The 144,179-nt window shown below is 41.5% G+C and overlaps 3 protein-coding genes across 4 annotated transcripts; all 3 read right to left on the minus strand.

Moving 5' to 3' along the window:
* Window positions 1–6,609: 6,609 nt before the first annotated feature.
* Window positions 6,610–71,570, minus strand: ldlrad3 (low density lipoprotein receptor class A domain containing 3). The gene is made up of 6 exons (XM_026366559.1): window positions 71,157–71,570; window positions 48,405–48,551; window positions 39,500–39,625; window positions 38,216–38,350; window positions 9,199–9,601; window positions 6,610–8,586 (listed from the first exon to the last, which is right to left on the minus strand). Exons 1-6 carry the CDS (start codon window positions 71,206–71,208, stop codon window positions 8,388–8,390), a joined length of 1,062 nt encoding a protein of 353 aa, XP_026222344.1. The 5' UTR covers window positions 71,209–71,570; the 3' UTR covers window positions 6,610–8,387.
* A 13,446-nt stretch (window positions 71,571–85,016) lies between these two features.
* trim44 (tripartite motif containing 44) lies at window positions 85,017–122,154 on the minus strand. 2 transcript variants are annotated; one of them, XM_026364876.1, is made up of 6 exons: window positions 121,819–122,154; window positions 120,412–121,067; window positions 119,108–119,185; window positions 111,553–111,849; window positions 106,578–106,600; window positions 85,017–86,438 (listed from the first exon to the last, which is right to left on the minus strand). In XM_026364876.1, the coding sequence occupies exons 2-6, from the start codon at window positions 121,048–121,050 to the stop codon at window positions 86,354–86,356; spliced, it is 1,122 nt and encodes a 373-aa protein (XP_026220661.1). In that variant the 5' UTR covers window positions 121,051–121,067; window positions 121,819–122,154; the 3' UTR covers window positions 85,017–86,353. The 2 variants fall into 2 exon arrangements, with proteins under 2 accessions (XP_026220661.1, XP_026220660.1); XM_026364875.1 differs by having other exon boundaries at window positions 120,412–121,088; window positions 121,819–122,152.
* A 17,274-nt stretch (window positions 122,155–139,428) lies between these two features.
* Window positions 139,429–141,832, minus strand: fjx1 (four-jointed box kinase 1). Its single transcript, XM_026364741.1, has one exon. The coding sequence runs from the start codon at window positions 141,350–141,352 to the stop codon at window positions 140,069–140,071; it is 1,284 nt and encodes a 427-aa protein (XP_026220526.1). The 5' UTR covers window positions 141,353–141,832; the 3' UTR covers window positions 139,429–140,068.
* Window positions 141,833–144,179: the final 2,347 nt, after the last annotated feature.

The raw sequence follows: 144,179 nt of genomic DNA on the forward strand, positions 1-144,179 counted from the left end.
CTGATCTATTATCACAAACAGTATAGCATTATATCATTTTCTATTCATTCAGATGTCCAGAAAAAAAATGTCATAAAAGAACATTCTTCAACTGGTTGTCAAGTTTTTTTTTTAATATATGAGGGCTGAGTGTGAAAAAAAAAAACACAAAATAAATTTTTTGGAAACTCATCCCTAATTTTATTCAACAGTTTCTCCGAGTTTTTGAATTCCACAAGTGAGGGAACTCAACAAGCTGTTACACCCTCCAGCCCCCACCTTCCCAGCCATCTACACAGCAACCAGTGCTCATTGAAGAATCATCAGCTCCTTCTGGTGTGTTCCCTTAGCCCGTTTAGCATAGGTCCCCACCCTGGGGCCTTTGGGCATGGCACTGTGCCCTGACTCTGGAGTCTGGGGGAATGCACACCCTGCTGAATGCTTTCTAATGGCTCCGAATGGTCTTTAATGAGCTTGAAGATGCAGTGCTCCGTATGGTGTTGTTCACCTGGGAAAATCACAATCTGTGCAACCGAGGACCGAACACAGGCCTATGTATATAGTCCCCACCCACACACGCACACGGGCAGCAGTTATACAAACTCACACACACTCACACACAAAACCAGAAACATTCGACTGGCTTTTTGCAGCCTCAGCACACTATTGTCCTTTTACTGAATAGATTTGGAACGTGGTCAGTCACGGTTCCATTAGGCTGTGTTGTGTGTTTATGGGCTGATGTGTGTGTGTGTGTGTGTGTGTGTGTGTGTGTGGGTTGATAGTTTTGTGTTACTTTGTCTAATTTAACTTTTCCACTCTCACACGTATTTCCTATTATACTTGTTTTGCATAACATTGCTAAAGAATAAATATTGCATATCATTCACTATCATTGCCAATAAAATGATTGATTATCTAAAAGGATGTGATTGCCCCCACCTCCCTTCATGCTGGTGCTAGTCCCTAATTAACAATAGGGAGCCACATATAACCCCATTCGTTCCCTCTCTCCACCCCTCCAGCCCACTCTCCATTCCACCAGTCTACTATCTGCCTCACAAGTCTCTGGGGTCTCATAAACTAGCACACTGATTTTGGACAATCCAACATGTGCTTTGTTTTCCTCGACCAGGTTTTTCTCCTCATTAATAATTTCCCTGTCTTCTAACCTTTTCTGCATAACCCTTTTTCTCAAGTGTGTTCCAGGTTTGCTTCAATTGGGTATATTATTAATTTAGTTTATATTAGCTGCTCATTTTCTTTATTCGTCTATGTGAATGTTAGTTGGGAATTTAAGACCTTTGGTGTGTTTCCTTCTTTCTTCAAACTCTTCTTAAATCCATCTTGTATACATCTTTCTGTTTTTGTGTTGGCCTCTGTCCCATCTCTTTCATTTGTGCCCAAGCAGCTGCAGCACTTTCTAACATCCATGACCAGCAGTGAGAGGTGCTCTATCAGGAGAGGGTGTGAACGTGGCAAAGCTGGGACTTCCCTCTCTTCCTTGGTCCACAAAGGCAGGATGGCCTGCAACAGAACATCAGCACCGACAGAAAGGCACCTGCCTTTGTTTGCACTTAATGGATGCAGCCCATGCACTTACACACTCCCCTTCTCAATCTTAACTCTTTTTACTTTGGCTTTCTCTCTGTCTTTCTGCAAAAGCTGAGGTATAAAAGGGTTTTCTCTTTCTTTCTTTCTTTTACCCACATATTCAGAAATAAAATCAGTGGTCTGGCAGCAGTACAGTTGAATGCACATTTCACACAAGTCAAAGGTGTCTTTGATGTCAACCTATGTAAATCCTCTACTTTATCCATCTTTCTTAAAGGCTCCTTGCAGATGTGTGCTCAGCCCTCCTCCTCACCTGAGTTTTACTGTTCCACTTCACAGAGCATCAGTGGTCAGGTCAGTAGAGCAGAGTGAGCCTTGGCTTGTGGGCCCCTCAGTCAGGGGTTCAGGGCCCCTACTGCCCCCCAGAGGGAGTACCCGTGGACGCAAGGGGAGGGCCAGGGCAGCCCCATTTGACAGCTCAACACACAGGGTCTGCTGGTGACCAGGGGGCCACCGAAGGGGCTAAACTATACTGCTTTAGATAGCACCACACCTCGGTTCCACCCCCCAAGCTTCTGGGCTGTTGTTCCCCTGGAGAAGAGGGTGTGTTTGCAGGAGAGACGAGGCGAGGAGAGGCAGGGCTGGAGACAAAAGATGGTTCTCCGGCCAGCACTGTTCTGCATGGTAGCGGCTGTATTCTTCTCCCCTCTTTTTTTTGCCTTTTCTTTTCTTTGGGTTAGATGCCTTTGTGGGGAATGTGATGGAGGCCGGGGGGCAGATATGATGGATGGAACTGGGGGGCATGGACAAGCTAGGGAGGGGGCACAGGGAAGATTGGGATGGGGGGGGGCCCAGTGTCGTGCTCCATGTCTAAGAGGAACGTGCGAGGCATGGCGTGGCCTTGGGTGGTAGGCGGACTCAGGCAGGCAGTGGGGGACTGGTTTCTATGTGTGTTTCATTTTGAGGGAGTGTGGATGGAAATGGGGGGAAGGTTGCAAGCCTGGATGAGAAGAAGTGTGTAAGGGATGTTAGGATCTGTGTTTAGCTGAGGAAGTACATGGAGGAAGGTTGCTGCTGAAGTTCAGGGTACATGAGGAGGAAAAGAAACCACTTTTTAGCGTCATGGGGGATCCAACTCCCCTGATGAATCTGCAAGAATAGTCCATGATCAGCAGATTGGTTCTCAAGATAATAAATACTGGCCACAAGTGCAAAAGTGTTGTAGAAAGTAATTTGTATGATGGTCTTCAATGTCTAATACTACCTTCATTAAATACAGCTGGTATTACATTTCTATTCACGTTAAAGATTCAAATAAATATATAAGTCTATGGTATTTTAATAGAGTGAGAGTAGAGGCTGGTGTATTCTACTGAGAAACGTGTGTGTGCCTGTGTGCATACTGGGTGCTGTTGTATGTGGAGCTCAGTTCTCTGGGGGTGAAAAGACAGATGAGGGTACAGCATTGCGGTACAGCCGCAATATTTCATCATAGACAGTATAGAACCAGGGCTAGATAAATTGTTTAAAATAATCATCATATGGCTATCCCTTGACCAACAACCGAGAGTATAATACCACACACATGCAACCTGATGCTGTCATCAATTCTGAAGCGTCACTCTGCTTTTCTTTCTCATGTTTTTTTGTGCTATCTACTGAACATCTTCCCCTTTTCGTCACACCATGAGGATTAGGAATACTATTATTCCCAAAGGGTAACCCTCCTCCTACAGCCTCCTTCCTGCACCTTGCACCCTGGAATGTCCCAGAAAAATCAATGACAGTCTCCTTGTCAGTCGGCTTCCCTCTCCTACTGTCCACCTTGATATGAGGAATGTCCTAATCCATACAAATACAAACAAAAGTGCAGATCACCACAAGATCACCTCCCATCAAACCATGTGACACAAATTGAACTCAGAATATCTTGTCATTTGATAGGTAATTCAAAGTAGTTATCAAAAAATCGTCAGTTAATCATCTGTTGTTGCTTCTTTATCTTGTTAATTAATTATTTGTTTTCAAAGCTCATCTGAAAAGTAGCAACCTCATACCACTCCCTCTCTTTGGTCGACACATTCAGACCACCTGCTGCATGACAAAATGTCCCATGCCACACTTTCACTTTCCTCTCACCAAGAAACCTCTTTTGGTCCATCACAGACAAGAAGGAAAAAAAAAGAAATCAGGACAAACGCCAATCTTGCGACCATCAGATACCAATCAAGACCTGGCAACCTGCTGGCATCCCTCAGGAGGACTGAGATCACTATCTGGCAACATGCTGGCTGTCCAGTAGCAGGCAGCCTGGTGGCTGTCACCCAATGCCCAGAGAGAGACATGCTCTTAGGGCTGGGACAAAGGTGGCTGGTCCTCAGGGATTACCCATTAGCATGCTAGTCTGTGTGTTTAACACTGGTCTGAATGGAAAGGACAAGAGCCAGCACCCCGGTCTATTCTTAAGCAGGGAAGTGTTACTGTTTCAGCTGCTAATGCCAGTCTGACTTATGCATATATACGCATACATGCATATATATGAGAGGAATTTGTTTTACTATCGGTATGCTGGGTGACATGATGACAGCTCTGCTGTTTGATAAAATATAACACAAAATTACAATAAGTTGAACTACAAAATTAATAGAAATCACATGTCTAAACTTGCATAGTATCTCTATGGTGCTACCAGGTTTTTTAAGACATAGGGCAGATATGAGACAGTAATATTCACTCATTTAAGATCAAGACTGAATATTGTTTCTAGTCAGAGGTGAAAAAATAATCAGCAACATAACTGCAGCATAAAAGAAACGCAGATGAACAGCACGAATGCATGTAGTAGAATCAGGGCCTCTCTGATGTTCATCCTAGTGTATGAACAGGTGTAAGACATGGTTAAGGTGAAACCAGATGGCACTTAGCTATCTGTGTGTTGCGGTGACCATAGTCTTTCTTTCTCTGTGCGTATGTGTTAGTCTAATGATGTGTAAAGACGCCTGTATGGAAATGGGAATTTGTGATTGTCCTCCACGATTGTGCTTTTTTTTCCTGTGTGTGTACTCGTGATTGTGTGAAATGTTCCCCTTTCCTTGCTGCTGTGTGTGTGATTATGTGCTCAGACTTGCTGGCTGGTAGCTGATAATAACACAAGAGGCTGTGTGTTTGTGGATTTTTTGTTGAGGAGATTCCCACCGTGCTCAGTGTGTCTGGGCTCTGTGTGTTTTTTGGGGTTGCACGCGTGACTCCGCCAGCTGTTCTATTCTCCCGTTGGCCTCCTCAACCCAACCCGGCCCTTGTCCCTCACCGACCCCTCCTTCCCTCAGAGGCCTGCTCTTCATCTGATAAGGGCCGCACTGGCCAAACCCTCAGCAGAGCTCCTCAGAGCCCCTCAGAGCTGCTCCATGCTAACAATGCGCCCTCCTCCCTGCCCATGCTCTCACCATTTACATGTGAAAACACTGGGTCTTATCTCCAGTTCACTGGAGCTATGGCACAACAGCCAAGTGAGTGTGCATGTTCGTATATGTGTGAGAGAGCGAGAGAGAGCCGGATAAAAGTGAAGAGTTAAACACTTATGTGGCTAAATCTATATTTATACGCCAGCTTGAGCTTTCTTTTCCGTTCCCCAGCAAAGAAATATTAGGAGAAATGACACGAGCAAATGAAATATGAAACAACCTCAAGGGTCTCATTCTGCTCTACTTGAAACAATTAAAGGTCTTTATTGTCAGTGGGACATTTGCCAGGTTTTGTACTGCTTTTGATAGCTAACGGTAATGCAAAATGAAAGACCCTCAAGAGAGAAAAACTAGTCCCTCTGCTCTGTCACCTTGGAATATTGCCATGGTGTCTGTTAACAATTATCCTCATCTGAACATTAACGTCACAACTTTCCTCACTACTGCCATGACAGCCGACCCAACCAGCGCTTCCTCATTTTTAATTTGCATCATCTTTACAGTTCTCAGCATGAATGGGCTTGGTCTCAGCTCCTATGGGGCACAAGTAAAGAGATCCCAGCAACACATTATTTTGCGTTATAGGTAGAAATTCCCTACCGCCAGTTCACCAGCTGCCGGGCAGAAACAGACGGCGACAGACAGCGAAAGAGGAGCGTGCAGGCTTTTAATTAAAGCCTGTATAGTTAAGGGCTTGGGCTAAGCAAACATGGGCCTTCAGCATCAGAGTTTAAGATGAGGTAAAGGGGAGCGGGGTGATGAGAGAAAAGCTCCTAACACTGGATGTGTGAGGAAGGGTGGTGATGGTGGTGGGGAATGAAAATGGAAAAATGTGTGAGGGTGGGAAAACAAAAGATGAGCAGCCTGGAATAAGACTATCAGGAAGCGTGGGGCAGGCAGAGTGATGGGTGTGTACTATGAGAGATGGTATAATGTTATCTGATGCGTCATAATGTGATGTGGATATTGGGGTGGGAGCTGAAATGTAGGGTTACGACAGGAAATTGCAACTAAAAAAGGGAGTGAGATAATATTCATTAATTCATGGGACTAGGAGCCATAAGAGATAGTTGCCACGGAGACCAGATGTGTGCAGATTTGAGCTTGAGTGACTTTTTTTTTCTTTTACTATACAAACATCAATAACTACTTTGACAAAACCTATTTTTAAAGTCAAAGATTACAACAGTGACATAACAGAAATGCAGAGCTTCCACCATAAGACACTTGGACGGTTCTGCTCAGATTTGTCCATTGTGGGGACACTGTGACATCTATTGGTGAAAATGTAAAACTGCATGCAGGCATAAAAGCTGGAAATTAAGTGAAGATATTGAGTCATTTTAAGATACTTGTATTTTAATTTAATATAAATGGGAATTGTTGAATTTATAATACATTTATTTGACAGCTATATAAACTGGTTACTTTTCAGATCAGCATTTTACGCCCACTGGTCCCAAACCTTCATGAATAAAAAAAAGAAAGAAAGAAAGAAAGAAATTTAATCCAGAAATATTTCAACCTAATAAGAATGTCCAGTTGTCATGACTCAGCTTCCAGACAGTTGCTAAACCTTAATTTTTAGTCTCCAAAAAGACTCCCACACTCAGAGTCTGAGTCTAGATTTTATATTTCTTTGAATGCAGGGAATACAAAGGACATAAAATATGATGGACAGCATTGTTCAGCTTTAAAAATAATGAAGAGAAAATGGAATTTGATCTTAAACATGCCTTGAAAATAAAACCATGATATAAATAACAGAACAAACAGACCGGTATAAAATTTGTCCTGAGAGTATTTTCCAGTTTTGCAGAAATAACAAATCATGTCAGACTGAATCAAATCCACATGTTAATGTAACAAATGTATAAACAATTTTGACTAGTAATCATTCCTTTGGAGAATAATATCATTGGAGAAATTCTGATTATCTTTGGTTACTGCTGGTATCAACTCTCATTTTAAACTCTGACTACTTTTCTCATTTTAAATATATTTCTTCACTTTTCATATCACCTATGTACAGCACTGAGCAAATCACTTGAAAATGAAGTTACACTTATAAACACAGATGCTCCAGAAATATGGATTTCAGCATCATTTGATACTACTGATGATGACTTTCCTGGATAACATGCAGTCAAAGTTATATACAGAACATTAAAAGCATACATAAAGCAAACACAGCCAGTCTCACACATGATGCTCTTAAATATATGTATGTTGTCATAAATCTCAGTTCAGGCGTTGAATAGGCAACATGGGCCCACAAACATGTCACATACAAAGGCACTGGGGGGCCAAACTGGCACATAATAAGGCCTCTGTAGATCCTTTGTATTAGCTCTGTGTTTTTACATGAAAGCATAATTGGTCTTCAGACAGAAATTTATTAAAAAGTTGAATTTGCCAACGGAGGTGGTCGTCTGCTCAGAGGAATGCTGTACAAAACTCACTAGATGAGGGTCCATACTTTTAATTTCATTTCTGCCTCGCATTCTTTAAACACTTCAATGGTCCTCTTCACATTTATTTATTGCTGGAATCTAGCAAAATGAAAACAAGCCATACTATAAAGCACCCTCTGCTGACCATTTTAGAAATAGCTCTAGTTTCAAGTACCAAAAAAAAAAAAAAAGTGTTAGAAAATCTTACAGTCCACATACTGTAATCAGTGAATTGCTCACATCAAACACTAAGGAAACAGTGTTAAAATGTTCTGTACCTCTGCTTGGGCGACTTTTGTACAGTTTATTATTACATTTACATGTGGTTCAGTTAAAACATATCCTGACAGTGATGCACTGTTTTGAATTACTCCTAAAATTTGTAGCAACTTTAATACGTCTTTTATCTAGTATTTAGCAATTTAACATAACCTCACCATGGAAATATACTGTGGATGTGAAACATGAAGTGCAGTGAGGAATATTATTTAATTCAGCATGACTTTCACTCTGCTCTACAAGTGCTGCCAAAGAAGGATAATACGACTTTACTGTACTGTAACATTGACCATTCATCATTGTGTCTTTGGAGATGGATGCTGTAGCCACTGCTAGCTGTCGTACACAGACTTTCTTTGAGGGGAGCACAACTCAACTTAACAGAACTGATGACTGGATATGTCACTGATTGTGGCATCAGTGTGACAATGCCCCCAGCAGGGGGAGCTAGCACACAATATCAGTCTCGCAGGAACTGCTGGTCTCGGTCCAGCTCTTCACTGAGCTCGTGTGAAGTCAGCGAGTTTTAGATAGTGTCCAGTCTCTCAGTCCTGTTGAATCTCCTCAGCAGGTCCTTGCTGTGGACTGTTCTGGCCTCTCACGGTCTGCCACGGTCCTTCAGTCCTGCAGTTCTAACTATTAGCAGTCTGTAAGGCAGCAGCTACAGCCGGTCTGACCCGTTTCTGGAGCTCGGCTGTGCGGCTGAAGCCACAGTTCTGGGTGTGGAGGGTGCAGAGGGTTGTGCTGTAGGGTGGTTCAAAGGGTCTTGTGAGGCCTCATATTGAGGCAGCTCCCCCTCTGATGGAAGCTCCCCATCTGAGAGGTATGGAGGAGGAGGGAGATCAAACCACGGAGGCCGACTACAGACAAACAAGAAACAGACACACAGGTTAAGAAGTTATTACAAAAGAACTGTAATGAGAAAAGAATGAGATTATTTAAGAGGCCTTTATTATGTATAGTATATATAGTTGTACCCAGAATGATTCTCATGTTTATTAATTTGACTTATGTTGTTGTCATTAAGTTATTTTCTATTTATGAATTTTGACAATTTTACTCAAAATACTACAATACTACAACATTAGGTTTAAAATCAGAAGATCACTCGCTGTGATTGGACTGTTTCAGCAGATGTTCTGTATGTTTATGTGTTGTAGTACCCAGCAGATTAGAGGATTAAATATTTGTTCATAATGAGTTACGTAAAAGCACCACTGATGCTGTCAGATGTTTCTGATAACAGCTTTGTAAATGGAAATTGACTGTATGAGATAATCAGCTAACAAAATTTATTTATTATGTTACCTAAAAATGACACACAAACTGATTGATCGTTGATAACTTTCAACACCAATGTTGCTGGTTTTTGGTGTAATCACAGTTTTTCCGTGAAAATCTCGTTTTAGAGCTACCGACAAATCATTACAATGTTTGATAATGTAAACGATTAGAACCATCATTCTTTTTACCTGACGTCCAGAACAGCTTGCGAATACGACGGAGGCGACTCCATGGGTAGACCTGAGGGATACAGGGTCCCAGACAGCAGCTGCAGCGCTTGAGGAGTTGAGTTGAACGGGCCCACAGAGGTGGGGGAACTGGGGGATAGACCTGGACCTCCAGCATGGACATGGCCGCGGTCCAAGATGACCAGACGTGACAGTAGCAGGGGCTGATGGTGGTGGTGGTGATGCGAGGTCCCTCTTACACTTCTGGGCAACAGGACGCTCCGCTTCCTCTGGTGATGGAGCACTAGGGCTAACAACGCCACCACCAGGACGAAGATGACAGCGCTGCCGATGACGGCGTAGGTGATGCTAGGGTAGTAGCGCAGATGGTAGTCCAGTGTCACAAAGTCCTGGCCAGGAGCTTCTGCAGGAACAAGATGCAGAGTAAACTGAGGATGGATGATGCAGGTAAAGGTGGGACGAGGGGCATGGAGGAAGGGAGGAGGTAAACAATGTAACAGAACACGAGGCTGAGAAAACAGAACGAGGAGTTGTGGAGCTGCAGAGACAGGGGAATAGAGAAGGGAGCGAAGAAGACAGCTATGAATATCAAGCAGTAAATCGTGTTCAGGTTCATTTCGAAATGTGTTCTGCGTAATTCAATAGAGGCAGCCTCTCTTGGAGATGAGAGCGCTACATAATAAAAGGATAACAGCAGCCAGACTCTCCCAGTTTCCAGAGGCAAGGAGAATAAATGGAACATCATGTACAAGGCAGAGGCTACTACTGAGCCCCCAGTTCACAAGCAGGGATGACACTCTGTAATACAAAGAAAGGGAACACACAGAGACGCTAAATAAATCCTTGTGAGGGTAAAACCGCTTACAGCGGTTAGATAAAACAGGACACGAGTTGCTCTGCGTTGAGCGCTGGAGAAGGCAGCATGAACACCACGGGCCGTCACAGATTAACACGTTGGTCGCGGGGAAAGGGGGGAATCTGCAAACTACTTAGGAAACCAGGGAACTTAACGTTCATGACACTGTGCCGCTGCGACCAGCAGTAAGGAACTCAGAGCGTCCAACCCGCTGCTTGAAATGAGTGGAGGGACTACTGTACTGCCAGCGAGCGCCGCATCTTAATATTCTTGATGGGATGAGGGAACAGCACTTAAACATTTCCGCTGACTGATATTACAGAGTAGGAATTTCAATCAGGCACATGGGGTGAGGCTCATGTAAATGGTGTTTCAGCTGATTACGGGTAGACAGTGCTGTTGTACTAAGCAGAGGGAGGGAGAGTAGAGTACTATTTATTACACAGATGGAGAAAGGCTGTGCTAATGAGGAAGGAGCTGCTTGAAAGTCTTTTACAGTTGCTGTTTCAGTTTAAATTATACAAATGACTCAGGGGGCCATAAACATCAAACCTCTGTGTGCCTAGTAAAAGGTTCAAAACACTGAAGGGGATACGCTCTATGTTCTGTGTTCCAGGATTCAGTGTTGCGACATGTGGATCACATTTTATTTCCTGAGCTGGTGAAACAAATTCCACGAAACCTCCTCTCATTTTTCTTAAAAACGGTAAACACAAAACCTAAACCTCGAGCCACAATCACGAAACCTTTGACTTGTCTTACAAAATCAAATATTTAATCTTTTAAACCAAACACTGCTGTTAGAGGACACACAAAGCCAGCCGAGGCGTCGACACTACGCGGCAGTCATCACGCAGCACACACACACACACACACAAAAAAAAAAGCTAAATATTGTTTTCTAGGCATAGAAGGACAGAAGAAAGATATGATATAAATATCCATCATTTTGTTTTTATGAAAACCTATGTTTATTTATCTAAGTGCAGTACATTTATTTGTATTTACAGAATGTCAACCACTGTTAGGCCATCCCAGGCCACATCTACTGTCTGGAGTAGATTAGGCCATAGTGAAAGCTGACAAATGAAATGTGTTCAACCTTTGTGTTTCGTCTGTGAAAATGTCCTTAAAGTTTAACATAGGGATGAATCAGATCTGAAAACTGTGTTTAACTGGGTGAATATCGTCTCTGACATTAGTTCATCTAATAAATGTGTTTTGGCATTTAACAGTTTTACCTGATGCACTCAGAATGACTCATATCTCTGGCCACTAGTCGTACTGCGAAGAGTTGAGGATATTGCACAGAAATGACCATTACTAGACACCCTTAGGTTAAATTGATACTCTCAAAATGCTTCCATCTGTAAGGATTAGATGCCATAAAACTGCAAGGCTTTTTTGAAGTATTCCAGGCTTAGACAGATTTAGAGGCTCTTGGGGGATATTGTGTTTAGCACAGAGTAGAGATTCTCCCCATATGTACGAGCTGGAGCTGTAGGACCTCAGAGAAACAACAGTGTGTAGATTCTAGTTTAGTTTTTCTGAACCAAAAATGTGTCAGTTAATTAATTTTAGAAGTGCTCATAAACAGATTATTTTCCCAGTCTCTATGCTAAGCTGACTTATTAGTATAAGTAGGTTAATGTAATGGGTGGACTATCAAGCTTTTTAACTAACTTCTGGTGAGAAAACATGTTTGTAATGTCTATTGGGGCACTGAGTAGTTCTGTTTCTTTGCTGGGGGATCGAGACTATGAAATCACATTATTTGTCCAATCACTTGTGTGAACAAACCAGCAAGCTTTCATGAGAAGCTCCTGTTGATTTTGTCTGTCTCTTTCTTTCAGACACCGTGCTGCATGTTTCCTCAGCCTGCCTGACCTTGAATGCCTGAGGGAATATTTAGCACTTGTATGTATGTGTGTGTGTGTGTGTGTAGGTGTGTTAGTGTGTTAGTGTGTGTGCATATACTGCTGAATCTCCAACGACAACCAACCTGCCATATAACCCATTCATGTACCAGTGTGTAGTCAGGGGCCCCATGCTTTAATTAAATCTAATCTAATTCAGATGCTCCACCCGTCCGCTGCCCCAACCAGGCACCAGCCAATAAAACAAAGCCCCCTCGACCCCTCCCTTGTGATTTAAAATTGGCCGGTCGTTCACGCTACCAATTAATTATGAACTGGATTCTCAGCAGAGAAAGGCCAAAACAAAGAAGAATTATTTCCATAATTACCTAGTAAAAAAGCACAAATAAAGAGATCCCACCACTGCCACCCTAGGCTGCCTATCAGGTTTCCATGCAGTCTTGAGGGAGCAAAGAGAAACACACACAAAAGGAACTCATAATGCTGTAACAAATCACACAGGAGATGAAAAGACGGGGAGAAAAAGAGATAAAGGCTGAAGCCAGCTCCCCCTGTGTGTTTGATTCGGCTCTGCATTGTGCTTTTCAGCCCATTTAGTGTTGTTACTTGCAGTTATAGCACAAAGAGAGATGAGACCATCACATGCTAAGACAGCTGAAGGGTTCCCGCCATGACTGTAATTCTAATTCAGAACGAAACGGAGGACACTTGCACATTCGACGCCACCTGAGGGCTGAACTCTGGATATTAACATGAACTATTACAAATCTTGCTGTTAGCATGTACCTGGAAATTCCACTTGTTTGAACAGTGGATCAAAGTCGTGGAGAGCTGAGCCAAAACCAGATGTTATGTTTAAGGTACATCAAAGGAAAAAGGGAAAATCCACATTTTCCACAATCTCAATGCAACATATTATTTTAAATTGTGTAGACTAGCCTTCCTGCATACTGATTAACAAGTGTGTTTTACCCGGCTTTCACACATTTTACCACTCTGTCATACAAATCTCTTTGCTCACACTTCATGAATTCAAACATGCCTAATCCCACCAGCCTTTCTGACAGTGCTCCGTTGTAATGAATTCATTTGATTGAAGTGTTATGATCAAAGTTGAACATCAAAGTTCACTAGACGCTTTTCTTTCTTATCCAAGTAGATATGAAAGGATAAAACACACTCGTGCTGTCGACCATTAGCAAAGTTGCTTGAGCAGTGTTGACCTCAGGACGGGTAAAGCTCAAAGTGAAGGAAGCTTTCCTTTTTCAGCTCATTACACTTCGTACCAGTCCTGTGCAGCATGTGTTCAGCTAAACAGTAATGAAACGGAGAGTTTAAATATAAGATGCACATACACAACAAATATAAGCAGGACACAAGTGAAGAAAAAATTGTAAAATAAATACAAATGTAACACAAAAGAGTGCATTTTGTTTTCAATAAAGATAAAAAGAGTTCCTGTTGTCTTACTGCACTGTATGTGAGCCATACACTGGCACCGGCACCTCTTACACTGCCTCTATACAGTCTTCGTAAACTCTTAAACCATCCATATGTCTGGAGGGGGGGGGGGGGGGGGGGGGGGACAAGGTGCAGCCTTTCCACTGGGCCAGTTTAATTACACCAGAGTGCCTTCTCTCCACATCTCTCCATCTAATACTCCCCCCTTCTCTCCACCCCCCCGCCCCATCCTATCCTCCCCTCTTGCCACCACTCCTGATGCTCTCCCCCCTGCTCTTGTTTCTCCTCTAATGCCTTCTACACCCCCCACCCTCCCCCATCAGCTCTGTGCTTTCCAGAGCTCACTCCCCTTCCTCTCCACTCTCTATCCCACTCTACTCTCCCCACTTGTTCGTAGTTCATGGTCATGCAGACGATATGTATCATGCTTTTATGATAAACAACAGCTGCACTCAGCTAGGATTATACACTCAGTAGACGGAAATAATCATTCCTCTGCCTTTTTTCTCTCCCTCCAACTGTTCACCTCTCTCTCTCTCTCTCTTTTTTTTTTTGCATCTCATTATCTCACGCCTGTATCAATCTTATTACCACTGCATGAGAGGACAGATTTATAGGTACATAAAGAGGTCACGGACAGCAAAACAGTGGACAGAGGAGAGGAGCTGAATGAGGACAGGGCTTCAGAAAGACGGGGATATGTCCAAATGGAAAGGGAGGGGAGATTAGCATAAAGTGTCTTTTGAAGTCATCATGTGCATACACCTCATTTCCCCTACCACAGGCTATGAAAAATGAACTCCACACATGCTGCTCCAAACCAGTCTTAAATTTCTTAAAAAAGAGCCAGAGTCACACAGACCCCCTGCTGTGTTCCTCCAGTGCTAAGATAGAACTCGTTGCCTGGATTCCTTTTTGTATTGCTCACTTTTTTTTTGCTGCTTTTACTTTTTACCCCTTCTAAACTTGCTTAATAATCCTCATTTTTCCATGACAATGACATTTTCTTTCACAGTTATGTGTAAAAAAAAAAAAAAAAAAAAAAAAGAGAAACTATAACAGCTACTGGTAATTGCATAGATGCAGGTTTTACTCTGTGAGGTCATACCAGTTTAAAAACTACAGGGTGACTGATATAGGTACTGGTTTGAGCCTATTTTAGCTTATCGCTGATATACAGTAGAGTATATGTGCATGACTAAGATCAGAGTGCAGTTATTTGGTGTAATTTGCTATAAGCTATGTACATTTCTTCATTTGCAAATCAAAGAAGAATGTGATGTATTTGCATTAATATTTATGTGTGCAGTATAATATGCTAATGTCACGTAATGGATACATCATTATCAAGCTTGTTTCTCGGAAACTGCAATAACTACTCTGACCTCCTTTCAGATCCAATACAAACTCATTCCCTGGTATCTGACTTAAAATATATGTATGATCTTAAAATAATAAATATCATTATTCCTAATTACACTAAATATCATGCAAATTTGAAAACCTGTATTATGACAGTGTTGATGATTTTATAAATTCTAAATTACTGCATCTCACCACACAGTTGTGTACAGCACTGTATTTGTGTGTACATAGCTTACACAGTATTATAAATGCTGCTTTGGAAAAACACCACCTTACAGACAACCCCAAGACACTGTAGCGAAACCCAGGGTCAATAAGAGAGGAGGAGATTTCACATCAAAATATTTCTTAGAATTAAAAGAAAACAGAAATCCATCGAGACACGCTACAGAACAAGATGAGACAGAATACTGATGAACACACACACACACACACACACACACACAAACACACACGTCCACACACAAAACTATGTAGCCACTGAAGCAAAGTGAGCGCTGATGTTAGTGCACAATAGACTATTGAGCATGCAGTGATTAAAACAAGCTGTGAAGCGCTCCTTTGTCTGTCTTTAATCAAACTTTGCTGCAGATCAACAGCACACATGCCGTGGGGTTGCTGAGATACAAGCTTTCTTAATGGAGCGCACTTCTTTATCCTGATTGGCTACTTGCCACTGAAAAGGCAAAAATAACAATTCTCAGAACATGCGTATCCAACAGTGAAAGAGCAAAATTAAATGAAAGGAAATTGGGCCAATAAAAGACTCCACATATCTTAATTGCCTCACTCAAAGTGCCTCTCAATAAAGAGATTGGAGATATTTCCCCCCCCCTCTCTGCCTCACTCCTGAGGGAGAAGATTGGGGCTGCACAGATGCACTGTACTTTTCCTATGCACTGAGGACTCATTTCATATTCACAAAGTGCCATATTTAAAAAGAGTCCGTAGTGGGGGGAGGAGTAATCATCATCTGGCTTCAGGTTTCCAGGTTTTGCTGTATGCGCGTCGAGTGCGGCTGACTTCGGCTGATAGTGGGCTCATGGCAGAAGTGCTTTCCCCTTATTGCAGAGTCAATTTGTCTGACGCTAATTACAGGTGTGGGGCTGCTGGCTCATTTGGCAGCTCCGTTGCCACGGCTACGCCCACAATGACAGCGCCAGATGAAATGAGGTGCAGGACCAGTGACAGGCTCGGTCAGCTAATAGGCAAGCACATTAACTTCAGTATGACAGAGGAGGAGAGAAGAGAAGAGAAGAGAAGAGAAGAGAAGAGAAGAGAAGAGAAGAGAAGAGAACCACTAGGGGGCAGACAACTCACATTTTTACTTTCATGCAAGCACACATATAGTACACACACACACACACTCTTCATTTGTTAGCATTGGGCAGGCATCCAGAGCAGGGGGAGGGTGTGCACTAACTAGGTTGAGTGGTGTGTTGAGGGGCATGCCATCTGGCTTCAGACATCTCCCCAAAAAACATGTGATGAACATCCAGTCCCCACTCGCGTGGTGCATTACCAACTTTTAATGACAAACCTTACGGGGAGTTAACGAGAAATAAGTCTCACCACGCAAACACATTCACAACACAGACTGCTATAGGTAAAAACTGCAAAATAAACACAATCCTAGAAATCCTTTCATCCCGAACCAGAGCAAGCTAAGTAAACCACATGGTGGAGAAAACAGAGAAGAAAAGAAAAATGTGTGCTGGGGAAAAACTACTACTAACAGCAACTTGTGGGCTGTCTGGTGCACTTGTGCCTTTTACTCTCTTCAGACTCCTCTAGGGTGAAAAACAAACTCTTAAAAGTGACTGTGGTGGCTATGGTCACAATAAACTCCCCTAAAAAAGACGGTAAAACTTCAACTATCCAGCTTTTACCACCTTGTTGGCACAGTTTACACTTGTTATTAAAAACTTAAGTCTGAGCCTGGAACACTCACCGCTCTGCATTTACTACTGTTAGTCTCCAGCTTTTGCTCACATTTTCTATGCACGCTATGCAAAGCGGATGAGTGGATGAGGCGGTGGAGGCTTTATCTAATGTCAACAAAGGACGTGCAGGAGAGGTGAGTGCATACTTACCTGCTACTAGAGCATACTTATTTCTCTACAGGAGGTATTAGAAAACACAAAGTAGATTTTAGTTAGCAATCTGTTTTTGCAGCAACTCTGATTGTTTCGCTGTTTTCCAGCTGCTTTTGAAGATGAGATTCACCCTTTTTTTTGGCACAACCTTTTGGGTAGCAGCAGAGCCAGCATTGATTTTGCTTCTAAGATATGGATGGACGCTGTCTAATGCAAACCTATCACTCCGCAGGTCTGATCACAATCGCACGCCGCAAGTGTTCGTGCGCAGTTGAACTTTCCATCAACATAGAGTGTTCTTTATCTAGACAGAAGTGCCAGATACAGATCAAACTTTAATTCCACACATACAGTAAATGAGGTCTATGGCTCAACTCCATCCCAGCTCCCGTTTTTACTACTGCGCGAGAGATGTATGGTGTTTGTTTGTGTGCTGTATCTTACAGATGAGACATGTCCAGTCAAGCAACACTGATAAATGGCTTGTGATACAGGCGTCCCTGCTAAGAAACTGCAAAACACAAAAGTATATTTTATCTAGCAGACACCTGGAAGCACTTAACGTTCTCCCACATGTTTGACCTCTCTGACGACATTGGGTTTTCATTAGGTGGCCGCTTGCTAGACACAAAGCATTTGTGACAAATGAAATATTTTATCACTGAACTACACCCAAACTGCCGAAGCCGTTTGAGCAGCTGCCTTTCGCATAGTCACTTCACCCTGTCTGCATTTTAAGCTCAAAGAGTGAGAGCTTCATTTAGTCTAGTTTGATGTCAACACACTTAACTTGTGGATTTCAGAATACAAGTGATTGGAAGCAAAATTGGATTTCGCTGTTTGAATTCAAATCTAGCACCGTGGTCTAAATGTGACACCCTTACTCTCTGAAGACCTGAAGGGTAGCACCTTTTACTTTGGTGTGTGATCAGCTTCTTTGTCCTCTTTTATCTGATATTGTTTTCATAAACCCTGGCTGCCAACAAGCTTCCCCCGTGGTGGGACATAAAAAACTGATTGATTGAAAGCTGCTCTGCCAAACCACGCTGGGAAGCAAAGCTACTACTCTGTGATGGGACTGTTCCTGAGCCCTTCAGCATCCCGGTATTAATATTCATGTCCCATGCTGTCACCATGTTCCTGTGCCCTGTCATGTACTATATGTCTGTTCTTGTTAGCTTGCACAGAGAAAGAAGGAATAACTGAGCAGACTTATGTCTGGGTGTAATATCATATAAGCCTGCCTATCTTAATGAATATATGTATTTATAAATAATTTATTAATATTTATAATATATATTTCTGTTTCTGTGTTTTTGTCTCAGTCTCCACTTCTGTCATGCCTTCTCTCTGTATATCTCTCAATATGTGTGTGAGTAGTGCTTTGAGGAAGGGAGGTTTTCATGCTTCATCAGGCCTCCATTTGCTTGTCCTGTAATAACTTGTCCGCTCCATTGCTTGCCACTATCAGAACGCCCCAATAACACTCAGTCACAGCTTGCTGTGGGCAGCTAGACGATTGGAGGGTAGGTGGGTTAAAGTTAATGGATGACTTCAGTATCTAGAGAACATCTGCAAAGGAGAAGGAGTGATGGGACAGGAGAGATGGGAGTGATGGGACAGGAAGGTTGAAGGGCAGGTGAGAGAAAAATGAGAGACTGATAAATGTACTGTAAGGAGCAACGAATGTATTTAAAAAGGGTTTAATACTGACCTTAAAACACCAAAGACCAAGGTACTAATGCAACAAGTATCTCTATTAATAGCATCATTTATTAACCTATAACAATGCAAATTACTGCTGCTGCTTTAGTATAATGACGATACTGTACAATGATAAGGTTGGAGCAGACATTAGAGGCTCCATACAGTAATAAAGGTTGACCCTGGTTGGTACAGACATTTTTGGACTTGAAAGTTGGTAAATTGAGGTGACACGGTATATGTATATGCTTATTAGTTCATGTACAGTATATCTGAACATATATGCAAGCTCAACAACACATAAAGTTCTGTTTTTGAAATGCAATGAAAAGAATAAAATAAAAACAAGAAAATAAAAAACAAAGAAAAGACAAAGAGCCACTGGCTAAAATAACATTCCCACTTCTGCATCTACAGTACAAAGCACCTAATTGCTGTGCCTGTTGAGGGAAGATGGGGGAGCGGTAAGAAGTGGGACAAAGAAGTAGCTGCCGCAGCAAAGCGGGTGAGGACTGTACGGTACGGTACAGTATGTTCATGAAAGAGAATCGACAGATGCTGGTGAAACGAAAAGGGCTATGAATATCATTTTTTGCTTTGTGAATCAGACCCAGTAGGAGCTGAAGCACCAAAGATGTGTCACTCATCATTCTATCTGTAGCATGTTACATGCTCACCCACACAAGTGGGTGTTTCAACTTCTTTTTACAAACCCTCTCAATGGAGTAGCGTGGTAGTGAAGGGTCGGCTCATTTTCCTGGGAACAGGAAGAATGGGGTGGGCGAAAGGTTACTTGGGACCGTTAAGAGGCTTTGACAACAAGCCCATCCCACCAAACCTATCAGGGGCAGTCACCATGGCAACTGTATTTCTGGGGCCAGAAGGTGACTTAGGACACTGAGAGTGGACACAAACAGGACTTACATTTGCCTGTTGCATGCGGGCATGGATAACAGCCAGAGCACGGTTGTGATGGAGCTGGGTGATAGGACTGTGATCTGGATCTGAGATCTGCAGGCTGGGATCAGCCTCCAAAGAAGGGACAGCAGACTATTATAAATTGTAGCCTGCAGTTAGACTGGCAAAACTGCAGGCAGGATGATGACATCCACAGAGGAGACACAGGCTCATCTGACTTCCTCTGTGTCAGGAAGCTGATATGGTATGACTGACTACTAAGGGAAAATTGGATTTAGTGACTTAAAAAACAGTCACACAATACAGAATAGGACTAGCTGATGCTAAGTGTAAAAAAAAAAGCTCTTTCTGACATTCACAGAGAATTACTTTGTCCATTAAGCTCAAATCTGAAAATAAAGAGTCGCATTTTTTCTTTGTTTGAAATATATTTCTGCCATGACAATGATTTTATTTGATAAAGTATGCCATAATCACTTAAAATCGGAGAGCACAGCAGTGAATTTGAATTCCCTGCTTTCAAATATATCTGCTGTCAGCCCTGGAAGGAGAACTAAACAAATATTTTACAGGAACTGTGGGTGAACATCTTTCAAGATAAAACAACAGGGGCCGTATTCACAAAACAACCCGAGGCGAAAAGTAGCTCCTACAAGGCTACGTTTGTTCTAAGAGTGATTCACCACGCCTTTTACCACCAAGTCCTAAGTTAGAGATAGAGAAAACTCCTAGGTCAGGTACTTTGTACAACTATCCAGGGAAGTGTTCTGTAACCACTGACATTGTGACACGGGGCTTGGTTGACCTCCTGATTCACAGCAAACCAACTATTAGCACCATATAGGAGGACTCCTAGTGGTAAGATAAGGTTCTTTGTCATTTAAATATCTAGTATGCCACATTTTCCTTCCATTAACACTGGCTTCTAATACAAGATTAGAAGTCGAGACAAAAGGTCACCTAAAAGGTAAACGCTGCCAGAAGCAGCCTTACCAGAAATGATGATGAAAGAGCGCATCTGATGCAGAGGAGGATAAGGCTGAGTTGAACAGCAAATTATCCTGTCACATTGTTATTTGGAGAAATATGACAAAAGGACTAGTCTTGCAGACTACTGCCAGCACTTCTCTTATCGTGTCTCCCACTCACACATTTTTTTTTTTTTGTTCTCTTTAACACTAATTTCAGTTTCTCTTTCGTCAGGAACCTCTATTTCAAATCTTTACAAAGCAGTCACATGTGTCATCAAGTTTTTGTAACCTGAAAATAAGCTCAACCTCAAACCAGCATAGATAAAATAAAAGATATATATATATATATATATATATATATATATATACTCCTACTCCAGACTGTGAAATGCAGCACTGAAAGTATTCAATTTAAACTGCCATACTGGTGACACTATTATGTTGTAGGCAACTGACAACAAACTGCAAATCTGATGTTTTAGATCTTTCCCTCTTGTCAGTGCTTGAGAATCAGCTTGTGGAGATGGGAGACTTCTTTGAATGGTTAATCTGTCACAGTGAACACAAGCCTTCATTGTTTTGGTCACTGCTTGTAATTGCTGCATAGGGAATGTTGGGAAGCCTGTTTTATGGAGATGCATTCATTTGAAATTTGGCTGTCATGTAGAAGCTATGCTGTTGGGAGGCTAACTCTTAACAACGCCTACAGTGATGGCAAGAAAAGGGCAAAGTAAATATTGTCATTTCAGTACCTGTCACTCAAATGTGTAATTTTATAAAGACTCTTATTTTCCTAAGAAATAATTTAAAAGCGTGTTCTGCTTGGAAAAACATAAAGCAGTAATGCACTGTGTGCAGGAAAAGCCTACAAGTTGTAAAACAATTGGTACAGTACCTTAATAAAAACCTGGTGAAGGAGCATGCAGTAGCTGCCAGTGCTGTCACAGTATCCTCGTGTAAGTGCCTGTAGTTAAACTGCTAGTGCTTATCCCACTGTCCCCACAGTCTACATACTGTGGCGATGGAAACAGAACATGGTTACTGCTGCTTGTTTTACGTTGAGTGGGCAAGTTTCCACTGTAGATGTAAGTGGCAGCTAAGCAGTAAGTATCAGTCATTCTCAGGCTGCTACTCACAGGTTCACCTGCTATGTTTGTCTCAAAGTGCCCGGGTTACTGGCAGGTCGACAGATGAGATTAAAGCTGGTTATGAGGGCTGCTGCGGTGCAGCCTATTGTGTCAGAGCTGAAACGCTGACATGCAAAGATGCAGACTTCGTCTTTTTTGGCCATGGAATTATGGGACATTTTTTCTTTGAATATGTTGAACTTGCAATAAGAAGCCAATTTCTTTTGCGTTCCTCAGAATAAATTATGTATCTTTATATCAGAATGAGTCAACAGTAAGTTATATTAAATCTAACCATAAAAAGTCTAACCACAGACTTGTACCATTATAATAACCAAGTTTTAACCTTGATTATTATCATAGTACAAGTAAATGCTGCAGCACTGTTTAGTTGGGCACCGGTATGAACTGTGCACTCAAGAAGACCACACATATCCACTGACAAACACAAGAACAGGCATGAGCACACATGAGGATACATTCCTCTTGGTAACTTGATCTACAGAGAAGCGGGGGTGACAAAAGACTGTATTTCATTGAGTGAGGTTCCAGTTGAAAGCACTTAATTTAGTTCTCAGAGTAGAGATCATATTTACAAAGACATGATTAATTAAGGTGTGTAGAGGCCACGTTTCTACTCACAGCAGGGGGAATGTTTCTTTATCAGATTAAAATGAATTTATTTATTCTTGGAAATTTTTAATAATTGAGTTTAAAATATAAAAATATATACATATAATACAAATTTTCAGATTTATGGTCACTTTCATACAAAGCAGTAGTATGTGCAAAGACTGGTGAATAGACAGGCAGCTCAAATCCAATCTGTTGAACAGAGAACAGTGACACTCTGCCCTGTACCACAGGCCCTCTTTATCCTTGCAGGTCACACACCGATAACTCTGAGCTCAGGGAGGAGACAGAAGTCCGGCCAGGATGTGACTTCAGATCAAGTGGGACAAATCCTGCCAACACACACGCGAACACAAGCAGTAATGGATGAACGGATACACTAAAAATGTTGTTTGCATTGAGCATTAATGTCTTTTGCTGCCTTGCAGACACACACACACACACACACACATACAAAATATCAGTGTCCACTTGCAATTCCAGTCCTCTCTCGGTTTCACTTCTGCACTGTTCTTCACCTGGTTAAGACGCGGAGCAAGACCCCCAATGCCCACTGCACCATCTAATCCCCTCTTCTTCAACAATAGGCCTGGTCAGGCTGGTGGAAGCGTGAGAAGCCTGTGTGTCTTTTATCAAAGTCAAACAACAGTACACAGCCCATGGCTGAAGGTCCATGGCTCCTGCTCATATCTCTGCGTTCAGCGAGAGTGGAATCAGTGGGCTTTGTCTGAGTGATAAGAAATGGAGCATGATGGTCACTTGTGCAGCTTGTACTGTACATATTTGCTCTGAGTGTGTGACAGTAAGTGTTAAGGCAGTATGATAGATCAGTACCTAAAGGGAGGCTGGTACGCTAAGGGTCTGAGATAAGGCTGATCCAGACGCAGATATGAGACAAAGATATGTTGTAACTTTTTACATAAACAGAGGCAAGGTGGCCCAAATCTGTGAATCCTGAAATATACAGGTGACCGTGTTGGAGGAGGGGGTAGAAAGAAATCACGGCAGGAAAGTTGGTTTGACTAACCAGGAGATATGGCAGGTATGTTACCACCTTTGTGTGGTATTTTGCACACTCGCTAGTTATTACTGCATCTCAGTCTTTCTCTCTTTCTCCCTCTCTGCACACATCCATAGTGGGCAACTGGAAATAGCTGACGAACACCTTCTTGAGGACCACAAGTGAGTGAACAGTATATTTGATAGATTGCTAAGATGTGATGAACACTCTCAACTTGTGTGTTTAACACAACATAGCTAATTAGGATCAGTGATTCTAAATCAATTATGCATGTACTTTACAGTATATCTCCTGTATGCACAGTAGCCCTCTGGTTTATTGGCTGAACTGAAGCAGTGGGAGTCAGTGTGTGTTTAACCTTTGTAAGTGGGAAAAGCACACATTTTTCTCCTTATACCCTGGCTGTACAGATAACTTGTTCAATATCTTTGGTTCATTCCTTCCTTGCACTGTAAATCCCCCAGCAGCTTGAGTTTTTTGTCCGTCTTTTATTGACGTCATTCTTTGTTTGGTTGGATTAATAAAAGTTCCCTGAATGTTTCTTTCGCCTTCTCCTTCCTACTGTCACGTTTCCTTATTTGGATTTAACAGTTCAATTCATTAATACCCGTTGATCGTTTCTATGTTTACAATTATATTGTTCTCAGCCAGAGCTTCTTTTAATGGGTTCCTCCAAATCAATAACTAACCAGCCATAGTATGTGAACCTACACAGCTACGTGACCTTCAGCATAACTCATCCCTGTGCATGCACTCACACACGCATTTATTTCTTCTCGCTAATTACTGCATTTGAGAATATGCACAAGTACTGTTGATCCCTTTCATCACCACCTGACTCAAGCGCACAGACATATTATGTAACACAGTAACACAATGTCTTGCCCATGCGACCGCTGATGAGGCAGACCGCACATCGAGCTGTGGCATACAGTGCAAGCGAGTCGACGTTACACTTGTCTAATTAATAACGCAACTTCAAGCCATGTATGATCTGTAGCCAGAGGGAGCTGTATGATACTGTGTTAGGGAGGGTGATGGCGTGGCATGCTGTGCAGGGTTTGTGTGTCGGGGGAAAACTTTCCTCGATGCAGTAACAAACACAACAAAAAAAGCAAAAGGGCTTAAAGCTACGACTACACATACAGTATATACGCACATATATTATATGAACACTTATCTTCAAAGAACTCCTGTTTCTTATAATGAGATAGTTTGCAGTAAGTGCTAGTTATCTCATTATCAGCTCAAAGTTAACATATTTTCTAAATTCTCATTTCACATAAGTGTCAGTTTCATTCTGACCTGTTGGTAACATTAGGTAAAAAATAAAACCCAATTAATCTGGATTCACACTCTTGGGAACTTGATGTTTGAACCAAATAAAATAGAATCTATCTGGGGTATTTTACTCAAAATTAAACTTAATAAAAGAGAAACTGAAAAAATAAACATCCCAGGCTTGAGTTGTGATGACATTTCTATGAAATATACCAATAATACCGAATGACAGCGTTGCTTTTGAGAAGAACACTCTAGAAAGAACTGTGAAGTTCCACTGTGTGTGGCTTTCTGCCTGATTTGAACATATGAAGGTTGGCTATTTTTATAAATGCAATAATCCTGCAGAGAGCAAAATGGTCCTTCCTCGTTATAGTCGGATCTTCACATGCTTTCATGTAAGATTCTTGTTGGCTAACGAAGCTGGTTTTGGAACCCACACATCTGGATGACAGATATGTGAGAGTTACTCATAGTGGGAAGACATTTCACTCTGTTGTGGTATACTTTAGCCATGGAAGCCACTTGTAGGCTTTCAGTTCAGTGTCTTTACTGCCTGAAACTTCTGAAATAAGCTGCTGCTGCTTTGCACCTTCAATCTGCTGACAATCAAACTGACTACTAACCAAACTCAACTTGTTCAAATGCCCTTTCATGTTTCTGCTGCACACACAATTTTGAAGCCAGTATGGAAAGCATGTACAAAACAAATGTAAGACATTTTTTTTAAAGGAAAATACCTACGTAATAAAAGCATATCAAACGTGCTTTAAAACATTAGTGGGGCAGCATAGTGGTAGAGTGGTTAGCACTCCTACCTCAAAGGTTGATGATGATGGATTCAAACCCTCCTGCTGCAGCTTTTCTGCATGAATTTTGCATGTTCTCAGCTTGCATGTTTTTCCTTCCACCATCTAAACACATGTGTTTAGATTAGGTTAATTGGTGACTCTAAACTCCCTGTAAGTATTAATGTGAGAGTGAACAGTTGTTTGTCTCTCTGGCTACGTTCACATTACTGACTTTAGAGCTTGATTCTAATGTTTTATCCAGATCTTTTTTTATGTTTCCATCCATGTTTGTAAGTGACTTGCATCCAGCTCCAATGGGAACATTAGTGCGGTACTTAACTGCCACACATCTTCAAATTCAAACGCAATGTGAGCCACATGCTTATAATAACAAGAACCGTGCACCTGTGTGACAGACAAATTGTGCGATTTTCTCAGAAAACGCTCGCTCGTACTCAGATCTTTCCAATTTCTCTTGAAAAGAGGTTTCTCCATGAATGCCCAACAAATCTGAAACCCATCTCTCCATTCAGCCCCGTCTTTGTTGTTTGTTTCCTCTGTGTTTATTTTTACTGCACTGCGAGGTGTCAGCGCTGAATGATGACAGCAGGCAATATGCACATGCCCTCAGATGTGGGATGTTTTAAAAGACACATGAATTCTGATCTGTTGCCTTGTGAGAAATCAGATATGAATCACATCTAAGACCACATTCGAAAACTGCCCAGAATTAATTACAGAGAGAGAGAGAGAGAAAAAAGATCTGGTTTGTTCACACTACCTTGAAGGAATCAGATCTGAGTCACTTAGGAGCAAATAGATCGATTTTGGGCGACTATGTGAACGTAGCATCAAAGCAGTTAAAATCTGACCTGCAACCATTGGAAATCATGGCTGCAGGTTGTTGAAATTCACAACACAAACGAACAAAAAACCTTTCACAATCACATTTAAACCTATGAGCAATTTAGAGTCACCAATTAACCTAACCAGCTACTGAGGTGAGAACAGTTTCTACTTTTCTGTTTCTTTAAATGAACTCAACCAGCGGCACCACTTTGACAAATGGATTTGCAAATGTATTCATATGCATATTCAGTTTTTCCTGCACCATCGACATCAAGAAAGTTCCATTACTGTACTGTCCTAAGTGTTTTCTGATTGTGACTCTGATGCACAGAAAAGGGACTGTTGGCTCTGCTTCACTGACAGATGAAAAAAAAAGAGTTAATTTGCACATCAAGGAACATCAATATCTATAATCAACTGGCTTTGGAACTGCATCTGATAAAAATGTAGTGACTCAACTCAAATCACCATTGTTTAGGAATATATCAATTTATTATGTCTAAAACATTATGCAAAAACATATTAACAGCCATTTTTTATAATGACAAATGGAAAAAAACAACTTTTCAATCATCTATAGAGCACTTGTCGAAACCACTTGTGAGGGGTGCAGTGTGTAAAATCAACAATATATGTATTTCTACATGCTTCAAAACTCTGAAAAGCTTATGATGAATTCTTCAGATAAGAAATCTTGGCAGTCAGGAAGTTCCTTATAACAGTAAAATCTAACTGCCATGTCAGATTGATTACTGATAAGTTTTTACTACAGATGCATGTTCAGTGTTAAGTTCTTAACTTGTGGTCACATGAACTCTGAAGGGCTATTGAGTGTCAGTATAGTATTGCAACTACCCAGCAGATCGCTTATGTACAGTCTACCACAGAGCTGTATCTTGTTGTTTTTTACATTCTTCCCACCAAACAAGCATCTCGAAAGAAGGACCAAAGGTGAATCACACCAAAAAAAATCTCTCTCTGTTCTTCACAGTATCTCTTGCTCGTGGTTTCTTTCTATTCCGAGGCTCCCTCAGTCTCTGGCGGTTTCAACACGCCTCTAGCATATGAGTGTCCATTTGTGAGTATCAAACACAAAGAGAAAGACTGGGCGAGGCAGAGAGAGAAAGACGAGAGAGTGTTGGGGAAGATGATGAAAATCTGAAAAAAAAAAACCCAAAACAAAACACCAGTGGAGGAACAGGAGTGATATTTTCATCTCAAACGTGGCGTTTATGCCTCGCCCATCCGAACAAAGCGACCGCAGACTGCCAGAGGAAGCAAAAAGCACAAAACAGAGGAGAAAGGAGAAAGCCCATGATGAGAGGAGACAAGACAGGAGTGAGGCATAAAAGGGTGAGATGGTATAAAGAAGTGATGAGAAAAGGCTGCAGATGGGAACCGAATGCCAAAATGGAGAGAAGTGATGGGAGGTTAATGGTACATGAGCAGAGTCTGAGCCTGAAAGACAGAGAAGAGAGAGTTACAAGGAAAAAAAAAGGAAATTAATTTCCTTGAATGAGACCGCTGTTGCATGCACTAAACTAGGCCCCTATCGACCCACCTTTAAAAATCTGATACCTTGTCATTTTGTCTCTCATGCCTGTACCCTCCTGTCATCATCCACTGATTCCTCCATTTTGTTTGCTGTTTTCGTTCTTACTTTCTCCCTTCTTTTGTCTACCCTGCTTTTTGTTCCATTCCCACTTCGCCACTCTGGCTCGACTTCAATCCATTCATCCCCTATCACTCACTTTGTTGTTTCTTATTCCCCAGCGCTCCTCTCTGTTCTGCTCTTACCTGTGCTTCCTGCACCTGTCTCTCAGATTTTTGCCTGCTTATTTCTATCTCTGCAGGTACCGTGTTTCCTGTTCGGTTCTCATCTTTTTCTCCACTCAGTTCTCTCTTCACCCTCTTTAGTGTTTTTCCCTTCTCTTTACCAGCACCCATGATCCTTTCCACAGCCACCTTTTCCATTTCTCTGTTTCCCTCCTCTTCTTTGTCCTCTGTCTTGATTTGCTGTCTTTCTACACAATGAATCCAGAGGGTTTTATCTTTTCTTCCTCGATGGCTTTGTCACTCTCCCTAATCCCTCATCTCCATCAGCCTCCCTCTTGCTGTCTATCCCTCTTTCCTTTCCTCTTTTGCTCCATCGTCGTCACACTCACATTTTGCTCTTTTTTTCATCCCATATTCTACTCCCCTCATCTCTCCTCACCTCTCTCACTTTTCTATCTCTCACACTCACTGACATACAATTCCTCTTTTCTCTCTGGGGGTACTTTTATTTTCCCTTTGTTCCACTTAAGCCTTTCTTCTTTTTGCATTTCTGCAAAATATACATGCACACCAAACACATATTTGGATGCTCAAACCTCCACCATCACAACCTCACTTTAATCACAACAAAAACACACATCTGCATTTTGTCACACCTTAATAATTGCGGCTTGTCGAGCACACATTGAACCCAACCGCAAGATGAATAAAAACACACTTTTAGTAATGGCAGAAAATGCATAGGACCGACACAAAATGCATCTTTTAAAGGTGTTTATCTGTTTACCCCTAATGCTGCAGCTGCACACCATTTAGCGCCAATGCCAATTTAATAGATGCACGAGGATAATGCTGCATCTCTGTAATCATCAATATGGTAAAGTTTCTGTAAGATAACCATTAAAAGCATGCACACTATGCAAAATCCATGCATGGAAAGGCACTGCAGTATTCAGCACTGACAATGTTCCAAATTATTCCTAGCAATCGGACAGCCAATCAGTAGGATTTTGTAGTCTTAAGGAGTGGTATTTAGGGAGTCACTTCTTTTGATAAGATGCAGTGAAGAACCTGACAGCACCTGTTTTATATTCACACTTCAGTAGCTCTTATTCTTTAATACTTTCAGTGCTGCAAAACTAGGAGACCATTTCTGTTCTAGCTCCGATTTACTCCAGCAAAGTTTGTAATGGTACTAAGTGACTCTGCTACACGTGACTGGGTACATTAGACATGCCTGAAGAAAAGATAATATGGTCCAAAAATAATGGGGAGGAAATTAAATGGGGCTCTGGGCACATAACCATCTCTTAGAAGTACTGTATTAAAATTTTTCCAACATCCATCAAAGCTATCTAAGAGGATGAAATCCTATTCAGTACACCTCTTCACTATAGTTTCATAATGTCCTTCAATTCAAACCGAGTAAGTTTTAAAATGCAAAAACAGCACATTTCTCTCCACAATGAGGCTACAAAGATTTGAAAATATGAAAACAGTGGAAGTATTTAAATTTTACTCTTTAGTTCATTTCACAGTATGTTGAACAAGTTCAATCTAAACTTTTACTAAGAAAAAGTCAGTCAAGTAAATACCTGCCACAACATTATAGTAATTGAGGGATTTAGCAAGGAGACTAATGAGCAGAAGGCATCTGGTATTTGTGCGGCCTCACTACCTCTGGGTCTTTCTTTAATATGATATTGTTCAAGAAAGATAATGGCCCTTGCGAGCCTCATTGATGTTTGCACAATGCGGACTAGGCAGGCACAGTTTTCTAAAAAAGCTAGTGTACTGTGAAGAATGGGGGTACTGTAAATGAATGAAATGATTCAGATGCAGAGATGGAAAAAAAAGTCTAAAAGAGAGAGAGAGAGAGACTCACTGAAGCATAACACAATGTGATCTCACCTCCTTTCTGCTGTCAGCCAACCAGTGAGTGCGTTCTAAAGGGGCCAAGGAGGGACCTGTCTTTCACACCAAGTGCAGATGGATTGAAGAAATGCAGTCAAGGCCATACTTAACACACTCTAATGCAAATGTGAAGCTTGTAAAAGCACAAATAAGATAGTTAATGAGCTTGATTTGTGTGTTTTTTTTGTCCTATTTGGGTTTTACACCATAGTACCTAATTAACAAAATGGTTCAAAACCAAACAAATCAAAATGATTAAATCTTTTTGGACATTACAGACCGTGGTCAGCCAGAGATTGACACCTTCTCTATGTCCATTGTTAAAAACAAATCGGAAACCTTCCTCGGATTCATTCAGCTAAATGTAGACAGAATAGTTTCAAACAAAACACCATCACTTGTACACCCACACACACACATGCACCAACCTACACGAGCACACACACAAACAAAAAAGTAACAGTAGAGCTATTGTCTGGACTGAAATTCCTCCACTAGTCTGTGGGTACGTGTCCACCGCCATCACCATGGTGACTGAATAACGATAGGTTTAGAAGGGAAAGGTTGTTAATTTTCGGGAGTCCGACAGCTGACTGGTCCTGATTCAAGGACAGGGATGATTCATGCTGACTCTCAGGTCCCAGGAGTGACCCCTCTGTGTGGCTGTAGCTAACGGCAACGAAGGGCCTTAAACAACAGGAGCTCTGAAAGGACTGACACTCAGCCTTGGGGAGTGGGAGAGGGAGGGCAGGAGTGGCGTCAAATGAAAGATAAAACAAGTGCAGATATAGCACATAAGACGCAGGCCTTACCAAAGTAGAACACGTACAACAGTTGGATGCAGAACCACCACGTTCACACAAGAACCCTCAGTGAACTTTCTGATTTAAAATGCAATCCTATGTTTGCCATGTGTGTAAAAAACAAATCTATCTACTGTACACTGTAACTTCGGGAAGTAGAAGGCAGCACCCCCTCAGTTCACTGTTGCCAGCAGCAGCTAAGAGCGTCTTGCCAACTGCTTGGCTTTCCGGGAGACCAGCAGCCGAGAGCTCTTCAACACCGCTTTGTGAACATGCTTTGGGCTAACAAAAGCAAAAACCTGAAACTATTTCAGAGTTCAAATCCATGGGCGGTGACATGTGCAACCTCCCCCATTTGTGCCTGTCAAGTGTGGGTTGGCTCTGATAAACTGGCACTATTACATTTCACTCCCACACCTCAATCTATTGCCATTATATTCCCCTATGCCATTTCACGCTCCCTCCCACACCTTTCTCTCTCTGCCAGAGCTCTGAGTACTGAGTACTGCTGATGAAGGGCATGAGCGGACCAACATGTCAGCATCATCTCTAAAAACTAAAGTTGCAAATGGATTATCTTACCATTTAAATCTCCAGCTCCAAACTGTGGCAATCAATAGGCGAGGATGTGGCTGTGTGAGAAGCTCTTAGCAAGCTAAAGCGATACCAATAGTGGATAAAGACCGAGGAACTTTTAATCACTTTGACGTCTTTGTTCCTTATCTGTCTGACACTATAGTATCTATTAATGTCTAGTTTGCTGGCAACACTAATGGAGAGGCGTGAATTACGGCTGGGTGCCAGTCACTGTATACAGCCCCGCCTGAATTACTGGTGTTTGTTGGCACTGTAAATGGCAGGGCTGCGAAGACAGGTTGTTGAGTACATAGTGCTTATGCAAAACAGCAGATGCAGTGCTAGTAGATCTATCGAGCAGTTCTTACACAGCCTTGGGAGGATATAACAAATAGAAAGCTGTAGATTACTCTCTGTGGGAGGAGAGCATCCCTGGAGTATAAAGTGAGGGATTTAACTTCTCAGAGAGGAAGGGTTCTACACACAAAACATTTTAAATTGGCTATTGTAGTGTATGATGGTAATAGAGAGCATACGTGAATATCTGGTCAAAATAAAGCTTATGAACATGTTAGTGTTCAGGTTGGACAAACATTGTTATATTAAGACAAATCTCCCTGACCAGCACAGCGACAACAAGTGACTCTCACTGAGAGACTTATCGAAACGTACCAAAGGAACTGGCAGGTGTAGTTAAATACATTTGTGCTCTCTGTAGAGTCCAAAAGATGGCACATTTAATTTTAGAGATCTTGGACCATGTTCAGCGTGTGGGCTAATTTTCATCGAGCCAACCACGATCAGGAGTGATGTCAGCTGCCAGGATTCTGACAGTACGCTCATGTAGCGGACAAAGGTTAATCGGCAGCTTGTTTGCTCGAAATCTCCTTCTGACTGACAGTGATAGGAGAACCTGTAGGCCAACGATTACCCTGCTGAGGTCGCTAGAAAAAATATAATGATATAAAAAATGTTGTGGCAGTTCTGTTTCTGAGCTCACGCAGGATTTTGCATGAGGCATCTTAAGTTTGCTCAGGAACTATGATCTATATCTTTACTGTATAATATATATATATGTATATATATATTATATCTAAATGCACGTGGATGTGCAGATGTGGTGTGAAAGTCAACACTTCTGAACTGGTCAGCAGGGCTGATGTCTCCTCTCTGCTTTAAAGACAAAGCTTAACTGACCCCATGAGGCTTTCAAAGTCTTTATGGGTTATGATATTGATTTGCCTTTTATTTATCCAATTATTGCAGCGGTATTAAAATTAATTGGGTCTGGCCGAGACGCAGCACCGAGAGCCTTAATCTTCCTCATGTGATGTAGAAAGCTACAGCGCTTTAAAACCCTAATGTTGGACGTCATAGAGCTTCACAATCCCAACTGCAAATATTTATATTTTCAAGTATATAACAGTGTTCGCAATTATTGTGCCAGCTCAAAGAGTAAACGCACACATGCCTTGGAAAGGAAAAACCTTTGATGCTTGTGGCCACACAAAGCACGCCTTATCTTCAAAAGCACACAAAGTCAGCTGAGAGCGTTTGAAGCCCTCAAACCATCCTCTGTCCCTCTGTTCCTACCTTTGCAGCATTTCCACTATCCCCCTGTTAATACTTTCTCTCTTAGAACAACTTCACTCAAGAAAAAGGCCGCGACAAACCTTCCTTAAGGTGAAGGAGATGTGAGATTGAATCACTGTCACACTCACACACACACGTCATCCGATGCTCTCTGCCTGCTTGAGTTAATTAATGCATAATGAGAGACGCTGATGTGTGCATTTTAAATCAATTACTTTTCTTAAATGACTCCAGGGGAGTTCTCCTCCACCACTTTTTTTTTTTTTTCTTTTAAAGATACTGTGCTCATCATTTTAGTCTTTAAACTTGTCAGCACCGTGACCTTCAGAAAGTTTCTTCAGGAGGTTTTTCTTTGCAGTTCAATTTGCAGAACAATCGCTGTCAGATGTGCTGTGACTCTGGTTTGTGTGTCTGACTGTGTGTGCCATGCACATGCTTCGCGCTCCTTTTGGATATGCAGAGTGGGCTCTCTTGTTCTCAGCAAGGGCCCCCTCCAGCATCTGGCAAAGTCCTGCCCTGCGGAGGTGTTTCAGCAACAAACCATTGTAGAGGCAAACATGTGCTCTGTCACTGAACTCTCTCTTTTCCTCTACTATAAGGAGACTGGAAGACCGGGGGAGAGCAGAGAGAAGCTCAGCTTTGCAAAACTAGCTTTCATGTCATTTCTGTTTCCAGAGTTACACTGCTAGGCCTCGGGGCTCGACTTGAGATGGATGTCGCTCTCATCCTCTCCAGCTTATCGCTACCCCTCTCTCACTTCTATCCAAATCCCCGCCTTTCTCTGCCAAATCACCTGTCTCCCTTTGCTTATTTCCATCTTCCTGCCCATTGCTATTCATTGCTCCTTGCGACTGACTTTCTGGTTCACAATATTATTTTTATGTGGTGTGCTTTCCATTCCTTTATCTCTGTTATCCGTTACAGACTCCACATCCCACTACTTCTATCTCACTGCGCGATGATTGCACCAATGCATTTATAGGAGATTGTGTATTGTTACATTACACTGTTTGCCACTTTACCACCTTTCTGCCATTTCAAAAATCAATTACCCATCACATAAAATGATGAACAATAAAAGCAGCTCCGTGCTCTGTGTTTGTGTGTGTGTGTCTAAGGGTGCTAAATTGTTTAAAACCACTCTGATGGGAAATAAAAACTCTAGAAGTATACATTAAAAACACCAAGAATATGGTGCTGCTTCTCTAGGTCTAACTATTTGCCTTTTGGCTTTAATGATAACCAATCGTCTAGTCTATTTATGCCACAATGAGCTGACCACTAACCATCTGCATGTGACTATTAAAATAGAGGAATCACATGTGGAGACGCTGAGGCAAATAATTGCAGGTAGAGATGAAGCAAGAGGAAGATAGGTAGAGGTTCAGGTGAGGAAGGAGATGCTGTGCTCAGTTGGCTTACAGCGGATATTGTACGCCTTATCTGTCACCTGCAGGTCTGTGCTTATTATAGAGAGAAGCAAAGTCAGAGCAGAACGTAAGGTGAGCATGTGTGTGTGTGTACGTGCACGCAAACAGGAAAGAAACTGCAGAGTCAAACTGCAGCAATGTCTTCACTCTGTCCTAAGCACAGACGATGATGATAGAATAAATAAAGAAAACACCTCCTTGATGTGTTCTGAAGGCCACCGCAGCATGGATCCAACAGCGTCTCAACACTTTGCTAAGTACTTGACGCAACACCACACAAGTTTTCAGCAGGAAAATAAGAAGGGTATAATGAATGTGAGTTATAATGGATGGACAATGTTTTCTAAAGCATACAGTTAAAAAATAAACCCAATCACTGTGTCCTGCTAACACCGAGCTGTTCGATTGTGTCGGCTCTTTATACAGCATCCAGCCCGTGATGTGAAGACTGTGTTCTGAGATCGAATGCCTCAAACACGGAGCTACGTTCTGTCAGCCAGCGCTGGAGCCGCTATTGTTCACTTGTCAACAAGGAAATGGAGTGCGGTAGACACAGATATCAATCAATATTTCTTCATCACTAAACAGTTCTATTCAGCTTTCTGCGACTCTGCATCGAGTTGTGGAGTCTGAGGAGGACAGACTAGTGATGATGGATGGACTTTCTTTCTGCCTATCTCATACAAACAAACGCCCTAGATCATCAGCTTTACACATAAATCGGTCAGGATGTCTGCAGCTTTAGTTCACAAGTGTATTTGTTCAATTGTAACGTGGGGTAACGCGGGATCAGGGTAAATTAGAATATGAAGATAGTATGAACACTATCACACTATCTGATCTGTATTTTTTCAGTAATGTCAACTTAACAGACAAACATTTTTGTTTTGGTCATGTTTCTGCTGACTCTTCCTATCTCAGTTTTGGTAATAACTGTCTTATGGGTTATTTTATTCTACTCTGCACTTAGTCTGTTTTCAGTTTTGCTATTTCTGACAGACCCCTATTGAATAAATCATTGTGACAGCAGCACTTCGACACAGGACTTTTTTTTTTTTTTTTTTAAGAAACACTGGCAGTGGGCCACATTTGGTTGCCTGGGGCTACATACACATTGGGTTGGACTGTTGGCCTGCCTGCGAGAAGTGAAGCTGCCAGTGGAATAACAATTGCATACCAGATGTAAGTGGTACCTGCCAGCGAGTGAGACATTCTATACCAGAAGACATCAGACTCACTGTGAGGGATGATATCGCTGCTTGTTTGTGTTTCAATGCAAGCTCACCACAGCATCATCAGTATCAATATATTTCCTAACATTAAGCTAATGATGAGTGTGCTTCTCCGTTACACAGGAATTCTGTTGCACAGACAAATGTTCCTCCTTATCATGCCTCCTTTGGCGCAGAGTTCAATCTGTCAGCTGCTTTGCTGTATCTTTCTGAAGCACAGACTCTAGAACACATTTCCAGCCATTTCCTTCTCCACAAATATCAGATGACGTGACATACTGACTCATTGTACCCAGTTTAATAAAACTACTAAATCCTGCATCTGCATACTTTTACCTTTTTCTGAAATCTGCTGCAAATTTTGCTGTTTCCGTCAATTACTGTCTCCAGTTTGTCACAACAGATGACGGTGAAAGTCTCCACTCTGTCTCATCTTGAAATTGCTCAATTTGTGTTAATGGTGTAGAGAAACTCTGAATGAACTGAATGAAGTGGAAAAAGATACAGCCGAGATGGCTATTTCAAGACTTTCTTCTTAAACTGTGAGAAAAAAGCTCATCCAGCATAATTAGTGCCTCTGCAGTTATTTCTGGAACACAGATTCGCTGCATTTTGCGGCTTCTAGTGAGCTGTGTAGTCTATCTCCATAAAAGGTAAGCATCTACGCCACCATTTTTGGTACTGTGTAATTAAAATTCATATGAAGCGAACTGTTAATTATAATCTCCAAATTAAGTGATTGTCCTTAATTGCTGAAAACATACAGTGGCAAGAAAAAGTATTTGAATATATTATATGTTAAAAAATATAATGTGCCTAAAATAATAACACAAAAAAATTCTCATCTTTCATGTTTTTATTGACAACAACCATAAAAACCTCAAAGTGCATAGTGGAAAAAGTATGTGAACCCTTGGAATGATGACCTAAATAAAGCTAATTAGAAACAGGTGTAAGCATAAGTTAAGAAAATTAGTTTGGAGTTGTGGACTAGAGCTAATGGGATTGACAAAAACCACTCAAACTTTCACATAAGAATACGCTTATGTGAACCATGTCTCGCCAAAAGGCGTTTTCAGAGGATCTATGAAAGAATTGCTGATTGACAAAAAGCTGGAAATGGTAACAAAGTGATGTAAAAGACTTTGGAAATTCACAATCTACAATCTACAAATGATTGTACAACCCAGAGAGACAGCCAAAGATTTGAAGGCATTATTGGAACTGGCTAACATCTGTGTTCATGAGTCGACAATACATAAAACATTGAACTAGCAGGCTGTCTATGGCAGGACACCACGAAGGAAGCTGCTGCACGTCTGAAATTTGGTAAAAAAGCACATTGACAGTGTACAGCAGTATTGGCAAAATGTTTTGTGGACAGATGAAACTATATTGAACTATTTGGAACACACAGCACTACATTCGGATAAATAAGGTCTGATCTACAGCTACAGGAAGCGTCTGGTGGAGTTTATTGCTCTATTATTATATTGCTTTATTGGTTAATGCTATAAAGACATGAAAGATCAGAACTGTTTTTGTGTTATTATTTTAGACACATTATATTTGTTAATACTCTTGACTTAGATGAAGATCAGATCACATTTTATGACAAATTAATGCAAAACAATGACATTCCACTGTATATTTTTATATATATAGTTTTAAAGACATTTTCATTTAGTTAATCCTTTCATTCTGCAGACTATTCAGTCTAATAGGCTTTGGTAAATTCTAAAGTATATGTTTCATGCAATAAACATTTACTATTTGGAGCTAATGGACATCTAATTCCTATTGTCTTTCTCCAGTAAGCTGATTTCTGTCATTAAAATGAGAAACTTGGTTTCTGTAACTGGGGCAGGAGATTGGAGAGACTTGATTTCTCCTGGAAAACACAGATTTCTCTGCCAGTTAGCTATGCACGATTTTGTGTTGCATGCACATGTACTCATGTGCTTGAGAAAAGGCTGCAGACAAGGAAACTAGAGTGAAGTGTCTGGATTAAAGTAGAGATCATTACATAGAATGATACCCAATGTTATTAGAACACCTCTATCCAAAGTCTAGTTAAAGCTGAAACTAAAACAAACAGCTGGTGCTAGTAGTGCTGCATTAGTAATGCTGATTTTTACTATCTGCATGCAGGTGGTTTCAGCACAGAAATGTTTCAGAATGTACCCAGTTTAATGTAAATGTACAATAGTCTAGCACAAAGTTGTCAGCAGAAATCTAAATAAATCTGTTTCCACTGCATATTTGTTAAATTCAGGCAGTTTGTGAAGTCAAGAGCAATTCTGTTCTGTCTGACTAGCTCCTCTTTCTCTCAGTTTGTTCCAACACAGACACAGCAAAAAAGAAAATAGCGAATAGTTATGCCGTTAACTGTGCAGTGAGGCACACTTTTAAAATAAGTTGAGGGTGGAGAAGACTTCTGATTACATGCATGCTGCTGCACGCATATGTGGATTTACAACAAACCAGGTTACTGCAGTGGCTGTACAGCAAACATGTTACTGGGTTACTCGAAGTATCCAGGTTCCTTTTGTGATATTGTCTATTGATATTGATATTGTTTTTGCAGCACACATTCCCTCAATCAGAAGTTTGACATGAAGCAGCCCCTAATTCATATCCCCTCATCTGCACAATCTCTACACAAGTGATCTGCTTCTACAGAGTGAATGTATACTCAAATTGCAGCGTAGTGTTTATGTCTGTTTCCGATTCGGTGGCTTACCTGCTGTAGTCAGGCAGAGCTCTTCGTCACTGTTGTCTTGACAGTTGTCCTGGCCATTACACAAGAAGCTGCGGTCTACACAGCGTCCATTTCGACACTTGAAGCGGGCCTCTGAGCACACCAGTGGGTTGCCTGCTGCGGTTTTGTCAGAGCACAGGTCAAGTGTTAGTTCAAACAGGGACAAAGGTAATTTGTAAGTTTAAAGTAATAGTAAATAAACTTCAGTGTATAAACAATTTGTTCATTAGTTTATTGTTTATTATTATCCTGTATTACATTTTGTGCTTTTTGTTAGAAGTTGATTTTGTATGCTTGTTAATCCGATCCCATCCACAACACTTTGATATACTACAATTAAAAGAAAAAACACAGGGTTTGCATTTTCACTGGGATTTTCTGAGAAATAAAGAAACATTAAGAACAATGTGAGTTAGAAAAACATTTGATCTGGGGAGTCTGATAAACATCAACTTCATAACTTCTTCAAAAAACTTTCAAAATGCTGTCTAGCACCAACACGTCTTTGTAGCTCATTTTCTCATTTGTCTTTGTTCTAGACTCTGCAAAATAAAGCTGAATTATCTTGTGAGAAGATCTAGACAATTACACAGTCATGACGCAATCTGTGCTGGGAGCATGGAGTAAAGCTTCCATTTAAATGGCTAGATTAGATTTGGGCCCCGAAGGCTAGGAACAATGCCTCTGACAATGGTAAGTGACTGGCTTGATTTGTGTTCCCCACTCAGAAAGCAGGAGTGGGGTCAAGTGAGGACAATATGCAATCTTACTACTGCTGTGTAGATGTTTCAAGCTAAACCTCAAAAGCTAGATCCAAGGGTGCAAATCTGAGGTAAAAAAAATACAATAACTGACTCAAACATGTTTGAAAATTAAATATAATTTAATATATAAAGGATAAAATTCACCACACTTGCCATTTATCTATTATTTGTTAAAACTATCTTTATTTGCTCTACATGCATAATGAAAGAGGTGGGAAGAAGCGAGAAAGAAATTATCAACATGTACGGAGGCGTGGTGACTGTTAACACTCTGTATTTACTGGACTACATCCATTACAGCTAGGTGAAATGTCTAGACATCCTAGATGCTTTTTTTTTTAACATAATTAGTTGGAGCTTTCCAAGCTCTTTTGGCCAGTATATCAGCTCTCCCACATACTGTCTTAGGTAACTTCTAGTTTTCCACTGTCACATTTAAATTAAATGCAATGTAATGTGATCTTTGTGTAGTTTGTTGGATGTAACTCGTGGTGAAACTCACTGCAGTTCTCCTCGTCGCTCCCGTCAGGACAGTCGCTGAAGCCGTTACAGCGGAAGCGCCCAATGATGCAGTGGACGCCATTAGCACAGGCGAAGAATGTTGGGGCACACTTTGACTTGACCTTAGCTAAAGACAGATGTAGAGAGGAGGAAGTGGAAGAAAGTGAACAGCTGATTAGTTGTAGTATGTTTTATGACAGAATAAGCCATGGCTGTTTGTTCTCAAATTAACACGGTAAACAATTCAAACCTTCAAACTAAGCTGCTGTATAACAGAGACCAACTAATATTTCAGCTCATGCTGTTCTGCAAAGCTTCACGTTCTCGTATGTATGACAAGTAAAGTGTAAGATTTCAAGCACAGACTACTGATAAAAAAAAAAAAACAAACAAAAAAAAAACAAGTTAATGACAAAGACAAAGAGAGCAAATCGTGTGGGAGAGCGTTTGCATGGATACTGCCATTGATCAGCATAAGCAGGCCACGGGTCTTATCTCCCAGGACAAGCCTGACACTGAGTGACGAGCCTGCAGAACATCAATGCCTGGTGTCCTCTGTTTCGTGCTAACCTCAAGTTTTAACTCAAACGCATTGATCTCCCCTGGCAGAAGGAGAAAAACAAGATAACAGGTAGACACAAGCAAAAACAATAAAACTACTCTTAAGGTAGAAATCGAAAGGGTGCTGGCAACAAGGAAGGACACAGCACTAGCCGCTGCTACTGTATTTACCATTTGTAATAAAGATCTACATTTGAGTGAAATACAGTATTATCTGTCAGACCTCTGTTTATCTACTCTGGCCTTTGTCAAAACACTCAAATTATTCCCTTACAGACATTTGCATAATAATAGCAAAGCTTAAACTTTGGCTGCGTGTGAGAGCTACTGCGGTTGTAACTGCTTAATGGAGACAGAGAAGGGAAAAGCTGCCATTTATGGCTTAGGCATTGTTGTGCTACCAGTTTAATAAAACTAGGAGTTAATGTAATGCTTTTTTAAAAATTTATTTTAAATAACACAGAACATCTAAAAAAATGTAACAACCCACACATTCAAATCCACACCAGTCATTTCAAAGCAAGCCACCATACAGCCTTTGTTGTTTTTTCTCTCTACTGAATACAAAGAGTGGAATTGGCCTGCTCATGGGTTGGCATTATGCCGTCTCAAATGCCAGGGGCACACATTTTTCCCTCTACAATATATTGTGGTAGGCTGATTTATGAGCTCTTTCATGCTGCGGCGATTATGTGTAGCGAGGGGGGAGGGCTAGGCATAACAACCACCAGGGTTTGGAGCGCCCGTCTCCAGAATGAAATGTAATCCGCTGAATGCGGGAGGAAGCCGGGATAGCGCCTGATCTAGTCTATAGTCTGGATAGGCCTTTGTTTACCTGGACAGCAGAGGCCCTAACCACCCAAAGCTCTTTTTGCATGGTATATCACACCCATTACAGCTCAGGGTGAACAACAGACATGGATTTGAGCTGTAGCCGCACATGAAAGAGAAGATACAGCAACATGCTGCTGTGGAGGGTATGAATTGAAATTCATCTGGCCACAAACAAAGGCAACATCATCCTTTATTCTCTATTTTGATTTCTTTCACCTCTTGGAGTTTTCTTCTATTTCTAGATTCTTTTATTTTTAACCTGCAGTAGGAAATAACAGGAACGTTTCCTTTTTAGATGCAACATACATTGATCCTAAAAGCCTTTTGATTCGCTTGGCAGGCTAAGCTGGAAGAACAGCTCTGAGATTCCTCCTTCATCCAATCCTCATTACCACTTCTACTGCTGGCAGGATTCACCTGACCCAGTGCTTGTGTTGGAAATGAGCTCAAAAGTCACTTGAAGGGCAAGCTTATGAAGGAGAATATGTGGGGTAGGGGTGAGGGCGGGGGGAGACAGCGCTGGCTGGAAGAATAGAGCTAATGTGCTTAGCCTTATTTTGGAGATGCGTGCATGGCCCTTTATAGCCTGAGCTCAGCAGTAAGAAGACAAAAATAATTAGGGTGAGTAAGTTGAGAGTAGAAGAGATAGTAAAAACACAAACTGTTTGGGTTTCCTTCGATAATCCTGTTTGATTCCCCAGGACCCCCAATCTAATTTAAATGTCGCTGTTGATTCAGGTAATGCTGATTCATTTCAGCACCTCTGCCTCACTCTCCAACCTTTAACCGCGCATCCCGAGGGATGTTCATCCCTTCTGTCGTCACTTCGTTTCTCGGTTTGAACTGCCTTCGTTTTCTGCCAAAATTTCCTTCTCCTCTCTAAAGCCTTTGTAGAAGTTGTTTACGAAAAGGCAGGCAGGGTGTTGGACGGCTTCCAAACTCAGTTCCAGTGTACAGCTGAGCAGCTCAAATGAAAATGAATGAGGTTAGGAGTCGGGCTGAATCCTTGAAGTAAGACTATCACCAGCAGAAAAACATGGTTGGATCAGACAGCGACGCACAGTTGGAGGACATACAAACGAAGGCACAGAAAACACACGCACAAACAGACCGTCTCTCTGTCTATGTCGCTGTTAGTGCACAATTCTAATCCAGCCTAAGGTGGCATCAGGCATACTTTGAAATACTTTAAGCATAAAAATATTCAATAATCTAACATGAAGTTGAAGCAGAATACTGTTGTCTGTCTCCTCCTTCTGATTTCTCATTCATGTCAGCCTGAATCTGACAGCAGAACTCCAGTTGCGTTGCAGTTCTCCACCTCTATGCCCTCGTCTGCACTTCTCCCCTTTCCTCCCCAGTCCTCGAATCCCCAGCGAAGGGAATAACTTGTTCGGCACAGGTAGGTTTTGGTTGTGATGGGCATGCATGATTGACAAAGTGAGGAGAAGGACTGGGGGAAGAGACTAACAAGAAAGACAACAGACGAGAGCAAGTGAGAGAGAGCAGGGGCAGAGGAAGAGTAGAGACAGCTGACGACTTCAAAGGTTTCTGTGACCTTGCTGAGCATTTCTGAAGGGAGGAAATCAATAGGTAATGGAGTCAGGATGTAAGCAGGGAGGGAAGGGGCAGTTTCAGTCTAGAGTGCTTGGGCATCAAAATAATCATTCGGTACATTTCAGTGTCTACGTCCTACTGTTCACGCTAGTTGTCTAATACAATACAACATCCTGACTGCAGGAAAAGGCACCGGAGCACAGTATGAGGGACAAAATATCAGTAAATACTACACAACTTTGGAAGAAACGGAGGAGAAACGAGAATAAAGTAATAGTGATCTGTCAGATAATAGCTCTGCCACATATGTTTCATAGAAGGCGACCTGCTGGTAACATTTCCTAGTTAGAAGTGGGGTCAACAAACATTGTAAAATAATAAGACGGGCATTTATTATTCCTCTGAAGATTCTGAAGAATTCATCTTCCCTAATGTCTGACTACTGACTGAACAGAGTTAGCACTCCACCTAAAACAGAAGAAAAAACAGCAAGAGACAAACTAAGTGTCTATGTCTAGGTATGTAAAACCTTATCAATATTTCATTCTCTTCCTTAGTTTTAATTACACTAGGTCATTGATCGGTTAACCATTAAGCACATGGCATGGACCACACTCACGTCCATTAAACCGTCCATTTTCTTTTCCTAACATTACTCCTTCATAGTCTCAAACGTTCTTCCTTTTTGCTCCCATGACATGTTCTTTATCTGAGCTCGGCTAAAAACACAAGCAAACAAAGGCCCGTTGCAGTTTAAGTCCCCAAAACTCCTCCAATTCCACCTGCTTTTACTTCCACACCGACACACAGAGAAAGAACGTCCACACACAATGACGCATAGCAGAACTGAGAAGGAACAGACGACAAGAGAAGCAATAAGGACATCTGTCAGCAGTTTATGACTCTTCGAGTCAGTTCTTATCACATAAACACACGCGTCTAACCTTAGCAACCCCTTCCCTTACCCGTGCTGGATTTGGTGAAATATTGGCACTGTGTGAGCCTTGATATTTTAACCTGTCTCGGGATTCTTAGCTATTTCCACTCCTGCTGCTTTGTTGTTCATAAACATTTTGCAGCTCCGTGTCACACTACTTGTTTTTGTGGATCAAATTTTTCTATATAATATAGAAATAGAAGGGACTTTAATTGTCACAAGGGTAATAAGTAGGATGATACAGGAAAACAGACAAGGAAAGCTAAGACTCCAGGAGTTATAGTGAGTTGCCAAGATGGCGTTCACTGCGATGCAGGGTGCTGAGGATAAAGACGTGTCGAAGGACAAAGTAACAACAAAAATACAGGAACAGCAGAGAGCTCAGTCCAAAACAAAGAAACAAGAACGAAGACACAAAGAACCAAACAATATATAAAAAAACATGACTAAAAAGAGCTTAGAGCAGTGTGAAAACTGACTGGCAGAGGATAAGGAGAACATGGCGGTAGTTATAAAGAGGACAAGAAGACATAGGTGAAGAAAATCAAAGTGATGTGTGAAGTTGGAAACATAAAAAAACAAACTAGTGGGGAACAGGATGGTGACCAAAAATAAAAGCATGGGGCAGGAAATGGAGCAAAGATCATGACACTTCTGAACTCAGTATGTCATGGACATTTTGTGGAGGTCAGTACACACACACACACACACACACACACACACACACACACGCACACACAAAGCAACACTGCTGCTGCTCTAGGCTTTTGGATATGCTAGGACTGCAGAATGTGGTAATGCAATAATAATATAGCAATCCAATAAACGGACTTTATTTTGCTCCCAATTGTTGTGGTGAGCTGAAATGATCAATGAACAATGCATTAAGTAATGAAAACTCCAAATGGCCATAACCTGCACTGTTATGAGGTGTTAACAGACTTTGAAAGTGACAATACACCAATCCTTCTGTTAACTGTCCTTCCCAGTGTATCTCTCAATGACTGAATAAAGCAGTTACTATACTACATACTGTTATTCTATATATATATATATATATACAATACATATTATTGAGCTATACAGTGCTTTTAGCATTATGCAAAAATAATGTTAAAAAATCAGATTTATTATGTTTATGATTAATGAGAAACTAATTTCTTGCTTTTGAAATATTTAAACACTTTTGCTTAACAGTGCTGCAGTGACAATTACATATTAGATATATTATAATATTATATCTGATGTAATCAACATAATAATAAAGAAGGAGATGATTCTGAGTAACACATAAATTCTTCCACATTTAGCAGACACTTTTATCCAAAGTGACTTACGAAGCAAAGGCAGGCTAAGCTTACGGAGGTCTTGCCTAAAGATCGGGATTTGAATCCCCAGTCTCCCACATGGAGAGGAGAGATGTTACCCCTACACTATCCCACCGTCCACCCACCCTTGATTCCCCAATTCTGGCTTTATGCATCATGTCCATTCAGCCTTGCGGCCCTACCACACATCTCTCTTCCCTTGCCTGCTCATGCCCTGCCCAGACAAGGGCAAAGAGGCTAATCCTGGCTCTGAGGTCGAGTAAGCTCAGTCAGCTCTTCTCCTTCTCTCCTCTGTCAGGATCCATTTCGTCTAAAATTCTCCCAGGCTGTCGTTACGGACACCAGAGAGCAGAGTGGTACTTTTGACCTCTTTGTGTGAGAAATTAGTCAGCAGCCTCTCTTCGAATTGTAGCTTGAAGGCCCCTCAGACCTGCCAACACATATACACATAGAATATAAACACGCCCACACAGAGCAGGGGCTCTATCTCGGAGATTGTATAAAAAAAACTAAACTAAAATTCAATTAAATACATGTGGAGCACAGCAGAGGTTACACTCCACAAAAATTATACTTGATAAAAAGGATCTGTAGGGGGTCCTGGCTTCTCGCAGCTGGACTGTAATACAATAAGCTGCATCTTTAATGCAATAAAACTCAGGCTGAAGGTATTGTCTCTCTCTTCTCTGCCCACACTGTTATTTAGGGGGAAAGCAAAAAGTATTTACATGACTCAGGTTGACGCTTGTGCTGCAAGACTGGAAGAGCAAACAAACAAGAGAGGAGCAGTGGGGCTTGAAATAAAGAGAGAAGCTTGTCTTTTCTAGGTGATTAAACATTTCTTGACCATTCGAGAGATTCTGGTCCATGTGGTGCAGCACACTGGGACATAGAAGAAAATATTAAAAGAGTAGAGGCAAGCAAATAAAAATGTCCTCATGCACCAGTATGAAATATAGTCAGGTCATCTAAAAAAAAAAAAAAAAAGCAGAGAGGAGTTTATTTCTGAGGCAAAGCAACTGAGGAAAGGAAAAATGTAGTGTCATCATAAGTTCATGTGTAGGTGGTCCTATCTAGCATAACACTCATACTGTTTGGACTGGTGTGTGCATGTGAGTGAGCTTGTTAGTGTTTTTGCAAAACTGGGTATGAGTTTTACGAATTTCAAAAGAAAAGAAATGTTTACATGTTCCACAAAGTAATTTACAAATCCAAATTGATTTGTTCTCCTTCAGCGTTTTCCTGCTTGCTACATGGTTTATGAAAAATTAATGAGACTCCAGACAAAACGTCTACACATATGACCTTTCCTCGGGCTCTGCATAAGTATTCCTTGGATCATGGACACCCACATCAGCACACCCACCCACACATCATGCTGGCTAAACAGCACTGGCCTCACTGAAGATCTAACTACAGTTGTCTGCTGGTGCGAATGCACGAGGCGCTCTTCCTGGAGCAAAGGATGCATCAGAGTATTGTTCACACATGTGCATATTATAAATGTGTAAAGTTACTGTGTTTGCATGCAAGTATAGTACAAACTGACCACACCTAATAGACACACAGAGATAAAACATGAGCACCTTAAAAGTGAATAATTAATGAAAAAAGGACGTAATGTATGTAGGAGTGAAACATATGTTCCTGGAAACCTCCTGAAAGAAGCCAGCTCATGTTACAGATGGGAGGAAATTTAATATCCTGCGGTGGTCAACACTGCTCTGCCTCCATGGTAATGACTGTGATCGTTAAGGACAGTGGACAGACCTCACCACATGCGCTGTGTGATTTACTGCTTGGTTACGTAAAGTTAAAAACAGATAATGTCTGATTGCAGCATGTCACTAAATAAAAGTGATTTTCTTAGAGTCTGCATTGAAACTCAACAATTCATGCAGCTCAATGACAGATGGAGAGTGAAGTAAGTCAACAAACTTTCTTTGAAGCAAACTTACCGTCTCTTTCTGTTAATTATATATAACCAGTGCTGCAGCCTTAAAGTTTACAATAGACATCCAGACAAACGTCCTGCTGTAGCCACTATAATGAGTCCACCTCTCTACCTCTTCTCTTTCCTTTACTCTCGTTTTCTCCTCCCTTCCTCTGCCTGTCTGTCCCTCCAGAGCTACTAATGGAGCCAGAGGTTTGTCTGGGATTTTTTTTTTGTGAAGCCGTCGTCGGAGACATCGACTGACAACTAGCCATCTATTTGAGGATAATAAGGCCCACTTATGCCAGAGCAGATAATGTAGACGTCTACAACAAATACAAGTAGTCCTCTGACAACGGGAGCGCGTGATAGTTTGTGATAACTTGCTTTTATCTTCAGCAGTAAAGCGTGTAGTGTCAGCAACAGACAAAAGAAATCTCGTCTGTAGTTTGCGGGAGTACTTAAGTTGAATTTGACTGAAAATGTAACAATCTGACGTGAACTTAGTGATTAGATAAAATGGGAAAAAGTTATGTAACTAATTCTTATGCAATTAGTCCAAATGCATGAGAATATTATTTTTCCAGGTCTGACAGTAGATGACAGTTTAAGGCCACTGAGTAATGAGAATCTGGGGCACACAACCCATCTATTTAAGTATATCATTTATGCGGCTTATACTTACAGAACTGTCAGTAGAAAAGGTGTACTAAAAAATCTAGAACACCACGTTTCCCTTTGTGTCTATAACTTATATATGACCAAATTAAAAAACTTGACTTGATGACAAAGACAAAGCTTGGCACTATAGGCTGCGTTTGTGCTCATACGCCGTGGGACATAACTTTTTGTCAAGAGTAGAGTCCTTGTTCCTAAGTTGCCAGCAAGAAGGAACACAGACAGAAGAGACTGCTGGAGGAGGAGGTGAGAAGGTGGAGGAGGAAGAGTAAAGAAGAAAACGAGGAGAGGTGACAGGATAGGTGACAAACCACGTGAGAGTTTTTTAACTGGCAGAGAGTAAGCCATGAAAAAAAAAAAACATCTCTGCACAAAGGAAGGTGTCGCTTTTTTTAATTGAAAACAAGTCTCTGTAAAGCAAATTACAAGCCAAAAGCAAGACAATTAATAAATAAATTATCAGATGAGATAAAGCGCAGGGTGGAGAGAGACATTTAGTGAGATGACTATAAGGAGAAGCGGGGAGGAGGGCAGCGGGATTCCACTCGGTGTGGCAGAGCCTCAAAGTCAATCTTCATCAACGATCCCATCTTTTTGTGGAGCTCTGGCTGAGGGAGGGAGAAGAGGGAGGAGCAGCAGACCAGAAAGATCAAAGCCAACTAACAGAGGATCAAAACTGAACTATTACTGTAGCCTTACAGTAGAATTATGCATGCACTACTATTCCTGCACACAGAAGTAATCGGCCTTTGCTTTGATAGTATTAAGTTTTTACCCTAGTGCTAAACTGGGGCCGAGGGTCTTGCAGGGAGGATAAGGCGTAGACACAGCGGGGAGAGAGGGAACCAAGGCTTGAGGAGGGAAGTTCATTTAAGTTAGCAGAGATTTAGGTTTAAGTGGCCATTATGGCTCTATGGATAGGGAAGGGAGAAGAACTCGGACTGCAGCAAGAGGAGTTCAGGAACAGGAGAAGACATGAAGTGACTGTCAATTTGCTATCTGGTTTGATCACTTCGAGGCACAGCCAGGAGCTAAAAGAAGATTCAATAACAAAGTCGAAACTCTAAGCTGGACTCACGGCAGCCTTTCTCGTCGCTCTTGTCAAAGCAGTCGGGCAGTCCGTCACACTGCCACCCGCCTGGGACGCACTTCCCATCTCCACACATAAAGTTTCCAGGGATGTTGCACTCGGTGGTGAAGTTGTTCCCTGGAAGCAGCTGGCTCTCTGATAAATAAACAGATAGAGAAGAACAAGTAAGAGAACAGACTATTACAATCTCACTCCATAAAGAAATCAAACAGGTAGAGGGATATTGGATTCCAGCGATATCCATCACCACAGTCAAAAAGGGAGACTGTTATTATCTCCATTCTCTGAAGATAGAAAATATTAAAGGCAGTAGCTCTATTTAAAAAGCCATATCAATCTACGGGCAAATAAACAGGACAATCTCATGAATACAAAAGCATAGGAGGTCACTCGGTGTAACGGTATTGTGGGCATGAGCGTCCCTGTAAACCTGGGGCATTCCTTAATAAGGAAGATAAGGATACAAACAACAAAGAGCTCTCACATACAACCATCTTCACGCCTTGGACACAGATGCACAGATACACACACACGAAGAAATAAACACATTCAGCACAAAAACATGTGCCCCGAACTAGTCGAGGGCATTTCCAGTTGATGCGGTGTAGCTGCAGCGTAATGGGCTGGAATGTGAAACACGGCCTCTCGGCTGAGCTCTGACACTACGCGGTGAGCACGTTAGCTCGTAAACAAAACTATAGGGTAGTAATGAGGAGGCTCACACAGCCCGGGCAACACCTTCCATGCTGCGGCGCTAAAGCTGGGTTTGGCTGCTGGGCCACTTCATTACATTCAGGATGCAAAGGCTGCACCCGCTGCCAAGAGGTTTGAACCTTTAAACCTTAAGTGACAGTGTGGTTTAAGCAGCACACTGACTGACAAGGACACACTAAAGAGCTCTTAAAAAAAAACAAAAAACACTGTAATTGTGAAGCAGTGATGTGAACGTGAGAAAAAGCTGACTTAACTTGATACTTAACAGCGTGTTAAATGTCGGAGAATACACTAATTCATGACTGACTTATTTGCGGTATATTAATGTTATAAAAACCTTATTAAAATCAAATTGTACATATAACTCTTTAAATTAGTCATATTTCATAGGGATGCAAAGAATTGCTCATTGAATATCACACTACTCTGCATCTGTTTTCTAATATTTCAAAATAAATGAGAAATGAATTCACTTTCTGCAGAAGAAACAAAGTGTTTCTCTACTCAATCATTACCGAGAGACAGCTGTGACTAGAAACCCGTATTACTCACTGAAGATTTAATTTTCCTCTAATACAAACAGAAAGCTTCGACCTTTGGACGCTTTTGAATTAATGACCGGCTCACAGGTTCGACAGTCGATGTAGCCGGTTCCTGGGGTACTGGGAGCTGAAAAGTGCTATTACATCATCTCACTCCTGCTGCCCTTTTGATTGCAGCAGGTTCTGGAAACCATGTATAGATCGTCTTTTAAATGAGACAGCACGACCCCTCTGATCCTCTGCGGGGATGATGCAAACCCTTCTTTTGTCTCTTGCAATATAGAAAAGAGGAAGTGAGGGGTCAAGAGTGAAGGCTCTAGTAATTTATGAGGACTGGAAAGCATTTCAATTAGCATTCCTTTCATTTGTGGGGAGCGAACCCGCAAACGTAGCCGCTGACAAAAAAAAGTAATGACAGATGTCGCACAGTGTCATGATCACTACCCTCTGCTTGCTTTTCACCTATTTCTATTCCTGTTAAATAGATTACCCACAGCTACAGAAACCATTTATGCAGACAGCACTCAACAAAGGTGAGCCTTTTGGATGTATACAGCCATCCAGGGTCGTTTGGAAATTGCTAAATGTCATTTTTTGTTATCTGAGAAAACTCTCCCCCGGCTCTTTGTGTGCCAGCCCTGTTTGTTCAGCTTTATACTGACAAAGGGACCTTCAAAAACATATGAGTTGAGAGAAAAGAGAAGAGGAGGGTTAGGAAATGAAATCACATCCAACAATAAGGGAACATACTGTATAATTACAAAGATTGGAAGGCTTTGTAATGGCTTTGATATATGTAATATACAGCACTGAACCATCTTTCCTTTCGTTTTTTAACAGACTTCACATAATATGCAAAAGTTAAATATTGCATACAGTGCAACACTTTGTATAATAGTGCAATCGGCAGCTTTTATAAGAGTTTACACTTACAAACACACAGAAATAAAAGTATTAAAACCCTTCAGTGTCGACAACTCAACAGAACAAAATTCCCATTCAGACCCACACGTAGGAGGAAACCATTTAAAATGACTTCAAAGAACTGGCAGTCTGAGAAGCATCAGGTTAATTGGAGAGCTGCTTTGAGCACACGAAAGAGAGAGGCCAGTGAAAGGACTGCGTTGTGCGTGTGTGTGTCTGACAGAAGGCCAAAAAGAGTCAAGAAGAAAGAAGGTTGACAGACAGCTCATCTTTTCCCATGAGTCTCCACCACTGCCAATAGCGAACCATTTGCAGTACACAGATTGTGAGTCCCCCTTTTGGCAGACTCGACACATCTTATTTCAATGCCCTTGTCATTCTATCGATACAGTAATAAGCCTGAATACTTAGAGTGGTTTGCCACTGAGGTAAAGAACAATCCCACCTCATTACCACGGTTTATGTGTGGCTACACAGCTCATTACAGACTGCTCTATGAGTTTGTTAACAGAATAACAACTCCGTACAGTTCTCTATGGGCACTGCAACACACCCAAGGTGACAGAGACACAGTTTCCAGACACAGTGACTCACTCAGTCATTCCATGTGATTTTAACTCTTAAATTGTGGATGGCTTTGGGCATTAGCTACAGACGGACAACACGGCTGTGTACAACTGGGGTGTGTGGGGGAGGACTGGAGGAGATAAGGCAGGGACGACTCTGAACACCTGTGTATCTTGCTGGGGGAAGTGTAGACCAATTACTCCGGGTAAATATTGACTATACCATCCTTGCTTCTGCACACTCATCCTCTGCCTCCCATCCTCTCCCACTGTCCATTAACAACCGATTTAGACCTTTAAATCATAGAGCACAGACTCTTTCAGACATTGGCGGGACACTATTTTAATTGATATTTTCTTCCTAGATGCTTCACTTGATGTTCTTTCCTGTCCATCTTTCCGCTCAACTGCTATTGCTGGCACAATCTATAGACAATACCTCTTCTACCTCAAGTATAATTTAAAATAATAATAAAAAAGAACTTTTAGCATAAACACAAGTCTAATTTCCTTGTGGTTTTGAATGATACTGAAATTAAAGCTGGAATATTTTTTGCCGGATTTCCTAAAGGGAATGCAATTTGAACACGACTGGCGTGCTGTGTAAGATTATATTCAGAACATATGGCCAGTAATGAAAGCAAGCATTTCTCATGTTTCCTCGCTCCTCCAGACTTTGAACTCGAACAGCACATAAAATATGCTGCTTTGAAATGATTTCTAATGCATTTCCCTCAAAAAAATCTCAATTATCTTACTTATAATTACATCTGCTCCGTCCCGCTCACTAGAAATCCTGATCTATGAATATTCCAATATGTTTTGTTTCAAACGTTTAATTACAGAACACAACTTCTATCCTATCTTATTTCACTGAAAGTCTATCATTAGTATTTGTGCACTGGAGACTTCAGGTTTCATCACCCTTGTGATGTCAAAAATCATACACACACCTCCACACAAAACAGTGAAAGTCAAACTATTGAAGTTGCACAAAGTAAAACACAATTTTCAAAGAAAGGGTAACTTTAAATGTACTTTCTGACCACTCCTAGTACTATTTACCAGTAGACCCCAGTACACATTCCTGCCCTTCATTTCTGCTCTTTAAACTGCTTTATTCCACAAAGAATCGTGATGCACCTACAGAGACAAAGAATGGGAAAACTGCAAGCTAGAAAAACATGACTGCAAACATTGTGGGATTCAAGAACTTGCTTTGTAAATGTTTTATGAAGAAGGAAATGGTTATTATAATGAGGCATGGGGCTTTTGGGCGAGTAACACTGAAGGTAAAAATACTCTTATAAGATAACCTCAGCACACAGGGAGACGTCTGCCAGAACAGGAATTTTTAGAATTAAAATTGACCTTGACAAAATGTCACAAGCAAGGCAGCAAAATTGAATCATCCCACATGTAAATAAATCATACTATTCCATATTATGGGTTTGGAATTGCAAGGATCCAGTAATACTGTACGTACCCACAATCTCTTAAAAGGATGGTTAATTATTTAATAGCTTTGACCACTGTTGCCCATTTGAATGAGGAAAACTCAAGTCAATGCATAAATGGCAACCATCCAAATTTCTGTCCAAGATTTCCATGGGTACACTTCATACATAATGATTCTGTAAATGGCAGCCTGGAGACTTCAGCACACCCTAAGCAATTCTCTAAATATGCAAAGACGCGCAGAGCAAAAGCAGCCTACGGTCCAGCCACCCACATCTGCCACAGTCTCCAAGGTTTTATGAATATTTTCCCACAAAATGTCAGCATGCTACCCCAACATTGGACAACTGATGTGGTTATAAAATCTATAATATTCTCAATAGGGGCCACTGGAAATCTTAAACCATATAGCTGGGCTCTCCTGTAAGAACATTTTGGGTGTGTCTGACCTTGAGGTACATTTTGCTATTGGAGACAGAACAGTGAATGCTCGGGCAAGAGGGACCACAAAAGATGCAATGAGGAGTTAACACATAGAACAATGTTTTAAGTCTGACAACTCACTAAGCAAATGTGAACTAAAGATGAGCAGATGAAGGGTGCAGATGGAGGGGAGAAGCCCTTCACCATATAGCTGGACATGAGTTACATGGAACAATGATGGAAGAAAAAGTTAAAGGGGTGATAAAAAGGTGGACAGTGCCTTCGGATTCCTCGTGATAGCCATCCTACGCAGGTTTAATTCCCTGTCTTCTGCACGAGAAAGGTCAGTGATATAAATCTTGATCTAAGATGACTTTTGCCTTGGCTCTTACTGCTTTAAGCCCGTCTCCGTCAGCAGGCGATATCTGACCTGCACTGACTAACACTGAGTAAAAGATTGAGCCTCAGATTGAAACAGCACCAGAACAGTGTCTGGGTTGACTACTAGACTAGACGAGAAGTGAAAATATTATTAAGCTGATGGAGGGGTATCAAAACAAAATGACGATGAAGGAGAGTCACTGAGCTCTCAGAAGAAGAACTGATTCCGTCCTTAGAAATAATCTCACATTTTCATCAACCACCATTCATCCCAGGTTTTTTGTTCTCAACATTACACCACACTGGGCAAAAACAGTCTCAAGTGAATAATGTGCCATTCTCTTTGAAGCTGAAAAAGACAAATTCTAGTTACATTACATTTGGATGTCAATACTAATATGGGAGCTCATATTTGCTGAAGTGACAGGATAAGAGATGAGTGAATCAATACAGCTTAATTCTGAATAAAATATATTTTTCAGGTTTAAGGATAGACTCTTATTTTCAATTACACATAATACTTGAAGGCTATACAAGCAAGCTCTTAAGCGGTGGAGGTGATTTGGCTATCTCTTTTGTTGTGGGTCTGTGGGCAAGAGACAGCAAAAGCTTCCCCGAAAGAAGGAAATGATTCCCCATCCTGCTCCTCTGGCTCAGTGAAGCGTCCAGGATAAATAAGCACAAGTGTAAAGAAGCTGGTCTGCATCAATTAAAGACACCCCACAGGCAGACGGACATGCAGGCAGGGCAGCGTAAGCACAGAGCAAAGGAGCAGGCAAGGCCATTATGGGGAAATATAGAGGAAAAGGGCATTCATGCATGGAGACAGTCAGCAAACCCAAAGGAATATAAAACCAGCTGCAATTACGCCAGTGCCCCTAAAGACACAACAGAAACTATTTTCTGGAAATGTGTGCATTTGGAGGGAGGCTTCATCTTCATCATCATAGTTACTCTATGGTGTCAGCTGTGCACAGCGATGGTCAAATGAGCAACTGAGCAAGACCAGTAGTTAATTTTAAGATCAACTGTAAGAATACAGCTTGAATAAAGTCAAAGGTAAAGTCAGATTACCATTATTGCAAAAAGAAAAAGCAAAAGAAAGCAAGGGTATGCTGTGCACACTCATATCAATCTGAAATTAAATCTTCATCCTGAAATCAACACACTCTAAAGAGCTGAAGATGAAAAACAAACAAGAAAAAATCAAATCAAAAAGCAAAAGCTCATTATGAATGCAATTAGAATTTTATAAAAGTGAAAAAATCCATCAAGCAGATTGGACCTAAAAGCAAACACTTTCTTAACATTAACACATTTCAGGAAATGAACAAATGGTTGTAGATTGGCTAGTCTAAAAGATAAATGAAAATAAACATAGAGTGGTTCACATTAGTAAACTCACATCCCCATGAAAACACTGTTATTAGACACAAATAGCGGTGCCTCATACTGTTTTCCTAGTCACTAGAATAATTAGTGTATTGGTTTTCTAGTTAATTATTCTATTCCTATTGTGGGAGAGAGGCTGTCGGAGTTAGTTTTTATTACTTTTGTTACTTCTGCTCTTTGTTACTTACTATTTCCATTCTATCTATAAACCTCCTACCATCTGTTTCGCTATCCTGGAAAAAAAAATCCTTATAAAAATGCAAAGTAAAGAGTATCATGAAGGAAAATGGTTATAAAAATACAACAGATAAAGAAAATGGAATTGAGAAATAAAAAGCAGGATACAGAGAGCAGGTAAATGAAAAACTTGTATTTCTGTCTATAAAGTATGGAAGGACTACAGGGAAGGAAGTGGACAAACTGCCTGTGTGGGGGACTTAAAGGGATTCACATTATATATGGATGGAGGGTCTTTATTACTGAGCAGGGGCAATTTGACATTAAATCTGAACAGTACCTGTTTCCAGTTTTATGCTATATCATATATAATAACCCAACTGCAGACTAACACATAGGTACAGTAACTATTTACAATAAGGCCTCTATAATATTTGACATAGTTCATCTACCAGGTTTAACAATAACTACTCCCATATGTTCCAATTTTTTATTTGTACACAGTGTTGAATTCCCAAATTCAGCGTGCTGTGTATGTTGACGTTTCAGCGTGACTGCTATTCTTGAAATGTAGGCCATATCTTTTACTGTAGCTTTCAATGTGCAGCACATTTCCAAAATAAGACTCACACGGGAAACACAGCCATGGTTTGATGTGTTTCAGTCTTCCTGTGACAGCCTCTGCTGTTCCCAGAGTAGACGTGGATGTGGATAGAGATGTGGATATGAGAGGCCAGGACAGCGAACATCTTCCCTGCTCTGTATTCTTCTGATACGCTTCTGACATCTACATCACAGAAACCAAGCCCTAAACATATTCTCATCTTTAAAAGTCAGTTCAATTCCAGCGCATTAGCATTTACATTTTTTTAGCTGTCTTAGTGACAAAAAAACACTAGTGACCTCATCAATCAATGAGACCCAGTCAACTTTGGTACATTATATAAATAAAATGCTTTATATTAAGTGAGCATGGTTTGTTATGTAGCCCCTATACAGCATTTTGATGCAGCTCTAAGGCAGCATGTTTGTATTTTGTTGTTGTTGTTGTCATCTAAAGCTGCAGGCTTTTTAGGGGATTGGTACAGTAATAGAGGTATCGATCTATCATCAGGTCATCATCACTTCTTGTGTTTACAGCGGAAGTAAAGTAGATTGTGAAGTCAATGTGTGATGCACTTTTCCACTGATGGGGATCCATATTTTATATACTTTTTAGTATACAGGTTATAAGTGACAACAGATACCACCAGTAAACATCTAAAATGTCCCCACTAAAGAGAAAGAGACACATTTAGTGACAATGTACAAAGATAAACCAAAGAATTATAAAGTCAAACACATTCTCATAACATATAATTAATAATTTGCATCCAGTGTCAAATATGTTTTTTTTTTGTAAGGCCTTTATCACTGGGGGATCGCTTTTATCCAAAGCGACTAAAACTTAAAGCAACATGTAACATCTTATAGCAACAAGTGCTATAAGAAGAAATGTATTTCATGAGATACAAGAGTGTTTTTCTAAGTTGCAGAAAAGTTCTCTGTTTTCAGCAGATATTTGAAAATTGGGAGTGAGGCTGCTGAGCATGCAGAGTTGGTAGCTCCCACCTTCATGGACCCACAAGAGCCTAGCATGGGATCTTTTGAGATGAGGTGAGGGGACCACCTGATGCCCTTTGTTAGAAGAGCGCATTGGGCGATAGGGATTGTAGACCTGGATGAAGAAGGTCAGGTAGGCTGGTGCTTTTGAGTTGTAGGCCGATCAAAAATGAGACATGCTGCTGCATTTTGGATGGAGTTAGATAGTGCATGCTGCTAACCCCATCAGTAAGACACTGCGGTAGTCAAGCTGAGTCCCATATTTGGTATGGTAGGGTTCTGATCTTCCTGTTGCTGAAAAAGGCAAATCAGCATGTGGTTGGTAAAGCTCAGCTGGTCATCAATCAGCTATGATGCAAAATATAATCAACTTAATAGGCAACGTACAGCTACTCAGTATAGAGAAAGATAAACTTTGATAGGCTTACTGAATGCAACATTATTATAAAATTGTCTTATTTCTTTTCTCAGTTTGGAATTTCGTGTGCCATGCAATCCTCGTCATCGCTAAGCCCGCTGGAGATGGCTACAGACAGCACGGCACATGGTAGTGCAGCTGCTTTTTTATACATTCCAATGCATTAAAAAATGTAATTGTACAGTCCTCTATCGCTGGCGGCACACTGAGCAGGAAAGCTAAACAAAAGCAGCCCGGTAGATGCTGAAAAAGTCTAAATAATGCTTTAGAATCCTCCTCTGTCATTAAAGTCAGCGGCGTAGCAATATTTAGCTTTCTCCCATTTCACATAGCACTCTGAATATTCCTATTACAAAACAGCACCACCCACATTTCTCTGTACATTAAACTGCATGATCATTTAAGTGCACGCATGCAAACACCCTGAGGAAACTGACTGACTGAATTTAATACTAACCCACCACAGAGCACATCCAACAGACACGTAGAAACAGAAGTTGAACTTCTTTGAAATAAAAATGTGTGGATAAAGCGTCTGCTCATTACACATCAGACTGTATTCAGACCAACTGCGTACAGTGGTGGGTGTGACGCAGCACGCCACAAGCGCCTCGAGCATCTTTGGAGTTGCATATTCATAGATTTTCTGATGAGGATGAAGGAGTAAATGTGCTTTTAATCCTTTGCAGTTGCTTATAAAATATGTTAGGGACATATTATCTAATGCAGAGTATATTTACATGTGTTCAATGTATGTGTGAAGCCAGCACGTTTGCAAAGGTAACAGATACACAAACATGTCCTGGCCCAGAGCAAAACCTCTTGTTAAAAGCAGCTGACTGATGTTAGCTGACCTCACCACCCTCGTGGCTATCGCAAAAACCACCCAGTGTTAGAGAAACCAAGAAAGTCTTTTGCGCCGACCTCACAGGACTGCTTCTCAACAGGATCCACCACGGCAGTGGTCAGCTCTCACAGTGAGGCATCAGCTAATTCACTCATGTGCATATGGAGAGAAACAAACAATGGACTACAAGGTTGTCCTCTCTACATGTCAAAGGAGGATTAGTCACCACTCATGTTGCAGATCATGAGGCAATTGTTTGGCAGAAGGACTTTGCATTTGCTGTATAACTTAACTGGTAACACCAGCAGAGGTGATAAGGGCTCTGTTTTATTTAAGAGGCAGCAGAGAATATATATATACTTACGTCTTGTATAATCTCACATAATAATGACACCAAAATAGCACGTACTCAATAGCTAATAGTAAGGGAACTAAATATACCTAACTTTGATGAGGTTTTTCAAAATTAAATGTTGTTTTACTGTCCTAAAGTAGCGGTCACTGGTTTATTTTTGACATGCCAACATCACACAATTATGTACTAGTGCACATTATATACATGCAAATCTGGTTTTCTGCATGAGATCTGCTCTCTTTGACTCGCATTCAACACAGGGTTGTTTTCTGTCAACACGCCAGGATAACTGGACGTTTTCTATAGCTTATGGCATTATCACAGGCATTGAGGGATAACCATGATTTCAGAGAGCATTACTCAGGAAACAAACAACCTCTATTTTCTCAAGACCTCCTCAGAACTAATCCGAGCACACATAGACTCACACACAAAATTAAGCAGGCTGCACCACATGGGTTTTTGCCTGAAAAGCTAGTTCGCTGACAGTGCTGCATGAAGCTGTCTGGGGTTGGCAATGTCTCAGAAGTCTTCTGTTGTCTGCATAGCATTGCAAACAAAATGTGTTCTAGAGAAATATAAAGAATATGATCTATAGTGTGACAGAGTGGCTGTGTTTCCTTCTTGCTTTTGCTGCCATTTCATGTTTGCCTACAGCTATGCAGACAGCGCTCAGTTCTTTACATCCCCGGTGAGACACTGGCTTGTTGCCCTACCAACAGTAAAGGCTCTCCAGCATTGGTGAGTTGCATTAGAAACATCCTTGATAATGACAAAGTGAGTTAAAAGACAACAATTTATTTCTGGTTTCTGCACAAATTTGAAGGTTTGTTCACTAACGTGTGGCCACACAGCAACCAGCAAATATCTAAAGGACGGGCACTGACAAACCCTCTTAAAAGCCTCAGCCTGGTTAAAGAGGCTGCATTATTGATAGTGCATCTGCGGGATGGAATAGCACCAGTGTTAGTAGAGAGAGCAAGAGAAACAGAGATAAAGATTACACCAGCTTGAACAGAATAATGTCACATGCAGAGAGTAAAAGGTTGGTGGAGAAACTGAATAAACATTTCTCTATGAGTGGCTGTATGTATGTATGTATGTATATTTGTAATTGATAACTTGCAGCTGTCTGTTCAATTATAATTCCCTGGTATTGATTTCCTGAAGTTATTTCTGTTCTCTAATGTATGGCTACATAAATGTTAATGGAAACATAAAGATTAGGATACTTTACAAACTAAACACTAACTCACTAACACTCACATATACAGCTCTCAGGCAACATGAGCACAATGCTGATTGTCTAATTAGCCTCTGCCACATTATTATGTATTCATTTAGCACCCTCTCCTTTATCAAATAAGCCTTGCAATGACTACCTTATACAGCCTTTAAATCTTTGGAAGAGTGGCTGGTCAAATTAGTCCTGCTTGGTTAAACAAGGGCCCATTAATCACACACTGGTCTCTCATTAATGTGGCATCGCAGATTATACTGAGCCTATTGTTCCATAACACCGGTTGATTTTGGCTGTTTATGAGCCCATCTGTGGTTAAATTAAATCTAAGATCAGAATGTAAATGCATCGCAATACAAACTCAATATTGAGGACATAAAAACTAACAATGTAATGTTAAGACTCAGGAAAAACTACGTACTCAAACAATGTTGGTATAAGGCACAATGAGAAAAGCTGTTTTCCACCACCTGGTTTTGTGTTTCACAAAAGCAATTGTCCAGCTAATCCTCTAAGAGATGATGGTAGCATTTTCAACAGCATCCCAGCCTATTAACATCACCTTGGGGTTACCTTCACAGAGAGGAGGTGCTGATCGAGATAGCGGGGGAGGAAGGATGAGGAAGCACAGTAACTAAAATAGGATTTAGATGTTGGCATCGAGGGCAACTGCTTAAAATCAAACAAAAAACAACGGTGGCAGACTAAAACAGATATGAATGCACAAACAGATGTGCAAGTAAACCCAATGCCAGCCAGACAAACATCATCCTATATGCTTGTATTCCTCATCAGTCATCAAGAAGGAAGCTTCTCCTGTCAGACAAACACATACTGGGTATCCTATTCATTCTGATTCACCAAGTTGGCCCATCAGCAGCACCAAACAAAATGTCAACACTCCCCTGTGTCTCCTTCATCACGCGTGCGACTGTCGCAGAACACACCGCCAGTCGATACACACACCTTTCATTCACCGCTATGTTGTGAGACCCCTTGCTGAGCCAGTTGGCATTTCGACAGTGCCAGCCAGACAGTGGGAAATAATGCCAGGGCTGACCTTATGTTACACATAACATTTCACAGTCACACAGCCTGAGAGCTTTGAACATGACAGAAGGAAACTCCTAATCAATTTCTTCCAAATAACGATGTTTAGAGTAGGGTAAACAAAATGTATAAAACACAAGCTTTGCAGATGCTAAATGAGCCACAAAATGATATGTAGACTCAAATGGCAGGTATAGGAGTTGAGAGTATATTTAATTTCATAAAAACAATGCATAGGAAATGGAAATTAAACTATTAATTCTCCTTCACACACACACACACACGGGCTTATTATGCTCTGTAGAGAAGATGTACTGTATCAGTGGGTGTGATGAGAGGAGTGAGAAGGAGGAGGAAGAGAAATTGCACCCTTTTACTTAAAAAGTGCCTGGGGAGAGAGAGCGAGAGAGAGAGAGAGAGAGAGAGAGAGACAGATAAAGTGATGGTAGCGGGGAGCGCTGCAACAAAAAAGGCACAGACTGCCTTTGTCTGTCTTCTAGTCTGTGTATTAGCAAGTAATGAGCTCCTAATTGTGTAGCCAGGGCATGGAGTTACTGCAGGGGTTGAAAAAGCAGTGGGAATAAACTATATCTGCAAAAAACACTGGGGCTGGGAGAGAGATGGAGGAACAGAAAGCGAGGGCACGAGGTGAATAAGAGAAGAAATAAAGGGATGTGAGGTGGAGACACTACAATAAGAAGAAGGGCGAAAGAGTGAATGATGGGGGCGACACAATGGAAATGTTTATTTCAATAGAATGTAGATGAAGAAGACGACGAGTACCAGTGGCCCTTACCTGTGCTTTCTGTCTCCTCCTCTACATCTGTCAACTCTCTCTCCATCTCTCTGTATAATATGATATCTACTCAACTGAATGCTAATGAGGCGAAATGCTAATAAGTCAGATGGATGGCCTTAGTTTAAAAGGTAGCGGGTGTATGAATAGTTCTCACCGTGGCGTCTGATGTTGTAGCTAAAGGTCATTCCAATAGGATTTCCATTTATGAGCTATCTGTAAAAGGCCAAGTTAGACGCAGAAGCAACGTGACAGGAAAAGACATGAACAGTGACGAGGAAGGTCATGAGAGCACTAGTGGACCAAGTTTTTCCAACTGCTCCGGTGATTACAGTCGGAGGTCACGCCGCAGGGACGTCTAACGCTCTCTGTAAAGTCATCTCTGTAACGCTTTTACCTTGATTTGTGTGACAGAAAGTGGGCGAAGTTAATTGTGTGTGTTTTTACTGCGCTTTTGCGTCCTTGTTTGTATGTACTCTAGCAGGTGTGGGCGCAGCATTTGTTCATCTATCTTCACATGATCACAACGCTGATATCCCCCATTACTGTCTCCCGGTTGCCGCTTAATTCCTCTAACCCTTGCTGGTAAGCCTGCCCATCTGGCTTCACTTCCTTCCAGAGAACTTGGCTACATTACTCAGACCCTGTTCTGTTATACTTACTCACATACTGAGTCTGAAACCTCTTTGTTGTCATGGTAATGGCCAAAATGTACTCTCAGGCTGCAATGAGATGTTGATGTTATAAAAAAACAACCACTTCCTTTCTCACTGAGGAACATGCCAGTGCTGTTGATGCTGTATAACACGTACACACAAACCTTCAATGCCTTGAAACGTCCTCCCGTGTCCGTATCTGCCTCTACTGTGACATTATTCCACTTATTCCATTTCTCAGCCACTGTTTCTGATGCGCTTTGGTTCATTTTAAAGCAAGAGAAAATGCAAAATGCAGCACCTCAGTAGCTCGTTGACCAGATGACGGAACATGCGTCAGTCTGAACTAACAATTAGTGCTATTCACCTCAATTCCCCTCACTGCTGCTACACCAGTACCGTCTGTGGTGATGGAATGAGGGGTACGGGTTGTGGGTGGAAGGGGAGGTGACTGGTGTTACAGAGACTTACTACTCAAAGTGCACAGCGTGGCACCAGTAAAGACACCAAACCAAATGAAAACAAATGATCTGCTCACACGCCTTGAGCTTGCTTTTAGAAGTTGTTTTTTTTTTTGTCTGGTTTATTTGCTTTCATGTGAGTTTGTGGTGAGTTAATTGGATTTGGTGCAAGTCGCCCACTGGTACTGACAACCTCCAGGGGTTGTCAGCTACAAGTCGCATTGGATCATGGTCTCATGTTGTTAGTTAAATTTAACTTGCAGTTTTTCATGTCATGTACAGTAGGTCTGTCCTCGGATGAATGTGCCTGAACACTGTAATGTGAACACGTGTCTGTGCACAGTTTTGTGTAGGCTATCAACATTTATGTGTGTTTACATTGGCCATAAAGTTCTGAGTGTCTACGTGTGTGCATGCAAGTGCAGTGAACAGTGTGTGACTGGCTGCAGAGGTCAGTCAAGGAGGAATCTATCATAATCCATCATAATCAGCTGCTGTGCCGTTCCTTCAGGACAGATGAGCTTCTGACCCATAGCGGACACGGTGCAGATGAGAATCACATGAGGGTGAAATATGATATTTACCAGCATGGTTGGTTTCTGTATAAGACATTTTCAACTCTATCTGAGGCAAGAGAAGACAATGCAGGTCAAAGCATCTTCAGAACCATGTGGTTATTGAGGAGCGTTACACACTCTGAGGCACATTTTGAAATGTCACTTGAGAAATTAGGCTAAATCACAAATCAATAAAATATACATAGACGTAAACATAAACAATACAAACTACTCTTGCTCAGTCTTACAGTGCACTGTCAGGGCCTCAAAAGTCTTGGAATGCCATTTCACAAGTCTCTGAGTACACAAACTCTTGGGAGTACATTAATACAAAGCTCCATCAAAGTCTTTGGAAATCCTAGAAATCCTTTGTCAAGTATCTGGAGTCATTAGGCGCAGAATGGCCAGGCTGACATATCGTCCTGGGCAAATAAGAAATTAGTCAAATCTCAAGCCTGCAGCTTCTCATTAGATCACGCTGCACAGACTCAATTACCATCTCTGACATGCTAGACCCTGGCAAGACTAATAGTTCTTGCCCATTAATGACCTAAGTCAGACGTGAACTTCCTCCCCTCTCCCACCTCTCCACAACAAACAACTCTGCACGTTCATTTGCCGTTACTGTTTTGCACATCAAAATAGAAGAGGGTAAAAATGGATTCCTGCTTGTCATTCCCAAGGTGCAGGAACCCCCTTTTCGCCTTTGGTATTCACTGATCAATTGAGAAGAATTCATTTTGTGGCCTAGTGCTGAGGGGCCGCTGCCAAGCCATGGTTGACAGGGAAGCAGCATTAAGGCAATTAACATGGGCTTTGCCTTTGATTTTGGCTGGCAAGACTGCCTCTGTAAACAGCAGGCGGGATCGGGTGATTAGTTCCTGTGAAGATGAGCGCCTCGCCTCTCTTGGTTTCTGTCCAAAAGAGGATTACCCTTTATACATACTGTGCATACACACTACACCTTATACATATACAAACACACAGATACAGTACAGACTCTAAGACGGGAGGAAGAACAAGTGCTGGTGAATAAAAGTGTGTTCACACTCGAAGAAAGAAACACAGAAGTAAGATGGGTTAAGTCGCGTTTGGAGTCATGTCTTCTCCACACATTAACTTCTGCACCCCTTCGCCTCTCCTCCTGCACACATACAGGGAAATTATTTTTGTCTGCCTTGACCCTTTTGACACCTTTAAATAACCATCCATTAAACACAGACTCTCAATTCTTGACATGAGATTCAGCTCCATTTAATGAGCAGGTTTTCAGGTATGTAATAATGGAAAATTCAATATCAATATCAGTGGGTCCTGAATTAAAGCCCTGTAATTAATTGTGACAAATAGGCAATTATTTTATGTTGGCCAAATTGTGATGGATCGTATTTGTTCATTTAAGCACTTGCCTTGAGGATTAGCATCAAATGCATCATAGCTTTTAGCCCCTGACTGAAATTTCACCTGAGGGGTTGGTAAATCAGACATGCCCATGTGAGTGAGCAGTAATGGCACTGTCAACTAAATGACAGTGTAATGCAAGGAGAAGTGCGGGTCACATTTCTCCCTTGTACTGTTTCCCATGGATAGGGGTGGATATCAGAGTAACTGAGGCTTTAGCCATCTTTTACTCTTTTTCCCATCACGCTCGGGCCAAACACCCTTGCTTTCAGAATTAGATTGCTGAAAAATCATACCTAATGGCATGCAAATATCTAATGGGTCATAAATATGGTATGTAATCTTTACACTTAAACCTGGAAAAGATTACTATCAGTAAGACATGCATATTATTCTCAACAGGGAAGGAAATTCAGTGCACCCTGAATTTCATTCAAATTTCACACTCTGCTGCACCTAACTGATGATTGCGAGTTTCACTTTCAGCGAATAGCTTGTTTCATGCACTGGTATTTCTTTCATGTGAGCCTTGAACTTAAGGATGTACCACTGGCCTATTAAACAATCTTAAAACGTTGAATTGTGTAACAGAACAAGAAAAAACTTTTACCAAACGGCTCTGTAATCCTAAGGATTAATCCTGCTGATAAATGCATCAGCAGTAACGTGCTTAAAAAAACGGATTTCACCTACAGTGTTGTTAAGGCAATTTGCATTTTTATCACACATGACATTGAATGCTTCCATAATCACACTTGGCAAAAAAAAAAAAAAGAGACAGGGCAAAAATGCCTGTGTGATTGCAATCAAAACTTGGGCCTAGTCAAAATAACCATTTTAGTAATGATTAGATGTTTGGAAAATTGCATCTAATTACCGCATCCAAAGTCCGTAGACTGAGTCGGGCAATTCACTGGAATGATGAAACCACCAGAGTTCTATCACAATTATAAAACAATTAAGCGCAAGGCTAAAGGTATGTCCACCGAACGTTTAGTGCAGCATAATCATCATCACGGCACAGGTGCATTCGGCACCTGATCAAACCTCTCAGAGCACACGCAGAAGGTTTGGGTAGAATTTAATATCCTGTGAAGCCAGAAAATACTGGGGACAGTTACCGAGCTGCAACACTTTTTTTTTTACACAGTCATCATCTTGCTCGTCTCCAAGATTACAAATGACTGGTTGTTGATGTTTGTGTTTGTTGAAAATGTCAACACCATTTTCAAGGTCATAGTAATCTCAGTCTCTCATGGGACAAATCAAAGTCATGTGAGGATCCGAATATACAAAACTGCACACACCAGGTGTATTTTTGCCTTGGCTGGCAAACAAACACAAAAGGATCAGCCACCCCGATTTTACCTGTTTCTCTTCGGGCTTTTGTTGACCTTTAAGGCGGTGTTGTTTGCTCTGACAAACGAATGCTGGAATTTCAGTCCAAAATAGCCTGTCAGTGTCCACACTTGCTGCCACAGTAGCTGTGAGACACAGCAAATGACTGCTGATCACGGAGGACGGCACGGGAGCCAGCTGTCAGCCTGCCAGGGTCCGCTCCCTGTCTGACAGCAGGCAAAGCAACACAGGGGACACATACAGCGGGACATTCTCCTCTCTGAGGGGTGCACCGCGGATGAAGATAAAAGTGGGGAAACCAAGGTGACTAGGCAGGACAAAAAAAAAAAAAAGCGCCAACGTGCTCTGTAAGCTCTAAACAAAATAATCTATAACTCTATAACTGTGTCCCAATGCAGGGCCCAGAGTCTGCATTTTAATAGGTGAACAACTTCAAGGTCAGCTATTTCAAAGGCTCACAACTTTGGACAGGACTCAACAATAAAGTGAGGACAGTCCAGACTGCTGCTGACAGCTCGGCTCCCAGCCTGATTAAATGGCTTGTGGACGGCGCTTTAATTTAAAATCTTCATCAATCCAACATCATCAGTTAGTGATTACAGTCTACATTGTGAGAGTCTTACCCCCCCTAAATTACCTTGATATTTGAGTACTGTATATCCAAAAGCTTAACCGTCCTCATGGTGCACAAATAAAAGTGTGGGAGCAATTAAGAAATATGTTCATCACAGACTTCTTTCATAGATCTTTGTTGCATCTTGTATCCAAGAGCCGCAGAGTTTCAACACAGTACGTCTGTTTAGTATTTCAATTATACAAAGTTTGTTGTCATATTTAATGAATATTAAAGAATGAATTAATATTAAAGAATGAAGAAATATGTCAGACTAGGCCCTAACCCTACCTTTAACCCAAACCTCACGGCTACCTGAACTGGGAAGAGCTACACATTGTATACAATGTACTGGGTACAGATCCATCCTAAACACAACATTTACCTATATTCACAATACAACAAAAATGTACTTGACTTGAATTTGAGAAGCAACTCTGTTCAGTAAGTAAGCAGATATATCCATGGTTCTATCTTGGCAACCAAGGACGAGCTGGAGCAGGGATTAGCAAAGCCTCCACAACACTGCATGCCAAATTAGTTAAGATCAATCCAAAATCAATACATAATAAGCTGGCTTTTAACTTTTTACAGTACATTGTAGTCCTCTTTGTTTCTCTTGATCCATGTATCCCAAGGTTCATGAAACATTTACCAACATGACTCATACAACAGAGAGGCTGAGAGAGAATGGACAGTGGACCTACATCACACACAGACAGAAACACAATATGACTCACACATACTGTACAAATTTGGTTCTACAATGCACAAAAAAAGGCTTCTATCTAGTAAAAAGCATAATGTGACTGATAAAACCGAATCCACACAGTATGTGCTTACAGTAGTTAAAGCTGGCATGGGATTTTTCTTAACACCTCTTTGAATCAAAGCCACTCCGGCCAGACTAAATCCCCGGTCTTCCAATGCTGTGTGCCATTAAAGCCAGAACCATATCAACCATGTCAGCCAGTGCACACACAAAGAACAACAAAAAAAAGAAAACACTGTCTTTTTCTCTTTCCTGTTCCAAAGACATGCAAAGATAAGCACAGAGCACAATGTTTAATCAGGCCAACTGGACAGTCACTGGGAAACCACAGTGCAGGAACACAAAGCACAATAAGCGGGAGACGACGTGATTCTGTTGCTCTGTTCAGTGGGAGAAATGACCCAAATAGTCTGCCTCTACTTATGAATGAAAATCTCCTAACACCTGGCCCGTGTGTGTGTGTGTGTGGCCTGGTAAAACAGAGCAGGTAATGGAGCGCACGCTTATGTTAACTGAGGAAATGTTTAAAGAGGCCATTTTATGCACAGTTTCTATTTTTTCTATTCTTGGGCTCTTTTAAAATAGTTTTGGACAATTTACAATTTACAAAAAGTAAGTGGAAGTATACAAACAAAATCCTTCGCTGTGCTGTTGCTCCCAGAGTATTTGGATTCTTCAGAGGACATTTGGAAAAACACTGAAGCTTGTGTACACCTAGTGGACCCTGGAAATTCAATTCCATTCATGCATATTTTATTTTATTATTTTTAGCACTGACTCTGTGTGGGGTGGGAGCTTCTGCCCAACGAATGCCTGCCGCTGTATCTTCATACGTCAATATTGCGATTATTGGTTTAAGAGGAATTGAGTAATTAAGTTATTAAGTCTAATTAAATGCAGAAATAGTGCAACAGAACATCTATCTTTATGTTGCTGTTTTATACATAGATGAGAATCTAAACCAACAGAAATGTCCTGTGAGAGGACAATACTGACTGTAATATCTATGCTCTGTTCTAACTTATATACAGATCTGGGTACCCATACAACATGCACACAATTACACATACACAGTTGAGTTGACAGTATTATTGCCCTGGTCAGACTGAAAGCTAATAAAAGGTTGAAGCACAATTTGTTTATTCACAGCTGACAACACATAAGCAATACTGAGGGAAACAAACTACAGTAATATTCCGGGAGAAAATTTCTAACATCAATCATGCGCACACGCTCCTTTGCTCTAACAACGGAACACACTGGGGTGGGGTTTGGCATCCCACACAAAATCTCTGTTCCACGCCTAATATAATGATATTTACACTTCACTCTGACTAACAATGACAAAAATAAATTAGTATGTGCATGCTTAACCAGTCACACACACACACACAGTGATGGATAGCTGCCAGACAGTATATGTCGGCACTACAACAAGACTTCAGTGTCTTCTCCATGGACACCTCTACATGTAGCCAGGAAGAACTGAGAATCAAACCACTGACTCTGAGGTTTGTAGTATAGACTAATTCATTTGCCTCTGCTTTACACTGAAGGCATTTGAGTGTAAGGTTAAAGATACATACAAGACAAATTGTTCAAATCACATTTTGTATCAGAGACCCCAAATTTTAAGTGAGCAAAAAATACTGGGGAATACAAACACACAATGGTTCTGTCATCAGCCGCTGTTGTTGTTTCCTTGGCTGACACTTTCTGTTTATGCGACTGCCAAAGGAAAAAAAGTTTTAAAGTGAATTATTAGTCAATAAAATGGAATATTTGGTTGCTGATCCCTCCAGCTTCAGCCTGTGACTCATTGACATCACCAAACAATCTGTTTCTTCTTTTGATATACTTTTCTGGGCATTTACTGAAGCCTCCATATGTTTGTTGTTTATTTTAAGGGGGGGGGTTCTCTGTCTTCAGCACCCTCCTTCAGATAAATGGATGTTAAAATGGGCTGGTGCTGGTGAATTGACCAGTCTGAAACTGTCCATTTTACCCTCTGATAAGTGTTTTGAACCATTCTCCTGCTGCATGATGAAGCTGCTCCCAATTAGTTGTGATGTATTTCTCTGCACAACAACAGAAAAACAGGTTCTGTCCACCTCTGAATTCATTGTGCTGCTACCGTCATGAGTTATGGAATCAATAAAAATTAGCGAGCCTGTTCCAGAAGCCGCCCTCCCAGCCTAAATCATGGCACTACTTCCCCAGTACTTTACAGATGAGCTTGCATGGCTTTTCTTTTTCCACACTGCAGCCTTTACATCACATTGCTAGAGATTATTCTTGGTCTCATCCATAAAACCTCCAGAATATTTGTGGCTCGTCTCTGCACTTTTCTGCATATTGCAACCTTGGGCTGTGATTCCTACTGCTGGTAAAGCATTTGCGACTTGTGGTATGGCCTCTGTGCTTCTCCTCATGAAGTCCTCCTTCAAATGCTGGTTTGTGATGACCCTGCTCAGTGGAGGTTGCTGGTGATGTCACTGACTGTTTGCTAGCAGCTGTTGCTTCTTCTCAGTTTTCACAATGGTTCTGTCATCAGCTGTTGCTGTTTTTTTTGTCTGTTTTTTTTTTTCTCTGACACATTCTGTTTGTGCTGCTCAGTGCACCAATGGTTTCTTTCTTTTCCAGAACGTATGCTTTTGATTGATGTTCCGCTCTTTACTCCGATTCGAAATGACTTTCTTTCCTCCCATGAACAGCTCTGTTTTCATGTTATCATTTTTTTACAACAAGTTGGTTTCAAAACCCAAGGCTAAAACCAAGAGTAGGCCTTACGAACTATTTATTGTAGAACAATCCATCTCACAGGAAACCACTGGGTAAAAAGAAAACACCAGTCAGTCACATGTTCCACTACTTTTCCTCACATGAAATTTGGGTGATCTGATACTAAAGGTGTTAAAGGTGTTATGTTCTATGTTGTTTAACATACTGAGAAGTAAATAAGTTGAAATTCTTCTCTCTCTATTTCAAATGCAACTTCTTAAACCGAATGGCTTCAGTGTACAGCCAAAATAAATGAACTAGCTTTGCTAATCCAATATGTTTCAAGGGGACTGTAGGTAATGATTTGTACATGCAAGCAAACAGAAAGCATACATCTTAAATCAGAACCATCGGGAGGACGACTCTGTTCACTCCCATTCACACTGGGAACAACCTTTTACAGCAATCACTGCTGAGGTTTTCAGAGGAACTGTCTCTTCTCCATACTTTTCCCACTGTATCTCAACTTATAATGTAGTTTAATGCTTCGTCCTAGCGAATCTCTGATTACCACACACATTTCAGACTACTCAGAGCAAGCTGCATTGACACGGACAGTTAGTTTTTCAGCACATTGTAATAACCAGTGGATAGATATCACTGGTTAGGATTGCAACTCAAAAATAAAGCTGCATCATTAAAAAAAAAAAAAAAAGAGGGAATCAGCTGGCTGTCCTGCAGAGTAAAGTCCAGTAGAAGTGTCCTGCACCAGGGCCCCCAGCTGTCATGGCGGAGCTGAGAACAGATTGACTTGTCAACACTGGCCTGTCAACAACCTTTGGGGCCAACAAGCCTGCAGGGCACATCAACCTCATCTCAGTGAAACATACAGTGGATGGGAGAGGGTGTCTGCAGCAAAATAAAAAAAAAAAAAAAACATATTCCTCACTGAGAAGTGAAGGGAACATGCACCCAGTGCAATGCATTACTGCATTAGTGTATTTGACATGCAGGGAAAAGGTCTGAAGCTGCAGCCCAGTCTGCTACAGCTCACCATCACCAAAAAACAACCCGTTCAGTGGATGGAAATGAAAGTTGCATAACTTTTTTTTTTTTTTTTTTTTTTTTTTTTTTTGCAAAAGTTCGTTTCATAAAGAAAACAGTCACACAAGGCAGCATGAAAAGACTCCTCTGCACCCCCACCCCACCCCCCTTACCCTCTTCCAACCCCCCCTCTCTGCGCTCCAGCGTGTCCGCGCCGCGACAACAACATTAGCGTTACTTTCCGTGCGCTTCCAAAAAAAAAAAAACTTACCAACAGTTCTTGAGCCGGACCCAGAACCTAGCAGAAGGTACCAGATCCACATCCTACGGTCTCGTTTGTCTCCCCCCCCCCAGGCCTGCCCTCGCTGTCCTGCCCCGCCGCGGGGCCAGAAAATGGGGGCAAAGAAGAAAAACTTGTCCGATGCGGCTTCTCCGTCTCCAGCCGGACTGTTCGGGACCAGATCAGGACTACGTTTGGCTGCAGAGATACAGGGGGGGTCCCGCTGGTAGAGAGTCCGGTTCTGGGAGGGAGGGGGGGGGGGTTAGGTTTACAAGCTGGAGCTCGAAGGGGCTTCGGGTGGCGGCAGGCTGGCGGGGGAGTCCGTGGCTCGCGTATTGGTGCTGAGAGAGGCGGAGTCGGAGGCAGAGAGCCGGAGAGCTCCAGTCGGCCAGTCCGGGACTGCGGCTCCCAGTCTGCCAACGGGACTAGCACTAGAAAAAGGAGGTGTCTGACTCCACAACTCATACTGAACTTAAAACTTAACTTTGACTTATACAGGAGGAGGGTAACAGCGTAATCACATTTCCTTTATATGAAAATATGGGATATCATGGAGGCTTGGGAGAGGATCTTCTAGATGTTAATTATCCCAACAGTGTTTAATGAGATTTGTAAAAAGAAAACAACAAACAACAACAAGTAACATTAACAACACATGGGGTTATTATTAATAATCTAATTGTTTTTTTTATAAAATGAGGCCAGGAGGTCAGTGTCAAGCCAGAACTGTATGCAAATCCTAACTGTGTGTTTTTTAAGGGGAATGGAAATATTTCGAAACTCTAAAGTAGAGGAAACAGATGGCACATGAGAAAATTGTTTGGAGCCGTGGAACAGATGGAAGTTAAAAGAGGCAAACTCTCGTAGAAAATCAAAGCGTGAATTGTTTGGGTGTTGTTCCAGAAAGCAAAACAGACGCAAAGGTTACACTTCCTGTTGGGTTTCTGGTGTCCTCGTGCAAACTTGGGTTTAGTAGCTTCCGCACAGTGGGAAATTGGATATTTAACACCCCAAAATAGAGGGCAGTGCAGGCAGCCATACACAAGATGTATGTACAGAAAGTGAAAAGCAATGCAGGAAGAAAGTGTGTTTGGATGCCAACTGCAGTTGAGGTGAAATATCGAGGGACAGGGAGAGGGATAGAAGGACAGGACGCCTCACCTATCACACCTCTGCTCTTTATCTTAGAAGCTCAGCTGTGTGCAGACAGACAACCTCGTTTCAAACAACCCCCCCACACACACACCCCTTCGACAGCATGCTAACCTGGGGCATGTGATTGGGATGAGTCCCAATATCAGGCTCCTCCAGCTTATTTTAAATTCAGCCACACGCTGCCTTATCAAGCCAGAGCCTCGTGCAGATTCAAACTCCAAGGAAGGGGTGTCGGCATGTCAGTCGAATCTGTTCAGAGTTTACAGTCGAAGATTCCACCTCGATAGCGGGAGCTTGTTGTCCTCATACCCACCCATTGTTGCCTGAGAGGCCTCATGTATCTCCGTCTGTTATGATGAGTCCTGACATTGGATGGTTGTGCAAGTGCATTGCGTAAGACCTCACGATGAGTCTACAGTTGGCAAATAAATCTTTTAATGGTTGCTAGAGTTCAGAAGAGAAGGCACAGGATTCCTGAAGACGATCAACAATAATAAATCTAAATGCCTGTTGAGGAGGAAGTCACTCAAAGTGAAATGGATTTCATTCTGCTTCCCTGGAGTTATCATTAATGTTAATGCTGAGCACAAATTGTACTGCAGGATTCATGAACCAAGATGGCATAATCTGTTGGAAGGGATCTGCATGACAGGCCTACAAACGAAAAACAGAAAGGGGCTAAACCACATTACTGGTTGACAAACAGCGTTTCGGTAATGCCCATCAATTCGTTTAGGCTATCTATAAACAGCTCAGACCTAATTAGCTGCAGGCCAACAAATGGAGTCATTAGGGGACATTAAACTCTAATATGAAGGTTGTTATTGACTTAATCGCAGGAGAAACCCAATTAGTGGCCAAATTTGGAAAATGACTCTGAGGTAATGAGACGATCTGATTGGTGAAGAACAGGGAGCGTAGCAACCTGGGATGACTTTGCCCGTGGGTGAGTGGTGGCACTGAGAGGAAGAGAGAGAGAGAGAAAGATTCAGCGAAGAGATGTCGCGAGAGGTAAAGTAATGGGTAATGGTAGAAACACAAAGGGGAGTCTATGTGAATGTGTGTATGTGTGGGTGTGGTGGGAGAAAGAGAATGAGTAAGAAAGCCCGCGGCAAGATGTAGGGTTAGTGGAGGAGGTGGATGATGAATGCGAGAGATAAAAAAGGTGACAGAGAATGAGTGAGACTAAAATAATCAAATAAAATCAGGAGAGAAATTCTAATAAAAAAGAGTTGGGAAATGTGAAGAGAAGTGTATTTGGACAAACCTTCCTCCTTCTTAAATAGAGAACTTTCTGTAGAGAATAAAGTATTAAACCTGTCTGGTATTACTGGCAGTAAACATATTACAACTTTGCCAAAGGAAGTTGGCAAACGGTAGAGTGACACTAGAGTCCGCTGTCACTGAGAGCTTATTTAATTATATCTAACGCAGCTTGGGTACTGTATGATACAACTCATGGGAGCTTCAGGGTGACGCGTCCTTGTCATGTTACACTGCCATCTTAGTAGCTGTGAAATGCCAAGGCCCGTGAAGGACTGCCAATGCCTGCTTCACTCTCCACTGTGAGCCTCTTGACATTCATCTTACATTTTAATAACCAGCAATCTAGTGTCAAGGACATCTATGTGAGTGAGTGTGTGAGTTAGAAAACAATAGCGACGTTTCTGCTAGCCAAGGGGGTGAATATTACACACAGCACAACATGGTGGCTTATCATATGAAACAGACACCCCCCCCTCCACATAGCAGCTAGACATCATTTGCACACATACGTGTTCGTGCAGGGTCTCCTTCATGCGCCACATTCATTGAATAATTGTTCAGTTGTGGGATCAGTGCCCTGTTCCTTTGACATTAGTTAGATAAGCTGACGTCTTGCCTGGTGGCACTGCAGGAACATCAGATAGGCACGAGCAATTGAATCAGAGGGAGAAAGGGTAGCTTCTGTGTTTGTGTTTGTGTGTGTGTGTGTGTGTGTGTGTGCCTTTGTGTAGTTGTGTGCCTGTGACTGTCAATCTGGAAAGCTCATACTGAGAAGCAAATGAGGAACAGATATTGATTAGGGATTTCGGAGAAAGGAGCCAATAATAATTGCAAGTGCCTGAGGCATCATCAGAGCTATTTACTTAATAAATATAGACACCACGATGTTAAGACTAGGTACCAGCTACTAACAGCAATAGCATGATAGAAGGGAGATAATAAAAATTAGCAATTACATGTAATTATTGCAATGGAAAAACAGAGAAAAGTGACTTTCAAAGTAAAAAGCTTGTTGTTTCTACTGCAGACTGTCGATGGCAAATGTTTATTGAAGCTTAATTAAAATTAATGAATGATCGGTCCCCTTAATACATAAGTTAATATAACAATGGGAGAAGGTTATCAATTACATTTATTGATTTAAATGATAGCTTGCATAATGGAAAACAGGATCCAGCTGGAGACTACTCAGCTCTCAAAGCCACACCAGTCTATTTTCACATCTGGTCTCTAAACAAGAGGCAGTGACTTCTCTAAATAATGACTTTAAACAAGGTCAAGTCCGGCTGAGCAACAGGTAATCTTCTCTCACTTACACATAATTAGTAGACATTGGCTAACTGTGAGCTCTCATCAAGGTTTCATCCCCAAGATTTTGTCTCTCTCTCTTGACACAGAATAACTAAACTGTTACATAAACCATCACAGATGTCACTCTAAATCATGAAATTATTGTCAATTGAGCTTAAACAGCGGCTGATTAGAGAGAGCAGATACACCAGGGGCAGCATGTCAGAATGAAACTGGTCTCTGTGGCTCTTTGTGATGAATGCAGTAGATCACGACTGAGGCTGAAGGGAATTAATTCTGCAGGTGTTACGTCATAAAAATTGGCAAATTGAAATTGTTACCTGAGGACAGTATAAGCAAAATAAGGGACTCGCCACTGTTCTTACAGTACATATCATCATGTAGGGAGCATAAATGTTAACCAGTCCTCGCTGCATTTCAATTATTGAAACATTTGGATTTGAACTGTGATGCTATAACAAGTCAGGGGACCACAAAAGTCGAAGGAGTCATCCTCTGGGGAACCTGATGTTGAAGTCAATATCTCTGGTTATCATTGGTTTGGCATTAAACCAAATTAAAGACCTTAACCTTCTCAGTATTGCGTCATCCCACATTATACGTAACTTCTGGTGCATGTCACCAACCGCATAGACAAAATCTAATGAAATGTTAAACCATAGACAGGGTGGTGGCAAATACAAGCAGCGATGAGAGCAACAGGCCTAGAAGGTCATGTAATGGAATAAGGCCAGGATGAATAGAGGCACCAGAGGTCCCAGCAGGCTTGGCCTGTTTTATAGCAATCATTTTAGCTTGGCCCTCTGCTCACACCCGCAGGCTGCTTTCATTTAGTGGACCACTAACTGTCGCAGGTGGGTTTTTTTTATGGGCCAAAGTGGGCCACTCATTCTCTGCTTCCCTGCCATGAACAGGCCCTATTCTGCATTTTTCATCAGACTGCTTTGCGCTCCAGGCTATTTGTGCGAGATAAAAAAGACCCAGATTTGCAAGGGGGTAACAGCGAGAGTAACCTTGAGAATATTACAGCAGCATTGTATGTCTACAAGATGCTGAAATGTGCAAATATGCATAATACTAGAGAGTGAGTGACACGTTTGAGCTATTGAAGTGTGGATTGGAATAGAAGGAAGGGTGGACAGTATTTGAGAACAAAAGAAAGTTTGAGCAAACGGGAAAGAAAGAATTGGTTCATACTTAAGATTCAGCAGTCAAGTGCATAACTATACAGTAGATGCGTGCATGAAAAGGAGGTTAGGAGGAAAAGGAGCATGAAATATCTTAAGTTAACTCAAAGTTATGGGTGTTAAGAGAGGCTTTGTCAAGGGTGTGATAGAGTGGATTGTGTGTGGAGTTCAAAGCTGGTCAAGAGACTTCGAACGGGAAGGGACCGCAAAAGCGAGCAGCGCTGTGAGCTTCCTAAAAGTTCGTAGAGCGGCCAGGACTGAAAGACATTGTTTAAGCCTGGGTCCAGCTTGAACGTGGAGAAAGCGAATAAAGCCGAGGGTTTGGTTTTGAAGGGTAAGAGTCAGCACAGTGAGGTTTTACCAGTCGGTTGGGACCAGTGAGATCGGCAAGACTCAGGGATAATAAGCAACACCGCCACAGGGGTTATAACTCACGCCTGGCTGCTCTGAGCTCTGATTGGAGCAGCAAGAAGAGGGGAGAGAGGGGAAAATGAGGGGAACGGAGGGAGGCTGGGAAGAGGCCTTGCTGCAAACCAGGCCTTTGATCACAGGGTGTATCAGAATTACCAGCTCAATGCCCTCTTCTTTTGCCCCCAACCCCAAAGCACCACAGGAAATGTTCATATTCAAATATCAAACTCCTTCCTCACCACATATCTCTGATTCATTTATTGGGATGCACATAGAAATACTCTGACACAACCTACACACCGACAGACACACATAAACAAATAAATTGCTATGTTCTGTTGCCTTGCCTCGGGCAAACTCTCATTAGAGTCACTGTGAAACTGTTGGGCTCTGACACACATTGACATAGGGTGATGCCAGTCTGCAAGAGCGTGACTGAGCAGCATGAAGGGAGCAATACCAAACAATGAGGAAATGTTGCGAAGCAATGCCATTCACCTGTAAATAAGTCCCCAGAGAAAAACAGGATGTGACGAACAAAACATACTGAAATGTCATGAGACTTTGTGTGCAGAAATAAAAAAGTTTCTAATAAGGATTAGGCTGGGTATCTCTCTGCCCTGTCGAGTGTGCCTGAAGCTTACCCCACTGGCTAATACAATGTGTGTGGGCCGATGGGGTTTCCCGTCTGCTGTTAGGGAGGGGAGGAAATGTGAGCACTGAATGAGCATAGCTTGGATCGTTTCTAATCCTCAAACGAGGGCGATCACCAGAGCATGTTGGCAGGGGAAAGCCGAATCTAGCATTTAGAGAGAAAGGGGAGTGTCAGGGAGCGTTTTTGTGTTGTGAAGTGCTGATATAATAGCTTCACTACACACACCTGAAACACTTATTTATGTGCTTGAAGTGTCTGTGATGATGAGGAATCATCCATCCTCCATTATGTCCTGTGCTTAAAAAAAAAAAAAAAACAACAAAAAAGAAAAGGAAGCTTGGCACCGTAACACACACTTACCTTGGCAATATCAGAGCTGGCACAGTGCCTCTGTGGTTAGCGCTGTCACATCGCAGCAAGAAGGTCCCGGGTTTTAACCTTCGAAGCCCAACTGGGATGTACTGTATCTGTCAGGAGCTGTCCTGCCACCTCAAATAACAGCTTAATAGGAACACCCCTACCACTACCCTTGACCAAAGCATTGATAAATGAACTAGCTTTTATTCCTTAAGGCTGAAACACAGCTGTCCGCTGCTGCTAAATAATTTGAATAGGTCAGGTGTAGAGGATACATTTCCTCACAGTGATTAATGAAGTGTAACATAATTGGAGTTGCTTGAGTTCTCTATTGTGAACATGCACAACTTGCATTGCTTCGGGGTTTGACATTAAAAATGCCACGTAAATCAAGTTTTTTTTCATCAATTAAATAGCAACTCCAGGATACATGTTCGCTAACTTAAGCAGAATTATAGAGCTCCATTCCCCGGCCTAACCATTCTCGGGTCAGAAAGCAACAATCTGTTCTATTTCACGATCAGCTGCACAGGTTTGGCCACTGTACTCCATACTTGTTCAGCAAATCAGATGTCCAACACCTACGCAGTATGCAATATAGAGAGCTCGTTCGAGCCAGCAGTCATTCAGAAGTGTTGCTTTTGGTATTGTGTAAGATCAGTCAGTTTGAAACATGGTGCAGTCTGTGTTTGCTTGACTCAGGTTCATTGCCTGTAGCATTCAGTTGCTGTTTATACAGCCAGCAGCCAGATTGAGGTTTGTTAGAAGGCTGCGTTTGTGCTCGTGGGACACACTGTGTATTCAACCATTACATCAAAAAAGCAGAGACCACATAATGCCAGGAATTTAAGTAGTAATTACAGTATAATCACTCACACTAATCATAATTAGTGTGAGTGGTGTCCAAGCAAAATCTGAATGTGATTTTTACCCAGGGAGATAATAAAAAAAATCTATAGACAATGTTAATACCAGTAATTTAGTCAACCTGCTTTAATCTTTTAGTTCAAAACTGACATGTTGTATCATTGTCTGTCCTTGTACTTCCCGCCTACTCAAAATGTTTCTTCAGCAGACTCCCCATGGTGACTGCTTAATCAAGATGACAAGCAGCTTAAAAATCTGATCCTAATTGGATGCAGTAATGATAAGGCATTAACTAAACATGCACTCTTTTATGTATTTTCAGCAAGATTCTCTAAGGAAAGAACCAAAATGTCCTTGAGTTGAATTAATTGTAAGAAAAAAAATATATAAAAACACACATTGAAACAGTTCAGCCACCCCCTCCCCTGCTCTAACATCCCTCACTTTCTTGTTTTCCGTCGATGTGTCTGTCACTTCTTTTGGTGTTGCTACAATACTCCGAGGCATGTACACGTATACTTGTATGGCAGATGTGCTAAAGACCTCTATTCAGGGAAACACTGAACTTTCTTCCTCTGCATCAACATGAACACTTAGTCTTTGCAGAAATCCAGACTTTACTTACAGTAAATATAGTGCAGGCACCACCAGCAACTGTATCTAACAAGACTTTCTGAATTAAATTACCCACTGAGAAATAAAGACAGAAACCAGCATTTTCTGGCCCCAGCTGACATTTATAGGACATGCTAGGTCCTAAAGGCACTTAGTAAATCAAACTGCACCATTTTGAGTGTCTCGTATATAAATGATGAATTGATTTCACTGGTTTTTTCCTCCAAACGCTGTCTTTTATATAGGATGATGACTCTCCAGCCTGATTCAGGGCAGCTTGATGAATGGGGGCCACTGACACTGAGCTACAAACTGTGAGAAAGCTATTTGTACAACAGCAGGCAGGTTTAAGTCTGCCACTCTTGCATGAATGTGGGCCTACAAATTATGCAAAGTGATAGCATTTGATCTCCCTGTATTAGACTGAAGAGAAACAAATAAACTGAATGGAGAACACCGTGGCCCTGCTGTAATCTAAAGGTCATCACAAAATTGTACAAGCTGTTTTCAGGCCAGTGGGGAACTACACATACTGTATATACTGCATTGATGCAGCATTTGATATATGGTCAGGCAAACTAAATGAGAACAGTAGTCCACCTGATAAAACTGCTAATGTCTCATCAAACATGGCAAGCGTGTGTCTACCGCCGTAACCTTGTGGCAGACCTGGAGGCTAGTAGAAGTAGTAGAAGGGTTCACATACTTTTTCTTGCCACTGTATATAGTTCAGTAGATGTAGTTCAGAAACTCCCTATCCACATCTTTTCATATTAAAAAGTATAAGCTGCAGGACAAGAAATGAGACAAAGACAAATTGTATTTTTTTGTTTGTTTCTAACCAGTCTTGACATTTCTGATGGATTCTACCTAAACCGGAGTGGTAAATCGGCAGAATAGATATTTCAGTCTGTTCTGTCTGTGATTTAGCTTTTTAAAAGAGAGGAAATAAAGGTGTGGTCTCGAGGGGTGCTATTTTTCTGCACAAAAAGACAGAGCTACATTGCAGGCAGAGAGAAACATAATAAATAACGTGTGAAATGAGGTGCAGTGTGAAAAGCATAAAAAGTAGAGAAGTAAAAATGGCAAACAAGGCTCGGAGCAGATCCTGCACCTGAATGCTGTTGCAAATATAATATGTCTTATGATGCGTAGATAGACCTCAAAGCATTTACAGTGTAAAAGGTATTGTTGCATTCAGAAGAGCTATACAATCAGGTTTATTCTGTGTATCTTTCCAGCTTGGCAGGTAGCTTTGTGAAGGTGGCGCAGTCATCCTTTCGCATCATTTATTTGTGGTCGAGGGAATGGGACATAAGACTTACAATGAAAGACGGATGATGTGGAGACGTAGCAGACTGCGAAGTAATTCTATTGTCTGACTGCAGTAAACTTACACATCAGGGTTACTGAGAGACTAAGATGGGAAGCGAGCTTTATTTTCAAGGTGATGAAGAGGCTGTTGTTGAATCCAAATCACGTACAATACACAAGGCAGCACAGAGGGATCAATTGTGTCTGTCTTTCTCACACATGTCCACATGCGCCATAGGAGCTTTCTTCGATTTCATTGTCTCTCTACAACAGGCTAACACCCATTAGTGCTGGCAGGCAGGGGATTGAGATGAATGTGTTCCAATTTTAACCACCCCTCTGAGTGCCCTGCAGGTTCTTTGTGGCATACGGGAGTGTTGTGAAGTGATAGCTGGTGGTGTCCCATGGTAGGTCGGACTGTTTAAGTGGCTTTGCAGTCTCCAAATACACCTATTAATGGCTTCTACAATTACATATAAGCAGTTGCACAGACTAGTCTGTGCTTGTATTTTTGCTGCTTCTGTCTGTATTTCATGTGCATGCACTGTATCCGTACAGACAACTCCATCTGCCAGTCTCTATAAATGTATGTAATCACATAGGATGTGGCCACTTTTACCATGGCAGTTGCCGACACACTCACTGACAGCCGCAACTCTTACCCTCTCAAACAGAGCTGTCATTAAGCCAAGCGCCCATGTCAACACACTAGAGGCAACAAGTTGGTGAACAGATTTGACTTTAACCGTAATATGAGCTGCCATTAAGATAATGACAAGAAAATGGCGGTCTGATTAAACAAGCATCTAGAAACAGTCTTTGTTCCTATGTAAAAGAATAAAAAGGTTAGGCTCAGCTCGTGCTATTTAAGAAGACTTTACGCAATTAAATTATCAACGGAAAAAACAAAGACCAGCATTTTCCTGCCCCCAGCTGACATTTATATGACACGCCAGGTCCCAAAGGCACTTAGTAAATCAAACTGCATCATTTAGGGTGTCTCACATGTAAATTATAAATTGATTTCATTGTCTTTTATTTAGAAGGATTTTTCGTCTCCAGTCTGATTCAGGGCAGATTGGTGAATGGGGGCCACTGACACAAACTGCTACAAACTGTGACAAAGCTATTTGTACAACAGCAGGCAGGTTTAAGTCTGCCACTCTTTCATGAATGTGGGCCTACAAATTATGCAAAGTGATAGCATTTGATCTCCCTGTATTAGACTGAAGAGAAACAAATAAACTGAATGGAGAACATATAATCTAAAGGTCATCACAATACTGTACAACCTTTTTTCTGGCCAACGGGGAACTTTACAGCAAAAAAACACCACATCCTATATTTAAGCAGCATCTGAAACATGGTCTGGCAAACTAATTAAGGACAGTAGTACAAGTTCGACGGTGGACTCTGCACCTGATAAAACTGCTAATGCCATCTGTCTCATCAAACATGGAAGCATGTGTCTAACGTCGTAGCCTTGGGGCAGACCTGGAGGCCAGACGGCCGCACTGTTCCTCTCCTCAGGCCAGGCCAGAGCAATTACTGCTGCTGCTTCACACACAGACCTGTGTCACCAACGCAATTAACAAGCTCCGGAGGAACCTGGGCAACCAGAAAGAGACAGACTGTGTACACAGCATGAATGATGAGAGGCATGAGTAGGGATGGAGAATGAGAAAAAAAGAATTGCTGGGGAAAACATGAGAAAACCAAGAAATCTAATTTTAAGGATTTTAATGCCGAATAAATGTTTGGACATCACACATGTGAAGGCATATTTGTGTAAACCACGATACGTAATATTCCGTGTTGACATTACAGTTACATATATTGCTTTTACTTTGAGAACAAGCCTGCAAAGGCTATACTTTGCCTCCCACTTCTCTGCATTCATCCTTGTTGTGAAGATGATTCATCACAGCTGTGACAGAAGGAGTATAATGTGTTACAGCTCCCAGAAGGAACAGCAGTAGGTGTTATCTTGGTAGGATGTTCATTTTATTCAGAGGCATGTTCCATTATCAGCTGGAGGAAACTAAGCGTCCTGGTTCCTTTTCTCTGCATGCGCACCCATCATGATGCTCATCTCTATAACTCTGCATGTGACCACTTTAATGTCTCCTCATAACAAGCTTCATTTTAAACCCGTGGTATGAGGCTGCTTTGATCACAACACCGCCCCGGTCTCCTTTTTCCTTCTCACTGTACAATTCCTTCACTTGCCCACATAAGATGCTCAGACAGGAAAAGCACAGAGGTTCAAGACAGAAGCCCTTAGATGTCTTTGCTTACTCTGGGATGTAAGAGTGATTGAGGGTGTCAGGAGGAGAGATGGATTCCCCACTTCGCCTCGTCTCCACCCAGTCATTGTTTATGAGCTGGGGCTGCCAGACAGCTGTCTGTACCTGCCACCTCTGACAGATTCCAGCTGTCACTCAGTCTGGGATGGTCCACAACCTGCATCACCTTCTCCCCAGATCTCATCTCATGCGAGCTCAAAATCGATGAGTGGGAAGAGATTAATTTATTCCCTGTTAGTGTTTCTTGGAGATGCTTCATCCCTTTGTCGAACGCATTAAATGAAATGGTGACAAGATGGAGGTTTTGTTGCAGGTGCAGGCTTTAACTAGTAATACTAAGAACTGATGTAGACAACACTTCCTGATTACATTAGAAATACCACTTTCATTAGTTTTTGATACTTTTACCTTCTAGGCTAACCTGCTAATTTAGTCTATTTTACACCTCCTGCTTTGTAACTAAAATGCATAATAAGTCTATGAGTCTTTATCAAACTAAGTGTAATAACAGTTATTGTAAAATGGAAAAATCTAACATCCCCTGAAGGATGCCTCTTTGTGCATGTGTGTGTGTGTGTGTGTGTGTGTGCAAAAAGGACAAGGGGAAGATGAAGATGAATAAGAAAGTGCATTTCCCATGAGAGAAGCAATACATTCTCTTGAATGGTACAAGAACATGCAATCGGATCAAGGGCAGAGGTGCAAGTCTCTGTAAATCAACCATTACTTTTCACAGGCTAATGCACATCCCCCACAAATACATAAAAGCACACACATTTATATATATGCAACACACTCATGCATGTGATATTTCCTAAGCCCTTACAAATCACAAATAAACGTCAAACCTTTACCCTAACAGCTAATTCTAAAATATTTTACCCCAAAACCAAAGTTTGGAACCTCAAACAGCTTCTTTTATAGAATTGTCAGGGGACCAGCCAAAAACGTCTTCACTCCATGAACTGGTCCTCACAACGTATAGCCTTACATGGACCAAAACATTCGCCTGTATCTTACAGCAACGAGTGGTATGCTATTAGTGAAAATCCCTATTTCTCTTCCAGCTCTTGCATGCTAATAAACAGAATCATTAAGGCATGTCATAGTCGGTGGGTGGGCGGTGGAGCCGTTTCATTATTCCAAAGCCACAGACTCCAACTGTCTTTTAAATCATGACAGAGAGAAATAGGCTCCATTAAAGGCGGCAATCAAAGCTGCATCACCACTAGCAAGCATATCACGTAGCTAATTCAATCTCACAACCCATGAAGCAATTAATTCATGTCAATACAAATACACAAATAGTCTCTTTTTTTTTTTGCCCAACAGGAACGCAGAGGTTTTACGGCCGTGCTTGTGTTTATTTGCGCATCTTTGCCTCTGTGTGAACATGCTCAGTGAAGTGAACCTGTAAGAGCAGGTGTAATTGGGTGTGGAAAAAAAGGGAACCTTGTGGTCTCCCTGCATAAATAAGATCAGACAATCTTCTCCTCTCCATTTCCTCTCCAGACAACAGGCACATTGTGGCTCCTCAGGTTTGTTATTATCTCTTGGATCAGGCTGGACGCCATGACAGATGATGGGATAATGATTGTCCGCTGAAACCAGCCTCCCTTTGATGGCATGGGAGTTTGTATCTAGCTATGCCTCCTCCCAGCTAACTTAAATCAATTTAGGACCGGCCAAACTAATACACAAGAAGAAAAAAGAATCTCTAAAAGGGGTTGAGTGCTCTGGTACTTGGCCAGTCAACAGTGGCTTAGTGAATGCTATAGATCAATGCCTCTTGCGGTAAATCATTAAGCCCCATTATTTCTGTTAAGAGAAACCCACAAGAGAATGCAAACCCAGATGTGTTACCACCCGAACAGCATTGGCCACTGGCTAAATGACTTTCTCCAAGTCTATATTTCAATTCGGAGAAATTGGACATGCTGAGAAAGCATTCTTTGCGTGATGAAGCAGCTCAGGTAGAGAGCAGGTGTGAAAGCCAATGTGTGCCGCATGGTGTGATTCTGACAAGAGAAGGAAAGTGAGAAAGAAAAATGAACAGCTGACAGACGGAGGCTTTCTGATTGTGGCTGAGAGTGGTCTCTGGCTTGTCTGGGTCTGCACACAACAAAATGTCTGACTTTAAATGTATCTGGAGAAAAGCAGAGCTCTTACAGAGTTTCCCTGTACCATCAACCCCTTTGTTCCTAAACCCCCTATTCTCAGCCCTATCCGGATTGGTGGCTGCTTTGATGAAAACTAGAAAAGGCTCCCCTTCATGAATTCTCTCTTTAAGCCACCTTATGCCACCATCCATCGTCACATGCCTTTAAGGTTTTTTGATAATAGCGTCTAGGATGATTGACAGTTTTCAGGTGTTTTGCAAGAGACAAATAACACAGGAACTGTTCTTAAAGTAGGGATGTGAATGTCATCTTCAACATTCAATCTAAGAAACTGTTTATTTATAGATTTCAGACAGAAATAGACAAATAATAACAAGAGAATACATCAGACAGCCAGACTCCTGTCTGCTGTTACACTAGAATAAAGTATGAGCTGTTGGAGTTATTTCAATAGGCTGCTGACACACAAACATTCTCCTTGCGTAGTTATACACCTTTCAGTGCATCTTAGTGCAATGCTGAAGTAATGCTGTTGTCAAACATGTCCTGCATATTAGAGGTGACACCTCTTTCAATTTGGAATTTAAGGCAACAGAATCAATCACATTAAAAACAAACTGCTGATAGAGACAGACTTGTGGCGGTACATCATGGATGACAGCGACGGTTGAGTGGGTCAAGGTAAAAAAAAGTGCACACGCTTTTCTGGACTGTAATCCGTCATGCGCTGCAGGTTGACCGGGAGTAATGAGCCTTTACATTACAGTGAGTAGAAAGCTGATAGATTGGGAGTGCTACTTTGCACAGTTAAATTACAGTTCGATTTTCACCTAACAAAGACTCAGCAACATTCACCAATCAATAGGTGTCAAAATGTCCCCCGCTACTGATAATGGATCTGACACACAGAAGGAAGTGCACACAAATCTACAAGCATAAAGAATTGGCGAGGTGGGTAGATGATGAAGAAAAAGCCGGGGTGAAGGCAACAGAATGGAAAACACAAGAGACAAGATTATAGAACAGAAGCTCGAGACACTTCGGTTTCCTTTGACATCAAAATATAATTCCCAGAACACCTATTTATCATATTGTCTCTTAACGATGTAAGGCATCTGACAATTTTTCCCTTTTTATGTCCGAGAGTCTGGAGAGTTTGTCAAGTTGACACAACCGAAGTGATACTGCAAATGGATGAAGAGTGAACTGCACCATATCGCAGAATTTCCCATTCCTGACATCTGCTGGGTTTAACAGTTGCTCCGCTCGGCTGCATACCCGGGCTTCCTCTCCGAGGCAGTCAGGCTCACCAGTAAGCCAAGGATCTGACTGGCTGTGGAAATTGAGCCTGATGGTAATTGATTGCACATAACTTGTGTGCTTCAATTAAAGAAAGTTAGTAGCTAGTGAGGAATTTAAAAAAAAGTTTGAGAGGCCGTGGCCATCCATATTTGTCACAGCACCCTTCTTCAAGGTCGGTTCACTGCCAGCAGGCACTGGGAGGGGAGGGGAGCGAGAGTAAGAAGGAGATGGCTGACAGAGAGCGGGCTGGCCTGACAGCTCAACAGGGCTGAAGCAGACACTGAAGGACAGCTGTATGTAGTAAGAGTTGGGTTTGGTGGAATTAGGGGGCATGGTCCATGGATGGTCCAGAATCACTGTCGTCAAAGTCCCGTGGATCCAAGGGGTCTGCCCTCGGCACTGGCAGCCTGAAAAGAGAAGAGTAGATATATCAGATCCCTTCGAATCCTCCGACTCTTTTCAGTTTCACAAACACCTGCATGCAACCACGCAAATACACACCCCTCATACACCATGTGCACACATTATAGAAATATAATAAACCTTTGTGAAATGCAATCAGCTTCAATCACGTTAGGCCCTAAGTAGAAATCATCCATTCTGTCGGTGTTATATTAGAAGCTCCGTGGTGACAGAGACAAAGTGATAGCTAAATTGCAGGGACCTGTAGCAATCTGAGCCTGACTGGGAGATTCAATTTCACTGGAGACAGTCTACACTAATCATATGCTCTAATTGGACAATGTCGTAAGGGTGATAGAGCATTGCTCCTGCCTGAGAAGCAACTCTCCCCCGTAACTTCCCTCATTCTTTCCTCTTCCATCTTTCATATTATTATATCTCCTAAATCTACAGTAACACTCTCCATTTTCAAAAGACTACATGTCAGCAATTTTTTAAATATGCATTTATTGAAGAGAAATGCTGTTTAATTCAAATGTTTTGAAAGGCGCATTTATATTTGTGGATTTACACTCATCTATCAGAGCCAAAATCAACAAAGAAGATTATTCCGCATACACATCTGATGTCATACTGATGTGACTTCTACAGGGAAAATACTGGGATGTAAAGGACAAGTTAACTGCAACCTTAAACTGACTTTGTTTGGATTAAAACTGTAAGCTATAAGCTAAACCTTTAGACACTGACAGAGCGATAGACAGGACTGACAATAATAATAATAACTGTTACCAAACTAAAGCTTTACAGAGAAGTTAATCTCACAACCCATATAAAGCAACAGGTAATTTTTATATTAAGTAATATGACTTCTCAAACGAGTAATTACAAACAATTTACACACAGATCATTTACTGAGCAGGAAGAAGTGATTTTAAATAGTTAGCTGTGGAAAAAAAAAAAAAAAAGAGCCTGTTTGGCAGAATCTGATCCATTCAAATCCAATATCATTTGGAAAGTCTAGAAGAGCTGTAGGGTTATTTTATCTTATGCTCATCCATGTGTGCAGGGCACTGAGAGGTGCTAGTGGAGGAGCCAGTGAACGTGCATGCCCTATGGGCGCAAAAACGCAGAAATGTAATTTTTAAGTCTGGAGAATTTTTTCAGACTATGCGCCACTGAACAAATGTCATAGATCTGAGCTGGTATCCAGTTCTTAAAAGACAGAGCACTAACATTTGATTCAGTTTTGCACTAAACACAAAATGTCATTACTTTTAAAAATAGTAGAGGCCTTTTAAACAAATCAACAATCAACAAGGATTAAACTAACCAAAACTTTTACCTTACGATGAGGCCAGGTTAAAAGGTAAAAGACTCCAAAGGTTATTACAATTCTTCCTGAGGATTTACACAATGAATATATAGCAAATCTTATGACAATCCATCCAATAGCCTCAGGTACTGGTTTCAGATTTTGTGAATAAATAGGATATTGCCTGTGCAAAATTCAGTTTTCTATAGGTCAGATTCCATTTTGTTAAAGTTCATGTTCAGTGAGCATGGATGGAAACTACTTCTATCCAAGCGGTTTTGTTGTTCAAAACAAAGATTCTGAACTTTTCCATATAGAAACTTTGATACTTTAAGTTAATTCCACATTAATCTGTTGATTGTTTGTGATTTCCACCCATCTATGCTTCTCTGAGACTCATCATTGTTCCACCTCAGCTGCCTCTGTTTCCCCTGCTCATGCTGTATGCAGCACATTCTTAAAAAAAAAGAAAAGAAACTCTACACATCGGTTCATAGGCAGCGATATTTTTCTGAGCGCTGCTCCCCGAGTATTCCTGTCTGACATACTTCTGTTGGCAGAAACAAAGACCTGCTTCCTCCTCCCTTCCTCCTGCACCTCCTCGAGGAGCAGATCATCTCAACAGGGTATCTCATCAAAGAGCAGCCACATATGTGCCCACAAAAATGCATGCTAGACACACGTGTACAGCTTTTACGCAGAATCAAGTTGGCTTTTGAAAACTAACTGCATAGTGGTCAAGCTACCTGTATGAACAACAGGTTAAATAATGCAGCAGCAACATAAGCAAATCCACGCACACACACACACTAACACAGCAGAAAAACATGCACACCTTGGCATCGAGTACCAGATTACTAAGTGCCAAAAGAAATGATGATGTTGGACAGAATGTATACACACACAGATACAGCGTTCGCAGCTGTACAGTTAGCATGGCATCTCTCTTAAGTATACATCAGAGACATTAATTATTCAACAGTGCTGCTTCCATTCAAAATCTTGGCAGTTACCTTTTGCACTTCAATCCACCACACAAACCTTATTCAGTATTCAAATTGTCTACGGCATCATACAAGCTGTTCACTCTTTGTTTTCAGAACAGCCCACAGAAGTCTGCACTGAGCTAGGCCCTGCACTCTCACACAGCTCCCTCCCGTCTGAGATGGTGTTTGGGGTAAAACATTGGCAGACTGATTTGTGTAACGCAACTGCATCTTGCATCTCCAGTCAACCAAAACAGTCACCCTGGTATTTGTACAACAAAAAAAAGTAAAAGTAAAAGTAAGGCCTCTACTATGGAAGCAAATTAACTACTTATATTTAGATGGTCCTTGGTAAGCCTTAAGACACATGGATGTTATAACTTATTTATTCCACCTGCAGGAAAAAGGCCATTACTTGAGAAGGAAGAAAAGACAGAGGGGAACATGAAACAAAATGTCAGTGGGTGGGTGATAAATTCCCTTCATGTTAAGCCCTTCCTTTGTTCTCTTTTTCTGTCTGTTGATCGTCCCTGGTCTAAGTAAAGGATCACTTTCCTATATGTGTGCCTGTGTGTCCTGATTAATGAGTTTTTTTCCACGCATGACTTATTCATAAGCTTTAACACAGTCGATGTATTATTGATCAGGACCGGTCACTGCCCCCTCCCCTTTGTGTGACCATGGCCTGTGTACAGGGGAGAGCTGAGATCTGGGAGACCTGCCACAGAGCTTTCTGTTGGGGCTGCAGGGAAGCGTAATGGCTGTGCTCCTAGTTGGTGGATAGACAACAGGCTTGGCTTGTGGGAATTTGAACATTTTGAGTGTTTGAAGGAGAGATAAGAGTTTAGATAGGACTGACAGAGGAGAACAAAGCTAATCTAACTAATGCTTCTTCTCTGAGTGAAACAAAAGTTTCTTCAATAGCCCTAAAATGAACCCATCCCTCATGGGAGAAAACCTCAGGCTCCCTGTGAGAAATAGACAGAAAAGAAAAGACAGAGACTGGAAGCATGCATGATGGCGCCTAGACTTTGACTTTTGTCTCTCTCATTCTATTCCTGTTTTGGCCTCAACCTCGTGGAGCTCTGTGGGAGATAGAGGAGGGAGGGGTTCTCTCCCTGATTAAGTTTGAATTCCCTGCTCTTGGCAGAGAAGCTGCAGGACTCCTAAGTCATCATCTGGAAACACTCTTGTGTGAATTATCATACTGCAGTAGCTTGGATATGCAGAATGGATTTGAGGTGTGTGTGTGTGTGTGTGTGTGTGTGTGTGTGTGTGTGTGAGCATACAAAAAGATGGTGAGTGAAAAGGGGAGGAGCTGAAGAGCTAACTGAGGATCGCTGATAAGGGGAGTGAGGATGTTCTTGATTAAGTAAAGAGGCTGAATACGCAGCACTGGTAGCAATCATTTGCAGGGGGAAATAACTACAGCAATTTGCATTAACAAACAGCAGTGACACCATCTAAGCATACTCCATCACATAAGATGGCAGAGCCCATTTCCCAGACCCCGGGGGCCTATAAGGTTTGGTCTAATGAGAGAAGATTCTTAATGGTAATTGATAGAGCCCACGAGGACAGGCTTGTACCCTTACTATCCAGTGAAGCAGTGCACTCTGCCATTACTTAAAGGAGTAAAATACGTTGCTTCTGCAGGATGATTTAACATTACAAACAGCTATGCAACAAGATACGATGGCGATACGGAAAGATAAAGGAGGGAAAATAGGAAAGCACAGAGGGTTAATAACATTAGGAAGGGAAAGTGGATGAAAACAAGCACTGATTTGTAGATGGCAACCCAAGACATGATGTAGGCTATTATGAGTAATAGCCTGTGCTAATGCTCTGCTGAATTTAATTGGCCATTGTCCTGGAAAGTTTTACATCCTTTTCGCCTTCGCTGTCGGCCAACTTCCCATCTTCTTTCTATAGATTTATGGTCTTTCCTTTCATCTAACAGCCCGGTGTAGGATGTCTAATTTACAAATAGCACCTGCATACAATTTTCATTAAGAGCACCTCTGTGAACTTTCCAACACTTTGCACCACAATAATCTTTTCAGCTAGAATTGGTATGGAGGTATGGATATATCCTAATGCGGAGCAATGTGGCTGGAAAACGAGAAGGGCAACAAAATGACACAGAGAGGTGGAAAAAGACAAAGAAGCAAAAGACAATTGATCGGAGTGTGGAGGGTGGTGGTGGGTGAGAAAACCACAATAAAGACAGGAGAGCATGCCTGTATAATAGGAACTGGATACTGGACTCAACTGAGTATAATTAGCTGTTCTTCTTAGGCTCATGAGGTCACTTGCAAGCAAGGAACAAAATCACCAACAGTGTTTTGATATCCGGCTCTACAAACCTACGCAGTGCAAAATTAGGTGTAGCTCCTTCAAACACAACATTGTTCATTATGGACCATTAAGATATTGGTTCTACTTTATTTTAACTCTGCATATAACCCTCATTTAAGCTATCGTATGGGAACAAAATATTAAATGTGTCATCTGTACTGCCATCTTGTCTAGTTTACCCTACTCTAGGTCTTTGTTCTCCATACTGGCACAAAATAATCTTGCACCATTCCAGCTCATTGAAAATGCAGCTACAGCCGCAAAGTGTGCTTCACTGGTTACCCGCTATTTTTGGAATTGACTATTTTAGAATCAAAATGATTACCTTCAAAGCATGACCGAGTCTGCCCCATGCTACATCACAGACCTTTTGACTTCATATGAGTTGCACAGTGTGTGATCACTAGATGAAGTCTGTCTGATTTGATAAAGTATACTGAAGACTAAGGGTAACCATGAGCTGCACTCAAGGCTCTGTGAGAATAACCCACCTCAAGAGATCAGGCTAGAGAGGTCAGATGTTTCAAGTCACTTTTATATTCCTTTTCTTTGTCTTTAATTATTCATCTTATGAGCAGATGTTTCTTTTTTCAATCCAAAAATAATTTTGAATTATCCAGAGAATCCTCTGGTAACATTTCCTGTCCTGTCATGGCAGAAAGAAAGATTCTCAGCAAGTGTGACAGCAGTTATTGAGGAGCGAGGACCCTATTAAGATTCTGTGGTGAGTGGCTGCTATGTGGGCACAGGTACTACCAGCTGTGCAGGTGTTGGAGGTGAATAACACAAAGGATGAATCACAGCTTGGTTTTATGACTGTTTCACTGATTTGTTTTTAAACCACTAGCAGACAACATCTGTATTTGATGCATGTTTGATTAATCAATGCTATTTAATTTTGCAATAAAAAATGCTCAGATTTACATTTACCAATTTGATTAGTAGTCTGGAGTTTGAATACGGCGTCACAGAACTCACATACCACCCACCTTGATGTTTTATAATGCATTTGCTAATGCTTTACTAATGATGTGAAAGAAAACGGCAACGCTGCTGCGACAGCGGCTCAACAGGGGTAGTTGCTTTATTTACATAGTGATTTATTGGGCAAAAGAGATTATTTTCCCCAGGAAATATAACTGCCTATGCTCATGAAATCCAGAATGGCTACAGCACACTCTCCACGCACTCAAAAATACGATAATGCTATAATTTAACACTTGAATCTAAATTGACTGCCTGATCAAGCCAAGAAAAGTGTATTCTGCTGTATCAATCATGAAGTGAGCAAAGAGGCTTTTTGTAATTACATTTCATTTTGGGAGTAAAACTCTCATAATATACTGTATACAAAATTAACTGTATCTTTGCTGGCTGAAGATCAATGGAAGAGGGTGAAACCAAACAACCAATGATTATATGACACACATTGTAAGCTGACTGGGTAAATACTACTGTACCAACAGTGTGTGCCTCTTACACAGTCATTGGTCCTTTCATACCATTCAGTGGGATTGTCTTACCACCAGTGGTTCTTTGCTAAATACTTAATCAGTTCATCTGAAAGCAGTAAAGAGACAAGGCACAACAAGAAGCAATGCATGATGGTACAGGTTAGAGGCTGCTTAATAAGACCCTTGTGTCCACTACAGCTTATTCATCCGAGCAGTGAGGATAAATCCATCTCATCATCCACTAGATGTATCGCCTCAAGTAAACCCCATTCAACCTCATGTTCATGCATGCTATTATTTCAAAATGTAGTCAGGAGGTGCAGTGCATGTACCACTGCAACCCAGGACTGCGTGCAGTCAACTTACTACATGTTGCATATATTACGCCTTCTCCTGCATACATACTGCGCACAATGAAGCAGAAGAGCCAGTGAAGCGGAATAAAATAGTGTGCTGGTGCTCAGCCAATCAGAATAATCATGCAGGTTTGTCTGTGCTGCAGCAGGTATGAGGCCTTGAAAGAATACAGCTGTTCCTCTATGAACTAATTTCGTGGTCACTTCGACATAGGTACCTGCTGTTAATCATACAGAGGAATTTAGATAAGGGCATTAAACCACTGTAAAGATTAAATCTTACATTGGGGCTTTTAGTGATTTTACAATTTCTTTGGCCATAGCAGACACGCGAAGAATTAAGGGAAATTAAAACTGAATAGCATCTGTGTTGTCACTTGATTTAGGAATATGACTGTGCTGGCAAGCACACCATAACCTTTAAAGCCCATTGTCACTGAGATGCAATCTGCCAATCAACAATTGCCCTGAATAGCACATCCCTGTGTAGTCACAGGACTGTGTCTTCCAATTTTGCAGGGCCATTAAACTCTTGGTTACAAATTAAAATGGCCTAGAATGACGTTAAGAAGATTCCTTAGAGGAGGACAAGGAGGAGATAATGGAATCACCTTAATGGTATCACTAAGAAATGAGTGCGAAAGGAGAGGACATGCTGGATGCAGGCTGCTAACAAGGCATTTGGTCTTCTGGAGGTTAAACTGTGTTTATCTGTTGCTATTAATTTTAAATACTTACAAATATCAACTGTCAGCCATAGTTTAAATACTTTTTAGTTTTACTGCTTTAAAATTCAGCAAAAATCAGAAATCTAGAAACATGTCAAAAATAAATGGCTCACGGGGGGCCAGTATTATTGCCTACTGTTGTGATACGATGAAAAATGTATTGTTTGCTGTTTGATGGTGGAAGGGACAAGAGAAAATTCTGGATTGGTGCTGCTCGAACTTTAACAACCTGTGCTCAGTTGACAGCAAACAAGAGAAGAAACGTGGCTCTCCAAAAGTACTAAAAGCTTAACTGATGCTTCTAAACCTAGCAACTGTAAATGAAAACACCGGAGCTAAAAGCTGAGCAAAATATTTTTGACCATTTTGATAAGTTGTATTGCCGTGAGTTGACAAAACATTATAGTTCCTGCTCATATACACTCAAAACTACTATTACCTGATTTTGTACTACAGGTCTGTGCTGAGCTTACATTCCCTTTTTATTTTCTGCTGTTTCCTGATGCAATGAAAAAAAGGTCTGTGGCTGGACCAGAAAGTCCTTGCTGAAATCAGATAACTTTCTTTGTCAGACAACTATTACAAGGTATTCAGAATACACAGATCACTCGGGTTTATCTTCCTTCATTATGCAGGTCTCTGGTCCGGAGATATCAGAGCAAAACTTAAGTTTCCTGCATGTTTATTATTTTTTTTTAAGACACAAACTTTAAATGCAGAATATGTCTTTGGCTTAAATTGAAATTTTTGGAGTATCTAATACGCCTTTGAAGTTTCAATCTCAAGCCCCAAATATTGAAGAAAAGAGAGAAAAACACACATTGGAAAGATAAACTTTTATCTGTCCTTCAGAAAGCACACAGCGTCAGCTTACAGGTAATGAATAGTGAGCACCTACGCCGCTCCACTCTCTCTTAATTCAAGACTTCCAATATTCCTCTCTCTCTCTCCCTTCTTTTCTGACTTGTTATTTTATTTCTTGGTCCAGTGTCTGTCTCTCATCATATCACATATCACAACAAGTTTTGTTGCCCCCCCCTCCCCCCTTCTTTTTTCTTCTTCTGTCTGTATCATTAGCCTACGCCCATATTGCCTTCCCTCTCCCCTCTTCCATTAATCCAGAGTCAGTAAAGGGAGCTCTTCCTAGCCAGATCTGCACAGACTGTCATCTGACCGCTGTGCTGGCTCCGTCGTAGGACCAGACAACCATTATAAAGACTGACTGGTCACAGCAGCGCCCACACACTTGGCAGGCTGGCAGACCTGACCCCTGTTGTCTCTTTCAAACAACTCTCTTCTCTACCAGCAGAACGCCGGCGCCACCTTAGTCAGTGAACTGCCCAGGTTCCCCAACTACTCCAGAATCTGGATCACTCAAGAGAGATTTTAAAATTACAAAGCTGTTCAAACCACAACTGGAACAACGATGCAGTTGTCGGCACTCTCCTTTATCTGAGATGGAGAGATGTCAGATGCGCATATGGCCAGAGAAAAAGAGAGGAAAAGAAAGTGTGCGTGTATGAGACAGAGAAAAACAGAGAGTCGAAGAACAGACTGGCTATTAGGCAAAGCCTTCTGTCACATAAAAACTCCCCCCTCCCCTGCATCCAAGCCATGTCATCCAAGCCTACAGTGTGAAGGACACACAGACAGACAGCCCAGAAAACCTGGGCTCCAGACTGTCACAGCTCTCATCTCGTCTGATAAAAGTCTCATATGCCTCATCCATCCCTCCGCACATTGTCCTCTGCGGAATGTTAAACACACTGTGGACTTCACTCACGGTGCGCCAGCATAAAGATCTTCCTCTTGCAGAAAACAAAAAGATGAACAGTTATAATTCGACCAAAAACAAAAACAAAAAAACTTTAAAGAAAAGTTCTAAATGTGCTTTAATACAAATGTGTTAGCATCAGACTCTACAGATGGTACTGCACAAACAAACTAGTTTGGGTTTTATTAGTCTGAACTCAAATTTGTTGTTTTGTTGCTGCAGAAGCAGCACACAGCAGTGCGTACAGCCTTGCAACACAGCCAAACACAGTGGCCTGACAGCTCTCCAGTGCTACTAAACTTTTATGTTTTCTAACACATCCTGTAAAACATGAGTCATAAAAGCTGGCGTGCTCCTGAAGGTGACTGCCCTTATCAGATATTTCATCTTCATGAAACTGTAAGGAATTTTACCATTTTAGGCATCTCCACTTATGTGAACCGAACTCACAAAAACATCACCAGCACTGATAGTTTGAGTGTTTTTTTTTCTAAGATGACCACTGATTCAAAAGCTAAAGTCATATATGCAAATTGGACGACGATCAGAAAAAGCAATTAATTTTTCATTGACACGCGTCTGTTCACAGAACAATTGTGGATTAAGGAGATTTTGTAGTGCATGCTGAATCTCCCATTAGAAACCTGGGGTAGTTAAGTCCCAACCAGCTTCTCATCCCTCTCTGGCCTATACTATAAATCTATGTGGTGACAGGGCTTGTCGTGAGGCTGTTGAATTAAACATACCAACGTTTGCACATTCCTCCTTCCCCTCACTGGGAGAACAACTGAACAGGGGGACAGATTGTGGACTGGGAGAGGGAGAGGGAGAGAGAGAGAGAGAGAGAGAGAGAGAGGTATCCTGACAACTGTCCTGCTAAGCCATCAAGACACGTTGTTGTGAAGCTGTCGCTGTGTCCAGCTGTGGAAAGTAGATGATTTCCAACGGTGTGTATGTGTGTGTGTGTGCCATTTCTGTGTTGACAGTTTATATGTGCGGTCAGAGGTTTGATAAGGCACTGATTCATTGCCCCTTGGTCCAGCCTTCCACTATCATCCTCCAACATCTCCACTAAGCTGAAATCAGACCTGTAATTCCACCCAAAGGCCAACACACTGTGATGCTCATGTATATATATATATATATATATATGTATGTGTGAGTGAGTGTGTGTGTGCGTGTGTGGTTAAAGGGGACAGAGTAGGTGAGACAGCGCGAAGAAGGCATCTGCGTGTGAAAGCATCTTCCTGCTCGTGTGGAGAGATGGTTGCCTTGTTCTTCCCATCTCTGCACTAATTACCCTAACTGCGCAAGTGTGTCTGCGTGTTTGTGTTTACGCGTGGCTTTAAAATGAATAATGAATGTTTATACACAGTGTGACATCTTTTGAGCACTTTTACTTATGTGTGCGTGAGCACTGCATGCAGGATAGGATGCAAGGCGAAAACTCTACAGATCTAGTATGACAATCTGCCTTGTGGATAGAAAACAGAGAGAAGAGCGCGTGTGAGAGCGATGAAGTGGGGAAGAGGGAGGGAGAATATGCAAAGAGTTTCCAGAGAACCTATTTTTCCTGTTTGTAAATGGGTACAATTCCCTGACAAGATACAAGACAGGTGAAGAGGGAGTTCTAATTACCTAGTCCACTTCCTGTTCTGTCTGTCATATCAGCTTTTGCCCAAGACAAATAATGTTCTTCTCAAATACAAACTAAACTCCCAAGCACACAAAGATTGCCTAAAGCCTGCAACGTCCCCGTCAGACCAATTAGCAACTGGTTGATTGACAGTTTCCTGAGTTGGTGATTTTAGTTGACAGCATTGTGATTTGTTAATAATTACAGCCCAGATGTCAAATGTTCAATACAGATAAGAAGTTCAGAAAACTACCAAAATAAAAGCAGGCCAGTGACTGTAGAGCCTCTTTATTTGAGAAAGAATCAAACGTCAACATTCATGCCGGTGCTATTTAAGTCATATTAATGAACTGTTTGCCAGTTCACCACTGTGGTCCACACTAAAAGATCACATGACACAAGATCACATGACCCGTCATGTACACACATTCTCAGTCTCCAGAGGATAAACTCTTGGACTTTTGTCGAAGCAGTCTCAACTGTGTTTAGTCTTTAGGGGTACATAGCGTTTGGTGGCATGCTAACATGCAAATGCTGCTAAACATCAGCATGTTAGCATTTTTATTTTAGCATTTAGGTTGAAGCGTGACTGCAGAATCTTGTTAAAATAACTTACTTTGGTTTTTACGGCGACAATTTAAACATTTCAAACAATCTTTGCCTCAATACAACATAAAATCAGCAGAACAAGTAACTTACAAAAAATGTTGCATCATGACACTAGACAATCTTTTATTGCTTTGTTATTCCTTGTTGCGGGTGTTATGAAAGTTAGACCATACTTTACAGTTTGACAGGCAGCACAGTTGAGTGGCTGTAAAATATTGCTCATTAATAAGAGACTGAGAAGAAGAAGGTCATTTCATTACCACTGGAGCAAAGCTGCATCTCAGCAGATGTGCTCTGACATATGATGGAGATAAAACATTTAATATCACATCTGCACCTTTGATGCAGCAATCTAACTCCTGCCATCTGATGACTTGCTCCCTCGCTGCGTTCGCTCAGTCACATTTGTCTCCCTTCTTCTTTTTGTCTTCTCACTTTCTGCCTATAAAATAATAGCGCGATAATGTGCACGACGCAGCACGCTATAGCACACATGGAACGGCCTCCAACAAGAGGAAGAAACTGTAATCAACACATTTTGATCCATTTTTCCTTATACTAAGTCTTTCTCTTAACAGGAGACACAAACCAACATAGGCTTCTATGACAATGCGATTATGAAATGGGACAGCCAGAGAAATCTGGGCGGATAATTTAATGAGCAGGTGCAGAGAAAAAGAATTAACTAGACAGGCAGGGAGAAATGGGTGCAGCACACGCCTTGTTCTGTATTCATAAATAATGAAATAGATAATAAGACATCAACACATTTTACGATGTGACATAAACATGACATGTTCTGCCTTAATTCACAGCCACAGAAACAGTAAAGGAATGCAAAAATGAGCTTGGTTCCTCAGTCTAAGTAACTCACTGGGCTACCTGGGCCACATATTAGATAGCACAAGGTTATCGGGAAGAGTATTTGTTGAAGCAGATATAACAAAATATGGACCACTAGATGAGATAAAATTCCTATACCAAGAAGCCTGGTGAAGTTTACCATCAGAGACTAACCTCTTGTTACTGTTGTATGCAGTGGAGCCTTCTGAAAAATTACCACGCTGGGCTTTCTTTCGTTTTTCATTCTTTTCCCTTCTGTATTACCAACCTGCCCAGAACGCTTATTGTAGCTTCCCCATATTTACGGTCCTTTCTTTCCCCCCCACTTACCTCTTCAGCAGTCATCTCACATCTTCCTTGCGGGAGTGGAAATGAATCTCTACAGGCTACACTGTATGCTCATTTAAACCTCAGCCTGGTTACAACATACAGTACCTGTGCTCAATTATATTTTCAAAATGCACCACTACAAATGTCGTCCCGTTATCGGTTTCTTTCTTGGCACCATTTTTATCTTGTGTGTCTTTATTACTAGGCAGCTTAAAGTGATGTTAATACACAAATGTCTCTTATTTTAACTTGCACAAATTCCCCCTGGATAAGAGTATCAGCCTGATATGTTAAATATGAATTGCAAAGGTTCTGAACCCATTACATTGTGATAATTCTAGCTTTTTTTCCCCATATTTTAAGGCAAAGTTCAACAACTGTGAATATTTAAAGAGTTCTGTGGCGCACCTTGTTAAATTGTTAAATCCTGCTTTCTTACCAGGTTTCATTCTCAGCAGAACAAGACTGACAATCGTTCTATTTCTCCAACTCTAAAGTCAGCATGCTGACACTGATCTCTGAATGAAAGCACTTCAGAATGCACACAGACAGAGAGCACAATATCAGTGCAAGTATAAACACACCTTTGCACACATGCAACAAGAACAGCAGCAGACAGGCAAGGAAAAGTTTGTGGTAGAGAGATGTATTTTATACACATGGATTAATAATCCATTATTCATAGGCACTACGGACTCAGAGCATCAACACTAACACAGCTGTAACCCGATTCTGCAGCACTATAGCCTTGAAATCATCACAGACACTTAACACAGACTTTCTACTCTCTGGGTCAACACCCACAGCACTCAGCATAGCTCTCAAATCTATCTACAGAGCGGATCAATACTAGAAGCACTCTTAAAGCCCTGGTCAAACCTCTATACACTGTCTCCCCAGCTCCCAAAGGCCTGTACTGCTGGAAATGAACAACTATTCAGTGCCAATATAGCCCAGCCCTGTTCAAATCCAAAAATTCGGAACTCAAACTTATCCCCTATGAAGTGAAATAGCAGATCAAAAGAAGGTGTTTGTTTCAAAATACTTTCATACCGGCCATGTCTGCTCTGCAAAATTACATTCTTGCCTGCCTAGTCTTCTTTGCATTTTGACAGGTAGCACACATTTTTGATTCACACTCGCTGCTTTAATAGGATATTCAATTAGACAGCTTCCATTTCCTATCTTGCTCTTTGAACCATCATACGGCACTGGAAGGTTAAGATGGACTCTAGAGACTCCCACATGCCAAAGTAAAATAGATAGTGCTAAAACAATCCCGACTTTAAATCAGGGGTGTTTTTTTTGTAGGTAAATTACCTCATTGGTATTCAGGAGCAGTTTCAGGAGAAGCAAATAAGTGCCATTAGTCATCACAAAATACAAAGCAAACAGAAATTCACACATAGACACACAACTACCTATTTTCTCCTTTTATCTACTCATTTTCTCCCTTTAACACCTCGACACACATCCCTTTTTCCCACATTGCTGACAGCTGTTTGATGTAAGTCATGCTAGTGTCGACCGTCTCCACGAAATACACGTGCATGTGCCCACACACAAATGAGTGGCATCTTCAAAAAATAAATAAATAAAAAACTGAGGAAACGTTGCGTATGCGGCATGAATAATGCATGCTTATACTTTCTTATCATCTAAATGCATGTCTCTCTATTTGTCAGTTTAGTTTGTTTGCTCTGCATCCATTTGGGACCTCAGATCCACCCCTGTGGAATGGTGATGGCCGACAGAGAGACAGAAGACGAGAGAGAGAGAAAGATAGGAGAAGAAGAAGAAGAAGAAAGACAGGGGTGGTGTGTTAATGAAGAGGTTTTAAGCAGAGCCATAACATTCTGCTGGGCCTTTCACAAAAATGCACAGAAAACCAGATATATCTTCCTGAAACATTTTAAATTATTAAACGAGGGCATGTTGGTGCGCGCACACACACACACACACACACACACACACACACACACACACACACACACACACACACACACACACACACACACACACACACAGGGACAAAGGCAGGGCCTGTGGTGGCTCTTTTTGTAGCAGGCAGTATAAATATTTCATTAGAGAAAATGCAGCTCCCTCCCTCCATGCCCCCATCTCTGGGCTCTGTTCCGTGTCCTCTGGCCATGCTCCCCCAACACCTCCCTGCTTCACACTCAACCCATCTATTTGACCCAGTGAAGGACAACAAGCTCAGACAGACAGATAAGCTGTGTCCCCACAGTACCCCCGTCTCTTCCCTGTCAGCCGAACTTTTCCTTGGATGGTGTGTTTATGAGAATGTACACCGTGACTTGGGGTGGTATACAGCCTTCACTCAGCGAGTCACGGTGAGTGAAGGTTGCGAGTGCCACATTATCCTTCACTGTCAATAGGATTGCAATCATGGGTTTGATCAAAACTTACAGCAACATGCAATAGATATATCGAGGTGTCAGAAGGTCAAAAAAACATGGCTACAATGTGGAAATCAAACACCAAGTAATTCCCTGAAGACCCTCCTTTGCTGCAGCTGATCACACTGATCTGAAACCAGCTCAGTTTTCTATTGATGTATACAAAAACTGTAGCAAGAAAGACATTTTTTTTTGTTTTTTGTCAGTCAAAGTAGCTCTAGTCCACACATCCAAACTAATTTCCTCAACAAGACTCTAAGTATGCTAACACCTGAGTTGTTTGAAGTAGTTTAATACAAGAGGTTCACATACTTCTTCCACTAGCACTATGAGGTTTTTATGATTGTTCTCAATAAAGACATGGAAGATTGGAATTTATTTTTTGTTATTATTTTAGGCACATTATATTTGTTAATACTCTTGACTTAAATTAAGATCAAATCACATTGTATGACAAATGAATGCAGAAAACCATAAAATTCCAAAAGGTTCACTTTAAGGTTAATTTTACTGTCAGATACATTTAGGAACATCCTGCTGAATGTTTCTGTGAGTTGGGCAGAAATATAGTTTGATGTGCGATGTTTGTTCAATACATTACAGCCTGCCTGATAGCTGATCCAGCTGAGCCATCTACTTAGAAAAAGACCTTCCTGCAGATAATGGCTCAGAGTAAAGGACGTCAAATGTCTCTAATAGCAAATTTCGATCAAGGGCCAAGCGTGATCATATGGTCTACCCCTCCCCTCTGAGTTTGGAGTGTTCGGGAATGTGGTGCTGAGCTAAAGTGAGGGTTTGATAACAGTTGTATGCTGAATAACAAATGTAAACGGTTATGGTTGGGTTTGGATTGTATCTTTTACAACCTAAATGTGCTTATGGAACAATCACAGGCAGCTTTCTTATCCTAAAGAAATGCTGGGAAAGAAGCAGAAGCATGCAGTTCATGAAAGAAAGATAACCCCATGCTGAGGCTGTTCCAAATTTCTCCAAGCCTATATACCAGGATAATAAACAGTTACTGGAAGGGTTTAGCTGAAGCTATTGCTGCAAAGAACTGAGTGATTGATGCAATAATTGGAAGGAACCTGTTATAAGTGCTATGCTCCCCAGTGGTCTTTACCATTTTAATATGATTACACTGTGTGCTTTCTATGCTCAGAAGGCCTCTGTAGTTCGCAAACAAACAAACTTGCACCTGCATATTGAGATATAGAAGCTTTTGTCTTCGTATGGATTTACTAATCATGAAATAGTTTGGACTGAAGCTGACATCCAAAGTGTATTATTGGTGAAGTGAGTTTTATGGTGTTCAGATAGACGAGTTATTGTCAACTAAAGCGTCCACATTTCTAGCATCAGTAATTTATTTTAATACCTTCATTTGTTATGTATACATATAGCAGTTTTTCTCTTGTAATTTTCTCTTTCTTCCTCAGTGGTGACATGTTTTTATATAGCAGGCCCTTGGGTTTCACAGACTTGTAGTTCTTATTTCTTCACTCGTCTGTTTTAATAATTTCTATCTGCAAATAAAACAAAAGGCAGAGTCCTGGAACAAAGTGAGTAACTACAATATGTTTACACCATGGTTGACACAAATGTGCCCCTTAAAATCCTGGTGCTGGACTTGATTCATTATTTGATTCCTGTGTGTCAGGCACTGTGTCAATGTGACCTGCATTGCATATGACTACACAGTATGTAAATATATTAATAAAAGCTATTAACAAAACATGATCACCATTTAGCTACAAGCTTAAAGTATTTTTTTAGTGCCTAGAATCAAGAGCTTTTAATCACTATTTGCATTTTATAGAGCTACTCAAAGGGTACAGACAAGACAGTGTTATAAAAGGTAGCTACAATATGTGTTTTATTTAAAAAAGAGTGTGAACAGAATTAAGCATACAATGACTGTACTGCTAAGAGAAGCTAAGTGCTAAGCAGTTCTGTTTTTCATAGAATTATATATTTTATCTTCTTTGCTATACTTTACACGGTCAAATGACAGAATATGAAAGCACACTGGAAGACTTAATGTGGGAGGCAAAGAAAGCAGCAGGTTGCATCTCAGACGAGACCCAACTTAACTTTTGCTTCCAAAAATATGAAGAATCACTGCTTTTGAATGTTAAACTATACCAGTGTCGACTGTTACCTGCATTTATATATATATATATATATATATATATATATATATATATATAATTTACATTTCAGGTAGGCAGGAAAAAAAAGCCAAAACATCAGAAATACGTCAGGTTTTATCTTTTTACTGTTTCTATTTTAGTGAAGAATTTAGAGCTATGATACATAAAGAGAGAACTACACTATTCCCCCAATTTAACTACCTTACACTGTAATTATGCTCACAGTCACACAACACTGCGAAATATGAAACTAGAACAGTTTTAAAGAACTTTTAAGAGCAGTGATTCCAACACTTTGTTCAAAAGAACAAGCATCATGTCTGGCAAACATCACGTTAAAGGACGAAAATCACTTATTGTTTCTCTTGACTAATACATGATAGTGTACATATTACTAGCATGTTACAGTATCAGCCAAGTCATTATCATCATTAATTATAAGGGTAGGTGTTTGGTTTACAGCTGTATGCTCATAACTGTAATGCATTTATTTCAATAACTCGTATAATCATAAAGATTAGAATGAAAATACTTGACTAGTCCTTTGAGGAGTGCCCCAGTGACTTCTTCTCGGTGGTTAAAAGTCCAGATCTCCCAAGCTACAAACTTTTAGTAGTAAAATCCAAAAGACAGAGAAATACTTCTACATGCCTGCTAAAAATAAACCTTCCCATGTCCCAATTGAACACCAAATTTAAGTCTAGTGAGCGGAATTCCTTAGTGTGCATCTCTTTTTCTCTCATTGACTGTCTCGCTGTCTTTTCATCTATTTCTCACTTAAGCACCATATCTCAAGAGACAACATAAAAGTGGCTTTCTGGAATTAAAGCCGTACTGCAGCAATAAGCCTTGTGTGTGCGTGTGTATAGACACTAGGCTGACATGACATGCTCGTCTCTACTGATCAGCACCTATGGTGTCTCTATACCATGGCCCAGTGTCATCACCGATGACTCAGGCTGCAAAATGTGAAAGCAAATGAATGGTGTGTTAGTCCGTGGCACCTTACACCATTAGGCACATTATTTAATGTACTGTGCATATACACACAAATGAACACAAGCTGATGATTTCTGAACGGTTTACCACATCTAGATTGTGTCAAATATCATTCCGGTTTTCCATTTAGGAGAGTCCATACACACAACTGCAAATGAATACGCCCAGATGTATAAAAGGTGTAAGTAAGGATAGGGGTTGCAGGGGAGTTAAGGTGGTTTAAGCTGAGGACTGAAGGAATCACAGTGACATTTGCAATGCATCACATTAGAGCCTGAAATGTGACAAACGGGCTGTGGGGAGTAAGACAAAATTTACATTGAGAGGAGGACAAACCTTGGCGGGCATAAAGTACCCACTGTATGTGAGGAGGCCTGAGGAGAGGTGAGGGATCGTATCGATGAAGAAGGCAGGTAAAATGTGTGTGGGTATAGGATTGTGGTCCTGTGGGGGATGCTCTGTCTACGGCAGCGATATGGGGCTCAGACAGCGGATTAGTGTTTCTGCTCCATAATCAATTTGCTGTCTGGATCCCATTGCACATAACCATAAACATCCACTCCTGCAAAAATCTCCCTCCTCCTGCTCCTTCTTTCTCCCTCCACCAATTTCTACTGTTTGCTTCCCCTTCAAACCTCAATCTCTGTCACTGAACCAATATAATAATACACCTTACTTGTTTTTTTTTTTTTCTAATAACCTCTTCACACCTTCTCTTCTCTTCTAATTTCTTTTCAAAAGCGGTGTCATTTTGCACTAGCCACACTACATTCTGCACCAAGTGTAATTTAGGGCAATATGAGCAACTTTGGGAGTAATTATGTCAGTGTGTGTGTGCATGTGTGTGGAGATGTAGACGTTAACCTTGACCAAGGGCACTATTAGCTCCATCTCACCCTTGGGTCCAAGCCTGGCGCCATCTGCTCCAGAGCTTAAGGGTCATAATACTGGCTGACCAAACGAAAACTTAATACATGTTGGCACTGTTCACCAGCCCCGGCCATGACTTTCTTTGGTTATCAAAGGCACGGCATATTACACTCTAGAGAGGGAATCTGCTACATCTCCCACAAGAAATGCCACAATATCAGCTGCGCAAAGTGAAATAAAAAATTCAATTTCTGTTTACTTTAGAAGAACCTGCAAAAGAAAAAAATAATCAAAAGTGCACTTTGTGGAACATAGAACTGTTTTTGTATTTAACTTCATTTAAAGTAAAGTTTCAAAAGAAATTAGGGTATTTTCTCAGAGGACAAATATGCTGGCATTTACTGAAGGTGTCTGAATCTGTAAGATGTGTGTATATTTGTGTGTTTGAGCCTGCAAAGGGGAGGAGTGCTTTTAGATGATTTGCAGAATGCCAAGGGAGAGATCTAAGGAGAGAGGCAGAGACAGCAGGTGGTGCTAGAAGCGCTCCTTCTGTGGGTGAAGGAGGCAGAGGTTTTTCATGTCAACAGATCAATAAGTGCGAGACTGGAAGAGGACTATCCATTTCAGATTGTCTGACACAGACAGAGATAGCTGTGAAAGATGTAGTCTGGACACAAAATGACAGAACTGTACCAGCTGAAAAAAAGAATATGGCTGCATGTGTTCAGTCCAATTTCTCACTCTGCTTTACGCCTGCCCACAAGCTCCGGGATAGTAGAAATGTAAAGAATGTGCTGTATCAGAGATTGAGACTTGACCTGACTAATTGCACAACAACTTGTCTTAACACAATTGCGTGCACAGAAACACACACATAACCAGGGCTACAGCCTGTCCAGCTACCGTCCACAGCCCTCTTAATGGACCAAGCACATTGTCACCTTGATTTTAGCAAGCACACACATATCAGAGGTACTAATTGCTTTGCTTGGGAAATGACGTGACTCGCATGTGACCCGGTTGGTTTGGAGGCAAGGGTTGATATGCATAGCTGATGCTGTGTCTGTATGAATGTCTAAGTTGTTGGGAAGAGTAATCAGAGGTTAAGTGTTAACCTCGTTGTGAAAAAGCAGACTTGGAGAGATGTGGGTACATATATATGTATGTGTTATTATGCGAGATGAGTACTTGTCAGTCTCATGGTGGCTGATGGCACAAGGACCCGAGTGCAGAGGTTCTGAAGAGCCCTTAGTCACAGCTAAACTATCTTGCTATAAAAAGGTGAACATGAATCATACTGGCAGTCTTACCTTGGCCTGGCCTCAATGTCGTGCTGAAAATGAGAGGGGGGGGGAGAGAGGGAGACAGACACAGGATAAAACAGATTTAATTCTTCTGCACAGGAGTAAGCAACAATAATAAAAACTAAAAGTTAAGCAGCATAATTTTAATCAACTTGGCTCCAAATCTGAGCAATTAATTTGCACTTTCATCCACCACAGCTCATGAATACAGATATGTATATTCATGAGCTTTTAAAGGAGCAGTCTGGAACAAAACACCAGGCGTTCCATTTTGATTGGCGCTTCAAAGATTTTTCAATGTCAAAATGATGAATGTGATTTGACAACTGCCAGTAAGTTACACTTATTTTAAAATGACAAGAAAAATGTTTATTCATTTGCCAAATGCTCAATGTATTCATATTTCAAATTTGGTTATTTCCTGTACAGTGTAAGTGTAACATGTAACATTTAAGCTATGAATTTATACGCAGAGCAATGTCACACTTTTTGTCATGCACTACTCTACTACAGCCCAACTGCTTGTTGGTTGTTTTTCAGTCAAGAGGACCTTGAACAAAATACAGCCGCTATTGTTACCTTTAATATTCTGCCCAGTGCTGGCAGTACTGTTGCACCGGACCTTGACAACCAGTGGCAAGATGGCTGTGCCAGAAAGGGATTTTGACACTGTGTAAATAACAACATCTTGAAGGCAGTGGCTCCTTGGCAGCACAGCAGATGAGAGGAGAGCTGACGAGTGGAGCGCTGACTGCCTGTCTGCCTCACTGACTGAGATTTGGACTCTAAATTTAATTAGCTCCAGATCTGGACAAACCTGTAGTTTCAAATACTGGAACTCACTGAGATTTTTCTTTGTTTACCTTGTCGAACACTTCAGCAGACTCAAAAATCAATTTGTGAAATCAGGGTGCAAAACTGACATACACCAAAGAAGCCTTTGACTGGTTGCTGCAAGACTGCTTCTACACCAAGTACATATTTGGAAATTTCCTTCTGTTTCTCTGCTGCCCGGTTGGTTAACTGCCTTCTCATGAGTGCAGCAGGTTTAAGAAACCCAAGGAGAAGAAGACACAGTGCAATATTCTAAAGTCCAAGTCTGCTTTAAATCTGTAAATCCAGTTAGGTGTTCTTCATATAGCTAATTTTATGTGGAAAAACACACACAAACACACAAACAAAGGGTGGCATATTTCTATGAAAAACTAATAATGTTACTCAATAAAAATATTATGGAGTCAATAAGTATAATTAGGTCTTGCAAATTATTCTTAAATGGGCAAATGCTACACTAGTAAAATATTTCCATTTTCAGTAGCTTTATTTATACTACTGTAAATCAATAAGACTCCTGAAGAGAACACACTCAACAATGAACTTATTCTATCATTAGTAGTATCTGGGTCATTCCAGGTGATTCAAAGAAAATGCCTGCTAAATGCACAATATACACTGTTACATTAAGTAGCTGTTGACTAATTTATGCATACTGTATTTCTTTCATATTTCTTTTGATTACATTATATTACAGCAATGAAAATGTTACGCTGCTATAGTCCCAGTTGTGTGCTTTGTTTTCATTTGGTCAAATTAAGCCTAGAGTTCTTTAGAGCCAAGAAAAACAGGGTTTGAAAGAAGCTTATGCGTATTAAGCTTTGTTTTGACTGTAATTGCCAGTTAACAGAGAAAAATCATACCTTGAGGGCTCAATAATAATAGCTTCAACATTTCCTATATTATTCATGTGCTTTAGGGCAATTCAGTCAATAAGTGGACAAATGCAAACAAATGGTCTCTCAGAGCAAAGAACAACACATACTAGTGCCAGTCAAAAACAGATGCAACGTGAAGCCATTCCATTCATAATTTAAAAACAATATCGACTACACAGAATTCTGTGTTCTCGAGCTTTTCAAATAAGAGACAAACTTTTCTCAAACAAGTGCTCAACAAAGAAGCAAACAACAAAGAAAAGAAGTTTTTGAGAAAGACTCAGCCAACCAATCAGTTAGAGAGATTTCAATGATTTCTGCTTGATTAGTACATTTTGCATCTTTCTTATTTATTGTAATTCAATGAAAAACCTGAAGGGCTGTGCATAGCATAGAGAAAACTGGCAGACAGTAGGAGGGCTGGGTGGAGCAGGGTGGATTAATTTTCAGTCTCAAGTTGCATTTCGTAGCTTTAAACTAGTATTCTTAAGCTCACTTAAAACAAATGATTCAAATAAGATTAAGATTTCATAGTGAAAATGTAGACAAAAAAATAATCAAATATATGTACAGAAATACACTGAAGTGCATTGGAAAAAGACCTTAACACAGTGCCTAGCGTACTTAAAGGTAAAGCCACTGGGCAAAAGGCTGAGTTGTTGCACATCTGCCTCTGAGTAGTTCACTATGACCTGGGTTACGACCAAGTCAGGGTTGGGGCACTGGTGCAGACTCCCACAGCCTGGCTAATGAGGCATCTTGGCTTTGTTTTCATGCTAGGAGTCCTCTACAGCTTAAACACTATTCAGCCTTCGCCTTTGTTTTTCTCAAGAGAGCCCCTGACTACAGGAGCCTTATAGAGACATAAAAACATAATTAGAAAAAATTCTGTACATACCTTTTTATTCCAGACTTCTCTTTTTAGTGTTTGTGTGTGTGTTATAAATAAATGTGTTATTCTCTCTGTGTATCTTCATACTGTAACTGTTTTAATTGGGACAAAACTTTCTGTGCTCATTTCAGGCTCTACATTCTGCCCAGGCACATATTTCTGTTTTTTAATTACTGCACAGTCATCAGTGCATGTTCAAGTAAACACAGTGCAATGTTGAACAACTACAAAAAAGCATATTAATGAATGTGCGGAGACTGACAGTTTTGATAATAAATTAATTCAGACAAAAACTCAAAATATATCCTCACTGTGGCTCCACTTCATTGGTCAATTTTCAGAATGTTTTTTTCCCATTTCTTCTGACCCTCATTCGTGTGTGTGGGTGCATTTGTGTCTATACCTTTCTATTCATGTGCCTGCATTTAAGGAAGATGGAAGATTAGTAACACAACCAGTGGTAATTTGTTTGTGTGGCCTTACGCAAGAAGACTCACCTCAATTATGTGGTTTATTCTTTGGGGGCCGGTTTAAAGGATTGACTTTTACAAAGGTGTGACTGATTGTAGTTCAGTGTGCTTTCGGTAGACACTGCCACTGTCAGACAGAGCATAACTCTAAGAGTGAATGAGCAAGTACAATTCATGTTTGAGTAAGTTGTTCTCTGGATCCACAAGGATCTGCATAAAAATCTTGCATCAAAGAGACAAAAAAATGCTGCAGGTGGATTTGATGCTATTCCTCCTCCCAGCCACTGTTTTGGTAACCCAACATTCATTTAGTGTGTAACACATTCTCGGGGCTACATGTATAACTCAGCCCAAATCGCTTTGATTTGTGTGCACCCAGATACAGTACACACAGCAAGATAGACAGTTGCAGGGTAATAGAATTGCTGCACAAGCCCCCACTTCAAATCTCCAAATAACAGAGGCTGATTACTTCAGCAATAACTAACACATGAGAACAAACAGGGTAACCATCAGCGTTCAGTTAGAGCCTTAATAAACCTAGTACAACATGGATTTATTTTTCAGTTAGAAAAGCAATCTGCACATCAGCTACCACCATTACTGCAGCCCCCCTGGTCCAGAATAGCATCGCCGGGGAACACTCAAGCCTCCTTTCTTGACTGTGGTGTAGTATAACAAGTGACAAATGTACCACTGGGATATTTTAATTTGGGGCCTATAAGCAGTAAAAGCCTCCTCTTCAATGTTCAAATGAGAGATGAGGGAGTGAAGTGCTGCAGAAACTGAAGTGGCTGTAAGGGAATGGCTGTGTTTATGTGCATGCAGATATATACATCATAAACTGGAACTGCACAAAAGCACTGGTGTGAACAGTCCTTTGGCATGAGAACTTTGACTAACAGGCTAATGGCAGGCTGGTATTTAAATTAAAAGAACTGTGTTCCCAGTTGTTGGGTGAGTAAATGGCAAATACTGTAGCCAAAGGACAAACATAGCAGCTCAGCACTTATTTTCATCCGACTACTTGTATCATGACATATAGCTGACTACAGGAAACTGCATTTCTCTACATGAACATACTGTATGTCTGGATAAATACGGCCTGTGCATTCAACTGGAACAAGCGTGTGTTATAGCGGCACTGCCTCCATTTTGCTGTTAACAACAGGTTCCACAGTGATTAGAAAGACAATCCCTTTGGTTGAACGTGGATCAAGTCTACGCGGAAGCAAGCATCCACCCTGCAAAGATATGTTCAAGCAAAACAATTGATATCACAGCGAAAATATGCAGGCAGCCTGTGCCAACAAAGACAGGAAACATAACCATTTGAACCATTTGATCTCACCAACCCTGTATAAATCTGTGCTCCCAGACCACTGGGATATTGTTCTGTTAGACCACGGTGGTGGTGGTAAATCTTTATCTGCATAAACTTTATGCAGCATTCATTTCTAAACTGAATATATCACTTTGAATTATCATATTTTTAAGTTAGGCTATCCCATGATTCAATAAACCAGGTTCATTTGCCAGCGGTGATCAATTATCAATATGAAGCAGGCACTGTTAACTTGATCAGCAACAAAACAGCTTTGAGCTGGCTGGCAAATTGTTTGTAATTGTTTATTGACAAGAGCAATAGCATTGCCTTTTACAGGGCTGCCCTTAGTATCAATGCTGGCAGTGGAAGTCTGTGTTCAAAGTTTAGATTAATTATTTACCCTGGTTGTTGTTTCAAAGTGCTCTCAGCAAACTGCGTCACGTGATGTTGTCATTTAGGATGCGAGTTCAGCTGAAACTGGTACTCTATATAAGTTACTTGGTCCTCAGTTTGAAACCAACTTCCACCAACTGAGCTTGTGCGACATTATTAACTTGATAATCTTGACGATTCTTCTCACCGGCACTCTGTGGGCTGGTCCAGGCGCTGCTAGAAGGGCCTCTGCTACCACTGCAGGACCTATTGCCTGCGCCTCGGCTTGCTCCAGAAGGCACAGCTGCTGTGTGATGTTGGCCATCTCCTCCTGCAGTCGCTCGGTTTGGACAGTGATCTCGGCAATTTTCTCCGCAGCAGACGCTGTCAAGAATGCTTCTTTGAGGTCTACCAAGTGAAGGGTCCTCTTCTCCTCCAGACGCACCAGTCTGCGGAGCTCATCAAACTGGCTGTTCACGTAGGCCTCCAACTCCTCTGTAGTCATCTGAGACATGTAGATTGGAGACAGAAAGGAAGAGTTTGAATTGAGACAATCTAAGTAGATAATTACTTCAGTGTAGGTATTAATTATTCAAATGAACTCATAGAGAAGTGATAAACAAAGTAAATATCACAAATAGGAATCAGGCGACAATAAAAGTGTTGTGATACAAACTGAGTGTCCCACATTCAAACAGAGATGTTCATATGGACTCACCACAAACTACAGGGCAGACAAAAATGTTGTTGCTTCTAGTTTGACGTGAATAATAATAATATAATAATATATTAATAAGCCCACTGGTCTCTGTCATGCAGTAGTTAATTGATAACATGAAGCAGATCCCCTGGAGGTAAACTCTATGCATCCCATCTGTAGATAGAGACCTCAGAGGCTCCTTCTACCACATCTAGCCATCTGTTTGGCTTTCAAGTCAACTGAACTGCACACTGAGATACCTTTTCATTTCTGTTCCCCGGTCCCTGATGAGGCTCTCTTTAGCTATGACTCATTACGTTAAAACACCTCAATAAACAGACGCCTCCCTACGATCCTTCCCACTGAGATGGCTCCACCTCCAACGCAGATGCTGTTATGAGGTAAAACACCCCAAAGTCCCCTGTCATGATCTCTGCTCCTGAATATGTTATAATTGCTTCAATCTATGAACATCAGCTGCTCACTCTCTGCACTTCCCTTGAGCAGAACTTCAGTGTCTTGCTTCCCATCTATTTTATCTTGTTTCCCCTCAGCCTCACTCTCTCCACTGAAGCAAAGAATCATTCATTACGGAGGTTGCCTGAGCCATGGCCCCTAGGGACTCAAAGTTTTAGCCTGTATTTGCCATTTGTGAACAAGCAATGCAATTCTCCGAACTGGCCATTAAACCGAGCGCAAAAAGTCCCATTTATTTATATTTCATTGTTTCCTTGTAGTTTCTTTGTTTGGGCAGAAAAAACAGAGATGTTGTTCTTTCTGACTCAGACTGGGAGATTTAATTAACATCTAACTATCTGGAAGTTGAGTCATGGCAACGGGACTTCCCTCTTGCTAGGTCGAAACGTTTCACTACTCATTCAAGTAGCTTCTTCAGTCTGAAGATAGTTAGTTAGAGACCACAAATTTCTGCTCCAGGTTTGGTTTCACTCCAACTCTGGCCTAAATGGATGAATGAAATGAAAAAAAAAACCTGTTTCGACTTATCAATAAGACTTATTCAATAAACTACACCTAACTTAACATCTAACTGAAATACAATGAGTAATTTTCTCTTTTTGCTTCACTAAAATAAGCATCAATTAATGTCTGGGTTGGATTAGCAACATGCTCTATTCCTTACAGATGAAATGTATCTACGAATGGGGTAGACTGGAAACAATAAAGAAGTTTTTTCCAAATCGTTCTATGCCTCTGGAAAGAGATACGTACTTACATAGACAAACCTAAGAGAAGGAAGTGCTCAAATACACTTTGTAAATTACCATATTGACTGACTAAACGTTCTTGAAGACTTATAATTTTAAAAAGCTGTGAGTACTTAAAAACACATTAGGAAATGACAAAACATTACCATTTCATTTTGTGATGGGACTAAAAGTTAATGTTACCTTAATATTGCTCATGTTTTCATGTCTCTGATTTGTCTCTTGTTCTGAGTTGGCTTTAACTAAGGAGGCCCAGGCCCCATGGAATATCAGCAAATTTAATATTCATGTCCAATTTCACTAAATCTAAATAATCCTTTCAAATATTAATTTCTAAAAGCTTTGACATCTGCTGTGCATTTACATTCATTATTAGTTGGCTAAATGCAATATATCATTCATGTCACTGTTTCAGTGACATTTCTGAATCCATTAACAATAGTACTGTAATTACTTCATTCGGTAGTGTCAGGCATAGCTTTAGCATCCCGCTGTCATTGTGAATACAGATGAAGAGTAATATTTTAGGTTGTATTTTTTAGCCAGCATTTCTTTAAATGCATAGCCTATGACTTAAAGTGAAACCCATTTAGTTTTTAAAAGAAGGAACTATAAAATATTTGGGGTTCGGAGACGACTGCTCTACCAACTGAACCACTGCCGCCTCCACAAATCAGTTTCTCCGTAGGCACAGTAAAAGAAAATCTGTGTCTGCATGTTGTCTTCTGCTTTGCTTCAGAATAAGAGAAAAAAAAAAAGCAGTTTGCGAATATCATAAGAGCAATGCTACACAAGATAAAACCTATCATCTTTAGTATCTTATCTGTCATCAATCTGGCACATTCCATCACCACATCTCTCCGTCTCCATGACCTCTGCAGAGCCTCCTGCCCTCTCATCGAGTCCCTGTGGCCTCAGTGGCAGATGGGAGCCGTGATCCCAGATCAGTGCTCTTTGTGTTTGTGGAGCAGGAGCCCTCTGGCCTTGGAACCTTTCACTCAGCAACAGGGTTTCTCTGAGAATTGCTCCTACTAGCGAGGAAGGAGCATTCATGCGTGCTAATCTTCATTTGCATTGCTGCAATCTGAGGCCACGAAATGAGGCCTCGGGAGAGACAAAAGCACACTGCTTACAAGGGCAGAGTTGGCCATTAGAAAGAGGGATGAAAGAGAGAGAATACAAGCAGTGCTAGGACGTCAGGCAAGCAGATTAGGAAAGCTCATTTCTTTTTCAGGTGAAGGTAGTACGTCAGGCAAGCAGATTATGACAGCCGAATTCTATTTCAATCATGTTTCTAACATGCCCTGTATGCAAAACTGAAAAACTTAAAAGGTCTTTGTTGATTCAATCCTCATTTATGCAACGTTATCTGACATGTCTGTGGTCATTTCAATGAAGAAAAAGAAAAAAAATAAAACAAACCGACCCATGATTTCATCACTTTATGTACAACATACATTTACAAAGGATGAAATTCTAAGAGTGAAAAGCTGGGATCTGTCGTCTTTTCTAAAAATAGGAACTTTCCACTAACACTTGATGTAACTGCAATATAGCGAGACACTCAAACGAAATTAACTTCACACGGTAGTGTACTGACGGGCTACAAGAGGTTCTGCTACTGATTAGTGTTGACAATAAAAGCTGCACAACAGGAAGCAAAGCCCTTGGGAATTAAAATAAATAATTTTATTACTTTGGTGAGATATCAAGATCCACTAAAACAAAAGTAAGATGAAAAGGACAGATATCAAAGTAGCCTCAGCTTTTAATTTGAACCTTTTGAACCACACAGACACTTCAGTGGGTCCATCAGCACAAATACTTTCTGTGGACAAAAGCCTTGAAGTTTCAAGTTAACTCCCTGAATTACAACATGTGTTTTATGAAATTACACATGATGCATGAGTCACCTAGACTACCGCTACACGTGCAACTGCTTCTTCAGGGGAGAATTCAAAAGGTTAACAGTCGTTGAATGTTCTTGCCCCCAGATCAGAGCTGGCCCTGCTGGTTATTCAGAGGCCTGTTTTGTGCAGTGCTTTTTAAAAAGACCTAAAACGCATTAATAGAGCATTAGGAGTAAATGGATTTGAACTGCCCTTGCCCTTGGCAATAGTGGCCATGTTCCAAGTGAACACTACTCTCTCTCTCGCAGGCTCTATTTTATCTCTTCCAGAAATTTGATTCACCAATTTAGACAACACACAACACAAAACACAACACAACACAGCACAAAACAGTCATATGAAGTGGGGAGGTAAGAAAAGTTAAAAAGAGCAAAGGAAAAATTAGAAATTCTTTATAACAGAATAGTTTTAATATACAACCCCTGTTTTTATTGGTTTCGAGCGAAGCAATGTCAGCCAAGCGACTTTCTGTGGAATGATACCGAGTAATTCAATTAGAATCCTGTGAGCAGAGATACAAAGGGAATGACAGCCTTAGAGCGCAATGGGATATGTGTTAGAAAGAGGAAGAAGAGAAAGTACGAGGTAAAGAAACGCAAGAAAAACCAGGATGAATAAACCTAACAACAGCAGCCAAGTCTTTTCATGCCTCTTCCGTCTGTTCATCAGCCTTGGCTCCCTAAGACAGCTTTAATGTGTCTGCTGCTCTTCTACATTTTATGAGGCGGGGATAATGGATGTAGCCATCGCACACACACACACACACACACACACATACGCATTAGTGACTGGGATGATGGTTGCCGTGCCGTTTCCAGATATCGGACTCCTCTCTCTGTAGCTGCAGAGAGCGGCTCCGCAGGCAGCATGTGCCCCAGATGACGCCCTGTGCGGCAGAAAGTGAGTAAATAAAACATGAGCAAGGTGAATCTACTGACTGAAGCCGCACCATGCTTCACACATCACTTCCAGCTTTCTAACAACAGGTAATGCCAGCTGACTGGCTGAGTGACAGACAGCCATCTAGGCCCCACATGTTATGTTACGCCTCTGGTCCTCGATTAATATGTATGCAGCTTCAACATTGTTTTTCACACTATATTCCATTCCTCTGTGGAGAATGGAGATATGAGCTTTTTGGAGATTAAAATGCACACACTTGCAGCAAAGTAAATCATTAAACAGGACAAATTCATCAAGTGAACAGCAGTGGAGGGTTAAATCTTTTTATCTACCCCTCATGTCTTCACAGACAACAGCCCACATCTATTCCTCTGTGAAGTCCTTTAGGATGTCAATACCATGCAATTTAACATTCTCTAACTTCTATCTCTCTCTCTCTTTGTCTCTCACTCTCTCTCTCATACACACACACAAACACACACACTAATAACTTTTCTTACCAGGAGCAGTCTCTCTGACGGTTGCCTGTCATGCATAATAAGAAATGCTGACATTTGAGAGCGCAGGGAGGACACGCTGAGAAATCCACATAATGGTCTCAAACACACACCTGTGAGTGAACAGGTAAGTGGTTTTCAGAGAGCACACAGCACCTCTACAGTGAAACAGCACAGGACTAAATGTCCAGGCAGTCCTTGGGGCAGCACTGATATTTCAGTATGATAATAGACATGAACTCGGGTGGGGTGCTGGCTGGCAGAAAAGGTGCTACCTCTCGCAGGCCAGTCAAATTAACCTTCTAGATTATGCCACTGTGCTTGGGTCACATCTCTGCAGGTAGTGAGCAAAGCTCCTGTGTGCCACTCTCTGATGGGTTCAGACACAACTATAGAAACAGAGTGTAAGGTAGGACATGAGCTGCGGGTGCGGTTTAGAGAGCAGGTGCAGCCCCTGTCAAATAGCTGAGACCATAACCAAGAGGTAGCTGTATAACCCTGTTGCAGCCGCCCATTGTTACATCTCTCAAAGCACAACACATTACTGTCAGTGGGCAGGTTTTATTATCAGTGGCAGAACATGTCCCCACTATGGCATCTGTAATGGAAATACAGCCACTGTTTTCAAGGTTGGCTTACCATGGAAATTCAGTTTGCTGATTTTTTTTTTCTGTGTGTGGTTGATATCAGGACAATGGTGGCTGTGTGTGAAATACACTCATCACCCCGCTTTCCGCTGTGAAGGTTGTACAAAAAGGATGAAATAAGGTTATAAGAATTCTTTCAGTTTGTGGCCCTCATTTCATGTCTTTGTTTCATGTGGCTGACCGAGACAATATGAATGTCACAAACACAAACAAATACTCTCCTTTACTGCAGTAGCTACCATGGACTGTGCTTTTGCACAAGCTACCACTTTAACTTTACGAGGTACAAAGACAGGGTAAGCGTGAGGAATTCTTGCCCAGGAACCCCACTGGAGGAAGGCCACAGCCATGATGGTTCAGCATATGCACAATGACTGGTCTGTGGCTATGCAGCCCTATATGCAGCAAGCTTTGATACACTGTGTGCATCAAAAGTTGTGGCTAATTCATGTGTAATACACGATATCCACATCAATCCAAGAAATTCAAGACTCAATTCAAGGATTTCTGTCGACTAACCAAGTTCACCAAGGGTTTAAAAAACAACTTGAGGGTATTCAGTATTCAGCTTTCCACTCTCTTTTTATATATAACAATGCCTAGATCATAGTCACTCTCAAAATACAACTTTTGACTTAGCACAAAGGCGCAGTCAGAAAAAGTGACAACGGAATCTTTACAATCTTACAACCAAGCCTTACGTTTCTGTAATCACCCAATGATGCCATCACTCATAATCTTGCAGTCAAGATGTGTGATGTGTGAATGGGACATCATGACAAATATATGGTTTGAAATAATTGGCTCTCATGTGTTTCTGCCTAATGCCTTTATGACATAATCTCTAATCCCTTTTTATCTCAATTCTAGACTGCTGTGCTTCCACTGTTGCACTGCCTGTACCGGTGCAGTGCTTACTGTTATACTCACTAAATTAGAAATGAGCAGTGGCTCTTTTCGCTCTGCTGTGGCTCCCCACAGCTTGAATCCAAGTTCAGCTGAGTATTTTTAACCTTACAGAAATAATTAGATGTTTTAATTCTGTAGACAAGACCTATTTGAAAAAGAAAAAAAATCCTCACATCTTTTGTTTCATATATATATATATATATATATATTACATGCACATACAATATTCAAATGTAATCGCAGCTAATCCAATCTGGACTTAATAGCAATGAATTAAAGCAATAGAAGTAGATTACTTAAAATATAAAAATACAGCTACAGAGGCTGCAGTGTTAATTTGTCTGGCCCACTGAGGACGCTTGACCTAATTATGTGAATCCAATATGAAATCCAACGTATAACCTTGAAGCAACTACAGTATACAGTATATACATACTGCAGGTCATTTCATTAAGATAACACAAAGCCAAATGGAAAAACATGACAGTAGAGACATATTATTAAACTACTGCAGATTATTTTATAAACATGCTTTATACATTGTCCTTTCCATCACTGCTCACTTGCACAATTAGAAAAAAAAAATTAAGTGGATTAAGTTCACAGCAAAAGCAACTGTTATGTGCCATTTGCTGCCATTAATATGCTTGCTACACTTACTCAGTTCTTTCTGAGATGCAAAACCTTAATTTGACATCTGGGCACTGAATTGACAGATGCGTCGGAAAGAAAATTACCATAAAATTTAATAAAACCAAATGGCATGGCCATGTAATGAAAAGCAATGTAATATTCACAGGGTACGCTGTCATTCCTTGCAAGGAGGTCAAATTCAAATTTTACTGCTGCTGAGAAATTTTTATTTCATGAGAAGAGTTATTCAGAGCTCATTACCAAATGAGAAAGGTTCAGTAAAAAAAACTTTCAGAAGCGGTTAACAGTGTGGGTTTGAATTAGTGTTTTGCACTCACCTCAGGGTTTGTCCACTTTGTCTTGATCTTCTCAGCCATTTGCTGTGTGCAGCCCAGCAGGTCATAGCCCTGCCTGCTCTACAGGTGGAGCATATAAAGAAAGAGTAAACACAAAAGAGATTCTTCACATTGACAAAACAAATGTTAGGTTTTTTTGATTGATATGTCAGTATTGATAATGTGACAGTATACTTGGGATGATGATTTTAGTTGTGCACGCACGGAAAAAAGATGTTGTACACCCCCGACAAATCAGGCTACAATTTGAATATCAAGTTTGAAATGATACATGCTCAACACAGTGTGCACCAATACGGAAAGGCCATCACTCAGGAACACAGGAAGAAGGATTAAAAACTAGAGTAGGTCTGGAATAAATAATGTGGCCTTGGGCTGTGTGGCTGCATGTGTGACCCCTTTTGTCTCTCATCAATCCATATGTGGCTGTGATGCAGGAGTAAGTCAGTGCAGTGTGCTGCTCTACTTTTGTTTTTCAGATGTACAGCCACAGGGCAGAGGACAACACTCTGGCTCTATAAATCACACTCAGCACCCCATAAGGATTCTTACTACAGCTGCTAAATGCACTGTCTTCATGTGACAATTTCCAAACAAGGCTCTTGCTGAGATGGTCAGATTTTTCAAAAACAGCAACCCAAAACTAAGTCCTGCTTTCTGATCTTATCGCACATAAGCACAGTTTTTTGTGTGTTTAGCGTGCTGATAGAATCTGACTGGTACTAGATGGTAATATAATGATCACAAACACTACACTCTGGCAGGACTGAGCCCACAGTGATGATGGGGTCCAGCACAACATTAGCCCAGCTTATTGGACCAACTGCAATGCTGCATTGAATGACTGATGACTCACTGGACCAATTACTTACAGTTGGGTAAAACCATAATTGGTGTAGGGCTAAATAGACATTTGGGTATACTCATAATGCTAGATTTCAATTTCAGTTTCCACTGAAATTATTGATGCTGCTTTGAAATTAATTCAGCTTATTAATGATGCTATGTGGGTGGTCATGAGACATTTTTAAGTTTAAAATGTTACACTGAGCCCTGGTGAGTTGACTTAAAGACTACAAGGCCTACAGCTATTGGCATACTACTTAATAGTGAATTAGAAATGCAAACCACATAGGTGATGCTCTGAATACATTATCTTGCAGAGCTGCAGATGTTGTGGAGCATGCCATGGTAGAGTAAGTACAGTAGAGAGCATACAGTAAACCACAACATGCCTATCTAGCATGTACAGTATAAACCTGTCGTGTTCTGACTGTGCGACTCACCTTCTGCCAAACGTAGGCCTCGTGCAGAGTGATGATCTCATGATCCCTGTGCTCACCCTGCACTGCACACACGACACAGATTATCTTCTCATCGTGTTTGCAGTAGAGGGAGCCTTCCTGCCCATGCTCTTGGCATCGCAGTCTCTCTACCGTCACAGCGTTCCTCTTCCCAGCCTCTCCAGCAGCAACGCCCTCCTGCCCAGCCTCTGCACCCTCGGCCTCATCACCCAGCTCGGCCTCCAGCAGCAGACCATTCTGGGCTCCCTCTCTTTCCTCTGCATCGTCACCCTCATCTCCAATTGCCAGTGCCACTGCAAACGGCGCCATCCCCGGATTCGCACCCAATGCAGCTGCCCTCTCTGCCTCATCCTCCGCTTCATCTCCAACTCCGGAGTCTCCGCTGGCGCCAAGTCCATTAGCTTGTGTCCCCTCGTGGACATAAGGCATTAATGGGTGATGTGTGCTGCTGGCATGTCTCTCGCCATGGAGTGTGCAGAAAGCGAAGCTGCAGGTGTGGCACACTTGTGTGGCAGGCTGGGCCTCATCAGGCTCGCAAGCATCACACGATCCGTCCATTTGGGGCAGCTCCTCCTGTTTCACCTCAGTGGCTCCTTCCTGGGGATCCCCTCTGTGGTCCATGGTGATTGAAAATAATTCTGAGGATAAGGGGTGCAAGTCTTACAGAAGACAAACACAGCAGAGGACACATTATTAATAGCCGTGACCTTCTGTGAACAGTTCTCATAGTTGCGAGGGGGGGGGAATCCAAGATCCTCTGGACTAATCCCCTCTGACATAATGTTCCCACAATAGATGATGCCGCAGGAAACAACAGCCAGAGCGACACTCTTGCACAAGCTACACAAGAGGACCCCATCTGCAGTCACCGAACTGTCTTTGTGTGCAAACACGCTCACTCTGTTTACAGACTCACAAGCAGAGGAGTGCTGAGTGCATGTAGCCCGCTCTGGCTGCCTCACCTCCCTCACCCCCCTCACCTCTCTGTGTGTCGCCTGGCCCTGAACTTTGCCGTGGTGTGTTTTGGTCTCTTTCCCCTCTCACTCTCTTTTCAGCCTACTCTGCAGGTGTGAAGCTGGCAGATTGAAAACAGACCATGGTGCATGCCTGGTACACAGTTACACACACACACACACACACACACACACACACAGCTTCTCTTTCTTTATCTTCTAAGCGTTATTTGTTTACTGTTTCCCACTGCTGATACAAACAACCGGTAGAAACCCCGCTGTACTGCAGACGAGCCTCCCTCTCCCCCTTGTTTTCACCCCCCCCCTGTGCTATTTCTCTGTCTCTCTCTCACACACACACACACACACACACAGGCATTTTCTCCTTCCTCCTGTGGGGTTTACCAGTGTGCAGCTCACTGCACTGTGTACTCACTCGTCTGTGTCCTCCTCTGGTGCTCCGTTTTCCTCTGTCTGGATCTGAGATCACGTAGAGACAGGGGACATGTTAGCTTGGCGGCTAACTTCCGTAGCACAACGGTTGTGCTTTAGCGTTAGCTGACTCCTTGAATCCGAGCTAATTTAGCATTATAGCACAAGAGGGGCTCCAGCTTCAATACGACAGCGTTTACTTCCTTATTTTTATCTGCTGCTGTGTGTGTGTGTGTGTGTGTGTTTTGTTTTTTTCTTCTATTTCCTGCTCGTAGTCTCCTGTGTGTACGGGAACGGCAGAGACACACAGAGGCTGGAGAGAGAAACTCGTTTGACAACAACAGATCAGACTGAAACTACAGACTAGAGGCAGGTGACAGGATAAAACACCACAGCTGGATTAAATATGTCTTTATTTCCTGTAAAGAACTCAGGTATAAGCTAGTGTTAGCTAACTTACTCCAGCTAAATGTGAACTAGCTTTGCTGCATGCGGGCAGTTAATTACGATGTTACTGATCTGACGGTGACATGCGAGTCGTTTCTTTTTTTCTTTCAATTGTATTAAAAATCTAAATGTCTCATTTAAAAAGTAAATCAAGTACAGTTTGTGTTTTAAACTATTTCCAGTCATACAGTGCACCAGTACATTTTAATTTCACAGTCATGATGTGAAATGTTTTGGCAGTGACACATTTTATGTTTTGCAGATGCTGCTCCTTCGTTTTTTAAGATTTATTTTTCACGTTTCACAGATATACAGAAGAACAATTATACCCTCTTTCTATTATATTTATCATAATTGACCTTGGTGTTAACCTGTGACCATTGTGAAGTTTCTCCGGGGATTAGACAACAGCTTAGGCTGTATAAATGCACCACTATTTCCCACTTGGCATTTAAATAGTGTTAAAAGAGGTTCACTTTACTGGTCATACATACATTTATAAGGACGACGTGAGTGAGCGCTACAAGGCCAAACAAAAGTGTATTTATCATCTGAATGCAGGAAAAGGTTCAGGTGGAGGAGTGAGTAAACAGTGTGAATTTTAACACCGTGTTAATGGGGGAGTTTCTAATTATAACGTCTGCTTTCCCCTTCTGTTCACGTCCTTACCCTCCATAAACCAGCATCAAGAGACAATGGAGCAGGATTAGAGGTCTGGAGAGAGAGAGAGGGAGACAGAAAGATGTGGAGAAACGAGCTGGTCTGTGTAGAGGGATCTAAAGAGGCTACTGAGCTCAGCTTCACACAAGCAGCGTTTGGCAAATGATTGTTGACCTGCTTCTCTCGTTTGAATGGCACACCACAAATAGCCATGAACCACCTTCCAAGTATGTCTCCAGCATCAACTTGGTATGGGTGGGTGTCTTTGGAGCTGTTTAGGAGCGGATTGCTCACATAAAAAAAAGATTTATTCTAAGACTAAGGATGACTCAATGAAAAACATATTTCACTGGCAAAGTCAAATCTGCTTTGGAATTGAGCCTCCTTAAGCCACGCTGATGTAACTGTGTTTCCAGAGGGCACTTAGTCGTAACAGATGTCTCTTTCTGATTAGAGTTGTTGTTGGGATTGAGAAGTGTTTTTACACAGACATCGCAGCACGAACGCATCCAGTTACATTATTGAACCTCACTGCATGTTCAATGTGAAGCGTAATCGTCCTCTGACTTTTTTTTTTTCTTTTTAACATATTCCATTGCGTTAAAACCCTGCGAAACAGCAAAAAGACAGCATCTCTTCATCTTGCACTTGCATAAAACTGAAAACAATTAAAAGGATCATTGACTTGCAATCCAATAGAATAAGCACTCAATATAATTACAAAATGTGTCCTTTTCTTTTTTCTTTGTCTTAGCAGAGATTGTAGGGAAACAAGATGTGACGAGCAGTAGCAGCTAAATTTGTTTACCCAAATTGTGTTTCTACAACTCAGAAAAGCCTGGGCACAGAAAACAGGCAGCACAAAGAACATCAAACTCTCAGAAATGCAAGCCAAGAGTGATGGTGGTGGAGGGGGTGGGGGGCTTTGGCAGCTAAGCAGAGCAGACAGAAAACACTTACCTAATGCTGCAGTTATAACATTGTTTTATTGGTCGGTTGTTGGTCTTGAGTTGGCGTCGGCACCCCTTTCCTTTTTATGTGCTCTTATTTTATTCTGCCTCCCAGATCCTCATTTGCCCTCTGGATTACTCTCTGGAGCCTTTCGTTCTCCACCGCTCTCTCAACCTGTCACAACGATACAACCTAAAATAGAATTTGCAGCGTTATTTGTGGATTTATGAAGCCCGTTTCATGAAGCAGAATAACTCAACTTTGATTAAACAAAACCTCTAACCCCTGCAAAACCTTATCTGAAAATACAGAATGAAGTGAGGAGAGATTTGTCGGGGTACGGCTAAATTAGTGATGGCGCTTTTTGAAATATGCACTTGCTCACAGTTTGTTTTCCGTGTGTGTGTGTGTCTGTGTGTGTTTGTAGGGCAAGTCAGGGGAAGGACAGCTGTCAGGTCTGATCAGAGGTAGTGAACTGTGACACACAGGTGAGGGGAAGAAGAAGAAAGCACAACGTGTGCAACAAAGTGCATACAAGGGTCAGAGATAAACAGAAGACAGAGAGTAGCGCTTTCCTAAAACCTTTCATCATTCAAAATATGGTTAAGTCAGGATCCTCAAAGTGCATTTGCTCCAATGTGCAAATGAAAGCTATATTGGATTGCTATTATCATTGTTATTCTGACAGTATTTGCTTATATTTACACTTTCTTTTTGCTGTGGGTCTGTATCAACACAGTCAGAGTGTCAGAAATGGATTAACATTGGTTAGTGTGTAGTTTGTTTCTGCATTCTGACATTATGAGGAATATGGCCCCTCACAGATGGGACTACATTAATTACAACCCTTTGTCCTCCTTAAGGGTATTAAGAGTTAGAAAACGTCTTTATGGACCTGTACTCTGTTCCGTAAAAAAAAAACAAAATCAATACTCAGCTTTGAGGCTGCATCCTTCCATCAGTAAGTCATTCTATCAGTAATCCCATGAGAGTAGTGCCTCATGGACAAAATTACTAGAATTGTAGTTCATCTGCATTATCAGAACCAAACCAACAAATTATGATGCATTGATTTTGTGTACATTAAAAATGAAGCTGTCTTTATTGTGATCACAAATGCAATAAGTGGTCTTCCTGTAATGGGTATATATTTATTGATTTTTTGTTTAGGTAACTTTATTAAAATGTCACAGTCAAGTATTGTAGTGTCAGTGAAGTGAAACTCCTATCTGCACAGCTTTTCTTAGACACTGAAGTACAATGTCAGATGGACAGGACAGGCAGACATGAAGTGGGACTGAACACACAAAGCAGATGAACCAGTGAATCACCATTACTGCCTTGGCATATTCCCTCACCTACCCGTGTTTGATGCAAACACTGCTCTTATCATCCTCTTACACCCACTCCGTGACCACGGTAACTGTCTTACACCAGTAGTCGCAGGGCGGTGATGTGCAACCAACAGTTTCCGCTGGGATTCATGGTCCACTTTTGCTCTGAATTGCAGAAATAGAGTGTCAAGGGACGGTGGTAATAACATTCAGCTCGGGTAATATGATGACTTTGAAATCTCACCGCACTGTTCAGTGTGCGGAAGCGATTAAACTTATGGTCGTATTCCTGGAGCAATTTGAAATATATCATACATTAGTAGTCCTTTCATTCACTGATTACACATGAGAGAATATATCAGGTGGTATGGATTAATTATTTTTTAATTTGTTTTGAACGTATACCTTAGTGTAAACAGTGCCAGGAAATCTTGTAAGTGCCAGGAAAGCAAGACTGTGTATGAACAAATACGTAATTGCTGCATTCTACATCATCATTGCTGTTTCTAGATAAAAGAAAGTGACTTGTCCACCCAGCATCTACCTATTCTTAAAGCTCTGGACTCAGTGAATTGTGGTTCTAGTCTTTAGTGGGTATCTGTGAAGATGAAAGGAGATCTATGTACAGACTGTTATCTTAGAAAGTGACTATCCTTGAATCTACTGCTGGATCATATGGCCATAAGAGATTTTTTGAATGTGCAATGAGATCAGAGTTGGAAAGTGTTCTTGTTGGGGAGTTCCAAGCGTGAATATACAGTATAGCAGTCCAATATTTGAACGTGCGGTAATACTAATAAACTGTGAAAATCAGGCCGAGGGATATTCTGGCTATTGTTTCTGCACATAATGATATATTATTTGGCCTCTGCCAACTGCCACAGAAATAGCACAAAGCACAGGTGCTGAGTGTACTGCTGGCGTGATGAAAGCAGGGAGACCATTCAGAACTGTGAATGTTGACACCATAGGTGGTGCACTTCTAGGTTGCCACTGGCACTGCTTTTGCTATAATAAGAATATGAATAATATTATATGGCACAGTTGAGAAAAAATATTTTACACCTTTGGAAACTTTGCTGCAAAAAAAAATTGTTTAACATAACATCTTCTCATTTGCAAAGTGGCTCAGCCCTAATCTGGTTAGGATCCGTTGGTTACAGATATGCTCCCTCTCTCCCACCAACATAGTGGGAGGTTTGTGTAAGGTTGGTATGTCTTGGCTTTATTCATTGGACTTCTCATTTTACCCGCTACATCTGTGCTGTATCAATGGAGAACAAGTGTGTACTTTCCACTGAGATGATTGAGTCACAAGCTGCAGTAGCAAAAACACGTCGCCTATAAGTTTAGAATACTTCAATAAGCAGACACACAGCGCTGAAACGTTGTATGCCCTCCCCTCCTACAACAGTAATACGTGCTTGGCCACAACTGGACCACCATTTTCCATGACATCATAGCTGAGGAAACAGTGCAGATCATTGGCAGTACGCAACAATGACATTCAGTGTTTCCTTTTGTGGTCCCTCTCATCGGGCCTCCAAACGTGGGCGCTTGGTCACAGTGCTCCTCTGTGCCCCTTGACGTATGGCATCCTGGCACTGATGCGGCCCTGGAAAGTTCTCAGGATGAATAGCCGTGCTAAAAGCTCTCCAATCTTCCCAGATCCCTGGATGCCGTCCTCTGCGGCTCAAGCTTGATTGCCTGAAACTCAGCTTACAAAAAGCTGAAAGAGAGAAAGAGCTCTAAGGTGAGCTTATTTAGTGAGATAGGCAGAGAATGTGAGAAAAAGTAAGTGACACCTTTGAATATTTAAGAAAAAATTGGCCTGTTCCAACAGGCAAGAAATACTTTTACATGACTGCCAGACAAGTCAGGAGTGTACTGATGATGATTTAAGGGTTTCCACATACTTGTTTAAAAAAGAAAAAGGAAACACATTTCTCAAAGAAACCGGAGAACTGCACACTTTGAAGACAAACCTCTTATGATGTTTTCATGTTGAGGCTGACCTATGAAGTAAAGTCATTCATGTCCTTTGAGTCTAGCATTGATCTCAAGGTAACGCTGCACCTGTCAGTCAAAATAGGGCGACATGAACCTTATTTCTTTTCTTGTCAGAGTGGAGAATTACAGCATGGGTGAAGATGAGGGTGTGAAACTCCAGTTGGCTCAATGGCTGTGATAATTACAGATTTAAGAGCCAAAAAGAAGAATCACACAGTGTTCACTACAACACCTACTGTAGTCCCGCGGCCAACAAAACCTAGTAGTCTTTTTGTGTTTGTGTGTGTGTGTGTGTGTGTGTGTTGGTGATGTGACGGTGGAGTGGTGAGAAAGTGTAAGAAAGGAAGACAGAGAAAAAGAAAAGCGTGTAGGAGGATAAAGGCTGTATAAGGGTGGGGTAATGGAAGTGAGAGAAAAACTGTGAGTGAAAGGATGGAGATTGAATTTCGTCTTCACAGGCGAGAACACTGCCTGCGAGCAAACAAAAGGATGAAAAGATGACCTGCCGCTGTTCTCTGACTGACAGTTGGACAGTCCCCCATCTTCCTTTATGGGAGGCGCTCCTTTGTCAGTCGTCGTCTTGCTTCAAGCTTTGCACTGCCGGTGTCCAATATCAACTCTTTAAACAATTATTGGACTGCCGGGGGGTGGACATAGCGCAGAGTCAGCAAACAAACGTGGAAGACTACCTGTCACAGAGCGTGGAGGCAGCTGAGGGGAAGGATATAGGAAGCAAAGAACGGGAGGGGAGGCGGGGTGGTGGAAAGAATGGGTGAATCATTTTAAAAATGGAAATCTAATGACAGTTAAGCTGCTTATTAATTTGTCTGACACTGGGACTGTGTGTGTGTGTGTGTTCGCACACGTGCGCTTGCGTGGTCTGTTTGTCCTCTGTCTTTGAGGAAATACAAAACTAGTCACAGCAAAAGCAGATTATGAGATTAAGTGGTGTGCTTCTGAAAAATAAATTTAAAAAAAAGTCGTGGATGATTATTACAGTAAGTACAGTGACGCTAGAAAGAACTCATTTTCAATAGTGTGTGTTGAGTGTATGTATATGGAGGAAGTGTGAATGTGCACTGTTTAGAAATGCATTACTGCAAGAGTACGGTACAGTATGTTGGATCATGTGACATAGAAGGGGCAGAGAGGTTACCTTCGCTTAATAATGGCTTTACTGAGAGCACAGAAATGAATCACTAAATCAGTAGGATTGATAATCCGCCCTGGGTGGGAAATAACCTGCAGAGAATCACAATGACTTTGCTTTTATCTCCTGTGTTTACAGAGTGGTCTGCCTCACTCAAGATTGCCTCACAAGTACACTGCATAATCCCACAGGATTAAATTGTTTTTACGTGGAACATGTGTAACATCGCAGTGGAGAAATTTATAAAACATGGTAAATATGAAATCAAGGCTTTGATCTTAACCACTGCAGGGCCAACTAGCTGCCTTTTACTACTTCCTTCTTTTCTATCCCCACCACCACCAACCCACCACCCCCAACTCCATCCCCCCCGATTCCGTCCGTGTGTTTAGAAAAAGGATCGTATAGCCTAAATTGAAAATGGGACTGCTCCACAACACTCAACACATGGCAGCAGATGTGTGGCAGTATGTGAACGGGGTGGGCGAAGAGGGGGGGCAGAAGGAAAATGACACAGAGATAAGGAAGAAAGTAAAGAAAAAAGAGAGGAAGAGAAAAGGGGTATAGTGGGAGGAAAGCTGAAGATGACAAAGGTAAAAGGAGAGAGAGAGAGAGAGAGAAAGGGAAATGACAGGAGTACAGAGAAGACAGAAAGATGGGAGTTGGGGTGCAGGGGGAGAGGAATGGAGTGGAGTTTAGAAGCTCTCAAACACTTTGCACTCCCAGCACAGCAGATGCCACATTCTGTCTGGCACAGTGATCTGTGGGCCTGCTCTATTTATACCCTCGCTGTGTCACTTCAGGGCCAGCGCTACATTCACACACACGTCAGGCTTTTGCAGCTCTACTGCAGTGACTGAAATTATGAAGTTAGAGGGGCATATACAAAGACACAATCGGAACGAGGTATACAAGGTTTTATATACAGTGCCTTCACAAAGCTTTCAAGAATCTATAATGACCAAGTGAAAACATGTTCATAGAAATTGTGGAGCTTTGCACACTTGGATTTGGGCACTTTATGTCCCCTTATGCTCCCTCAACTTGGATGGGAACACTCTGTGTGAGATCTTGAGAAGACATTTCACCTCCCCATCTTACCCAAAAGAAGTCTTCAGACTTCTGGCAGGAGCTTCCATCTCTGTCGAGTGACCTCTCTTGGTCACCTCCCAGTGCTTCTTTCCTAGTTGCTCCGTTAGGTTCAACACAGGAAGTTCTGGTAATTTCCAACATTTTACAATTATTGAGGTCACTGTGCTCTTGGGAACACTCTCACATGCTTTTTAAGTGGTTTTATACTGCTGATTTAATTTCAGTCACTTGATTTAATTTCGTTGCAGAGGTCTACAGAGAGTTCCCTGGACCTCATGGCCTGACATGCAGTGTACATTTTGTGGTCACAAGTTGGAGTGCCAACGCAAATTTTATTGATAGTTAAGTAGTAATCGATTATTTCTACCACACAGTTAAGTGTTGAAGGAGATTTCTCTGATGTTGTTTTTTTCACTACATAGATTTAGTTGACAGGCTAGACCATGAGAAGTGAGATTAAACAAGCACTGGTTTGATAAAGCAGTGGGAGATTTTGGATTGGCCTGGTTACTGAGAGTAACAGCCACAAGTTACATCAGCTTTCCATTGTAACAGTGAGTAGAGGTGAGAAACAAAGAAGAAAACCTTACTGAGTGTTAGAACAGAAAAGCCGTGGTCGGGTAATGAAAATGATGATTTCAACATTTAAATCTGCAGCAAGAAATCAAGTTCTATATGCTCTCTTCTATAAAAGTGAATTTCTAGCTCTACAGTATGAAGATGTGAAAACTGTCTATGAATCACCATGCGGCTATATTGCCGTCTTGGGTGGTTAGTCCCATGTGGGTGGGGGAAAAGCTCGGTAACAGCACAGTTTTAATTTAACAAGCAGCATGCTGTGGACACAAGCAGGGTTTCTTTTCTCAGGCTATAAATGTAATCTCCATCTGTAAAGCGGTGTTGCATTGTTAAGAGACAGCACCCTTGCATGCTAAATGGCCTTTATTTGTAATCAATCAGCCCAAATGTTACAGAACCAATGCAGGGTTCATTACACATCTGGCTCAGAGAAATGACACTGCTCCACACATCCATCAACTCTACACACCTCGGGCCCATGCAACATAACACATCCACACTTTCACACTATTTTCTGTGACCTATAATGTTATATGCAAAGTCACACAAACAAATTCTAATAGAGCAGAAGGAGGTGCTATTTAAGAGCAAGAGGGATATTTTATGCGGGTGCAATAAACAAAAGCTTGGAGGCAATCTTTGAAGGGTCACCTTTGATATTTTGAAAAATGAAAGCTCGAATCATGTCTGTAATGGATTTTGTGTGTCTGTCGATGTGTGAGACTAAGAGAGGCACACAAGGCAGATGCAAAATGCCACATAAATTTGGCCATATAGGCTACAAAAAATAATGAAGGTTAAGATAACTATTTGTGTAACTGTGTGGAAACCTGTAAACCAGCTGTCAGAAGCACAGAACGGGAGGGGGAGCTTAGCATGTGTGTGTGTGTGTGCGTGTGCGTGCCAGTGAGCGTAGGAGAGGAAAACAACAAACGCTTCCACCTCTTTGAAGTGGGCCCTCTCACCTTCCCGCCCGCCACTCCTCCCTCCACTGTCCATCAGCAAGTCATAAATCCAGGCTCTCATCTGCCGATGTGCCTCTGAAGTTTAGGAATGCTCACGTGGGATTTGAGGCCCGGTGAATTATGGGAAGACTTGGGAGGGGCAGAAAGAGGGGACAGGCATCCCTATGTCTATGCAGGGTGACATGCTGACAGCCAACAAAGCTCATGAATTAGTTCTGGTGGTCAGCTATCTTTGGTGTGGGTAATGTGTCTTTGAATTATAGAATAAGCATGGAATACAAACCTGATGCCATGCACATAGTCACACTTAACCAACACATTGTACACAGGCTCGTCTGTCCAACAGCAACTTTGCATGGAGAATTTGGGAATGGCAGAGAGGAGCTTTTTGTTTTTTGAAAAGACTGAGGGGTTAAGAAAACAGAACACGGCTGGGGTCATGGCCTAGCCACACTATGTTGTTGCTGCACAGCAAGCTTGCGTGCTTTATGCACAGCACACTCAGTCACCCATCTGGCTGTCCTCGTCCTAGCACACCAAATTGTCCTCCATTTGTTTGTCAGTGAGAGCAGCGGTTTGTTTGAAATGCATGCCACATGTGTGCCTTTAGCTCTTCTTCAAGTGTCTTGTCATATGTTGTTCACATATGCATAATGTGTTGAGAGCTCACATCTTTCATAATGTTTTTTTGTTTTTGTTTTTTTTCAAGTAATTGGGGAATTGTGGAAAAGAAGGGCTGCTTTAATTAATATTTATTAAATGATCTTCATTTTTGTGTAAGATTTAATCATTTGTAGCAAACTAGCAGGTTAAGTTAAAGCTAGACCTATTGATTAGCAGGACGAAGTTTCAAAATCTGTCTAATAAAAAAAAATAGAAATACAAATTAATGAAAGAGTGAGACTAACTTTAGCTAACATTAGCTAACTCCTATTTATAACATTAATCTATTCATAATAATATCTATTTGCACATATCTAGATACAAATCTACAGATTAATACTGTATACAGTGGCTGATTTCAGTGATATATTTTAAATCCCAAGTGTCCAATAAATGAAAGAATAAGTGAGGTGGTTCAAAAATCGAAGGAATTGAAAAAAATGAAAGGAGAATGAAATGAGAAAAAATACTACATATTTCCCTTGTGGCAGTGCTATATCACAGAGGATTGTGCATCCCTAAAAAGATTTAGTTTCCCTTCCAGTGGCATTGATTTTGTGAAAGATGTCTTTATAACGAGCCTGGGATGATTAGCCCCCACCTTTAATCAGTCGATGTGCACAGGATCTCACAGTGGCAATATTTGCAATGGTCAAACAGATGTGAGGAAACACAATGAGAACGAGTTCATGGGAGCTAAGAGGGAAAGGGTGAGAGAGAGTAGAGACTTTTAAACTGACAAAAGAGCTGCAGCTTTGTTCAACTCACCTTTGCTGATTCACAAAAAGATATGAATTTCCTGTAACGTCTGCCAAGTGTCCTTTGTTTGTGTATTGAAATGACACCTCTCACATTCAGCACATTCGGGTTTTGATGCCAGAAGACGCATGTTATGCAAGTCAAAGTGTTATTTGCCTCAAAGCGTGGAAGGAAGTGAACTGCTACACCCTGTATTGTTTCCTTTTTTGGGTTTAGGTAATGTGAGGGTGTCATGAAGTGCTAGACACAACTGTCTCCCCCTGCAGCTGAGTATAATTGCTGTGGCTGCTGGCGTGGGAGGCCTGGATGTCTCAAAGTTGTTATTTGAGATGAGTCAGGTTATAGGTGTGAAAGGAAAGGAATGTCTTGGGAAGACTTTAAAGTGTGCATAATAATATATCATTAAAATTTTTGTATCAAAGGCACGAAAAACACATCATGTCTGCATTCCACCAGGCACGTAGAATACAATACCATGTTTCCATTTATCTTTGCTTATGTATAGTCTGCATCCTAATTGCCTTTGTCTTTATTCAACATCCAAGGTGCGTAATATATGCTCCCCAAATGCGGAATTGTCATCATCAACAACTGAACATTGAATAGGTCATTGAATTAAAGTGACATTTTGCGCAGGACTGAATACCTCCAAATAGTTATTTGGAACAAACAAACAAAAACGCTATTGCCAAGACTGCATTTTTGTTTAAAATTAGCGTTTTCTCAGAGAACAGCAAGTCCAGATATACAGGAGACTGATTTTCTTAGGATAATTCAAAGTAGCAGTGCCATTAAGTAATACGTTTTTTTCAAGGACAGAAGGGATAATAATGTCTGGGAGAGCTGAAATTGCCTAGCTTGCAGCGCTGCCAAGATTTGTATCCCAGCCTAAGTTTATAAAACCCTTCAGTGGTATAGCCTTGAAATCACATAGGCTTCATTAGGCTATATGTGCACAATTATGTCACAGTTTTTATACATTTGCCCATTCTTCTGGTACATATATTATCCAATGCCAATTCACCTTCGCTAAGGCATGTCCAATCTTGTCCAAATGACAGTGATACTGCAGAGTCAGCCATAAGCTCACTAATGTTTGTCTCCAGTAAGCTCTTTCCCCCCCTTCCTCCTCTGAAGAGAGGAGCCAGCACCTGGACGCAGCCCAAAACGACTGTCCGCCTCTTATGCCCGTCTTCATCGCCGCATGCCTGAGTGCCCTGCTCGCCTACCTGTACTCCATCGACCTATCTAGAGTACTTAACTGATTGACTGTCGTGACATTTTCCCACATTTACCTTTAATCATTTCAGCGCTACAGCGTACCATTATGGAACAAGGCAAGCTGGAGCATTTGCACAATACAACAGCCTCTTTTGGTTGCACAAAGTGCAATTTACATAGAAATGACCAAATTACTGAGTACTAGTGAGGCCATTGGGTGTTATAATTCAAAACGACTGCTGCGAATAACCATACGCAACCCTCCGACAGGGTACAGCCTCCAGCCAACACTAACATTCAGGGAGCAAGTGGTCAGCTAGCAGGAGGGAATGTGTCGTATCAGCATATTGTAAGTATTTTATCATCAAGTATTACACGTCCTCTTGCACTTCAGTGTATTGATTCTCTCTGCACTTCAGGCATGAAGAGGACAAACCCTTCATGACACAGAGGACACAGGATAGAATTAAACGGCCAAAAACTACACTGACAAGCAATGTTTTATAACTACTAATTCAGTTCCAGTTGAATCCAGAACCTGTCAGATATAAAAGGTAGGTCTGCTAAGTGGTGCAGCATATACATACACCTTTTTGGAATAAAAAAAAAAAACTCCTTCACGCTCCCATGTTAAGCAGACATAACCATATGTCCAGTCAGCTAATTTAAGCCAATCAACTCTTTTTCTGGCACAGAGGCTAATGTATACCACCCTCTTCCCAACATTTGCATAGAAACATCTTAATTATGGCCACAATCTCAGCTAGGTGCAGGTGGCCGCGAGGAAGACACATTCACCAGCAAAATGATAGATTATGTCCCCATGAGTTCGATGAGTTATTCTTTCCAGCAAAAGATTAGAAAAACAGTCATTTCCATAAGCATACTAATTCCGATTTACATAGAGATGAACCCAGATGCAAATGAATCAAGCAGCATGTACTTGAAACTGTTTCCCTGGTTGTACTGCTGTATCAACAGGCGTCACCCGGAGGGATATCAAAATCCATCAAGCATGTCAATCAAAAGCGCTGCAATGTTTCAGTTAAAGTAAGGAGGGGAAAAGCAAGCCAAAACATTTGAACACAACAAGAACATCTTTACAGGGGAACTAATGTCGTGCCATACATTTACGCATTTTTAGGATATACTATGATAGAAGCACACACTGAACTGAGCTCTTTTTACTCACTTTTTATCTGCCACTTTTCACTCACAATCAGGACAAGGTGCTGGAGTGTTGCCAGTTGGTGTAGGATTGCGATACATAGGGAACAGATTATGCTGTTTCATATTTACAATTGTAACTAATTCTAACTAACTAACTAGTGGAGCTGGTAAAAGGGGGTTGGTGCTCACTGACCCATTAAAAGACAAATAAGCAGTCTTTGGAATTCTAAATTGTCGTTTTGCAAATTGCCCTTAGAATAAATACATTAATAAATATAAGAGGTACCTGAATTTATCCATTATATGGGCTCTTTAAAAATGCTGTTTATATTTTGAAACATGGCAGTAGACATGTCGTCTTTATGAAATACAGTAAAATGAAAACGTTACAAGCTCCTGACTTCCTGTGGGCTATGGTCTGACATTTTAGAGACAGAGCTTGAGGGATGACGCATAACAAATGGGATGGAATTAAGTGGTGAAATTAATCAGGATTTATTTTTATGTATGCTATGACTGACATGGCAAGCAAATCGTATTAAGAGAAAATAGAGGGAATCTAAATTGAGGTTAAACAGTTGTTGTTTTCAAAAACAGTTTAACGGATTATGTACAGATCTCAGTGTTTTTCTGTATACGTAGTGAACATTATTGGTTCAAATTATGTATATATATATATATATATATATATATATATATAGATTAATATGATAATCATATAAAGATATAAAAAAAAACATTTCACAAATGTTATATGCAGAGGTCTGGCTCAGTCATAGTTGCCGTACAGAGAAGCAAGATTTTTGTGATGGAAAGGGCAAGTAGGATGTAATCCTTTTCATAATCTGCAGGCATGGCAGCCCCTAGAGAATGGACAACAGCTGGATACGAGCATTAGTCCGTTCTTCTGTGTATGATTCACTGTGACAGAGCCCTTAAAAAAACAATTTGTCACTCAAAGATGCATATTATCGCCTGAAGACATTGGTCAACAGAATTTAAAGACATCTCGTCTTCAAGAAAAGAGAAACAGATTTATCGATTTTTACACGATCCTACACAGACACTCAAAGCTCTCGTAAACGGCCCGTTGCTACATTGCTTTTTTCTGTCCCGTTTTATGGTTTTGTTCACTCCACGTCACAGCTATAAATCCACATGGCAGCAATGAACAAAGAGGGGGTATGTTTTGTGATGTGTCCAGGTGCAAAGCTGTTCAACTTGCAACATGTAATTAAATAGGACTCCTTACCGCAAATCCAAAACTCTGGTGAAACTATTCTAGCCAATTTTAACATCTGCATAAAAGATGAAGTCAAAGAAAGGTTCAATCTTTAGATGGATTTGGACTTACACATACTGAAATGAAACATAAAAGGTCACTACACTTAACTGATTTTTCTCCTCTTATTAGCTGTGGTATGTGAAGCCTCCTGCCTCCTGTTACTCATTACCTTCTACTCTGTCTTGAGATAGACTGGCTAAAGGCCCTGACCTTATGCTTACAACCCTGGTTTGGACAAAGCCAGGCTTTGTGCCAGCTCTCCAGGCAAAGATGTGCAACCTTTGTCACTGCCAGATCCCCTACAGTTGTTGCCCTGGCCCCCCAGTTTAGTCTTCTTGGCCCATAGTCACTGGGCTGTGACTAAGTGACTGTCGCCTCAGTATGCGCCATGTCTCATAATGAAATCATTCAGTTGTGCAGAGGAAGTTCTCTCCGCTGTGTATCCATGAAAGAATGCCAGTTATGTCCGTCCACTCACACATGGCAGGTCCACTGGGAAAGGGACAGTCTGAGGCAGTTAGTCACCTGGTGTCTGGCAAAACACCCAGTTTTACTTTTATCCAACGCACTCTTGGTTTGGTGTTCGTGAGCAACTGTTTCATCTTTTTACGTGCTATCAAAATATTAGCTGTATCACTAGACGATGATGATATTTTGATATTCTGGTTACACTGCAATACAACATTGTGGCTCTGTTGCATTTATTATGCATCTGTGTTCTGCAGCTTGACTGAGTTAGGTCTTACAGGAAAAGGTTGACATTTTGGAAAATGTGCCTGTTTACTTTCTAGACTGATACTTTCCTGATAGCTTAGGAAAAAAGCTAAGCAAACAAGTAACATGTTAATAATAATAATTAATGAGCTCTAAATGTGCTACTGGGTGGATTTAGTTACTTGTTGGCAGTGTCAACTAGCTGTTTCCAACCTCTAAGCTAAGATAAAATACCCAACTGTTGTCTTGGCCTTGTATTGACCTGGCAAACATGATAGTAGTATTGATTTCCCATCTAACTCAAAGCGTAGAAAGCTACAGTAATAAGAATTTCCCCCAAAATGTACTGTTCCTTAAAATGTTAAGTACCAACAGCTTTCTTGTAATGTGACCTACTGATAATCCTGATTCTACTTTTATTTGTTAAAAATCATTAAATGGGAGCTCAGCCTACTTTGACAATGGATTGTGTACGCAGCTGGGACTCCTTATACTTGCCTTGCTTGAGTAGTGTCTGTGTGCGTTTGTGTCCATGGAGATGATCCTCCCTCAGCTCCTCTGGAATGTTTGCAATGTGCACAAAGAAGAAGAAGATCAGCTTGAATACCTGGGGTATGTGCTTGGGCCTGCTGTGGGCCCCCTGGCTGTATGACTCTTATCCTATCATTCAGCCTACTCACTTAGAAAACAAGCACATCTGGGAGGAACCACATTACACGAGCATGTATAAGGGCAGCACTTCTTTGAATCTTGAACAACTTGAATAACTAACTGCCTAATGCTGCATAATAACCTTACTGCTCTGGTGCCACAGGCATCGCATTTATTAGAACATGTCAAAAAGTCGTGTGCATTAAGATTGTGTTGCTTCTAGGTGAAAAACAAATGGGAGGGAATGCAAACTTAGAGGAGTTTGTGTGGTGATCTGAAATAAGCCAGACAGGAAGAGTGAGGGAGGAACATATGTGAACAGTTAAAAGGGTGATTAAACAGCCTCTTTGATATTCACCATTAGTGTGATTACAGCTGTCATGGTCCCTTGTTAAAAAATCGCTTTCTTTTGTGAAGAAACCCACAAAAAAAAAACGAATTAGGAAAATGAAACTTTCATTTTCCATTTAGCTAACAAATGAAGTTGACAGTGATGTTAACAAGGAAGACAGATGCATGGCAGGAGTGCGAGACGTGGGTGAAATAGAGGGGGAGTGAAACTGTGCGTGGCAGGAGGAAGGGTTGTGAGTCTGGTTTAGACATGCAGACCTCAGTTTAGCATTGTGTTTAATCCCTGGTGTCTGCAGCCTGTCGTAAATCTCTTTGCAGTGTTCGGCATTAACAGATATCCTTAGAGCACCATGCCCAGCTGCAAGTGCAGTCTTTGCAACCCCGGAGAAACACACACATTCTCACATACTAATGCTACACCCACACCCAGCAAACACCCAGCACATTAACATGACCTGCTTTCCCCTATACAACAGTCAGTAGCACATATTGATCCCCAAGTCCCTATTAGAGCCGCACCAGTCAGGCAGTGTGGAAAAGCCTCCAGTAACACCTGCTTAAACTTCTGCTGCTTCTCTGCTGCTATGTAGTGACCTGGCAAAGAGTGGCACAAATTACAGATACACGTGCTGTAAGCCATGAAATAAACCGCGAGTACAAATCAAGCTACTACTTGAAGAAGATGCACTCGTCCTCTGATCCCACTCTACGGAGCTGTACATACAGCGGTGGTGTACGCTGAAGTTGGCTATATATGAAAAAGTTGTAAAAGAAACCAGATGAGGTGCAGGATAGTGAGAGGCTGGAAGGAATTAGGGCTTCAAAAGTTTGATCATTTACTCTCCCTCTGATGTGCTTGCGAGTCTTGAACCATAAATCGGACACAGAGCTGGGCCTATGGCAGAGCTAATACGGAAAGGATACTCCCAGAGGGCTCAAATTAAAGAATGATGTAGTGGTGTGAAGTGAAAGCACAGAGTAAAAGGCAAAATAATGCAACTGACCTTCAGGCAATGCACTGGTAATATTTCTCTTGAATACCTTTGGCTGTTAAAAATTCAACCTCAGAAAAACTGTAAACAAGGCTCTCCTCTGAGACCTAAGCTCTCATTAATTGTGGGCTTGGTCTCTCAGCAGCACATGCACCCACTAAGGGAGTTTTCTTACTTTTCTGCTGAACAGATTGAACCAATAAGCCATCCGGCCTCTGCTGTAGATTGACCGTTTATATTACTTGCATGGCAAATATTCTGCAATCTGTCTTCTGGTCCAGAAAAAGGGGGACGTTTTGACATAGTTAGGGAACAGTAAACCTCTTTTCAAACCATGTCAGATGATGTCAGTTGTCTAATTCAGTTCATCATTCTGGGTGAGTTTATAAAGGGGATTAGAGATTCCTGTTGTAGCATGCCTGTGGCTGACAGAGTGACTCCTGGGAAACTGTGCCAGTACAAGATATTTCTACAGTACAACAAGAGCGCTATAATGGGACAAGTAGAGAGGCCTCAGAAACTCCCAATGCAAAACAGAATGTAGGTAAATATTTGATCTATGCTAATAAGACAGTTAAGTACAAACTGCATACAAAACATACAGTCTGACACCAGTTAAATTGACTTTCAGTGTGTTTATCAAAAACAAAAGACGAGGCTTTGGAATGTTACAATGCACATTAAATTAGTGGAGCATTTACAACTTACTTACAACATGTACAGTGGATATGATACTCCTGTGACTTTAAGGCCGAATACGCAATCCAAACACAATTACAAGAGTGCAGGTGCCGCAATGACAATGTAGTGTGCAAATGATCTCCTATAAAAAGCGAGCCAGGTGTCAACAGAAATACACTATTCAAGAGTCAACTCATGTTAAGGCTTTGGAGCTGATCATTAGGATTACTGAACACAAGGCAGGAACCCGAACACATATATGAAGGGCTGCATTATACCCTAATCACTAGTATAGCCTACTCTTTACAATGATTCCTATTCAGGTAAGCATCAGTGAAGTGAAGTAAGACAGGATAGACTGGCCTCAGTCATTTCAAATCTCAAAGAGCTTATAAACATGTGTCAAATTTCCTTATTTATAAAGTAGGCAACGCATTCTATTCACAAGAGGTAGTTCAGCTGCATGTTCAAGACAGTTTTGTGTAATGCGCATCAGTTTAGCACAGGTGTGTCAATCGCGTTTGCAAAGCTCATTATACTGTGCAGACAGCAAATCCATCACCTGTGCATGCTGGGTGTTCACAGCTGGCTGTATTTGCTTTTGCAATGCAAAATGTGTTTGTATAATCTGTCTATTCTGTCCTGGAGAACACCGGCGTGCTCGTCTGAGAGAAATCCTAATTCCACAGACAAAGGCTCGCTGTCTCTGTAGAGCTCCAGGAGCCTTTTCCTGGAGTCTCTGCGCCTGTGCAGCTCCGCCACACGCTGCGTGGTCCTTTTTCTGAACACACACACGGAGCTCAGCACTGTGTTATGATATTTCTCCCACATGTTCAAGACCCGAAACCCGTGCACGAGTCCGGCCTCGTTGTCAATGAATACAAGGTCACCACGAGGTGTCTTCAGGAGGTTGTTGGTGTCCCTCTCCATTACGCGCGAGTCCCATTGCAGGCTGAACAGATTACTGACGAGTCGGTCGAAGTTTGCAGTCAGGTAGTCAAAGATGATCAGGTCCGTCCACTGCATCAACTCCAGCAGCTCCGCTGTTGTCTTGTTCCAGAGATCCTCAAGGACAGGGTGCAGCCCGCTGCTCTCCTGTCTGAGCGGGGCAGGTGTGATCACCCCGGTTAGGTTGGAGACCCACTCAGTGAGAGAAACCACAGCGCGGCCACTCCACTGTAAACCATCTAACCGAGTGCGCACAGCCGCCCACTGCTCACTGTCACTGTTTAGCTGGGATAATATTAGAGGTGGCAGGTTTGTGATGCCCAGTAAACTGGCGAGATAATAAGTTAAAGTTTCCCCTTGTACCTGATCCGCGTTTATCCCGTAACGCACACACGCTTTGGTTCCATCTGCGAAAGTGGCGAGCTGATTGGATATCCTGCCGCATCCAGGCTCCAGCTTCACTATCCGATATGTCCTGGCTCGCTCTCGCCAGGTCTGAGCATATTCCTCCGTGAAGCCCACAGGGAAGAGATCTTCCAGCCATTCACTCCAAAATATCCCATCCTCCACCGGGGAGTCTAACTTGACCGGGCCCTTCCGCCGCGCTGACCTCTTGTTATCCCCATTCACATGGTAATCTAGACTTCCTGCAGAGGCAGTTCGGTCCGTGTGATTGAGAGACTCCTGTTTGCTCTCCATGTGCGGTCTTTGTGCCGCCGGGACAGCGAGCAATGCCCGGAAAGTTTTGGCGGAGAGGTCCACCGGGAGACCTTGGTGAAAAGACCCGCCGCCCGGTGCTGGGAACCTCCGCTTGTGTCGCTCCAAGCGGTTTTCCAGTGCGCTCCACATGTAGAAAACACTCGCAAGGGCGCAGAGGAAGATCAGCGCGAACAAGTTTGCCGTAACAGCCCTCATGGTGAAGACCACCAGTCCCTTTGGAGACGCACAGTGTTCCAGCAGCTTTGAACGAGATGGGAAATGAAGATATATTCACTTCAGTCCACAGTTTAGCTGCAGCAGCCGTGTTGCGCCCCTGTGTCCCGTACACTCCCCAAGTCCCACGGCTTACGGACGCACTGTTTGAAATCACAGGAGAGAGAATGTCTCCGAAACAGTGTGAATCTCATCTCCTGTCCGGATGCCTTGTCATGCCCACCCTCTGCGGGAAACTGACTGAGCTTTTCGGATCATCACAGCGGACATCCTCTACTGAACGTCCTCCATCGGAGCCCGCTGGCGACGTAGGGGCTTTCTGTCCTCGTACATCTCCCTGGTTATCATCCTCTCCTCTCTCTCCTCCGTTCGCTGGGTGACTTTGATTTGTGGTGGTGTCGGTTGGCAGAGAGACACTAGGCGTTGAGACACGTGACTCCAGTCCCGAGATGGTGGGCGGATCGTGGGAAGGAGGGCTCAGAGAGAAGCGGAGCAAGTGCACCGCGCTGCGTTTTGTGCGAGTGTAGTGTTAGAGGACTATTACTGGGAAATGCAGCCAGTGTGATAATCGACACACAGGGCAAAGCATAATGCCATAATTCTGTTTTGTATCTGTGTACAAATAGAAGCTATAATAAGCAATATGCAAGAAAATGAAGCAATGCATGCAGGGACAGAGTGAGGTGTGAGCCTGTACCAGTCCGGATACTTTATCAAAGTGTATTTCTAATTTATGGACCAAAAGAATACACATCAGTACATTTAGTAAATGGTTTGTACCCTGGCTCACTGGATTTGAAAGGAAAGTGGTGACTTTTAGCTGTGACACAGTTTGGGAGTGTTCACATCCAAATTAGACACTGACCTTTTTACAGAACCAATATTAGAACAACATAGCACGGTTCACATCATGTAGACAAGGCAGCCACTTATGCCCAAATATGAGGGAGTGTTCCTGACTGGCTAAGTCAGTCATCTGACATCTATTCGGCTCATCATGTGTTTCTCTCTCCGAAACCAAACCGAATGCAATAAACTCCAGAATCAAGAAAATAGCTGCTGCTGCAGCGTCGTCTTGTGTGTGTATACTGTACTTGACCATTTACACAGTATACAGTGAAGATCATTTAACCAATAGGTCACGCCCCTGTTATTGTTATGTACACATAAAGAACACAATTATTTTAATTTCTGCTGCTTAGCATTTGATAATTTCCCTCCAAACACCTGGGTCACAGTGAAGTCAACGTCCACTTATTTTATCCTCATCCAAAGCCTTTGTTAAACTAAATTTAACATGCATGCTTACAATCTCCTTTATTTACATGTCTCTCATTAAATTATTCCTCATTAGCATCCCCTCAGACTCTTTACCATTCAAATCATGTTTTCACACGCTGCATCTTGAACTTTAGTTTCCTAATCAAATTAGCGGGGTCATTTTTGTAGCAACACGCCGGCATTTTAACAAGAGTCACAGACAGGAATCTTCAATCATGCCCAATAAACCTAAGGTTCACTTATATGTACTGTAGATGCTTGGAGCTCTACAACCATTATCTCCATGCTGATATTCATGTCATTTTATAGCTTGAGGAAAGACCAGTTTATAGTTTAATACCGAATAACATGCATTTATAGATAGGAGACGACTCTTCATAGGCAGCCAACTTAAATCGTTGTGATTTGGTTATATTGCTCTTGTATCCTTCACTTCACTTTGCCAAGTTGGACCATTTGTTTTTTTGCCATCAGCAGAATAATTTGTCCAATTCCCAGGCTGTGTTTGATTCTGCAATGCAGATTGACAGCAGTGGCAGTGGAGGGGGAACGAAAAATCCCTTGGTTGTGCGGTAGCGTTAGAATCTCAAGAAATTGTGTGTGTAGTGGTGCATGGCTGAACATGTTTTCCTAATATGGCTGATAAAAGAGTCGGTCCTTGTGGAGGTGGGGTTTTTCCATCTGCTGTTAAGAGCCTTTTAAAACAAATTAGCCCTTGCAAATTGCAAACTGCGTCTGTGTCCCAGAAATGCAAATAGTTAGCGCTGCTGCACAGGCATGCTAAATACGTAAGTGTGGAAGGATATGGAAAGGATGTGATCAAGTATTTCAACTTTGGTAGAACATGTACTGTACATCATTATTGCATGTTATCTCTCGGCTTGTAGTTTGCTTCTCTTCACTTTCACTCTAAAGCTCAGTACAAGCAAGTCTCGGGACTTCCAAGGTCTAGACATGGGAAATGAAGAAGGCTTAAGTGCATAGCTGGAATTCTGTCTGATGTGTGTTGCCTTTTAGGAGTGTGGAATAACTGTATTGACTGGCTCAGTTTGCAGCAGCACAGCTCTTGGTGTCGCTTTCCCCCCAGCACAAGTGCGGGCATGTTCACATATCAAACCTATCTGTTTCTTGCCATGTGTTATCTGCAGGTCAGTCACCACCACCACCACCACCACCACCACCACTCCTGCTGAATTCCTCCCTTTGCTTTCCCCATAAATCGCACAGCAGTCCCAGGAGACCTGTAACACCAGGGAAGCAGTCATGGCCGTCTGTGGTGAAAGGCTGCAGTGACATAAGAGAGCCCAGACTGTCTGTCATCCTGTCTGCAGCGACACAGTACACCCATCAGCGGCCGTCTGACCACACCGCAGCTGTGATACAATCTCTGGTTCTCTGTGTGGTGCCTGTCTCCCTGTGCAGATGGACAGAGCGAGGCAAAGGAGGCACAAAGGGATGAAGACAGAGGAGAAGAAAGTCCACTGGGCTTCTGCCATTTCCCTCCTAGTCTAAGCTTAGTTCACGCAGA

Source organism: Anabas testudineus, chromosome 6 (assembly GCF_900324465.2).
Source record: "Anabas testudineus chromosome 6, fAnaTes1.2, whole genome shotgun sequence".
Taxonomy (NCBI): Eukaryota; Metazoa; Chordata; class Actinopteri; order Anabantiformes; family Anabantidae; genus Anabas; species Anabas testudineus.

Coding starts and splice junctions, on each gene's coding strand:
- ldlrad3 (XM_026366559.1), bottom strand. CDS start 71,208: ATGTGGATCTGGTACCTTCTGCTAGGTTCTGGGTCCGGCTCAAGAACT. Junction 9,602..38,215: donor GCTCTGCCTGACTACAGCAG/GTAAGCCACCGA, acceptor TTGTTCCTGCAG/AAGCTCCTGGCCAGGACTTT. Junction 8,587..9,198: donor CAAGCTGTTCTGGACGTCAG/GTAAAAAGAATG, acceptor GTTTGTCTGTAG/TCGGCCTCCGTGGTTTGATC.
- trim44 (XM_026364876.1), bottom strand. CDS start 121,050: ATGGACCACAGAGGGGATCCCCAGGAAGGAGCCACTGAGGTGAAACAG. Junction 119,186..120,411: donor AGGCCTACGTTTGGCAGAAG/GTGAGTCGCACA, acceptor CTCCACCTGTAG/AGCAGGCAGGGCTATGACCT. Junction 86,439..106,577: donor GACATTGAGGCCAGGCCAAG/GTAAGACTGCCA, acceptor TTCTCTTTTCAG/GCTGCCAGTGCCGAGGGCAG.
- fjx1 (XM_026364741.1), bottom strand. CDS start 141,352: ATGAGGGCTGTTACGGCAAACTTGTTCGCGCTGATCTTCCTCTGCGCC.